The sequence below is a fragment of the Mobula hypostoma genome, chromosome 1 (genome assembly GCF_963921235.1).
Source record: "Mobula hypostoma chromosome 1, sMobHyp1.1, whole genome shotgun sequence".
Taxonomy (NCBI): Eukaryota; Metazoa; Chordata; class Chondrichthyes; order Myliobatiformes; family Myliobatidae; genus Mobula; species Mobula hypostoma.
The window spans coordinates 144,267,156-144,411,334 of NC_086097.1; the positions used below are offsets into that span (position 1 = coordinate 144,267,156).

At 39.8% G+C, this 144,179-nt stretch overlaps 1 protein-coding gene across 1 annotated transcript; it reads right to left on the reverse strand.

Moving 5' to 3' along the window:
* Nucleotides 1-7,864: 7,864 nt before the first annotated feature.
* Nucleotides 7,865-89,175, reverse strand: wnt3a (wingless-type MMTV integration site family, member 3A). Its single transcript, XM_063040396.1, has 4 exons — nucleotides 89,096-89,175; nucleotides 21,927-22,168; nucleotides 12,337-12,602; nucleotides 7,865-9,137 (listed from the first exon to the last, which is right to left on the reverse strand). The coding sequence occupies exons 2-4, from the start codon at nucleotides 22,060-22,062 to the stop codon at nucleotides 8,658-8,660; spliced, it is 882 nt and encodes a 293-aa protein (XP_062896466.1). The 5' UTR covers nucleotides 22,063-22,168; nucleotides 89,096-89,175; the 3' UTR covers nucleotides 7,865-8,657.
* Nucleotides 89,176-144,179: the final 55,004 nt, after the last annotated feature.

Genomic DNA, 144,179 nt, shown 5'->3' on the forward strand with positions numbered 1-144,179 from the left:
CCTTCTCAGAAGGAACATTAAATGTTCAATGAGCTAGGGTTTTCCTCTGGAGTGAAGAAGGACGAGAGGTGATTTCATAGATGTATACATCTTGATAAGAGACATAGATGGTATAGATAGCCAGAGTTTTTTTCCCAGGAAAGAAATAGCTAAGACATTGGGGCATAATTTTAAGTTCAAAGTTGAAAGCACATCTATTATCAAAGTAGCTATTCAATAAGCAACCTTGAGATATGTCTTCCTGCAGGAAGTAACAAAGCAAAGAAACACAATAGAAAGCATTAAAAAAAAATGACACACAACAAAGACCATCAAACACCCAATGTGTAAAAAAAGAGCAAACTGTACAAACAATAATAAAGTAAACAAATAACACAGAAAATGAACAGCAGAGTCATTGAAAAAGAGTCTACAGACATGGAGCCAGTTCAGTGCTGAGGTGTGTGAAGTTGGTCCAGGAGCCCAATGGCAGCAGGCCACAGCAAATATCGAGGGGATGTCAGAGGTAAGTTTTTTCACTCAGAGCATGTGAACGCATGGAACCACCTGTCAGGGGTGTGGTGGTGGCAGATACAATAGGAAAATTTATGGGACTCTTAGATAGGCACATGGATGACAGAAAAATTGGGGGCTATGTATAAGGGAAGGTTTAGATTGATTTTAGAGTAGATTACGAGGTCAGCACAGCATCATGGGCTGAAGGACCTGTACTATGCTATAATGCTCCATATTCTATGTCACAGATTTACAAGATGTTGTAATCTGCCAGTTTTGGTTACTCCTTTATAGGAAAGATGTCATAACGCTGGAAGGAGTGCAGAGTGTTGCCAGGACTGAAGGGTTTAAGTTACAGGGAGAGCTTGAATAGGCTGCAGCTTTATTCCTTGGGGTGTAGGAGACTGAGCAGTGGACTTATTGGGGGTATTTAACATCATAAGGGGTATATATGAGGGGGTGAATGCACACAGTCTTTTTCCAAGAAAATAGGAGTAAATAAATAGAGGGCATAGGTTTAAGGTTAGAGAGGAAAGATTTAAAAGTGACCTGAGGTGCAATTTCTTCATGCAGAGGGTGGTACATATATGGAACAAGGTACCAGAAGTGGTTGAGGCAGGCACAATAACAAAATTTAGAGAGGTGCATTATTAGGAAAAGTTTAGATGGATGTAGGTCAAATGTGGGCAATTGAGATTAGCTTAGATGGGCATCTTGGTTGGCATGGGTGAATTGGACAGAAGGCACTGATCTAATGCTGTATTACTCTCTGACTCTTATGACATTGACACACCAGGTTGTACCTTTTTTTTGCAGAGCAGCTTTGGCCTTACCCTCTTTGTTCTCTCCATACCTCCTCTATCCTTTCTGCAACTTCAAACTAACTTGCTTCTCTCTTTCTCAGACTTGAGAAATAGTCCTTGACCCGATTTGCTGATTTGGATTGTATCCCCACATTTCAAAACGCCCTGTTGATTGATAAACATTTTGACTGTCTAAACACAGATACGAAAGGCACAATATAAGTTTATTTATTTTTTATTGCCTGGCTGAGGTTGGTAACTCAGAAAAGGTACAGGCTCAATTTTGAAGCTTCCTTTTCTCTAGCACCCAGTGCTTTAATTGTGACAAATAAACCGAGGCAGCTCAAAACAGACATCAGATACCTTATCATATTACCTAGTGCTGGTGTTCAGGTGAGATGTTGAATGGAGGCCTTTTCTTGGTGATGTAATGTATCTCAGGACTCTTCAGACACTTCACAGAAACCAAAGACTAGCTGGTCACTTTATTTCTTGTGGATTGATCTGTCAATTGATTTACAAAATTATTTTCTGGTAACACTTTTGCCTCAAATTTTTGTGCATTCTTGCTCCATTCCTGACCTGTGTTCATGAGATTAAGATAAAGCTCTCAGCCCTCTCTGAGAGATTACCAAGAAGTAAAAAATCTTTGTGTGTCACCTCGGAGCAAGCTAAATACGATCTCAAGTGGTCTCGCTTGTTGGGGAGGAAGGAACACAAAGGCTTCAGTGTGAGGTAGAGGATAATTTCATGGTGGTGCAACTAAATACCATCCTTGAAGCTGAAAAATTATCGGGTAAGTAAATAGATTTATATTCAGCTTCAAATGATGATAAAAAAAGTCAACTTTTGTGTTGTTCCTTTCTTAATGTTAGGACATATCTTGGGACTTCACAGTCTACAAAGTATTTTGAAATATGGTCACAGTTTTACCAAAGGATACAGTATATACAAAACTAGTTTGGACACAGTAGAGTCCCCTAACTACAACCAAGGACCAGGTTATCCATTGGGGGTCAGCTTGGGAAACTACCCCTGAACAGTTGGAGTAGTCCTCTACTCTGCCATGAGAAACATAATTATGCCATTTGATTTTACTTTGCAGAACAAATGAGGTCATTCTCTAACAAGTCTTGCAAAATGCTGTGCATCTCAACAACAACCAGATGAAGTCCCAATTTTTCTGCAGTAGGTCTCGAACCCACTACCTGCCGACTCAGGGGTGAAAATTGTTTCAAAAAATAATTTATGGACAATTTTAGGCACTCACATTCATATCGAATCCATAGCAAAGCATATGAATACACAATCTTTTGAAAATTTAACAAAGAAATTCAGTTGACAAGTAAATGCTATTTATTTATTTATTGATGTGTTAAAATTGAGCACTGTAGCACAGATGACATTACCAAAATCATCAGTGGAAAATATTAAGAGTTGTCTACAGTCACAAAGCAAAAAAAAACCCATCAAAATATATATACTTAATTACTAATATATACAATTCTGAAATAAATTATTAAAAATGATTTCATTTTCGGAATACAAAATTCAAAAGCATATTGTACAAAAATGGGAATTAAAGCTCTCATTTTCTTCAAAGCCAACGATGTCTTTTATTGGGTTGTGACTACATAGTTGTTGGATATACGTACTTATACCTCACCACAATTACCATTTAACAACTTGCACTTATACAGCACATAAATGTAGAAAACATCCTCCAGTTGCTTCACTGCAGACAAACATAGACCCTCGGTCTAAAAATTAGGGATTGGAACAAGTAAAGAAGAGCGTGCTCAGAGAGTTAAGCCTAAAGAGGGGTCCTATAGCAAAAGGGGATGGAAAGGCACTGAGGTTTTGAGAGGAAATTTCAGAATTTGACCTATAGATAGCTAAAGACACTAACATTGGTTTGGCGACAAAGGAAGTGGAGTTTGGAAGAGAAATCATATTTGAAGAAACATGGAGGAGATTATAGAGAACGAGTGGGGTGTTATTGATTACATTGAATAAGCATCATTTAACATGTAAATCCCAAGTGAAGAGACACATTGACAAACAAAAGGACAATTGAATCAAAATTATAAGAGGATTTTTAGTGTAGCAAACTGTGAGTAAAGATGATAAGCTGAGGCATAGGAATGGGAGTACTCCATTTAGCTCTTGAGCTTGTTTAACAATTCAGTGGCTGCTCTGTAACCTGAATCTATATTCCTTTGGTGTTCTAATATCTTTGGTTTAAAAATGGTTTAGTCAATCACTACTGATTGTTATAATCTTCTTCTTTGACCATGCAAAATTTTCTAACTCTCAAAAGGCCAAAGTCTAATTTTTAGACCATCCTAGTCCGAGGCTTCGCAACAACTGAAACAGAAAGAACTTTCTTTACCTAATAATCATGCTTTGATCAAGTCACTTTTAAATTAGTCTAAGTACCATAGAATTAATCATACTTTCTGAATTACTTTCTCAAAACTTTGTTCGATAACCTTTTAGATCAGTCTCAGTCCTTCCAAGGCCAAAATGTCCTTTCTGAACTGTGCTGTCCAGAACAGTTGAAAGTACTCTAAGTGAGGTCTAACTAAGGCTTTGTCTAGTTGTGTTACATCACACTCTCCATGCTTTCTTTGTATCTGGACATAAGGAGGCCTTTGTCTTTTTGTTTATGGTCTGTACGAAACATAACATTTCAATGATCCTTTGACATGGACCATTCATTCTTTTAGGTCTCCACTACTTCTAGCGTTTCAGCATTTAGGTAGTATTTTTTACCATTGCGTATACACCCCAAATAAATGATTTCATCCTCAGATTTATTGAAGAATATATTGACTATATTGTACCCATTTACTTCACACTCTAACATCCACTTGTAATTTATTACTGCCACCGACACTGCTTCCAATACTACCCATCTTTATGACATCAACGAAACGGATATGTGACATTCTGTTATTTGTGAATATACAGAATGGGTGTGTAGATACTTGCTGAATATTATGAGACACTGTCTGCCAAATCAAATGCCTGTCTGTAGACAAAATTTTTGACTTCTATTGTATATGATATATATGTTTCATTTTCATGAGGTTTAACCTTAGCTGGCAATGTCTTTTGTAAGAAATGACGTTCTGTCTGCAGAAGTAATATGTGTATGCAATCCCCGAATGATCATCTCAGTGTATCAAGCATCGCATACTCTTTACAAATCTATGCCTAAAAAATCCACACTGTTCAGTGATGCTGCCTTTAATTGCAGACTTATCTAATTTCCAAACAAAATGAATGGGTATGAGTCCTTGAAGTTGTTTCATCACCGAGAAATCTGGCTTCAACTCCATAAAATGTTATTCTCTCTCCCTCCCCTCCCACCACATTAGAAACCATAGAACCATAGAAACTACAGCACAGAAACAGGCCCTTTGGCCCTTCTTGGCTGTGCCGAACCATTTTCTGCCTAGTCCCACTGACCTGCACACGGACCATATCCCTCCATACACCTCCCATCCATGTATCTGTCCAATTTATTCTTAAATGTTAAAAAAGAACCCGCATTTACCACTTCGTCTGGCAGCTCATTCCATACTCCCACCACTCTCTGTGTGAAGAAGCCCCCCCTAATGTTCCCTTTAAACTTTTCCCCCCTCACCCTTAACCCATGTCCTCTTTTTTTTCTCCCCTTACCTCAGTGGAAAAAGCCTGCTTGCATTCACTCTATCTATACCCATCATAATTTTATATACCTCTATCAAATCTCCCCTTATTCTTCTACGCTCCAGGGAATAAAGTCCTAACCTATTCAACCTTTCTCTGTAACTGGGTTTCTCAAGTCCCGGCAACATCCTTGTAAACCTTCTCTGCAACAATCATCAATAATAAGTAAATAATATGAATATGAATATCTGTTTCACATCTTCTCAAAAGGGAAAAGCAGTGATGTATATATAAATATATGAATTTTATGTCTAATGTTTGTCACATACACAGTTTGGTTGGACAGACTGTTATAAAGAGATGCAGATGTTAGAGCAGATTTACATGTCTCTTCGTGATTCGTTATATTCCTGACATTACCTGCAGTTTTAATAAGAAGACAAGCATATTTAAATTACTTGTCTATCTTTCACTTCTTTTTTAAGATGCTCCTTAAAATATCCTCATTTGACCAAATTTTCTGTCATCCGCAATTACTGTATGTTATTATGCCATTTGGTATATATTTTCATTTGATAATGACCTTGTGAAGTGTCCTGCAGTATTATTAAATACATTGTACAAATGGAAGCTGTCAATAAAATGTAGATAATAGATTTTAGATGAATAAAACAAAATTGTGTTATCAGTAACAGTGCGACATCAGTACATATTTTAAATCTGCAAGTAAGTATACATTCAAGGACAAGAGTGTGCAGCTACATGATCAACCATTCCCTCATTGGAATAGACTAGTCCTGAGAGCTGGGTATGGCTTTCTCTTGATCCTACTTATTTATGTTTTCAGCAGAAGATGGGGTTGATGGTGAGATTGAGAAGATGACTAATCTATAGGAAAGCTTTTTAGGCTTCAGTGTCTTTCTTCATCTGATAAACTCTATCACTTTATAAATAGATTGGAAAGTGTTAGCAGATTTTCCCTTTCGTTTATCAGTCATGGGACTACAAAGAGGTGGATCACAGGAGGGAATTAGGTAGGCAAATCACTCCTGTAACACAATTGGTAAATAAATATGCGGCCAGATGATCGTTGCTTTACGTCTCTGCTCTATTGTCTGATTCTCATCTTTTGCTGGCTGTTTCACAATGTCCTACCCATTGTCTTTCAAGAGGGAAGAATGACCTAATATTCACTCTCTATTGCAGTGGTGTGAAGAGGAGAAAACATTGTGCTTGAATGGCAGGTGTCTGACATTAACATCTTATTGCAACATAAGCTTGGACTAACAATTACTGGAATATTGAGTCAAATGCATCATGATATAAGAATTTGGATACTTTTGTCCAAAAATCTGGAGGTGTAAACTTGCTGTTGGTGTAAGTGACCATGAAGATGTCAGATTATAAATGGAGAAACTAGACATTCTAAGATAAATTGTTCAGCTCCAGAAATTCCAATATCTTTTTCATTACCTTTAAGGCACAAGTCAAAATCTGGTTGGATAAAGGTGAAAAAATATTCAAGGAACTTGGTATCATCCAGAATAAAGCAGTCTGCATGATTACGTGTAGATAACTAAGATGGTCAGCCCAATCATCTTTCTCATCTCCTCACTCAAATACAGATGCACAATTGTGTAGTATTCACTAGAAACAACACAGCAAATGTCAAGACTTTATTGACCTCAGTCGTTAAACAAGCATCCCATTTGCCACTTTACTTGATTCTCTGGGGGTAATGATCAGAGGGGAAAAAAATGTCCATTGACATCTGTGGGCTTACTGCGAGCAGAGGTTTACTTAGAATATTCCAAGGTCTGAAACTAACTTCGTGGAATCCAAGTGAAAAATAGTACAACAACTGCATTTGGTTTTCTACACTTCACTATTGCTTGTAGATATGATACATGGATCATTCCAATCCATATGTTTCTCACTGTTAAAGGCTTCTTCCCACTTTGACCAATTTCTAAATGGAATCAAATACCTATTTCCTGACCTTGGTCATCTTGTTGGATTCTTGAGTAAAAATGAGAGCATTGTATTATTTTCCAAGACCTAAACAATGTTGCTAAAATATCAAAAATAGGTGAGGATTACTTTTTCCTAGATATAAAAGGAAAGCTCATGTATCACTTGATCGCTGGGCATCACACTGATGGTAAAACACCCGCGTAGTGTTTGATTGGAAGCTGTCAAAATAAGCTCAAGAAATGCAGATTAACTACACCTTATTGAATGAACAAATACTCAATATAATGGATAATCCCAGTAGGTCGTTCCATTCATCCATGATTAATAATATACTCTCGAAAAATATGGCTATCCCAAAATGAGCAGTCACATGAACAAGTATGAGTAAATAGATTAATAGCTCTTAAAATAGCCTAAATGATGTTTATGTAATGTTAAACACAATAGATTCTGCAGATGCTGGAAGTCCAGAGTAACACATACAAAATGCCGGAGGAACTCAGCAGGTCAGGTGGCATGTACTGTATGGAGAGGAATAAACAGATGCTGTTTCAAGCAAGACCCAAGTCTTGATGAAGAGTCTCAACCTGAAATGTCAACTGTTTATTCCTCTCCATAGATGCTGCTCGATGTGCTGAGTTTCTCTTGCATTTTGTGTGTGTTACTTAGATAATCTGCTGTGTTGAAATTTACTCACAAGGACCTTAACAGCTTCACAGTAGTTACATTACTGCAGTTAACCTAATACAGAAAATGTTGGAAACAATCAGTAGGACAATACTCGGTACGGTTGCATACGGGCATCATGGTAGCATAGTGGTTAGCGTAACGCTTTACAGTGCCAGCAACTAGGGTTCAATTCCTGCTGCTGTCTGTAATGAGTTTGTACATTCTCCCCTTGACAGTGTGGATACCCTCCAGGTTCTCCGATTTCCTCCCACATTCCAGAGACGTATGGGTTTGTTGGTAAATTGGTCACATATCAGTAATTGAGCAGTGTGGGCTCATGTGCCAGAAGGGCCTGTTACCATGCTGTATCTCTAAATTAAAAAAAATAAAAGGTCAGGCAGTATTTATGGAAAGAGAAAAGTACGTAATGTTTTAGGAAGAAGACATTTCATCAGAATGAACATTAGACCAAGTGTCTTTGACTTGAAATGATAACTTTGTTTCTCTTTCCATGGATGTTGCCTGGTCTGTTGAGTGTTTCCAACATTTTCTATTTTTTATTTCTGGTTTCCAGCATCTGCTTTTTCACAGGTTATTGCATTTGCTCATTTGGGTCTTGCCATTGTGTTTTAGTTCTTCACCAGCTGTATGTTTAGAATAAAGGACTGTCTCCTTCTAGGATTCCCTTTTAGATTATGAGCAAATACTAATTCCATTCCTTTGATTTAAATGCTGAATGGAGGAGCTTGCAATCCATTTTGTTTATAAGGCACCTTTATTTGCGTTTTGACAGTCATCCCTTGAGGAGGTTTCAATGCCTTGTAAATTATAATCTGGCTCTGTCTTTTTGCAGTCAGGTTCCAAGCTTGAACTGTGTGAAGATTCGGCCAACATTAGTTTTTTTGACTCATTTATTAGTATTTAAAAGGCATTGTCTCCAAAATAAGATCAAAGCTTAGACTTGAAGCTGAGCTGTGGCTTAAGATCTCGATCTTCCAATGCAGCAAGATACTTCAGTTCAGGACTGTCAGCAATCCCTTGGACAGCCTCTTCCTCCTCCTATTTACAGGTATGAACATCATAGATGCGTGTGCACTCTTGGCAGCTCACGTGACAGCACCAGTGGAAGATGCAGTGACACTTCTCTTTGCGTTTCTCAGTCCTCGTATCAAATCCGCGGCCACAGCACAGCAACTCACACCCATCAATTCCGTGCGATGTGATGTTGCACTTTCGGTGCCGCGTACCAAACGAGCCAGTCTCGGGATTGGGGTTGCAGAAGTTGGGTGACAAGTCGTAGTAGATCAAATCTCTCTCTGTTGGAGCTTTGAATAAGGCATACTTGGGGCTAAGGGTCTCGACCCAACCTCTGGATTCCTGGTGTTTCTCCACGATCATCTCGGAGGCACTGTCATATTTGTCTTTTAAGTAATCTCCTATCACCCGGAAGTCAGGCTGCGACCACCAGCAAGTTTTCACCTCACAGCTACCCGATAGTCCGTGACACTTACACTTCAGATGCATGTGGTCCAGAATAGCCTGAGAAAGAAAATGCAACAACACCTCAATGGCTAACATTCAGACAACTGCACACAAACAATCTCAACCCTTCACCTGATTCTAAGCTTGCTTAGTAGATGATGCACTTCACACCTCGATGGAATTGCTAGTCAACACTTCCTAAAAGAGGAAAGACAGTTCCCAGGAAGTTGGAGGTAGGCGAGCTTTCTTCTTCTCCACTATAATCCATGTGCTGTTGAGAGCCTCACATTTCCTGTCATCCCCAAGGTACCGCAACCAAAAATATACATGTTTTGCAAGAAGGGTCATGAGATTAAATCCCACTATGGCAAGCTGGGAAGAGTAGTGATGTGGGGGGGATGGTGAGAGGAACTATTATCCCATAATACTACTACATTTACCTTTCCCTCCAATGGATCTGTCTACACTTACAGCTGCCTTGAAAAAGCAGCCAGCATAATGAATGGACTCCTCTCACCTTGGTGATTCTCTTGTTTCTCCTTTCCCATCCATCAATATAAACAAATATCTGAGAGAACGAGCTACCAGAGTCGGGGACAGCTTTTGTCAGACTCTTAAACTGAGTTCTCATATGCTGCCAGCTGAACTCTGGGTCTCCCCCATCTACCTTGTCATGGCCCTTTCACTTTATCTGTCTGCCTGCACTGCGCCTTCTCTCTAAAGGCTGATTTATGCTTCTGCGTGGTAGCCTATGCCGTAGCCTATGCAAGTGGCCTACACTGTTGTAAGCATTTATACTTGTGCGTTGGTGTGTCTGCGTCACTCTGCAATTCACCACCAAAACGCTAGTTGGTTGTGGGGTTTCTATGCCACTGTATTGAGTTTCTTCATGTTGAAACTCAAACTTCAAACAATGGCAACTGAACCTGAAGGAGGTTGTCCTGAAGTGGCTTGTCCGGCCACTGAGAGACATGGACGAGGAGATACATTTCAAATATTTTTGGATGTTGGCAGGTAGATTTGATGATTTGGTTCATCGTCTCCAACCGCTTATTTCGCATCAGTGTACGCACGGTGTACTCAGAGACTAGCAATCACCATTTGAGTTTTAGCTTCAGGTGGAAGTCAACAGGCTGTAGCAGCTAGCTACAAACTGGCATCAAGCACAGGGTCCTCCATAATTTCGGAGGTCTGTAAAGCTTTATGGAAAACATTGCAGCCAGAGTTCCTTCCCTGCCCTTCAGTCGCCCAATGGGAAGCTATTGCAGCGCAGGAGGAAATGCGATGCTACCAAGTGGACCAATCACAGTTGTTGCAGTCTGCGTCACCACGATACATAGTTACATTTTTGGGGAGGTGCACGTCAGGCTATGGCATAGAAACATAGAAAATAGGTGCAGGAGTAGGCCATTTGGCCCTTCGAGCCTGCACCGCCATTCAGTATGATCATGGCTGATCATCCAACTCAGAACCCTGTACCTGCCTTCTCTCCATAGCCCCTGATCCCTTTAGCCACAAGGGCCATATCTAACTCCCTCTTAAGTATAGCCAATGAACTGGCCTCAACTGTTTCCTGTGGCAGAGAATTCCACAGATTCACCACTCTCTGTGTGAAGAAGTTTTTCCTCATCTCGGTCCTAAAAGTCTTCCCCTTTGTCCTCAAACTGTGACCCCTCATTCTGGACTTCCCCAACATCAGGAACAATCTTCCTATATCTAGCCTGTGCAATCCCTTTAGAATTTTATACATTTCAATAAGATCCCCCCTCAATCTTCTTAATTCCAGAGAGTATAAGCCTAGTCGATCCAGCCTTTCATCATATGAAAGTCCTGCCATCCCAGGAGTCAATCTGGTGAACCTTCTTTGTACTCCCTCTATGGCAAGAATGTCTTTCCTCAGATTAGGGGACCAAAACTGCACACAGTACTCCAGGTGTGGCCTCACCAAGGCCTTGTACAACTGCAGTAGTACCTCCCTGCTTCTGTACTTGAATTCTCTTACTATGAATGCCAGCAGACCATTCGCCTTTTTCACCGCCTGCTATACCTGCATGCCCACTTTCAATGACTGGTGTACAATGACACCCAGGTCTCGGTGCACCTCCCCTTTTCCTAATCGGCCACCATTCAGATAATAATCTGTTTTCCTGTTCTTGACACCAAAGTGGATAACCTCACATTTATCCACATTAAATTGCACCTGGCATGAATTTGCCCACTCACCTAACCTATCCAAGTCACCCTGCATCCTCTTAGCATCCTCCTCACGGCTAACACTGCCACCCAGCTTTGTGTCATCCGCAGACTTGGAGATGCTGCATTTAATTCCCTCGTCTAAGTCATTAATATATATTGTAAACAACTGGGGTCCCAGCACTGAGCCTTGCGGTACCCCACTAGTCACTGCCTGCCATTCTGAAAAGGTCCCGTTTATTCCCCCTCTTTGCTTCCTGTCTGCCAACCGATTCTCTATCCACTTCAATACCATACCCCCAATAGTGTGTGCTTTAAGTTTGCACACTAATCTCCTGTGTGGGACCTTGTCAAAAGCCTTTTGAAAATCCAAATATACCACATCCACTGTTTCTCCCCTATTCACCCTACTAGTTACATCCTCAACAAATTCTATGAGATTTGTCAGACATGATTTTCCTTTCACAGATCCATGCTGACTTTGTCCGATCATTTCACCGCATAGGGTACGGTGTAGGGTACACGGCTATGCCTTACCTACAGCATAGATTTCACTCAGAAGTATAAATTGGCCTTAACTCCAACACTACATTCTGCACTCTGTTTTCTTTTTACTACTTCAGTGTAATTATGTATGATATGATGTTGGGATGGCATGCAAAACAAAAGCTTTTCACTGTCTCTCAGAACATTGAAGAGTAATCAACCAAATGTAATAGGCTCATCTGAGGGATCTGAACTTTCCAATTGTCTAGAACTTTTTTGCAAGACGTCATGCACCTGACTTACAAAGGCTCTGGGGGGAGAATAAGATCATCCATTGTGGTCCACAAAGGCCCATTAACTGCAGCCCACTAACCAGCTATGTTCTTCATCCTTCTGCCCCAAATAGCCCAGTGCTGAAACACAGGGACCATTTGCAGTAGTCCTTTATGTAAAGATAAGTACGTTTGATTTTCCTGATTCATTTATCTTTATGTTTCTAATTCTACCACAGGTCATTTGGATTTATCCTGGGATTTCCATGTCCCCACCCTATATTCTCACCGTAGGGAACACTGACCATGCGTCCGGCTTCATTATTGTGCCGATTCATAGCAGATCGCGCGTCCGGTCTGTTTTCCCGAGCATCCGCGAACTCCCGGGACACCATGCTCCCGAACTCGACATCCTCACTGCAGCCTCCCCACTTCCAGCCTTCCCCCGGCTTGCCCTTGTGGCGGCTATCACAGCCGCAAATGTTTGCGGTGCCCTCGGCGCAAGAGCGAGTGATGGCGAAGGCGACCCCTGCGGAAGCGATGGCGTGAACAAAAGCCGATTCTCTCGTCGCTGAAACAAAGGAACCCAAGATCTTTAATACCAGGTCACAACAGTGTTGGAGAAAATCAAACAATTTAAAAATGGCGTGGATAGTGATTCAAAGGGAAGAGAAATAATGCTGTAAGTGGAAGACAGCAAGTTTTTCAAGGTCTGGAATACTAGGGCTGGACACTGGACAAGTAGAGGTTTGGCACTATTTAGTATCAGAATCAAAATCAGGTTTATTATCATGTTTTATGTGACATGAATTTGATGCTTTGTGGCAATAGTATGGTGCAAAAATATAAAATTATTATAATCAGAATTAGGTTTATTATCATTGATATTGCCATGAAATTTGTAGTTTTGTGGGAGAGGTACAGTAAAATACCTGACAATTATTACAAATTACAATAAGAATTTGTAAAGCAAGTAAATAAATAATGTAAAATGGAGCATAGTGAGGAGGTGTTCATGGGTTCGTGGACTATTGAGAAATCCAATGGAAGAAGTTGTTCCTAAAAGACTGAATATACAGCTTCAGGCTCCTGCACCTGGTCCCTGATGGTAGTAATGGGAAGAGTGTGTAACCTAGAAAGTGAGTGTCCTTCATAGTGGATGCTGCCTTGCTAAGGCATTACCTGTTGAATATGTCCTTGATGGTAAGGAAGCTAGTGCCCATGATGGAGCTGACTGTATTATAGACAATAGATGCAGGAGTAGGCCATTCGGCCCTTCGAGCCAGCACCACTATTCACTGTGATCATGGCTGATCATCCACAATCAGTATCCATTTCCTGCCTTATCCCCATAACCTTCGATTCCACTATCTTTAAGAGCTCTATCCATCTCTTTTTTGAAAGCATCCAGAGACTTGGCCTCCACAGCCTTCTGGGGCAGAGCATTCCATATATCCACCACTCTCTGGGTGGAAAACGTTTTTCCTCAACTCCGTTCTAAATGGCCTACCCCTTATTCTTAAACTGTGGCCTCTGGTTCTGGACTCACCCATCAGCAGGAACATGCTTCCTGCCTGCAGTGTGTCCAATCCCTTAATAATCTTATATGTTTCAATAAGATCCCCTCTCAGCCTTCTAAGTTCCAGAGTATACAAGCCCAGTCGCTCCAATATTTCGACATATGACAGTCCCGCCATCCCGGGAATTAACCTTGTGAACCTACGCTGCACTCCCTCAATAGCAATAGCACTCCCTCAATAGTATTCATGAGTTTTCATGGATGGGGAAATGACAATTACACTTGATTTGAATTGAATTGGTCAGTTAGGTAGAAAAGCGGCAAATGGAATTTACTGTAAAAAAGTGTGAGCCAAGGTATCTAAGCAGGTACTTTAAGGCAAGAATTATACAATAAATTGAAGGATAGTGAAAGGTGTGGAGCAACAGAGGAATCTTTTAGTACCCATGCGTGGATTCTTGAAGTTAGAAGGGGAGGCCAATAAGATGGCTAAAGGCCGACTTTTAAATTAGTTTTTGTTCATAGAACAACTAACAGGGAGATTATTTTAGATGTGCATACAACACTATTAAGATCACAGTCTGAGTATTGCATGCAATTCTGGTGATCACATCCAGAAGATACAATCGTGATATTGGCAGATGAAATGTTTTAGCTTTATGAAATGATTGGATTTGTTGGGATTGTTTTCTTTGAACAGAAGTTTTTGAGGGACGACAACTGAAGCATATAAAAATGAGGGAGCTACTACTAGGAATGATCTATTTCCTTTAATGTGGAAATTGAACTTTAGGGCAACATAGTGGTGCAGCTGGTAGAACTGCTGTCTCCCAGCTCCAGCTACATGGGCTCATTGACACTTGTGTTTCATCCATGTGGAGTTTGCCTATTCTCCTCATGGGACCTCATGGGTTTCATTCAGGTGCTCCAGTTTCCTCCTGAAGCCTGGGGGTTGGTAGATTAATTGGACATTCTAATACCGTCCCAGTGTGGTAGAACGTAGGGAGAATAAAATAGGATTTGTATGGAATTAGTGCAAATGGGTGGTTGATATGTGTCACAGACTCATTGGGCTGGAGGACCTGTTTCTATTCTCTCTCACTCTACAACTGTAACAGAGAGGTCCAGAGTCTTAAACTTTAAGTCATTTACAGGAGGGTTAGAGATGAAATGAGGATCTTTTTTTACATCTGGATGTTAGCAGATATCTGGATCTCACTGCCTGAAAGGATGTTAGGAGTTGAAACCCTGGACACATTTAAATCATACTTGGCTGCATACAAACACTGCAACCTGATAGCCCAGCGGACCATGCGCTGGAAGATAGGAGTAGGCTGGGCAGCTCCCTTTGGATCTTCATTGGACTTGAGAAACTCAGTTACAGAGAAAGGTTGAATAGATTAGGACTTTATTCCCTGGAGCATAGAAGAATGAGGGGAGATTTGATAGAGGTATATAAAATTATGATGGGTATAGATAGAGTGAATGCAAGCAGGCTTTTTCCACTGAGGCAAGGGGAGAAAAAAAACAGAGGACATGGGTTAAGGGTGAGGGGGGAAAGTTTAGAGGGAACATTGGGGGGGGCTTCTTCACACAAAGAGTGGTGGGAGTACGGAATGAGCTGCCAGACGAAGTGGTAAATGTGGGTTCTTTTTTATCATTTAAGAATAAATTGGACAGATACATGGATGGGAGGTGTATGGAGGGATATGATCCGTGTGCAGGTCGGTGGGACTAGGCAGAAAATAGTTCAGCACAGCCAAGAAGGGCCAAAAGGCCTGTTTCTGTGCTGTAGTTTTTCTATGGTTTCTATGGTTCCTATAATGAGCTGAATGATCTGCTATGTTCCATGCCTTCATCTGTGATTTTGTTCAGATGATACAAAATTTGGACATGTGGTTGTGAGTGAGGAAGAAAGCTGTTAAAATAGTTGATTAGCCATGAGAGTAGAAAAGTGTAACATTTAATTTATTTCAGAGAAATATAAGGGAATAGATTTAGGGAAAATGAGCACAGTCAGGGAATTTGTGATACTGTATATGATTGAATATTAAAAAAGCTAGAGGAATAGTAGCTCTTGAAGTACATGTTCACAGCTTCCAAAGACTGCAAATGTTATATAGATTACTTCCTCTAATAACTGAAGTATAGAACAAATTAGATAACACAGTATAACATTTAGATCATCACAGTAAAGATAGGATATTTTAGCATTGAAAAGAATTCAGAGAAATTTAAGAAGAGATAAATAAATGTGAAAAATATAGCAATTTGGAAAAGTTGGTAGGTTGAGTTATATGTTGTATAGTGAAGGTTTAATCCAAATATATATCATGTTCATATAATCCAAAGAGCTTTAAGTGGAGCAGAGAGATCACTGGCCCAAAGGAGTAGATTTACGGTAATTGTTAGAACACCCAGTTAAGAAATTGATTTTTTTTTAAATCTGGAAATTTATTGGACTCACTGCTGAAGGAAATATGGAGGTTGAGCATCTCATTCTGATTAAAAATTATTTTGTTATTGCCTTTGTTGTTGTAATATATACAGCTACAGAAAATGTAATGAACAATGGGATCTGATTCGATGGGTATTTTCCCCAATCAGCTGAGATAGACAGGGCAGGTTTCTTCAAGGTTGTAAATAGCTATGATTGTACATTTCCTATGTGGTGCAACAACAGTTACTACTTTATAATTCAATTTTGCCAACCTGTGAGTTTCTTCTTAAGTCAAATCCAGTGCTATCAGCAAAATTATGTTCAAGAATACCCAGAATGAACCCATAAAAAGTGAATGTGACTTTGGGAACTTACAACATAAGGACAATTAATTTATCAAAGTGAATTGTCTCATTACTGAAGAAGCTCAATCACTAATCAGTCAAATTCTCTTCTGCTGTGGCATGTTCATGGAATTATACAGTAGGTACAGTATACCTGTTAATGAGGCCTCTCAGAACAACTTGGCACCTCAGAATTCAGTGAATTGATCAAAATGACTTCAGTTCTGATCTCTATTTCACCATGCCAGATAAAATTCAAAGCAACCTGCTTAGTCATTCGGACATTGTTTCATGGGATAGCTAATGATCAAATGAAATCTTCTGTGGCACTGAGCAGTGTCAAAAAGATTGGTTAAATTTACCATCCTTCTACAAAAACAACCTGCCCGAATTTCCATTTACAGCATTTGATTCATAACTGGCTCTGTAGGCCAGTGTTTGAGGGTAACCTTCCAACTCATTCCAAGCTTCGTGTCATTAAATTCTTGCTACTTCTGTATTAAACTTGTTCTTCCTGATCCTGAACCCAAACTCAAGGGATTATCTGAAAACACCATTCCACAATTATTTTCTTTATTCCCTTCAAGTTCCCCCTGTTATACCCCACTTGAGACCATAAATCCCTAACTTGTTAAATAGATTGCCTTTATTGTTCTCCTCTGTGCTCCTCTTTAGCACATAATAAGCTCTTTCTGCTATGCAGTGTCCTAATTTGACCTCATCAGCATTGAGCCCAACTGATCTGGTATTATTACCTTAGTTCTTTACTGCCAGACAGGATGCTAGAAACTCTTATACCTCTTTCAACATCTTTGAGATATGTTAGTAGAATGCTTATGCCTTTTATTTCTACATTATTCTACTCCACGTGCCTTCATTCAAGGTTTGAACATTATTGTAATCCCACCAAACAGAATTGAATGGCAGTTCTCTCTTTGCTTTCTTCGAGAGGCAGGTTTAAACAATTTATGTAATCCTTGTAATTTAAGGCCCAATTATTCTAGACACCTGAACTGCATCCACACCAACGACAATATATCTTTCCTTTGGTGCTCAAAATTGAGCGCAGCTGCTCAGACAGGATCTGTCCAAGACTCTGTACCTCTGAATCTTCCTCCTTTGTGTATTCCTTGGTATAAGTACCAACATTCATTAACCCTTTTTTAAAGTTGCCTGCAAATTTTAAATGATTTATTTGCTTGGACTCCCAAATCTCATCTAATTTCTTGCTATTTAGAAAGTATTTTTTTTCTTTTAGATGAAAAATAAATGGCATCATTTTTACTCTCACTGAACATTACTTGATGAATATTTTCTCCAGCTCACTTAATCTGCATTTTTCATTTACTCCATTTGTAGTGTTCTGCTCTCATTTATAGTCTTATTATTGCCGCAAATTCTGTCCTATTTGGATATTAAACTCTTTCATCCCTTTGTTTAAATTATTAATAAAAAGAGTTGAAGACCAAAATAGATTAATGGGTTTCATTTGGCTTCACACCACACTGTTAAGCATACCCAAATCCTATTTAGACAATAGACAATAGGTGCAGAAGTAGACCATTAGGCCCTTTGAGCCTGCACCGCCATTCTGAGATCATGGCTGATCATCTACTATCAATACCTGGTTCCTGCCTTGTCCCCATAACCCTTGATTCCCCTATCCATAAGATACCTATCTAGCTTCTTCTTGAAAGCATCCAGAGAATTGGCCTCCACTGCCTTCTGAGGCAGCGCGTTCCACACCTCCACAACTCTCTGGGAGAAGAAGTTCCTCCTCAACTTTGTCCTAAATGACCTACCCCTTATTCTTAAACCATGCCCTCTGGTACTGGACTCTCCCAGCATCTGGAACATATTTCCTGCCTCTATCTTGTCTGATCCCTTAATAATCTTATATGTCTCAATCAGATTCCCCCTCAATCTCCTTAATTCCAGCATGTACAAGCCCAGTCTCTCTAACCTCTCTGCGTAAGACAGTCCGGACATCCCAGGAATTAACCTAGTGAACCTACGCTGCACCTCCTCCACAGCCAGGATGTCCTTCCTTAACCCTGGAGACCAAAACTGCACACAATACTCCAGGTGTGGTCTCACCAGGGCCCTGTACAAATGCAAAAGGATTTCCTTGCTCTTGTACTCAATTCCCTTGGTAATAAAGGCCAACATTCCATTAGCCTTCTTCACTGCCTGCTGCACTTGCTCACTCACCTTCAGAGACTGATGAACAAGATCTCTTAGACTCCTAGATCCTTTGTATTTCTCCCTTACCCAACTCCACACCATTCAGATAATAATCTGCCTTCCCGTTCTTGCTCCCAAAGTGAATAACCTCACACTTATTCACATTAAACGCCATCTGCCAAGTTTCTGCCCACTCACCCAGCCTATCCAAGTCACCTTGAATTCTCCTAACATCCTCATCACATGTCACACTGCCACCCTGCTTAGTATCATCAGCAAACTTGCTGATGTTATTCACAATGCCTTCCTCTAAATCATTGACGTAAATTGTAAACAGCTGAGGTCCCAATACCGAGCCCAGTGGCACCCCACTAGTCACCATCTGCCATTCCGAGAAACCCCCATTCACTGCTACCCTTTGCTTTCCATCTGCCAACCAGTTTTCTATCCATGTCAATATCCTCCCCCCAATGCCATGTGCTCTGATTTTACCCACCAATCTCCTATGTGGTACCTTATCAAATGCCTTCTGAAAGTCAAGGTACACCACATCCACTGGATCTCCCGTGTCTATCTTCCTGGTTACATTCTCAAAAAACTCCAATAGATTAGTCAAGCATGATTTGCCCTTGGTAAATCCATGCTGGCTTGGCCCAATCCTATCACTGCTATCAAGATATGCCGCTATTTCATCTTTAATAATGGACTCTAGCATCTTCCCCACTACTGATGTTAGGCTAACAGGGCGATAGTTCTCTGTTTTCTCCCTCCTTCCTTTCTTAAAAAGTGGGATAACATTAGCCATTCGCCAATCCTCAGGAACTGATCCTGAATCTAAGGAACATTGGAAAATGATCACCAATGCATCTGCAATTTCCAGAGCCACCTCCTTTAGTACTCTAGGATGCAGACCATCTGGACCTGGGGATTTGTTAGCCTTCAGTTCCATCAGACTACTCATCACCGTTTCCTTCCTAATGTCAATCTGTTTCAGTTCCTCTGTTACCCTACGTCCTTGGTCCATCCATACATCTGGGAGATTGCTTGTGTCTTCCCTAGTGAAGACAGATTCAACGTACTTATTAAATTCGTCTGCCATTTCTCTGTTTCCCACAACAATTTCTCCCAATTCATTCTTCAAGGGCCCAAAATTGTTCTTAACTATCTTCCTTCTCTTCACATACCTAAAAAAACTTTTGCTATCCTCCTTTATATTCCTAGCTAGCTTGCATTCATACCTCATTTTTTCTCCCCGTATAGCCTTTTTAGTTAAGTTCTGTTGCTCCTTAAAAATTTCCCAATCATCCATCTTCCCACTCACCTTAGCTCTGTTATACTTTTTTTAATGCTATGCTATCTCTGACTTCCTTTGTCAACCACTGTGGCCACTTTCCCCCCTTTGAATCCTTCCTTCTCCAGGGTATGAACTGATTTTGCACCTTGTGCACTATTCCCAAGAATACCTGCCATTGCTGTTCCACTGTCTTTTCTGCTAGGATATCCGACCAGTCAACTTTGGCCAGCTCCTCCCTCATGGCTCCATAGTCTCCTTTGTCCAACTGCAATACTGACACTTCTGATCTGCCCTTATCCCTCTCAACTTGCAGATAAAAACTTACCATATTATGGTCACTACCTCCTAATGGCTCTTTTACTTCAAGATCACTTATCAAATCCTGTTCATTGCACAACACTAAATCCAGAATAGCCTTATACCTTGTCGGCTCCCGTACAAGCTGCTCCAAAAATGCATCCCGTAGGCACTCTACAAACTCCCTATCCTGGGGTCCAGTACCAACCTGATTTTCCCAGTTCACCTGCATGTTGAAATCCCCCATAGCTACTGCAACATTTCCTTTGCCACATGCCATTGTTAACTCCCTATTCAACTTGCACCCAATATCCATGCTACTGTTTGGGGGCCTGTAGATAACACCTATTAGGGTCTTTTTGCCCTTCCTGTTCCTCAGTTCTATCCACACTGACTCTACTTCTCCTGATTCTATGTCCCCACCTTGCAAGGGACTGAATCTCATTCCTCACCAACAAGGCCATCCCACCCCCTCTGCCCACCTTTCTGTCCCTTCGATAGCACGTATACCCTTGTACATTCAATTTCCAGGTCCGATCCCCCTGCAGCCATGTCTCCGTTATCCCAGCAACATCATAGTTACCCATTCGCACCTGAGCTTCAAGCTCATCCGCCTTATTTCTGACACTTTGTGCATTCAGATATAGAATTTTTAACCCATTTCTCCTCTCTCTGTTTAAATCGCTACCTATTGTGCATAACCCGGCTCCCCGAACTCTCACCGGGCTATACGCCCCTTGAAGTTTGTTGTCCTTCTTAAATTTACTTACTCTTTCTGCACATTTAACTCCACGCTCCATCAGACCATCCCTCTGCACATGTATCCTCCTTATCACTCGTTCCGCCTCACCTTTCTCTACTTCACACTTAATATTCCAGAACCGTGTAGTCCCCACCTGTCCTTTATACTTCATCTCGCTATCCTCTCTCATAGTCTGGATCCCTGCCCCCTGCAAATTTAGTTTAATCCCCCCCAAGCAGCACTAGCAAACTTTCCTGCAAGAATGTTAGTACCCCTCCAGTTCAGGTGTAAACCATCCCGTCGGAACAGATCCCACCTTCTCTGGAACAAAGCCCAATTATCTAAAAACCTGAAGCCCTCCCTCCTGCACCATCCTCTCAGCCACGTATTGATCTGTATAATCCTTCTGTTCCACGCCTCACTCGCACATGGCACAGGTAGCAATCCTGAGATTGTTACCCTGGAGGTCCTGCCCTTCAGCTTCGCACCTAACTCCCTGAACTCACTACGCAGGACCCCCTCACTCTTCCTACCCACGTCGTTGGTCTCTACATAGACCACAATATCTGGATTCTTGCCCTCCCTCTCGAGAATAACCTGCACCCAATCTGAGATGTTCCGGACCCCGGCACCAGGGAGGCAACATACCATCCGAGACTCCTGATCTCCCGCACAAAATCTCCTATCTGCCCCCCTGACTATAGAATCCCCTATCACTACCACTGTCCTCTCTTCCCTCCTCCCCTTCTGAGTCGATTTCTTGTAAATGTATTATGAGAAAGTGTTTCTGAAGAGTTTCAGAGATGTGCTTGTAATTTCAGAGTACAGTAACTTTCCAATTCAGCAATCCCAAGGAGGCATCTCAGATTTTGGGATGCGGATTTTGGAAAATCTTTTGCAGAGTGTGCATAAATATCAGTCTGTTTTCCCGATTGGTGAGGCTTCTGAAGTCAGGTGCACATGTAGGTAATGGGTTAATTTAATTCTTGATAAAAGATTACCCAGTAGTGTGGTGTTATAGTGGTCCCATGTAAAGGATTGGAGATAACCTTCCCTGGTGAGGTAAGCGAATTACCTTTATCCAACACAGGTCCAAAGATTGCCAGATTATCCTCAACAGTCGTGCAGTTCCATCTCCTTCCTCGAAACTGATGCTGGCATTCCTGAATCCCGATTTTCACTCCTTGTGCCACACTGGGCATAATTTCCATGTAGTTCCGGCAAAACCTGAGCTGCTTTGGTACAAGGCCAGGGATACTTCCACACAGTATGGGCTGAGTTGCCAGAGTCGAGTACTGATGACCAACTGCCAAAGACCTGCCCAGGACATGAAAAAAGGATCTTTTTAAACCAGAGGTCAAATGATTGAGCAGAGAACCTTCTCAGAATTTCCTTTATTTATGGTTGACAGACTTGTATCTTGTAATAGGTTATGTTTATCAGTATGAGCATAGGTGACATTCACTAATTATAAAGTCAGTTTTAATGCTAGGGTTTGAAAACAGAAACACAGTCCAAATGGTCCACAGTAGAAAATGCTGCATTTTATATAACACTCTTCATGACCTCAGGATGTCTTCATGTCTGTAGGAAATCCTGAAAGCTTGCTTCTACAAACAGAAATGCAAAAAGTAAATAATATTTAAAAAATATAATGATGATTGAGGGATCATGATTAGCAAGAACACACTGCTTAATGTGATAACATTGCACTGATATGTCAGTCTAGATCTTGTGCATAAATCTATTGAGATTAGTTTGAACACATGATCTTCTGGGTCAGAGTTGAGCCACTTCCGAGTCTTTGATCTGCTGACACACAGAGCAGAAACAATGAGATACCACCTCTCCACTTTCACACAACTTTACAATTTTACTTATTCCTGTGTTATTTCCAATTACCCATGTTGTTTTTTTATTCAAATAGAACATGAAACAGCAGAGGCAAATTGTTCAGCCCATTATGTTGTACCCAACTAATGAAATCAATGAAACCTTCCCCACACAGCCTCAGCTGCTCTAGAGAAAACAGCTTGTCCAAACTCTCCTCATAGCACCTGTCCTCAAAAGCAGGTAGCGTTCTGGTAAATCTCATCTGTACTCCTTACAGAGCCTCACTTCCTTCCTGAAATGAGGCAATACTGTAAATGATAATGAGAGAAATCTTAAGTATATTTTCTCTAATTTACCTTTTATTAAACAAAAACATCTTTTATCACTTCTCCCAGGAAATTGCAGATGGAATAAGAAATGAGACAGAGGTTATGGTAAAGTTTATGAAACTGGCAGATGTTCCACCTTGGTCTTGGACATTCTCTCTTCACAGGATGTGTGGAAACAAGATTTCTTGATTTATTTTTACATAACCGCTTAGGAATTGTGTACTGTGTCCTCCCTGTGAACTTAATTTCTGCTCTACCCATTATTCACAAAATGTATTCTTCACATTTGTCTGTCAATTTCTACCATTAGGAACCAATATGTCAAAATTTTTCATTTAATTTTAATATTTTAGTTGTCATAGTTGGTCATATGAACAGGCTATTTGGTTGTTTGGTGAAGCAAATCTGCTCTCAACCACTTCAGTCTTGTATATAAAGCAAAATGTAATTACCAATAAATCACAGGAATTCACTAACCCTGTCATTTACTTTTCAAGTGGGCTACCTGCTCCATCTCCCTCCAAGTCATGATATCTGCATTCATATGTTTTAAGTAGAAATGGAATTTAATGAGTAAGGGAAGGGCTTGAGAGGAGATAAGAGAGAATTTATTTTTCATTACAAAATTATAAGTTCTTGAGCTCATTACTAGAAAGTGAGGTTGAAATGGATGTCTTTATCTTTTTCCAAAAATATATGGAGACATCTGAAGTGTCTCCAAGCTTGGGAATAAAAAATAGAGATTAGGATATGGTTTGGATGATACAACCTGATGACCTGATGAGCTAAGCAGCCTCCTTCTATGGCATTCTTACGATCCCATTCTGCTCTTGGTACGTGAAGCTTATCAGTGTAGAAAACAGAACAATTTCTCACTCTTTATGGAAATCTCCCATATTACTTCTCTCAATCTCTCCAAATCATTTTGCATTTGACATATTGCCTTACACACCCATACTCTTTGATGCTTAAGTAGGATTCTTTAGCATTACTGTACTTACCTCTATTCTTTACCTGTGACACTGACAGCTGTATCATCTTTGCCTAGCCACCTAAACTGAATACTGCCTATTGTTACCATGTGAGTATCTCATTCTCTGCTCCAATCCTTTGTTCAGAACTAATTCAATGTATTTTGGATCAATTCCAAGAACTTAAAAACTCAACAAAAACAATCTGCCATGAACAGACATTTAACTCTTTTTCACTTCAACCTCAATCTTATAAACTCGTCTATGTGCAGTTTGACTGTTGTCTGTGTTCTCTCAAATGGATGAAAGTCCTGGATTCTGCCACAGGTCTCTTTTACAAAATGGTGTAAAAATTGGCAGTAAGTAATAATTACCATCCAGTGTGTCCCTGCTGGGAAGTGTATCTTTCTATGCAATGGCACAAAAGGTTAAAATTAGTTACTATGATGACTTTCCTTGATTGAATGGCCTACTGGGTTTTATTTAATTTTTGGAATGAGGATGGTACTGAAAGGCAACATTTACAATCCATCTCTGATGGCTGGGGTTTCCTAAATTGGGACATAAAATATAAAACTGGAATATTTATGATAAACCATCAGCTTCTGTGCAGCTGATGCACAGGTAATCTGAACTATTGACCCTGAATTTGCAACACTTGACCCAAACATCAATGATTATCACTTAGATGGAGATTCTGTCCTTGGATTTTGAAGAGTCAGCAATGAATCCAAGATCTAGACACAAGCCTTACGTTGTTGACCCATAGATCATTGCTAGAAGAGACAATAAATCTAAGACACTAATGAATGAGTGAGGTCAGGTCAATGATGTTTCATCAAACATCCAGAGGTGATAAAAAACTAGTTTTGGATTGGAAGTATTAACTTGGTTTCTCCCTCCACACTTGTCTGATCTGTTTTATGCCTGGACTCTGCACCCAGTAATGACACACAATGGCTGTCCATCTTCCAGGACTCTGCATTGCTTATTAAAAAAACTATTGCTTTAGACAGGTAAGGTTCCAGTCACACTATCCAGGCCATGTTCTCCTCTTGCTGCTGCAATCAGAATAAGATACAGGAGCCTTAGGTTTCACACTACCAGGCTCAGGAACAATTATTATCCTTCAATCATCAGGCTCCTGAACCATTGTGGATAACTTCACTCAGCTCTACACTGTATTTATTGCACAACCAATGGACTCGCTTTCACGGACTCTACAGCTCATGTACCCAGTATTATATATTTACACTGAATGCCAACCTTTGTAGTTTTCACTGACTCTATTGTACTTCTTTGTTGTACTATGAACATCTGCAATAAAATGAATTTCAGGCCAATATATGATGACATATACATACGTTGATAATAAATTTACTTAGAAGTTTGAACACAGATCACCACCTGGAAGAGATTACTGTGCTTGTTTTAAGGCCATTATTAATAGGTAAACTATGTGAAAGCTCATCAATTTGTTTTGAAAGTTTTCAGAGATAATCCAGAGGCAATTATTTTCTACAGTCCCTCCCATTGTCAATGATCCTATCAACCCCACATTTCAAAGGCTCATTTTATTGTCAAAGTGTGCATGTACAATACAACTCTGATATTTGCCAACTCCAAATAGCCACTAAATGAAGAAAGACCACCATGTTGATGAAAGGAAAAAACATCAATTCCCCCCTCATATGAAAAATAAAAGAAACAAAACTCCCCCTCCCCGCAGCAAAAAAAAGCAGCCACAGCAGCAATCACCAACACCCTACACCCTTCAAGCACCACATTCTTCCTGCTTTGTTCCCCTTTTTCTAGCCATCTTCCCTCTCCCTTTTCTCTTCCCACAACTACCATTAACAGTGGCAATTGTTTAGCCTTGACCACCAGATTCACAGAAGATCTAGATGTATGTCTCACTGACCTTTTGGAAGCTTGCCATATTGCATATAGCTGCCACAATGCCTGCAAAACACTCATATTAATTCAATATAATTTTTCATAGTTGAGGTCCTTTCAACTACTTCAGAGAAATGTGCATGAAATCAGATGCAGTTCCCATTCTTTTTCTAAACAATGACTCATCTCTTTTGCACAAAATTAAGAAATTAATCTTTATGTGCATATTATTCAAAGTACACTATAGATGCCAGCTGACCAACCCTGTAACATATTTTTTCTGTAAATAATGCACGGGAAACTCTGTTATTCTTGACTTAACATTCCAGTTACCTGTTATTCAATATCATTACCTGCCAATCTAGAAAACTGGCAAAAGGTCGCTGGCAGCTTCAAAAAACTTGGCAACATGAGAATAAGCAAGATAGATGTACACAACATTTCTGGCTTTGGGTTGAAGAAAAACCAATACAGACATGCCTTTAAATTCAGTTGCATTAATGTTATTTTTTAAGTGTTATACAAACAAAATATATTTTAAGTGGAATATGGTAACAATAATTTTATGTTAATCAGAAAATTTGATTGGAGACTTCCTGGTGTGAGTCACTCTTGAAATCCTGATGTGAGTTTTGTATCAGGCTCACACACAATGATATCATTCCTTATGCAGTTCCGTTTTTGAGATGTCGCTTGAGAACTTGGTCACATTGTCTTAAAGGGCCTTCTGTTGGGCATTCCTAGGCTAATTGTTTAACTTGCACAAAACTGAACTGGAAAGCCCACATGCTAAGTAATTACTTCATCTGTGTTCCTCCATCGGCTGCCCCCTCCAAACATCCACCATGAACTGATTGATGCTACCACGTCCACTGGTTTCCAGCCTGATCTCCTGATCTGTGAATCTGTGGCCTGTGAGTTGTGTTCTGAGTCTTTAACCTATTAATACATCAGCAAGAGGACAACCTACCATGAAATATGAAACGTCATGTAGTTTAGGAAGAATTTTACCAATCAATGTCCCATTGTTCATATTGACCACTTTTTTGATATATGTTCCTCAGGCATTCTTTGACAATTCTCACTACAGCATTTGATGTTGGTTAAAATTATGAATCGAGTTGATCCAAGACTAGTTTTGACAGTATTCTGCAGCATGAGAGAAACAGATCTCAATTCTCCAATAATATATTCTGCTGTGCTACAAAACTCAATACTTCTCATCAATCCATTTTGCGTGACTATCTGTGAGTCTAAAGGTTTAATCAGTCGCCTCATACAGTAATCAACTGCTTTCATGCTTGTAATTTATTTCAGACTGTTCAGTAAGACTTTCTTCAACAAATTTGTGCTTTCAATCTACTTGGTACAAACATTCTGTCTTCACAACCTTGTTCAACCACCATCTCATTGTATACTATGTGGTATGACCTTCTTACTTTGAACATTTGACAGTCATTTTTTAAGCTTATTCATGGATTTCTAGTAGAAGTATATTATTTTGTGTTTTTTTTTGCTTTCTTTATTACTATAGTTAGAAAATTATCCACAATGTGAAGGTCACACATTCAATGAATTCTGTGGCTTTTTTTTCTACTGTGAGATTTTCTCTTTATGAAGAATTTATGCTACCAGAATTGTTTTGATTGTGGGCTATTGTTTTGGCAGTTAAGGCATCCTGCTGTTTTGACTTAATGTACATACTATGGTTTCCATTACACTTATAACAGCAATTTGCTCAAGTCTCACCCACATACATTATATTTTACTTTGAAATTCTAGCCTTTGCTGTCGTTCTATGACTGTAAACTGTCAACACGTTGAATGGATTGGAGGAAGTTCTTTACTACTCATTAATGTCATCTCTATAAATGTTATTTTGCAAGATCAATGTGAGAATATGTGTTTTATGACTTATACTGAATTTATTGATTAAATCACAAAGTCTAAGAAAGAACATAAAGTAAGCCATTATATTTTGTGCATCTTCTCCACTTCTCAATAGGGTCATGACTCGCCTTCTATCTCAATATCACCATCATGGACTGACCTCATCTCCCTTGATCCCTTAGCATCCAAAAACCTATTGATCTCTGCCTTGAATATATTCAATGACTGAACAGTGTGAATTCAAAGACTCATCTCCTTTACCATGAGGAAGTTTCTTGCCACCTCAGTCCTGTTTGGCTAACCATATATGTTGAGGCTATTATCTTTGGTGCCAAACCCCACAGCAAGGGAACTATCAGCGCTGGCGACTACCCTAACAAGTCTCATAAAGATTTTGTATGTTTCAGTGAGATCACCTCATTCGCTTAGTTACTCATCATATGACAAACCTTCCATTGCAGAAATCAGTCTGGTGAAACATTGCTGCATTCTTCCTATTGCAAATAAGAAGACCAATCCTATACACAATATTCTAGTTGCCTTCTCATTCTGAGTCTACTTGGTTGGAGCAAGATATCTATACTCTTGTCCTGGACCCGGCACGTAAGTTCAATTGCGCAGAAAGCACTATTTCATAAGAACACAAGAAGAGAGGAAATAGGAGCAGGAGTTGGCCATCTGGCCCATTGACCCTGCTCTGTCATTCAATAAGATTGTGGCTGATCTGGCCATGGACTCATCTCCACCTGCTTGCCTTTTCCCCAAAACCCTTGATTCCCCTACTATGCAAAAATCTATCCAAACTTGCCTTAAGTATATTTACTGAGGTAGGCGTCCACTGCTTCATTGGGCAGAGGATTTCAAAGATTCACCACTCTTTGGGAAAAGCAGTTCTTCCTCATCTCTGTCATAAATCTACTCCCCCAAATCTTGAGGCTATGTCCCCATAGGGGTCTTCAGGAGTCTGCAGAGCTTCAGCATGAATCTTCCACTTTGATAAACGTCTATAAATGTGTAGAAGCTTGATAAACTTCTATAGATGTGTAGTGGAGAGAATATTGACAGGTTGCATTATGGCCTGGTATGGGAACATCAATACCTTTGAATGGAAAATCCTACAAAAGGTAATGGATTGGGCCCAGTACATCACAGATAAAATTCTCCCAACCATTGAACACATCAACGTGAAATGTTGTCATAGGAAAGCAGCATCCATCATCAGGGATCCCCAACACCCAGGAAATGCTCTCTTCTCACTGCTGCCATTAGGTAGAAGGTACAAGAGCTTCAGGACTCGCATCACTAGGTTCAAGAACAAGTACTACCCCTCAACTATCAGGCTCTTGAACAAAAGAGGAAAACTACACACCCGTGCCCCATAATGGAAATGTTCCCACAAACAATGATCTCATTGAATTCTGCACTCTGCTTGATCTTTCATTGATCCTGTTATAGTTACTATTCTACAGATTTGCCCACAGAAAAATGAACTTCAGGGTCGTATATGGAGTATATGTACTTCGATAATAAATTTACTTTGAACTTTGAATTCACTATAAATTAAGATCAATGTACATTTTGCCATCTTAATTGCCTGCTGCAGCTGCATATTTACTTCCAGTGATTTGAATATAAGAGCACTTGTCTCCCTCTGATATGCCCTATCATTTAAGATTACTCTGCCTTTCTGGTTTTCTTACGGTGGCATCACTAAGTATGAAAGATGCATTGTTGAGCAATGAGACAATACACTGTCCCACTTGACTTCCAACTCTTTCTTCCAAATTCATATCTCTTCTAAATTTCAGATTAATAGTCCGATAACTTTTGTAGCATTTTGCTAAGGAAGATGTCATTTGATTTATGCAGTGCACTTCAGAACACATTAAGCTTGAGATCCAGTAGTATGGCACCAATATGTGCAAGCAAGCTATTTAATCTGCCTCCTCTAGAGTATGACTGGTATTCTCTTCCTTGCTTAGTTTAACAGTTAGTCATAACTATGCTTATTAACTTTGATCATGCCTCAAACTGCTGCTTTGGCCATCATTGCCATTGGCTCGGAGATAAGGCTCTTCATCTGACACAAAGTCTACAGTTTCTTTACATCACATGACGTCTACTCTTTGCATCCTCAATGCTAGTTTGTAATGCAGGTGAAAGTAGTAATACCTGTGCACATGTTCCACCTGGGTGTAGTTTGGTTAACATTGGGAATCACAGGAATGACACCCAGAACTGTTGGAACATGCACATTGTCTAGATTGTCAGAAGCTTCTTCTAGTGCAACTTTGCTCTAAAATATAAGGCCAGACCATTATGAAGGCTAATTTTCTACAAGAAAATATCATAACTATTTTTTTGCAAGTGATATTTAGGTAAATAATTTTAAATCTGAGATTGAAACATCATTAAGTTATGTAATAGAGGCACATACAGTACCTTGAACTGTAGGTACTGAAGGGTAGCAGACACCAACAGAATCAACAGACTCATTCGTAAGGCCAGTGATGTTGTGGGGATGGAACTGGACTCTCTCACGGTGGTGTCTGAAAAGAGGATGCTGTCCAAGTTGCATGCCATCTTGGACAATGTCTCCCATCCACTACATAATGGACTGGGTGGGCACAGGAGTACATTCAGCCAGAGACTCGTTCCACTGAGATGCAACACAGAGCGTCATAAGAAGTCATTCCTGCCTGTGGCCATTAAACTTTACAACTCCTCCCTTGGAGGATCAGACACCCTGAGCCAATAGGCTGGTCATGGACTTATTTCCTGGCATAATTTACATATTACTATTTAACTATTTATGGTTTTATTACTATTTAATTATTTATGGTGCAACTGTAACGAAAACCAATTTCCCCTGGGATCAATAAAGTATGACTATGACTATGACTATGAAAAAGTATTCAGCCCCCTCAACTATTTCACATTTTACTGCCTCATTTTCTAAATTTACAACATATTGAAGCAGGATTTTTTGAGCTCACCTAGAACATTGGAGTCATGTCAAATCGAAAGACAAATTCCATAATCTGTCAACAATTTACTAAAAATTAAAAACAAATCGTAATGCTGAAAAACTATCCATCCCCTTTGTAATTACTATGCTAACTTTCCTCAGCTGCAATACTGTGTATTACTCTACCAATTCATTCAATTTGTTGAAGCAGAAAATTGGAGGATCACCTGAATAAATACTTCCTCTCTATAACGTCCAACAGTATAGCAGATTTTCAACAGACCAAACCAAATTAAGACAAAGGAGCATTCAAGGCAAGTCATGGAAATGTTAATAGAGAAGCTGGGGAAGGTACAAGATAATCTCAAAGGCATTGAATGTACCTTAGAGCTCGGTGCAGTTCATGGTGAAAAATGGGAAAAATATGCAACCACAGCCATACTGCCGACGTCAGGCCACCCCTCTAAACTTAGTTGCTGGAGAAGTATGGCTCTTGTAAGAGAGGCTACTGTGATGCCAGCAATCACTCTGAGTGAGCTGCAAAGTCAATAGCTGCAACTGGAGATGAAATTTATGGCTCCGTAATCCCTAAGACCTTGCACAAAAAGGGGATTTATGGAAGAATTGCAAGGAAGAAACTTTGGCTAAGAGAATAAAAGCATATCCTTGCCCGTAAAGACTTTGCAAAGTGTCACTTACAAGATACTGTAAAGATGTGGCAGAAAGTCTTGCGGTCGGATGAGACTAAGGTGGAAATTTTTGGCCTCAACAGAGGTACGTGTGGCATAAATTTAATACTGCGCATCAACCACGTAACACCATCCCTTCTTTAAAGATAGTGAAGGTAGCGTCATGCTATGGAGATGCTTTTCAGCAGCAGAGACTGAAAATCTGGTCAGGATTGAAGGGAAGATGAATGCTGCCAGATATAGAGAGATCCTGGATTAAAACCTGCTAGAATCTGTCAGACTAGGGAGGCAATTTGTCTTTCAACAGGACAACAACCCAAAGCACACTGCTAGAGCAACCGTGGAGTGGCTTGAAATGAAGAAAATTGATGTCCTTGAGTGACCCAGTCAGAGTCCTAACCTTAACCTGATTAAACTTCTCTGGCAAGACCTCAAAATTACTATCCATTGCCACTCCTCAACTACCCTGGCACAGCTTGAGGAATTTTACAAGGAGGAATGGGCAAATCTTGTTCCATCATGTTGTGCAAAGCTAACAGAGGCTTCTTCAAAAAGACTATTGGCTGTAATAGCTGTGAGAGGTGGTTCAACTAGGTACTGAGCAAAGAGGGATAAATACTTTTGAACTGCTATCACTTCAGCTTTAGAATTTTTAATTTTTAGGGCTTTACAATCTTCTCTGTTTTGGACTCTCCTGTGAAGAAATAAACATGTGATTCACAAATAAAAATTCTCAATTAAATTGATCAAAATCCCCAGTTCTAATACTCATTTATGTGAACAAAGGGTTGTGTCTGAATACTTTTATAAGGCACTCTAAATGGAGCAAGATTCAGTTAAACAAACGAGGTGTTGCCGGTTTGACCTATCTTCAGAAGATTGGCATTTTTCTCTTCCCCTTCAATTCAGCCAAGCTCTCTTCCCACCTTGCCCTATCCTTCACTTCAATTTCCCCTCAACCCACTTCTCCACTTTGCCAGATCATACTATAAAATATAAGGGGTTAGAAAGACTGGTGCACAACCATGTGTCACCATTCCACTTCATTTCAATTTGAAGTTAAAATTGATGTATAATAAAGGGAGCCTCACCTTGTAACTAACACATGTTACAATTGTTTTTGGTGTGTCCCAAGAAAAAATATACAGGCAGCTTCACTTCTCATTCAATTTTGTGCTGTCCATGATTTAACCAGCCAATGTGTGTATGTGGCCTTCTGCTGCTGTAACCCATCCACTTCACGGCTAGATATGCTGTGCATTCAGAGATGCTCTTCTGCACACTACTGTTGTAACGTTACAGTTGCCTTCCTGTCAGCTTGAACCAGTCTGGCCATTCTTCTTTGACCTTTCCCATTAAAAAGGCATTTTCATCCACAGAACTGTTCTTTACTGGATTCTTTCTCACACTACTCTCTGAAAAGCTCTAGAGACCGTTGTGTGTGAAAATCCCATGAGATGTAGTGTATATGGATTTCAGCAAGGCATTTGATAAGGTTCCCCATGCAAGGCATATTGAGAAATTTAGGAGGCATGGGATCCAGGGGACCTTGCTTTATGGATTCAGAACTGGCTTGCCCACAGAAAGCAAAGAATGGCTGTAGACGGGTAATATCCTGCATGGAGGTTGGTGACCAATGGCGTGCCTCAGGGATCTGTTCTGGGACCTCTACTCTTCATGATTTTTACAAATGACCTGGACGAAGAAGTGGAGGGATGGGTTAGTAAATTTTCTGATGACACAAAGGTTGGAGGTGTTGTGGATAGTGTGGAGGGCTGTCAACGGTTACAGCGGGACATTGATGGGATGCAAAACTGGGCTGAGAAGTGGCAGATGGAGATCAACCCAGATAAGTGTGAGGTGGTTCATTTTGGTAGGGCAAATATGATGACAGAATATAGTATTAATGGTAAGACTCTTGGCAGTGTGGAGGATCAGAGGGATCTTGGGGTCCGAGTCCATAGGATACTCAAAGCTGTTGCGCAGGTTGACTGTGGTTAGGAAGGCATACGGTGCATTGGCCTTCATCAATTGTGGGGTTGAGTTTAGGAACTGAGAGGTAATGTTACAGCTATATAGGACCCTGGTCAGACCCCACTTGGAGTACTGTGCTCAGTTCTGGTCACCTCACTACAGGAAGGATGTGGAAACCATAGAAAGGGTGCAGAGGAGATTTACAAGGATGTTGCCTGGGTTGGGGAGCATGCCTTATGAGAATAGGTTGAGTGAACTTGGCCTTTTCTCCTTGGAGCGACGGAGGATGAGAGGTGACCTCATAGAGGTGTATAAGATGATGAAAGGCATTGATCATATGTGGATAGTCAGAGGCGTTTTCCCAGGGTTGAAATGACTAACACAAGAGGGCATAGTTTTAAGGTGCTGGAAGCAGGTACGGAGGGGATGTCAGGGGTAAGGTTTTTACGCAGAGAGTGGTGAGTGCGTGGAATGGGCTTCCGGCGACGGTGGTGGAGGCGGATACAATAGGGTTTTTTAAGGGACTCCTGGGTCGGTACATGGAGCTTAGAAAAGTAGAGGGCTATGGGTAACTTTAGGTAATTTCTAAAGTAATTACATGTTCGGCACAGCATTGTGGGCTGAAGGGCCTGTAATTTGCTGTAGGTTTTCTATGTTTCTAAAGAAATTCTAGAATTCGGGATTAGTTAGAGCTGATCAATTGATGACGGTTGATTGAAGTCATAGGATTAATTATCAGGGATTGAATCAATGGTTTCAGAATATGAATGGCAGTATGGAATGGGGGAAACTCAATGGTCACATGGGATGGGTTTGGTGTAGGAAGGGAATTAAATAACGATCTCTAATTATAATGTTAAAGTTAAAGTCTGTCCCAAGCCTTGTGGCCCATCAGGCCAGTGCTTAGGCCAGTTTCTGTGGTGTGAAGCGACTGAGAGTATGATATTCACCCCCCCCCCAGATAGGACGCCAGTCTATCACAAGGTTAACCCCCAGCATTTGCCGGTACCCATTTTCAGCTGGGTGGACTGGAGCAGTGTGTGGTTAAGTGCCTTGCTCAAAGACACAACATGCTGTCTTGGCCGAGACTCGAACCCACAACCTTCAGATCAAGAGCCCAATGCCTTAACCACTTGGCCACGTGCCGCACCTAATTATAATGGGAAGCCTGAAAACAATCTGGGTAAATGCTTACATTGAGGGTTCCTTGTGCAGGCTGGAGTCCAATCAGTCAGGATACTCATGACTGCAATGGGCTTCACAGTGGCTGTGAAAGTCTGTTCCTGCATGAGTGGCCCATGGATTTTGCAAATAACATCATTGTGTTACATATAACAACACACATCAAAGTTGCTGGTGAACGCAGCAGGCCAGGCAGCATCTCTAGGAAGAGGTACAGTCGACGTTTCAGGCCGAGACCCTTCGTCAGGACTAACTGAAGGGAGAGTTAGTAAGAGATCCTGTTGTATGTTGATTGTGTTACATATGGCTGATATCATTGGACAACAAAGATTTTGCTTCCTGAATACTTTTCTATGTATCTTCTTGATTTTGGGCTACTCGTTCTGAAAATCGCCATGAGATTTCCCTATCACACTAATTTTTTCAAATCGCCTATGTTTGTTATTTAAATTCATAATTCAAGTCAATTAAAATGTTGCCCACAATGTAAGCTGCAAAGGTTTCTCTCTTGTCCAGGCTTGCCAGTTGATCCATAAATAAAACAGGTCATCAATGATGGCATTCAAGGATGTTGTTGAAAATTTTCTTGGCAATGACAGAGTACCAAACTACGTGCAGCTGTTTGACAACATGCTTCAGGATCACAAAACCATGAAGTAAAACCTATCACTTCAAGTTTATTTTCTGCATTCCCATTTAGACTTTTTCCCTGCAAATCTTGGTGCTGTCAGTGATGAGCATGGTGAAAAATTTCACCAGGATATTGCGGGCTTAGAGAAACGGTATCAGGGCAGCTGGAATCTATCAATGCTCGCTGATTATTGTTGGACACTTTAGTGAGAAGTCTCAGAGTATAAATGAAAATCATCAAGAAAACATTTTTAGCTTTGTTGAACTATTGCAAAGCATCAACGCTGTTACGCAATCAAATACATTGCATTCAATGAAAGTTAATTTCTTGTTTCTCCAAATTCCTACGTGATACACGTAGTCTGAAATTATACTTGTGTTCAACTTCAAACAGTCTATCCTAACAAAAAAAATCTAAGGAAGCAACACTTTTGAAAAATTTGTTATCCAGTGTATTCAAGTACATTTATAAAAGCAATGGTGCTTCAAAGCACCATGAATAAAGCTACGTTAATAAACATTAGCAATATACTAAATTATGCTAGACACAAACAATGAAAATATATATTGTTGCTATAAATTCCAAGTCGACATTATATCTGCATTGTACTATAAAACAAACCATTTTATAGGGTTAATGGTAAGGCACTGTGGAGTGCAGTGGAACAGAGGGATCTGGGATTACAGATACAAAATTCCCTAAAAGTGGCGTCACAGGTAGATAGGGTCGTAAAGAGAGCTTTTGGTACATTGGCCTTTATTAATCGAAGTATTGAGTATAAGAGCTGGAATATTATGATGAGGTTGTATAAGGCATTGGTGAGGCCGAATTTGGAGTAATGTGTTCAGTTTTGGTCACCAAATTACAGGAAGGATATAAATAAGGTTGAAAGAGTGCAGAGAAGGTTTACAAGGTTGTTGCCGGGACTTGAGAAACTCAGTTACAGAGAAAGGTTGAATAGGTTAGGACTTTATTCCCTGGAGCTTAGAAGAATGAGGGGAGATTTGATAGAGGTATATAAAATTATGATGGGTATAGATAGAGTGAATGCAAGCAGGATTTTTCCACTGAGGCAAGGGGAGAAAAAAACCAGAGGACATGGGTTAAGGGTGAGGGGGGAAAAGTTTAAAGGGAACATTAGGGGGGGCTTCTTCACACAGAGAGTGGTGGGAGTATGGAATGAGCTGCCAGACAAGGTGGTAAATGCAGGTTCTTTTTTAACATTTAAGAATAAATTGGACAGACACATGGATGGGAGGTGTATGGAGGGATATGGTCTGTGTGCAGGTCAGTGAGACTAGGCAGAAAATGGTTCGGCACAGCCAAGAAGGGCCAAAAGGCCTGTTTCTGTGCTGTAGTTTCTATGGTTCTATTTGTGGAATTTTGGTTTATTGTGGAATTGGCAGTACTTTGAGAGCAATATGATCACTATACTTATCACTCCATTGTGTATTTATGTGGTTTAATTTGCTTTTGCATTTATTGATAAAATCTTGCACAAAAACTGAGTGTACTTTGGGTGTCACAAGCAGCTGACAAGGTGCTAAACAATGGAAACTTTTAAATAAATACGTACAATTATTTTAAGAGTGCATGCAAAGCAGGCTGGATTTCCTTAAAGGAGTGCACAATATTGTAAGATCTGTGACAAACTTCGGCTATGTTTGTACAACAATGCTCTGGCTATCCTGAGATTCAGCATCACAGTATTCTCTTATTCATTCATTCTTTGACCCTGATAATCAAGATGTCATATTTACCTCCACACATTAGTGGTATGCTAGGAGATTAGGCTATCATCATTTAAGTTGTGAACCATTGTTGTAATACTGAGTAGTGTCAAAGGCCATAGGTCTTCAGTGTGACCCAGAAAACTGGAACTCACCCTGCAGAGAGAATCTGAATCAAATAGCAAACATCATTCATCAGAATCTTGCTTTAAAATACAAACTCAAACAAAATCACACCTTACTAGAAATACAAGCCTGATCCAGTGCTAGAGTCAGAATACCACAAATTATATTATGACAATCTGTAACAACCGTCCGGATTTAATAATAAAGGATAAACAAGCAAGAAAAACTTAATTATTAGATATAGTCATTCCAAACACATATTGACTCCTGTAAGCTATAAGTGAAAAACACCAAAAATATGCTGAATTAAAAGAGAAAATTGGACGACTTTGGAACATGAACAAGGTATACATTGCCCCGAAAGTAATATCTACAACTGGTGTCATCCCAAAGACACTACACAATAGAGATACACATTAATATCTATGTAATTCTTCAGAAAGCCACAATACTAAATACCACAAGAAAACAGGTCGAAAGCTCCTAGAAATTGACAAATGAGTGTGCTTGGCTATGCTCATACCTCAGGTTTTACCAGGTTGAGCTGAGAACAAATAAATAATAATAATAATAATAATAAATAAATAAGCAACAAATGTCAAAAGATGAAGAGTCCTTCAAAGTCCTTCATAGATTGTGGAAACAGTTGAATGATGGGGCATGTGAAGTTGAGTGAAGTTACCCCTCTCGTTCAACAGCCTGATGGTTGAGGGGGTAATAGCTATTCCCGAACCTGGTGGTGTGAGTTCTAAGGCTCCTGTGCCTTCTTTCTGATAGCAGCAGCGAGAAGAGAGCATAATCTGGGTAGTAGGGTGAAGTGATTCACCTTGGAAGGTTGAAATTGAAGGCAGAATACATGATTAATAGCAGGATTCTTAACAGTGTGGAGGAACAGAGGGATATTGAGAACCATGTCCATAGATCCTTGAAGGTTGCAGTGCAAGTTTATCAAGTGCTTAAGATGGTGTATGGTTTGTTCACCTTCATTAGTCAGGGATTGATTTCAAGAGCCGTGAGATAATGTTTTAGCTCTATTGTGTAAAGTTCTAGTCATCTCATTACATGAAGGATGTAGAAGCTTTAGAGAGGGCGCAGAGGAGATTTACTAGAATGCTGCCTGAATTAAAGAGCTTATCTTATGAGGATAGGTTAAGCAAGTTAGGGTTTTTCTCATTAGACTGAAGGGGAATGAAAGGTGACTTTGTAGCAGTGTACAGTATGATAAGAGGCAATGAAACAGTGGATTAATCATACTAGTGCCCAAGAAGAGTGGGGAGAGTTTCCTCAATGACTATTGCCCAGTGGCGTTCACATCTACAGTGATGAAGAACTTTGAGAGGTTGGTCATGGCTAGAAGCAACTCCTGACTAAGCAAGGATCTGGCTCCGCTGCAATTTGCCTGTTGACATAATTAGTCCACGGCAGATGCAGTCTGCTGTTTGTTGAATACAGCTCAGTGTTCAACACCATCATACCCTCAGTTCTAATCAAAAAACTCCAAAACCTGAGCTTCTGCACCTCCATCTGCAACTGAATCCTTCACTTCCTCACTGGGAGACTGAGTGTCTGTAAGGATCAGAAATAATATCTCCTCCTCACTGACAATCAACACTGGCTACCTCAAGGATGTGTGTTTAGTCCACTACTCTACTTTCTCTACAGCCACAATTATGTGGCTAGGCACCAGCTCAAATGCCATCTATAAATTTACAGACAACACACCTACTGTTGACAGAATTTCAGATATTGACAAGGAGGTGTACAGGAGTGAGATAGGTCAGCTGCTTGATCTATCAAACAACCTTGCACCTAACATCAGTAATCTATCAAGGAATTGATTGTGAACTTCAGTAAGGGGAAGTCAAGGGAAAACATACCAGTCCTCATTGAGGGATCAGCAGTGGAAAGTGTGAGCAGTTTCAAGTTCCTGGGTGTCAAGATCTCTGAAGATCTATCCTGGGCCTGACATATTGACACTATTAAAAAGAAGGCACGACAGTGGCTATACCTCATTAGGAGTTTGATTGAAGAGAATTGGTATGGCACCAAAGACACTTGCAAACTTCTACAGATGTACTGTGGAGAGCAATCTAACTGGTTGCATCACCATCTGGTATGGAGGGGCCATTGCGCAGGATCGGAAAAAGCTGCAGAAAGTTATATGCTCGGCCAGTTGCATCATAGGCACTGGCCTCCCCAGCATCCAGCACACTTTCAAAAGGTGATGCCTCAAAAAGGTGGCTTTCATCATTAAGGGCCCCCATCAACTAGGATTGGTACCATCAAAGAGGAGGAAGAGAAGCCTGAAGACCCACATGCAACATTTCAGAAACAGCTATTTCTCCTCCACCATCAGATTTCTGAATGGACAATGAACCCATGCACCCTATTCAGTGTTACTTTTTCCTCTCTTCTGCACTACTTACCTAACTTTCTATCTTTTAACTCTATCTGGCTGGCTGAAACTCTAGTCACCAGAAGGTACTAGCTAATCACAAGGCTCCTGATCACAGTGTGCAGCCAAGATTTGAACAAGGAGGCTGCTGACAGTGAAGGGAACATTGAAAAGTGAGGCTGGCAAATGTTGTGTGTTATACATCAAAAAGACAGAGCTGATTCTATTGTCAGCGCCTCCTGATCAGTCACCGTACGATGTGCTCCTCACTCTTCTGTGCGTGAAGAGCAAATGCTGATGGTTGCACACAATGCTGTGGCAGTGCAGGAAACATACATTGCACAACCTGAGAGGCCATGAGGCTTATAGTAGGTGTTGGCCAAGTATCGGCCTTGCCAAAGTAAATCAGGCACAAAACAGTATACTAAAGACATACACAAGTGTAAGACAAGTTCTATTTTTTTTTACCTAGTTTGGTTGGGTTCCACTTGGTTTATTAGTTTAGTTCTATTTACATACTATTGTCACATATACCAAGGCTCAGTGCCATCCATATGGATCACTTCATCACATCAGTACCCACACGGAATGTAGAATAAAATGTTATGGGTACAGAGAAAGTGTAGTGCATGCAGACAACAAGATGCAAGGCCATAGCAAAGTAGATTGTGAGGTCAAAAGTCCATGCTGTCGTACTAAGGGAACATTCAACTAAGTGAGATACAAGTTGTCTTTGAACCTGGTAGTACATGCTCTCTGGCTTTTGAATCTTCTGCCTGATAGAGTGGGGGCAAAGAAAGTGTGCGGTTTCACTCGAGGAGGGGGGCAAGCGGGGTGAGAGAGGAGCTGAACCCCTAAGGCAAGCGTCTTTACTGAACTATCTTTTGGTCAGGAGGTGTAGGAGAATTTTCTCCAGTGCCAGGAAGTTACCTCAACTCCCAAAGCAACTGCCTACTCTCCTCTATTCCCTTACCAGTGTCCTACAATTGGACTTCTCCTAAATTGGCCTTGACACCTTCTGATCCCGTTAGTCTCGGAGCCCTTGCATCCAATAGTGTAGGACTCCTCACCAAATATGAATCTGTCACACAAATAAAGTGGTGGATAGGTTATCTATGAAAAAGAAATTGGAATGATGTCTTATATTAAAAACTATAGGACTTTTTGGAAACTTGTACTTTAGGAATCCTCTACTTCTAAACATTACTTCCACTCTCTCAGGCTCTGAGCTGGTCTTAGATTCATTAAGCCAGAGAGCAGACACAGGCCCTTCTGCCCATTATGTGCTCAATTAGCCACCTACACTAATCACTTGCTCTGCGGCTTCCTAAACCTTGGTGATTCAAATGCTCTCTGCAAATATCTAGCTTTGAATCCATTGGGTTTCATTGTCTCAAGATGGAGTAGTATACAGGAAGCCCACTCACAATCTGTATTCTCCCCACCTTCAATAACTGCTAAAGGAACAATATTCCAGAGCTAATAAATTTAATTTCAAAAATTGTGTCAACCAGTCAAATAACATGAATAAACCAGCCACGCCTGTAAACTAAGAAACCAACACTAAAAATAAATTAAACAGTATAAATAGCTTAGCAGTAAAATATATTTGCAATCTGTCAATATATAGCACACTAATACTAAATTCTATTATATATTTAAAATATTAAAATAAACAAATGGGAATTTCTTGATATTGAAGTTCCTATTAAAACTTCATTAACATGTATGAATAGCAGCTGATGATTACAATGTGTGTGACTCTGTGAGTTCATTCAGGATTACCACTGTGGATTATTCCAAAGTGGACTCTTTTCTGCATGATGTGCCTTCAAATAATGGTAGGACTGGGCCACACTAGAGATACAACAGTTTATCAACTACAATGATTACATGCTGTCATCTAGATTGTCTTACTACTGAAGTACTGATGGAAAATTTCTTACCATATTGTTTTAGGCTTAGAATCAATAATATATTTACATATAAAATCAATTAATATATGTTAACACATTATTCTCTTATTTATTCATTCATTCATTCATTCATTCATTCATTCATTCATTTATTTATTTATTTATTTATTTATTTATTCATTCATTCGTTCGTTCGTTCGTTCGTTCGTTCGTTCGTTCGTTCGTTCATTCTCATATTACACTCAAACAGGTGACCAAGAAGAACATGGTAATCTGCCTCAATGACTATCTTCCAGAAGTGCTTTGAGAGTTTGGTGATGAAACATATGAACTTATGCTGAGGAGTGACTTGGATCTGCTCCGGTTTGCCTACCGTCACAACAAGTCAACAGCAGATGCAATTTCACTGGCTCTTCTCTCAACCTGGAACATTTGAACAGTGAAAATGTGCATATCAGGATGCTTTTCATTGCCTCTGCCTTCAGCGTCACTATCCCCTCAAAGCTAATCACTAAGTTCCAAGTTCTAGACCTCAATAAGTCCTTGTGCAAATAGATCCTCGATTTTGTCACTTACAGAACCCAGTAAGTTCAGATTGGCAACAATATCTCCTTCACAATCACCATCAGCACAGGTGCACCATGAGGCTGTGTGCTTAGCCCTCTGTTCTACTCACTTTATACCTAGGCCTGTGAGGCTAAATAGATCTTCAATGCTATATTTATGTTTGCTGATGACACCACTGTTGTTGACTGAATCAAAGGTGGTGATGAGTCAGCATATAGGAGGAAAATTGAAAGTCTGGTTGAATGGTGCCACACCAATAACCTGTCACTCAACATCAGTAAAACCAAAGAGCCGCGTAATGACTACACTTGGAGGAAACCGAAAGTCCATGAGCTAGTCCTCATCAGGGAACTGCAGTGGTAAGGGCCAGTAACTTTAAATTTCCATGCGTTATCATTTCAAAGGATATGCCTTGGGTCCAGCATGTAAGTGCTATTATAAAGAAGACACGGCAGTGCCTCTACTTTCTTAGAAGTTTGCGAAGATTCGGCTGCACCTCTTCTAAAACTTTGACAAACTTCGACAGAGGCACAAGGGAGAGTATCCTGACTGGTTGCATCGGGGCTTGGTATCGGAGCTCCAATGCCTTGAAAGGAAAAGCCTACAAAAAGTAATGGATACAGCCCAGTCCATCACAGGTGAAGCCCTCTGTACTATTGGGCACACCTACACGGAACACTGCCACAAGAAAGCAGTATCCATCAATAAAGGCCACCCCCACCCCCAGCATCCAGCCATGCTCTCTTCTCGCTGCTGCCATCAGGAAGGAGGTACAGGAGCTTCAGGACCCACACCACCAGGTTCAGGAACAATTATTACCCCTCAAACATTCGGCCCCTGAACCAGAGTGGATAACTTCAGTCACCAAACACTGAAATGATTCCACAAACTATGGTCTCACTTTCAAAGACTCTACAACTCATATTCTCCATATTTAATACTTACTTATTTATTATTATTGTTTTGTTTTCCTTTTAGTACTTGCATATCGGTTGTTTCTCAATATGTGTGCAGTTTTTTAGGCTCTTGAGCCAAAGGAAATAACTTCATTCAACTCCATTTGCCCCATCAATGAAATGTTCCTACTGTGAACTCACATTCCAGGACTTGTCAATTCATGTTCTTGATATTTGTTATTTATTTATTAATTATTATTATTACTTACATTTTGTATTTGTACAGTTTGTTATCTTTTGCATACTGATTGAACACTCAAGTCGGTGCGGTGTTTCATTGATCCTGTTATGGTTATTATTCTATAGATTTATTAAATATGCCTGCAGGAAAAAGAATCTCAAGGTTGCATATGGTGATGTATATGTACTTTGATAATACATTCACTTTAAACTTTGAGATGATGCCAAGCTGTTTTATTAACTTATTTTAATATTTATTTATTTGTTTAGTGACACGGCGCGCAGTAAGCTCCTCTGGCTCGTCAATCCACGTTGCCCCAGCAACCCCCAACAAACCCGATTAACCCTCATCTAGTTATGGGTCGATTTACAATCTACCCGGTACGTCTTTGGACAGCGGGGTAAAACTGCAGCATCTGAGGAAGAACCAGGTCTTCCACAGGGAAGACATACAGACTCCTTACAGCGTGACACTGGGATTGAATGCCGAACCCAAGGACAGCCCAAACTGTAATTGCGTCATGCTAGCTAATTTTTTTTGGGGGGGGGGCTTGTGGTGATGTTTTCTGGGGGCAGAGAGGGGAATTAGGGGTCAGGATAGGGTTTAGAGAGAGTTATGTGAGTGAATTAAAGGAATTAAAGAACAGGCCCTGTGTTAGTTGTTAACACAAATTGCATATTTCAATGTACACAATAAATAAACCTGAATCTTGAATCTTCCTTTATATTCATTCTTTCATATGAAACAAACGGAAAGTATTGTGATTCTCAACATCAGTCTTTAAATGAAAATACGTTCACAGTTAACCCACCACGTACATTCCTGGATAGTCATCACTAATCAGCTGGATATCATTTTCATTGCTCTGACTGACATTGCTTGTGGCTTTCTGATGCAAAGCTGTAGGAACTTGTCTCTAACCAGAAATTGTCAGTCTGAGTAGACTTCAGTCAAACAAGGACTTGGCCCTCTTCTTCAGAGACTTCTAAACAGTTGCCAGTCAAATCCATCACTCCGGACAAGGTTCTGAGCTGTGACCGGAATCTTTTCAGACCTTTCACTTCAAACTGGGGAAACTGAACACAACAGCTTTGCTGTACAAATGGCTCTGACAACAATGTTGGTCATACGAATTGAATGGAATCTTTGTGATTAAAGATACGACAAATAAACCAGCACAAAGTTAAATTTTCAGAACAAATAACTTATAACAGGGGTTAGAGTCATAGAGTTATCGAAAAGTACAGCAAAGAAGCAGGCTCTTCAGCCCATCTAGTCTGTGCTGAACCATTTAAACTGCCTGCTCCCTGTTACGTTTGTTCTTACTCAAGAAATATTTAGCATGGGTAAAACGAACACATTTTATTATATACAGTAATGGCTCTAGTTCCACACGATTGTGTGTGACCAGCTCATGGCTTCGGCTTGACCGGAGTGTGAGCAACCGGCTCACCAATGTCACTTCCAGTTCCGAGTGAACCACCCACGTTGCACACTGAGAACTGAAGTTTTTTTAATCATACTGGAACCATAGCCCTCCATGTCCCTCCCATCCATGTTCCTATCCAAATTTCTCTTAATCGTTGAAATCGAGGTCTCATGCACCACTTGCACTGGCAGCTCGTTCCACTCTCTCACCACCCTCTGTGAAGTAGTTCCCTTCATATTCCCCTTCAATTTTTCACCTTTCACCCTTAATGCATGACCTCTAGTTGTAGTCTCACCCAACCTCAGTGGAAAAAAGCCTGCTTGCATTTACCCTATCTATACCTCTCATAATTTTCTATACCTCTGCTAAATCTCCCCTCAGTCTTCAACGTTCCAAGGAACAAAGTCCTAACCTATTCAATCTTCCCTTATAACTCAGGTCCTTCAGACCCGGCAACATCCTTGTAAATTTTCTCTGCACTCTTTCAACCTTGTTTACACCTTTCCCGTAGGTAGGTGACCAGAGCTGTACACAATACTTAAAATTAGGCCTTTTAAAGGCTAATAAAAGGACTAACAAAGGTTTCCCAATCTTTTTGATGCCATGGACCACTACCATGAATCAACAGGTCCATGGACTCCAGACTGGGAGCCCTTTTCTTATAATATACCGAAGTGCACATCCAAATATGATAAGAAAAAGAAACTCATATCAAACGTGTCAAAATATCAATATATAAGCAAAATAAGTGTAATATATAGAGAGTAAAAGATTGCAATATACAAGAAATTTAAATAAAAAAATTTACAGTAAGCTAGTAAAATTTCAACTTGAAGTAAGTTTTTGAAATTATCAGCGACAAAGAAAGATGTAGTCTTTTTCCCACGGTGGAGGAGTTTAAAAGTAGAGTGCATAGGTTTAGGGTGAAAGAAGACTAACATAAAGAGGATCTGATGGACAAGAGGACAGTGGATATATGGAACAAGCTGCCAGAAGAGCTGATAGAAGCAGGTACAATTTCAACTTTTAAAAAATATCATGGAAACCAGCGTGGACTCTGTCTCTACTTGCTGTCACTTTTCTCCCCTCTCCCATTGGCCAAATGATACAAAGGCCTGAAAGCACATACCACCAGGCTCAAGAACAACTTCTACCCCACTGTTATAAGAACATTGAATGGTATAAGATAGACTCTTGGCCTTACGTTCTACACCATTATAATCTTGTACCTTATTGTCTACCCGCTCTGCACTTTCTCTGTAGCAGTTTCACTTAATTTTGCACTGTTATTCTGTTCCTTGTACAACCTGAATGCAATGTGTAGTGAATTGACCTGTATGAACACTATGGAAGACGAGCTTTTTACTGTGCCTTGATACACGTGACAATAATAAACAAATACCAATATTAATACAGTTGGCCAGATGCACGAATAGGGAAGGTTAAAAGAAATATGGGCCAAAATATAGAAAAATAGGACTAGCTCAGATACAGTAGGTGTCTTGGACAGCATGAACAAGTTGGGCCCAAGAACATGTATGACTCAATGAATTGAAAAGTACTTCTACATACCTATACCTAGAATATGGTTACTACTTAGGAGCTTCCTTGCTATTTTGAAAGGGAAGAACATAGTGAAGGTTCTCTGTGTCTTCCCTGAAGAGCCTCTGTACAAATCTCTACAATGTGGAACCTCATTTCCCACAAATTTCCCACAGGATTGGAGCTAATAATCAGAACAACTGCAAACTGTTCAGCCCATGGTGATCAGACTCTAGAACCAAGGTTATTCAAAGCTCAGTAGCTGAGCTGACATGTGTGAGTAATGGTTGCACTTTCACACACTTAGCTGCCAGTTTCCAAGCCATTGCTGACACGCTTGTTAAAGCATGTGAGAGGATACGCCTTACATCTGCAAGACGAAGATGCTCCATCAACCTGATGGCAGTATGCATCACAGCCCTCCGGCACTTGAAGTTGCATTAGCAGACATTAGTTTATTGAGAAATAAAGTGACTGAAGATCAAAAGATAAAGTTTAGCTTTAATTGACATGTGCACTTTGAAGTATTAAAACATAAAGTGAAATGCATTGTTTTTTGTCTATGATCACCACAGTTAGATGACGGACTGTGCTGGGGCAGCCAGCAAGTGTCACCAAAATCCAGCACCAACATGGCATAACCACAACTCATTAACCCTAACCATACATCTTTGAAATGTGGGAGGAAACTGGAGCCCCAGGAAGATGTCCATGTGGTCACGGGGGAATACGTACAAGCTCCTTACAGACACTGATGGGAATTGAATTCCAATCAGTGATTATTGGTCTGTAAAGTGATTGTGTTAACCACTACACTACCATACCTGACACAAAACTAATGGTCTACCACAAAGCAGTGTCTCATGTCCTCCTGTGACCTGGATTACCTATGGTTACCATCTCAAGGCAGTGGGAAGATTCCACCATCTCTGTAAAATCCTCTAAATTGACTAGAAGAATAAGCAAACCAACTTCAACGTACTCTCACAGGGCAACTTCCCCAGCTTTAGACTCAGTCAGTTTCTTCGGTTAAACCCTGTTTATTACATGGCTGATAGTTGACTCCCAAAACAGGCACACCATTCCAGGCGCTGTCCCAGGAAGAGGAAATGATTCAACAACATGCTTAAAGGCTCTTTTATAAATTTCTACCGTGGGACTGGTGGGTTTGGCTGAATATCACTCAGTGATATCCAGGGAGGCATTTACATCTCCAAATCCATGCATTGGGAGCAAATAGACGTCATGAATAAATGACTCACAAATTACCCATAAACCTAGCACTTTCAACCTCTTTTATGAAATAATCCAATGATCCACAATCACCTTAAACTTCCCCTCCTCCCCCTAGATGTTAATCCAAATTTAAGCAGAATAATTTCGTAACAATAGAACAACATACACATTTTCCCATCAGATTTAGATGTACATGCAGAACATTCCCAGAACATGCTTTGAATGCAATTTTAAGAGAAGTTATGATAACTTCTAACAGCAATTTCTGCTAACAGAGATCACAAAGCCGTGCTAATGGATGAGAGGGACTTTGGAGAGCTATAGTCTAGGAGTGAGTTGATGGGATTAGGCAAAATAACAGTTCAGCATAGACTAGATGGGCCAAAGGGCCTGATTCTATGTTGTAATGTTTTATGACTCTGTAACTGTCAAGAGGTGCTACACAACTAATGACTTTTAAAATCCAGTTATACAATATTTTCAGTATATATGAGAGTATTTTCATAGTGCTAAATATTTCATGCCTTTTTTGTTTGTTGAGACAAGGTAAACTGTAAAAAACACCCTTGCAAGAGGACTGCTAGGATGCTAAAAAAGAGTCTATTGGGCTCTTTTTGGACAAAGATTGGTCTAGGTTTCTTTCCCGGTGTGTGTGTCCACTATCAAGAGCATTGCTTAAACTGAGTTGGGCATTGAAGAGAACTCGAGCTACAGAAGGGTTTGTGAGCACTGACCCCACCTAAGACAGAAATGGGTCAGCAATAATCATTGGGCACGAGAAAGCCTGGAGCTCATAGACGCCGGTGGGGTGGTGGTAGAGGCAGATACATTAAAGACATTTAAGACACTCTTAGATAGGCATATGGATGAAAGAAAAATGGAATGCTAAGAGGGAGCGAAGTGTTAGATTGATCTTGGAAGAGGTTAAAAGGACGGCACTCCACTGTGGGATGAAGAGCCTGTACTGTGTTGTGGTATTCTATGTTCCAAGACAAATAAACATACTAGCCACAAAATTACAATATGCCAACAAATAAATATACCAGTAACATGCAACAGATGACCTTTTGATAAGTGAGCACGTAATATGCTAGTTAGATATAATGACAAACTGACCGTAACCAGGATTTCTATGTTAACAGAGATCACAAAACTGTGCTAATGAATCATTCCTTCACACACTTTGCTGCTTGCATCTTACTTCAAGATAATCAAGGGAAATCAACTTAGTTGTTGTGAATGGATATATTTACAAACTAATCTTGTTTTAAGACCCCTTGAAAATGTTATACTTTGTTCTATGATTCTGGGGAGGACTTAAAGACAAACAAAGCCCTAATCACTGCTTAGCAAACTTGCCAGCCCTAAAATAAAACTGTAATTATGTATGTGTAATTTAATTTGCTCAGATAAATATTTCCAAATTTTTAAAAGAAAAAGCTTTCATGATTTTTCAGCTATCAGCATAACAACTTTGCGTCTTTCAATATTCATTTATCACTTTCGAAAATATTTAAAACGCCAATTAAAATTCTTCATTTTCCATCCTGGCTTGTTGTTCCTAAGGTTGTCATAGCCAGGGTGGTAGGGGGGATAAGCTTCCACTACCTAAAAAGTGCTCCAAAAGGCGTGAGTCTAACAGTCTCTGACAACCAAGTCCAGCTCTTGGCCTTCAGGTGTGGCTTAGCTACTAGACCCAACGGAACTGTTTCTACTGATAAGAGATGGGGCAAAGGCGGACCACTGGCACCTCAAAACCAGTTGCCTTGGGCAGGTTTGGCTCGTCAGCCTTGGATGGCAGCCCGCCTAGGAGAAGGAAAACTCTGATTTTAAACCTCCGCTGCCTTGCGGCCATACTCTCCCATGGGAAAGGCTTCGGGAGTAAGCTATGAGGAAGAAATCTGGAGCCAGGGTCCCTAAGGCAGATCGATCATGTTTACAACTTCACTCTGGCAACTTCTGTGACGACACTGGTGCCAAGCTGTATTAGCGCTTGCCCTTCCCTTCGACTACATCAGTGACGTGGAGAGGGGGAGCCCGCTGCATAGGCAATAGCCGATTCTTCAAATCTTCCCTCCCAGGCATGTGCCCTGGAAAGGACATAGTCCACCAGAGGCGCAAAGCCATAATGCCCCGGGATCGACAGCTGCCTGCCACTACTGTTGTCTGTGAGATTTCATTTTGCTTGATTAACTTCTCAGTGATATCAGAGCTGCTACTTGTCTGTCTGCTTTTGAACTGACACCTCATTGATAATGGAAATGTGGCCACAATGATGCCATATTTTGTGGAACACACACAAAAAATGCTGGTGGAACGCAGCAGGCCAGGCAGCATCTATAGGAAGAGGTACAGTTGACGTTTTGGGCCGAGACCCTTCGTCAGGACAGATATTTTGTGGGCAGTTTTCTTTGAAGCCAACTATGAATGCATAGATTTGCTGCAGACAAGAATGTCTAAGCCATTAAATGGAAATATTTTTGCTACACTATGGATCTCATGTCTCCAGATGTTCAAACATCATAGGAATTATTACCTATGTAGTGGGATAGCCACTTGCTTTAACAGTATGTTTGGCTTGAAATGTATGCAGAGCATGCTCCCACATGTACCATTTCTTGTCTGTAATTGCTTGTATTGCAGATGTACACGGCATAATTTTCACATCAAAAATTATCATAATCCCATCTTCATAATTTTAAACAACATGCTATTCCACAAGCTTCATTTTTCTAGAGAGCATCAACAGCTAGTTCAGTCTTCTTAATCAGAATATCTCATTTCCGTAGCAACAGGCGAATCAAACATAGATTATGCAACTGTTTAATAAATCTGATAGTTTATTCCTTTAAGTTTATTTGGATCGAAATCACAATCTCTCCAAGATGGAAAGAATCGTCCTGACATTATGGACTCCTAACCAAACTCACATTCAATATTCATGAAGCATTGCTTCCTACCATTGGTTATCCACTTGAGAAAATGGCCAATAATACATGGCCAGTTTGGACTACCCCACCCTACCCTATCTAATTACCAAAATGGCTAAGTTTCAAGCAGAAAACCTAAAACTATATAGGCTTTCAGATAATCTGTATAGGCAATAAACCTAATCTTTCTTGCTTTCTTTATGCATTAAGCACAACACCTTTTTCAGCAAAATGCTTCTGCTCTATCCCCCTCCCCCTCCCACTTTCAAATCTCTTACTAACTCTTCCTTCAGTTAGTCCTGACGAAGGGTCTCGGCCTGAAACGTCGACTGTACCTCTTCCTAGAGATGCTGCCTGGCCTGCTGCATTCACCAGCAACTTTGATGTGTGTTGCTTGAATCTCCAGCATCTACAGAATTCCTGTTGTCCGCTCTATGCCTCACAACTTTCACAGGGTTTCTGACACATTAATCTCTTGGTATCTGACATATGTTCTTGTTTTATCTTAGTCCCCTTGAATCTTGTTATCCAGGGGATTCTAGTAGTATACCTCAGTAACATGCAGAATATCAGAATTAAAATAGGCTAGAAAGATACAAATATTTGAAAATGACAGCTGCAAGAAAACACTAAATTACAATATATCAATTCTAAGCTACGTACGTAATAGTATACCAATTACCTTAGTAGACAAAAAAGGCTAGCAAATACTGATACAGATAGTTGTGCTGTGACTCGTGTTTCCATAATATGATTTGTTTACAACACAGTTAATGGATTAGTGAACACAATTTACATTACATGGGTCGCAATGTTTATAGTACAATTAGGATCAGGAAAATCTGTTTAAATCTGAGCTTTAAAGGCAACTATAGTCTGTTCTGCTATAGTGCAATTTTCTATAATGTATGGATTCTTAGGAATACAACTACAATAGATTCCAGTTAATTGGGACACTGGGACCAGTACATTTTGGCCCAATTAAACGGCTGTCCCAATTAGATAAAAAGATAGATAAAAAGTTATAAAAAAGGCAAAGTACTGTTTAACTGAGTGAAAGATTATCCATTTAAATGGATACAGAACAAATTAAAACACTATCAATACTACTATAATGCAATACAGTAAAACTGTGTATTAGTTCTTAAAAATTATCAGTGGAGTAATTCATCCAGCGTACACTGCTGTGTTTTTTTGATTGACTGTAAGTGAACAAAAACAGTGCAGACACCTAGTACAGATGATGGACTGCCTTCATACAATGCTTTTGACGATTACATCCTCCAGATCTTCATTTTCATTGTAATATTCAAGATGATTTTTGATTCCCTGAAATTCTTCACAGAACCTAACTTGTTGAAGTAGTGAAATCATTTCATTTTCACTCCTGGCCGTCTGTGGCATCTCCAACCATGAATGCTTAAAACCGCAGTGAGCAAAATAGTTCTCAATTGTCTTACTACTTATTTCTTGCTAACTGTTACTGACAAACATGACTGCTTTTTAAACAGAAACATGCAACTGATGCTATTTAAAACTGTTTCTTCTAAGCAGGGTATAGTGTCCAACGGTCACACAAGTGACACGAGTCAGAAACTCTTCGGCAACAGTCTGCTGTCCCAATTAGGCAGCATGGCATCCCAAATAAATTAAAGGAATACTGGCTACTTTTTAAATTAGTTGTCATTCCTTAAGAGTTGTCCCAAATAAGCAGCTGCCCAATTAACCACTGGCCCAATTAACCAAAATCCTGTGTATTACATTATAGCAAAACTACTTGTATTCAAATTTATGAAAACATGTTTAAAATGATTGTTTGCCAGCACTGTTTACAAGGAACATATAAATATTAAAGTGTACTTGTATAAGCAGAAATATTTAAATAGACAAATATATAAATGTGGCTGCAACATTTTTCTATGTTAAATTATAACATCTGCAAGGTTTCCATGATTTTGCCATCCTTTCTTATTATATCATGTAACACTAACAAAAGCATGACCATCACTGTGACAACTTTGCACCATTAGTGATAAACAGAGAGTAAGAGGTGGAAAATTTCTTAAATACATTTATTTCAATGCTAGGAGCATTAGAAAGGTGGATGAGCTTAAAGCATGGATTGATACCTGGAAGCATGATGTGGTAGCTATTAGTGAAACATGGTTACAGGAGGGGTGTGATTGGCAACTAGATATTCCTGGATTTAATTGCTTCAGGTGTGATAGAATCGGAGGGACAAGAGGGGGAGGTGTTGCATTGCTTGTCAGAGAAAATATTACAGCGGTGCTCTGGTAGGATAGATTAGAGGGCTCATCCAGGGAGGCTATTTGGGTGGAATTGAGGAATGGGAAAGGTGTATTAACACTTATGGGGGTGTATTATAGACCACCAAATGGGGAGCGAGAATTGGAGGAGCAAATTTGTAAGGAGATAGCAGATATTCGTAGTAAGCACAAGGTTATGATTGTGGGAGATTTTAATTTTCCACACATAGACTGGGAAGCCCATACTGTAAAAGGGCTGGATGGTTTGGAGTTTGTAAAATGTGTGCAGGATAGTTTTTTGCGGCAATACATGGAGGTACCAACTAGAGAAGGGGCAGTGTTGGATCTCCTGTTAGGGAATGAGATAGGTCAGGTGATGAAGGTTTGTGTTGGGGAGTACCTTGGGTCCAGTGATCACAATGCCATTAGTTTCAATATAATTATGGAGAAGGATAGGTCTGGACCCAGGGTTGAGATTTTTTGATTGGAGAAAGGCTAACTTTGAGGAGATGTGGAAGGATATAGAAGGAGTGGATTGGGACAATTTGTTTTATTGGAAAAATATAATAAGAAATGAAGGTCATTTAAAGGTGAAATTTTGAGGGTACAGAATCTTTATGTTCCTGTTAGGTTGAAAGGAAAGGTTAAAAGTTTGAGAGAGCCATGGTTTTCAAGGGATATTGGAAACTTGGTTTGGAAAAAGAGAGCTATCTACAATAAATATAGGCAGCACGGAGTAAATGAGGTGCTCGAGGAATATGAAGAATGTAAAAAGAATCTTAAGAAAGAAATTAGAAAAGCTAAAAGAAGATATGAGGTTGCTTTGGCAAGTAAGGTGAAAATAAATCCCAAGGGTTTCTACAGTTATATTAATAGCAAAAGGATAGTGAGGGATAAAATTGGACCCTTAGAGAATCAGAGTGGACAGCTATGTGTGGAGCCAAAAGAGATGGGGGAGATTCTGAACCATTTCTTTTCTTCAGTATTCACTAAGGAGAGGAATATTGAATTGTGTAAGATAAGGGAAACAGGTAGGGAAGTTATGGAATCTATGATGATTAAAGAAGAGGAAGTACTGGTGCTTTTAAGGAATATAAAAGTGGATAAGTCTCCGGGTCCTGAGAGAAACACAACAGAATCAATGAAAGCACACACACAAGAAACACAAACAACCAATGCACAAATGCCAACAAAGTGTGAAAATACAAAAAAGTGAAAAAAGTGATAATAGTAAATAAATAAACAATATCAAGAACACGAGCTGTAGAGTCCTTAAAAGTGAATCCACGGGGTGTCCACAGGTTTTGGAATCAGGTCAGTGTTGGTGTGAGTATAATTATCCCCTTTCATTCAAGAGCCTAATAGTTAAGGGGTAATAATGGTTTCTGAACCTGATGATGTGGGACATAAGGTTCCTATATTTCCTTCCTGATGAGAGAAGAGACAAGAGAATATGGCGTAAGTGGTGGGGGCCCTTGGTAATGGAGGCTATTTTCCTTATAAGTGTGCTGAATGGTGGGGAGGTACTTTACCCGAGATGGACTGGGCTGCAATCTTTACTTTTTATAGACTTTTCCATTCAAATCTATTGGTGTTTCCATACCAGGCCTTGATGCAACCAATCAGTATACTCTCCACTGTGCATCTATAAAAGTTTGTCAAATTTTTAGGTGGCATGTCAATTCTGCACAATCTTCTAAGACAGTAGAGGCGTTGCTGTGTCTTCTTTTTAATGGCACTTAGATTACATTTCTCCCACATGCTGATGTTTGGTCTGAACAACAACTGATGATGTTTGCATTATCTTATGCATTGAGCTGTTGCCACATGATTGGCTGATTAGAGAAGGAGCAGGTGTATTGGTGTAGCTAATAAAGTGGCCTCTGAGTGTACATTATGAGGAATTGTTCACCGAACCATATAGCAGCATTATTTACATTCTTCCAGTTGGTAAAATCACAGAATGATCAGCATTGAAATTGGTGAGTGATCCGTTGTACCTGTGCCAATTTGTTGAAAGTGCTATCCGATTAGTCCCATTTTCTCATCCCCTTACATTGCTTTACACAAATCTTACTCTCAAATAGTGATCCAATTTTCCTTTTAAACATATTAATCAATGTTCAAAGTTCAAAATAAATTTATTATTGAAGTACATGTACTGCACATCACCATATACAACTCATTTTCTTGTGAGCATACTCAATAAATCCAATATAGAATAATAACCAGAATAACCAATGACTTTTGCTAATAATACCATCATTGTGTCCTTTCTAAGAAACACTTCAGTGAAATGAAAACTGGAAAGCAGTCACATGAAAAAGTTTACAGCAGAAAAGCTACCAAAATTGCATCTGTTTGTGAGAAATGTTATAGCTATACTTAGAATAACTATTTGCTGTGGTTTACTTGTCGAAAATAAAATCAGTTTCACTTTTTGCAGATCAAAGCTTATTATCATTGTAGAAAAAAAGATTGATATCATTTGGTTATTCATTCCATTACATCACTTCCTTTGTGTAAATTTGTTCATAGTTCAAAGTAAATTTATTATCAAAGTACATATATATCACCATATACAACCCGGAGATTCTTTATCTGGCAGGCATGCACAGTAAATCTAGGAAGCACAAAAGAGTCAATGAAAGACCCCACCCAACAGGACAAACAAAAAAAAACAAAGTACAAAAGGCAACAAATTGTGCAAATACAAAAGGAAAAAAATAGATATATACATAAGAAATAATGGAAGTTGATTCACTACCCTTTCAGCAATTCATTCCAGATAACAACTTACTGTGTAAAAGAATGAAAACCTGTCATCCTTCCTGCAGCTCAAATGCCTGCAGCATCTTGCTCTATTTTTTCATTCAACTTTTCACTCTTTTAATAGTGTTTATCTTAACTCTTATTGAAAATCTATATAAAACAAACATTGAATGACCTTAAGTAAATAATTTGTCATTTGATTACTTTGTTGGTTGACATAATTTGGCTTTCTGAATCCATTGACTGTTGAAGTAGACTCATACATTCCTAAGTTAATTGTAGTGCATTCTGTGGATTCTTGATATTCACTGTAAACTGACATCAAGTTGACTAAGGGTTACATTGTCCACTTAATGAAACATTGGAGACCCCAACCATCTTTACTGATAACTGGAAAGACCACAATTGGTCCTTTTTTAATGGATAAAACTTAATCTGGAAAACTTGTATGTTATCAGTAGTTTTCAATATCATAGGGCTTGAGAAGAACTTAATAAATTCTTTGTTGATTTCTGTCGTGAAGATCTTCAGCACTGTAGTTTGAATTTTGTCATGATTCCTGTTCTTCACATCATGTAATGTTAGCCAATTTTAATAATTACTATCACGTGGAATCGAAAGGACCTTGGGAGAAGTAGGATAGTCATCTTGGTGCATTTCACTAAAATTGTTTTTATACGCATTATTTTTACCTTTTACACCTGTGTTGGATATTATGAGGAAGATTCTGATTGGGCAAATAAGAAAAGACCATCTTATGAGTCTGTATTAAAGATAAACAAATTTTAATTGTAACTAAGAGGTTAAGAAGAAGAACTTAGGAACAATACCTGGATGAAGAAAGTCATTGGTCAACATAATGCTCTGCAAGGAATAGCTGTGCAGAAACTATTAAATCTTTTATGGGAAAACTGGACACATAGAAGCCATGGAGCAATGCAAAATAGAGTATTATGATTAGGATTCATTAGTCTAATTGGCCATTCTTTGCCATAATTTTCTCTTCAGTTAATGTTGAAAGATTAAAATCGTTTATTCAAATAATAGACCAATATCAAAGAGCAAGGAAAAACACACAATTTTATTTGAATACGCAAATGGGAGGAAATCTGCAGATGCTGGAAATTCAAGCAACACACACAAAAGATGCTGGTGAACGCAGCAGGCCAGGCAGAATCTATAGGAAGAGGTACAGTCGACGTTTTGGGCCGAGATGCTTCGACAGAATTATTTATTTGAATGTTGAACTGAAGCAACAAGCCAAAGCCAAATTATTCTAACAGTACATCAACAATAAAATTTACCGAAAATACACTAGTTTGCAAGAAGAGAATCAGTACACAACTTTTGAAAAAACCACAACAAAAATGAAAGGTACCAGAGACAGATTTAAATTAAATTGCCCCAGTTACATGTCAATATTATAATAGGAAACAATTAGCTGACATTGAAATATAATGGAGAAAGATATCCACTCCCTTGTAGAAATCAAGATTCTGATAACTATATGCAAAACACTTCTATTTAGTTTGTAAATATGACCTTGAACTCAAGTTACTTGTTACATCAACTCTATCTTACTCCTACACTTTGTCTTTAGCCTCCTCTGTTATACCATGTGTTGGCACATGGCCAAATGGTTAAGGCGTCGGTCTAGTGACCTGAAGGTCGCCAGTTCGAGCCTCAGCTGAGGCAGCGTGTTGCGTCCTTGAGCAAGGCACTTAACCACACATTGCTCTGTGACAACACCGGTGCCAAGCTGTATCAGCTCTAGTGCCCTTCCCTTGGACAACATCGGTGGTGTGGAGAGGGGAGATTTGCAGCATGGGCAGCTGCTGGTCTTCCATACAACCTTGCCCGGGCCTGAGCCTGGAAACATACCAAGGAGCAAATCCATGGTCTCACGAGACTAACGGATGCCTATATACCATTAAAGTCCAATAAAAGCTTAAGGAATAACATTCTATCTTCTTTCCAAGCATGGTACAGACCTCGAGCTTAGCACAGAATTCAACAATTCCAAATAACCTTTTTATTTCCTCCAGTGTTGCTGTCTGATATGCCATTTGTGGCCGTTACTGTTTTATCTCAGAGTTCCAGCACCTGCAGAGTTTTATATCTCACAATTCCTCTATTTTGTTTCCTCTGTTAACATCACTTCCCTATAGATCATCAGCAGTTAATAAGCCTTCAGCACCAGCACTCAACTGGAACCATTGCCATAATATTATTGTCCTTTATCCTATCACAAACATTTCCTTTCTTCTTCCTTTGGTCTCCTTCCCCCACACTACAGCTTGAAAGATGTTTGATTTACAACTTCTCTATTTCTGATGCAGTGTTATTGGTCAGAAATGTTAACTCCATTTCTTCTTTCACAAATGTTGCTCGATAGGCTGTGTAATTCTTGGATTCTCTGCTTTTATTTGAAATTTCTGCCATCTGGATTTGTTTAGCTTTTCAATATTCATGCAGTGCTTTTATGGTGAGTTCTGTGGACGACATTAATCAATCAATCATGTCCTCATCACATGATGGACCAATTATGTGCAAATGAGACACCTAATTGAGTCGTGCCGCAGAAACCTCTTGCTCAATGTCAGGACAACTAAAGAGCTGATAGTTGACTTCAGGATCGGGACAAACATGCACCAATCTACACTGGATGATCAGCAGTGGAGAGAGAGTCAGCAGCTTTCATTTTTTGAGCGCTAATATATCAGATGATCTGTCCTGGGCCCAGAGGATTGATGATGTCATAAAGAAAGTGTACCAGTATTATCTTTACTTTATTAGGAGATAGAGGTTTGGTGTGTCACTGAACACCTCAACAAATTTTTCTGCTGTAGAAGGTATCCTCTCTGGTTGGATTATAGTCTGGTATGACAATTTTTAGGAATGATAAAACTGCTGAGATTAGTGGATTCCACCCAGTATGAGGTGCTGCCTGATGAAGGCAACATCTATCATCAAAGATCACCACCATCTGACCCGTGATACCAATGCAAAGGTACAGAGAACTGAGATTCCAGACCACTAGATTCAAGAACAGCTACCTCCTTTTAACCTTTCAGTTCTTGACCCATCTGGCAAAACCCTAATCACTAGGGTTCAGCAACACTGTGAACACTTTGGCCTCTTTACACTGAACTGGACTTGGTTTTGTTCCAATTGCGTTTTCTTGAAAAAGAATGTGCGTAATTTATCATTAATTTATACTTATTTCTTGTGAGTGCTGCCGATCTGAATCCATACATCTGTGTTGTTGTTGCAAGGGAATCTTTCAATGCACCTGGGCAAATTAAAATAAACTCGACTTTGAGGATCTGGTCATCACTGTTGTTATGGGAAATCTTTAGTGTCCTCAATATTTCTGAGGGAGAAAGAAATTTTCCAGGGTAGCTGAAAGAATGAGCAAGATAATAAAGCCATTTAGTTTGAGCAAATTGTACAATCAATGGACAGAAGAGACTGCAGATACTTCAAGTTGAAGCAACACACAAGATGAAGTCAGGAGGAAGTCAACAAGTCAGCATCTGTGGAAGGAAATAGACAGTCAACGTTTTGACTCTTCCTTTCATTTCATAGATGCTGCTCAAAATCATTTTACCTATCAGTTTGCCAAATCTAAAAAGAACTTGTTCTAAACTTTACTATGGGGTGCCAGGGTAATGTAGCAGTTAGAACAATTCTATTACAGCTCGCGGCGTTCTGCGGTTCAGAGTTCAGTTCCGCCACCGTTCTGTAAGTGGTTTTTGTACGTCGTCCTCATGCAATGTGAGTGTATCCTTGGATGCTCCACTTTCCTCCCAAAGTCCAAAGATGTACAGGATAGGTTAATTGATCATTTTAAATTATCCTTTGATTCGTTTAGGGTTAATTAGGTTTGTCAGGGGTTGCTGTGGTGGTGTGGTTCAAAGGGCAGGAAGGGCCTAAACCGCACTGTATCGCAAAAAAAATATAAATCAAAAATATACATGCTCAAATTAACATGGATGAGACTGAAAGGTTTCTGAGAGGATTAGCAAAAGACTTATGAAGTAATCTCAGAAATATGTCACAATATTACAAGGGAAAATGTTGCTTGTTGTTAACCATAAACATGTTTTGTCTGCTAGTTATACTTCATGCACATCCAGGTCTGAAGCTGCACTGTTACCTAGAAATGGACTTTGAAACTTTCATGTGGGTGCATGTTCATCCACAATGTACACTCACAATGTGCTGGAGGAACTCAGCAGGTCAGTCAGCATCAGTTGAAAAGATTAGTCGACGTTTCGGGCCGAAACCCTTCGTCAGGACTGAAGGAAGAACTTTGGGGAGATTTTGAAGAATGCTGGTAGTGGAAGAATTTCACATTAGGAATAACAGAAGACAATGTTAATGTATGCTCTGCATTCAGCATGGCAGTGGGCAAACAAAAATATGGCTTGTTTGTAAGCAGTTAAGTGCTGCATTAAGGTAATGCACAATCAAACAGTCTTCTTGGCCAACTGCCTCTCCCATTTATTTGCAACAACAGATAGAAGAATTCTCATTCCTAAGGCAGATGGTCCTGTGTAATCACTTTCCTCCTAACACGGTCTCCTCCTCCAGCCTTTGAGTGCTGATGAAGTAGAGGGACTTTGTAATATCTATAATAATGAGTTCACCTGCAGAACACACATTCAGCTTTTGAGGAACAGATTCTTCCTGACCACCATCAGATTTCTGAGCGGTCCGTGAACCCATAAACACCATCTCACTCTTTTGCTCTCGTGTTGCATTACTTATGTATTTTTAATATTTCTTATTGTAACTTAGTGTTTTTTTATGCATTGCACTGTACTGCTGCCACAAAACAACACAATTCATGACATATGTCAATAATAATAAATCTGATTCTGTTTTTAAAATATTTGTGTTTTCAGAGAACATTGATGACAGCAGTATGACTCTTTGGATTTTGTTTTATGGTTATCTAATTTATCATGATCAAATTGCTGCGAGTACTTCAAATTCCACATTAGAAGTACCAAATGTTCTGATCATCAGCTTATTCTTCTATCAGATGCTGCATTAACAGTCATCACTGTTAGTGTCACACAGTTAAATAACTGTTGAGCTCTATGGTCAAAACTTGCTTAATCCACCCAATGCAGCCTGATCGGCAATTGTACTTTTATGAAAATTGCAGACACAGACTCAAATATTAAGGCCGGCGCCTCTAAGGCTCTTTAATTAAATAATTTGATTGGAATTTAAATGTTACCAAATGATTGCAATGAAATAATGCCCCATGTATATCTTTTGTTGCCGGGCATCAATTGGTGAAGGCTGATGTGGTCTTGTTATATTTACAAACTAGCCCTTTGAAGCATTGAACACCTTTGAAGACCAGAAAACTCTGCATGTATCTGTACTTCCCAGGCTCTCTTTCCGTTATTAATAGTAATGCTACAACCATGAGTAGATGCTCCCTGCTGATCATTTCTAGCCACATGTATTCCTCATCCCTACTCTGTTGTTTTTTTTTTGACATCTTCTGCATGTGGAACCGACAGATGTTGAAGGGAAAAGTGGCCATGCAGCTTTCATCCTATGCCAGTGTTCCTTTACAAATGATAAAAAGTGTCTATATGAGAAGTGACTTTGTTCTACTCTATTCCATGTGCATTACATGGTGGATGGGGTGAGTTAGACAGGAGAACCTGCGCACAATTAGATTTTCTGTGAAAATACATCTTGAGAAGAATCCGCTATGACCTCCATCCAGTGTCTTCTGCAGTGCTGGAGGTGGATCTTCCTGCCCTTCATCCTCCATCTTCTGTTGCCTGAGGAGCTCAAACAAGGTCTGGGTCTCGTCCTGGTTGGGTCATATAGTATTATGAAACAGACAATGACGTAGAAGGAATCCTCTCAAGTGAGTACTGAGGGGCATCTCAAAAGTAACAATGTGTAAATGGTTATTTCTCATTTCACTTTGGTAAACTCATTTGGATAATGCTGAAAACACAACACTATGTGATTATGTTTCTAGAGCACTGTTTCATTTCTATCACGCAACATAGACAGGAACCATTTAGTCTATTTTACTTGCACAGGTTCTTTGAAGGAACTATGCAATTATTCCTAAACCATTTGACTTTTAGTGTCAGCCCTGCCATTTTGTTCATGTTGCATGATATCACCTGTTTTCTTTCTTTTATTCTGTTCCTTCTGCAATTATTTTTATTTATAGAAAATAACTCTGGAAGTGAATAAGACTTCTACTTAACTACACCTTGCTAAACGTGGTGGAGAAAGTACAAAGAATTGAGATGTATGCAGAAACATAACTCAAAATATTTTGAAAAAATTTAGAAGGGAAAATCAAAATCTCTCTTTCCTTTGTAATATTGATAAGCCTGAAGATTAAACTATTATTTACCAGTCTCAAAATACACTCACTAATCTCCATTATGATAAGCAATCAATAATATGGGTGCAAGTTAACAGACCATTATTAATATACATTAGCTGCATATTAATAATAAAACACCACCAAAACTGAAATCTATTCAATATTCACATAAACAATCCAACTATATTAATGTATATTGGCAGTTAATTGTGAAGCCAATCACTCATCGCTGTTTCCATCAATACATATTAAAGTTAAAACATATTTGTAACATGCTTACAGTAGGCATGCCATAAGCATGTTCATATTGAAACATACAACAATTTATTGGTACTAAGTTTAAATAGTATATCAACAATAACATATACCAGAAATAAACTAATAAAAATAAGCATCCATTAGTCTCATGAGACCATGGATTTGTGCTTTGGAAGGTTTCCAGGGCGCAGGCCTGGGCAAGGTTGTATGGAAGACTAGCAGTTGCCCATGCTGCAGGTCTCCTTTCTCTACACCACTGATGTTGTCCAAGGGAAGGGCATTAGGACCTATACAGCTTGGCACCGGTGTCATTGCAAAGCAATGTGTGGTTAAATGCCTTGCTCAAGGACACACATGCTGCCTCAGCCAAGGCTCGAACTAGCGACCTTCAAATCACTAGACGAACGCCTTAACCACTTGGCCACGCACCAACCAGAAATATACTACAATGCAGCCAAAACAACATCCATCAGGATTGTGTCTCTTGCAATTCCATATATCACCAGCCAATATCAAAGCAATTCCAATACAATATCAACATTATTATACAGTAGCACTGCACAGATATTAACATATGTCCAGACTACCCCAAAATACCAGCTATTTTTAATTTCTCTTCCCAAAATATACCAGAATCATAAAAAACCCAAAACAAAACCAACAACATTCCAATACAAATACTTTGCAAGGGATATATGTCATTATTGAAATATACAAGGCATAATATGGTAATTGTAGCACAGAAACAGAATATTTGGTATAAAAGATATTTTCATCCCTCCAGCCTTTTCCATCCAACCCCATTACTAAATCATTTTTTAATGTGTGTTAATCTATCTTCTGCAAACAGAATTATGCTCTTGGCCTGAGCCTTTTTATTTGATGAGGTTTCAAATTCTAATCAATGTGTGAAATTTCTCCAGAATTTCTTCTTGGATCCATTAGTAACTGACACTGGATTCTGGTCTCATGCACTTTCATAATCTTAGATTTCTACAGTATATGTTCTTTCTCCACTCTTCTCTCATAAATATTCTTGGTCTCTTATCTTTCCTGCTCAGTACAAACTATCCACCTGGGTATTATTCTAGTATGTCTACATTCCAATTTTTTCACTGCACCTACCTTTTACACATAATATGAATACCAGAATTGTGTGTAGCTCTTGAAGTATGATATAATCAAAGTAATATTGCTTAGGAGAGACTGACAGGGCTAAGGTAGAGTCAAATCCCATAAGTATGATAGGAATGCTCTGGTGTTCTAGATTATTAATCCTCTCTACTGTTAATGACACTCAACAATTCAACATCATCTTTCAATTTACTTTTATCACTTTCAACACATTCCAGTCATATATCGATATTGGCAGTCACCGGTAACATATCAATGGTAATCCACACCAACAATACAACAACACCATGCCTGCTAAATATTGATTCTAAAACATACTAGTATTATATCATTATTGGAATATACAATCAGGATAGCAGAACTCATTTTCCCCTATCATTTCATTCTAGCTAGTGTTATACGAGTTGTTCTCTAATCTCAATTACAAAATATACAAGATTAGGCAAAACTGAAAGATTGTGGCCAAAGTTTATGACAGTTTCAAGGGTTTATGCCACCACTGGGTACCTAATTCCATAAGATTATAAGACCATAAGACAGAAAAAGCAGAATTAGGCCATTCGACCCATTGAGTCTGCTCTGCCATTTCATCCTGGCTGATTTATTATTCCTCTCAACCCCAATTCAATTGCCTTCTCCCCATAACTTTTCACACCCTTACTAATCGAGAAGCTATCTAACTCTGTTTTAAATATACCCAATGAATTGCCCCCCACATCTATCTGTGGCAATAGATTCCACAAATTTACCACCTTCTGGCTAAAGAAATACCTCCTCATATCTAATCTAAAGGGACGTTCTCCTACTCTGAGGCTGCGCCCTCTGGACCTGTGTTCTCCCATAATAGGAAACATTTTCTCTTCATCCACTCTATATTCAATAGATTTCATTGATATCCCCCTCATTTCTTAACTCCAACAAGTACAAGCCCTGAGCTCCTCATACCAAATACCCCTCATTCAGCCAACTATTGGTGCTAATGGCATGTCTGCAGTTTTGTCCAGCTGTGTTCTTCTACTATAGCAACAATAACATTCCTACTATAATTTACCATATAAACAGCAAAATATTTACATACCATATACCAATCCTACACATTTGGAGTCCCTCCTACGTCTCTGAAATGAACTGTTTCCTTTCAACTTTTCATAATTAGATATATTAATTTTATACTATCAGCTAGCATTCTTCCATATTCCCTCAAAGCCCATCCAATCTTGCTTTTGACTAACCTATTATGTATTTCATAGTCTTCATAATGAGTTTTAGTATTGTTGAGCATTTAACAAATAACTTTCTAATTATTTTTAGTCTAATTAAAATTTTTCCATTTATCTTTAGACTTCTTTGAACAATTCCATATTTCAAGAGTTGATCTTATCATCTCTATTAACCTTTCAGCCTATTAATTTGGACCAGAGACAGTTTGTTACCATCCTTAAATTTAACTAAACTTGCATGCTGTTATAGTTTTCCATCTCTGCTCATGGAACAGAGAATATTACAGCACAGTACAGGCTCTTCATCCCACGATACAGTGCCGATCTTCTCTAAAATCAATTTATCCCTTCCATCTTACACAGCCCTCCATTTTCTTACATCCTTCAACCTTTCTAAGAGTTTCTTAAATGCTCCTAATGATTTTGCCTCTATCATTATCCCTGGTAGGGAGTTCTATGCACTCACCACTCTCAGTGTAAAAGCCTTACCTCAGTTCTGCTCCTTGTAATCTGTTCCTCTTAAATTCCAAGAACTGAATGAAATGGATTTCTCAAGGAACATCCCACAAAGTAGTGCTGAGTTCATTTTAAGAACATTGCTCAGACTGACCCCATGTTTTACCTTTATTCCAGTGCATCTTGGGATAGTTAAAGTTACCCAATATTATTGCCCTTTCTTTTGTCCTTGCGTATCTCTCTGAATTGTCTCCTTATATCTCATCTCCACTGTTTGGTGGCCTGTAATGTACAACAAGGATTTACATTTGCATTTCTTAACTTTAATGACATGGATTCCATCCCAACATGACTCCCTAGGACGTAAATACACTTTAGCTATCCATCAAAGCCCTTTATCACCACTGCCAAACTTTACTTATTTTCTCAAAATATTGTAATTGAGAATAACCTTTTTTTGTCCCTGCTATGTGTTTGACTCAGCTGTTTTCCTAGGTCGTACATTCCCAACCCAAAGCTATTGCTAAGACGTATCTACATCACTCTGTAGAAGACCTGGTGTCCAGCACTGCTGTGGACCTTTGCCAGTGGAAGACCTTCTGCCCTTTATCTTGAGCTGCTGTCTGTACTTGAGTGGCCTGGCAGACCCGCCTCTGGCCCATATCCCTCTAAGCCTTTCCGTTTCACACACCTGCCCTAAAACCCTTTAGGTGTTGTTAACTTACATGCCTCAATTACTTCCCCAGGCAGCTCATTCCATATATTGACCACCCTCCGGGTGAAAAGGATGCTCTTCAGGTTCATATTAAATCTCACTATTCTCACCTCGAACAAATGCTGTCTTTTCTTGATTACCCAACCTTGGGCTAAAGATTGTGCATATTCACCATATCTCTACCCCTCATGATTTTGTACACCTCGATTATATGATCCTCAATCTTCCATACTCCAGTGACTGAAGTATAACATTTCTCTGGAACCCAATTCCTGGAGCCACAGTAAGAGCCGCATAAATCTTATCTGCAGTCTTCCACCTTAATGGCAGTTTTGCTATGGCAGAGTGATCAAAACTGAACACAATATTCCAAGTGCTGCCTCGTTGATGTTCCTTTCTAACGCAACATAACATCCTGATGTCTACACTCATTTTCCTGACTGATGAAGGCCAGTATGCCAAAAGATTTCTTCACCATGCTGTCTACCTGGGACTTCATTTTCACAGTCAAAGTAAATTTAATATCAAAGTATGTATATATCACCAAATACTACCCTGAGATTCATTTTCTTGCAGGCATTAACAGTAGAACAAAGAGGTACTATAGAATCATTGAAAAATTACACACAAAGACTGACAAGCTGTGCAAATACAAAAAGAAACAAGTAACAATAATAATAATAATAATAATAATAATAATAATAACAACAAATAAACAATTAAATAATACTGAGAACATGAGTTGTAGAGTCTTTGAAAGTGGGACCAGAGGTTATGTTCAATGATTAGTACAGTATTCTGGTGAGTGAAGATGTTCATGCTGGTTCAGTAGCCTAATGGTTGAATGGCAATTCTTCCTGACTCTAAGGCTGTTGTACCCCCTTTCTGATTTCAGCAGAGAGAAGAGAGCATGGCCTGGAAGGTGGGGGTTATTGATATTGGAGGAGTGCAATGAACTGGGCTGTGTCCACCACCTTTTGTAGGCTGTTTAGTTCTTGGGCATTGATGCTTTCATACCAGGCCATGATGCAACCAGTCAGGATATTGTCCACTGTGCATCTATAGAAGTTTTAGATGACATTTTGCATCTGTGCAAACTTCTAAGAAAGTAGAAATGCTGCTGTGCTTTCTTTCAAAATGTCATTTCATGCTGATCCCAAGGTAGATTCACCGATATGACAACGCCCAGGAATTTAAAGTTGTTGACCCTCTCCACCTCCGATTCCCTAATAAACACTGGCTCATGGACCCCCAATTACTTCCTCCTGTAGTCAATGTGTACATGTATTCTTAGGACTTTCTGTCCTACCACACTCCCCAACGCCCTACAATCCACTATGAAAGTGCTACCCTGATTTGCCTTCCTAAATGTAACATCTTGCACTCACCTGAATTTCCCATTCCTCAACCCTCTTACCCAATTGATTAAGTTCTCTCCGTAATTTCTGATAACCATCTTCACTGTCTATGACACCACCTAGTTTAGTGTCATCTGCAGATTATCTCAGATCTATAAGGTATTAGAATTGTTGATCCATTTTATCTTCACAAACTATTTGGGAGTGCATTCTTTTTAAATGTTGTGACAAAATGTACAATTTCCACACAAACAAAAAGTTTTGAATTGCTGCCAGTTTCTCTCTTGTAATTTCACAACTGTACTCCAATATTGGCTTCTTGGTCAGTCCAGTGAGGCTGTGACAGCTTCCCAGCAATACACTGGGCAATCTTCCTAACAAACTTCAATTCACAACTCAGTTCTTCTTTAACAGAGTGGAAAAATTGTGAAGGAGCAAGCCAGTAACAATAGACAACAATTTTTTGAAGCTCTTGTTTCCTCAGAATTCTTCTGTGATAATGATAGAATGCTTAAAATTGAACACAAATATAATTTTGGACCGCTAGTATCACATAGAAATTCAAAGAAACAAGAATTTAAATTTTATTGAATATAATGTGTTTAATGGCATCACAGTGCTGACACTTTGCAAATAGTTCAACTGAGTTCAAATGTTTTGTTGATAATTTTCATTTGTAACTCAGTGTCTGAAGCTTCTCACTTAAGTGCCCAAAAATAATCAGCCAGCTTTGATGGATTCCAGTTGCTCTGATACCATTTCTCCATGACAGCAATGTCTTGGTGAAACCTTTCAACAGCGCCAGGATTTGCAAATCTAAATAGGAATGCTACAAATGAGGGATTCCCAGGCTTTGTCTTGGTCACCAAATTTACACTGAAGTTACAGCTTGTAGCTTTCTTAATAAGAGGAATCATGCTCCGTCTTTGAGATTTAAGCATACACTCGCCACAAATACAACAGAAAGCTTTGAAACGGCTCCAACATTGGTGAGACACTTTGCTATCACAAATATTCCTGAAAATACAATTATGTTATTATAATGAGTACACACAACATGCTATGTGCATACAGCATGCACATCAATGTGATCGCAAACCAATATACATGTAAATGCAATGCAGAGAATGGTTGTGTGTGATACTTTCATAGCCTTTCTAAAATTTGTCCTGGCATGCAGTGCCCACCCTGCCTAAGCATGCCCAGGCATGCCTGGACAAGATAGAAACCTTTCCAGCTTACATTGTAGGCAACAATATAATTGACTTGAATTATGAATTGAAACAACAAATATATGCAATTACAAAAAATGGTGCATTTTAGGGCAATTTCATGGTGATTTTCATGGTCAGCAGCCCAAAATCCATAAGATACACCTAAAAGTATTCAGGAAACAAAATCTTTGTAGTCTAGTGTAATCAGATTATTTACAATTTTTACAATTAATTCAGTTCAATGTTGCATCTTCAGCTGTTTATAAGCAGTTTAAATGTACTTTAGTGTTTAATATATTGTTTAAAATTATAATTTTTAATTGTTTGATTGTAGATACATACAGAATTTTTTTGAGTTTTCTGACAAGTTTTGCTAGCTTTCTGATGCCAGGAGCAATGGTTAGCCAGACATCAAAGAAGTTGTTTAGAGTTTTTAAGCATGGAACTTGTTTGATTTCTCCTCTTGCCTCCCTCTCAGTGCCAGCAAAACATTACACAAGCCCTAACTACTGTACAATGAGCTGGTTTGGGAGGAGCTGACTGTAGCAGAAGTTGTGATAACATGTAGATCAGAAGTATGCATGCGTTGCTTGCAAAACGCAAATACAAGGAAATCTGTAGATGCTGGAAATTCAAGCAACACACATAAAAAATGCTGGTGAATGCAGCAGGCCAGGCAACATCTATAGGAAGAGGTACAATCGACGTTTCGGGCCGAGACATCAACTGTACCTCTTCCTATAGATGATGTGTGGCTTGTTGCTGGTTTTCGTCCAATTTTTCTTTTGTTCAGCACTTGTTTGTTTGTTCTTTTCCTTACAACTAATTATCTTGTATTCAATCTGGGCTCTATGCCTAGCAAGAGACTTTATGTTGCTCACTTGACTTAACTTCAATGTAAGTCATTCTACTTTACAAACAATGAGTGTTACTGCATTGTTCCTATTATTATAATGCAGGGAGGTGTTTCCTTAAAGTTCGCTTTGCCTGTCTTGTTATCCAAGACAGGCCTTAACAGTAGAACCCAACTTCACATGTTACTGTCAGGAGATCACAATTACACTTTTGCCAGTGCATACCATACCCACTAAGATTTTATTCTCATTGAGAATGCTCACAGGGCACCTACAGTATTAGCACAGTGTAAATAGAAAACAGAATTAGTAAAGTATAAAAGATACCCAGTTTCTATTTTATCTTGGGTATTCTTACAGTAATGCGAAATAAATTCAAGTAATGTCTGGAAAGCCATTTGGCCCTTGGTCATGGGATCATTGGATCATGAAGTCAAACAGCACAGAAACAAGCACTTCTGTCCATTATGTCTATGTCGACCATCTATACTCACCCCATTTACCAGGATTTGGTCTGTAGATTTCTATATCTTTGCAATTCAAGTGTTTATCCAAATAGTTCTTAAATGGTGTACAAATCCCTGCCTCCACCACCTACAGGTTTCAAACACCCTCTGGGTGAAAAAACTATGCTTCATCAGATCCTTTAGAAACCTCTTATCCTTTACTCCATCGGAACTGATGAAGGGTCTCGGCCAAAATGTCGACTGTTTGCTCTTTTGCATAGATGCTGTCTTGCCTGCTGAGTTCTTCCAGCATTTTGTGTGTATTGCTTGGATTTCCAGCATCTACAGATTTTCCTATCTCTGTTCTTCTGGAAGGCATGTCAAGGCAATTTGGTAAGATAAGCTCAGATTCAGAACAATAAAAAATGTTTACTTAACTCGGTTAGAAACATTAACGAACATGTAGATTTATTCTCACTTAAAAAATGTAAATCAATAAAATTGCCATGTTTCCCTTGATTAAAACAATTTCTTATCTTGACAGAAGTGTGTGGACCTTCTCTTCCTTGTAAGACCTCACACTGTTACCTTACAGTGAATGAGTTTGTCTGCATAATAATTTTGTAATAAGTAGAATTCAGTTGAGATCAACTGAGTGCCTACTGTCAAGGATCTAGTAACATAATGGATTTGTCTATCAATTATTTTTTAATCTCCCATTTCCTTCACATCACTATTGTAGACCTGTACTTAATCGACTAAGAATTCTTCTATAAACCCTCCATCTGTCTCTCCTCCTTTGAGGCCAGGATTTTGTTCAATGTCTTAATATACCCTATTTGATTCAGTGTCAGTCATATAAAGCACCATTGGAATGTTTGCTTCAGCACACTTTTGATATAAGTGCATATTGATCTTTGTTCTCGACTATTGGGGTCTATTAAAATTTAGTTCAATAAATCCACCATTTCTGGGGTTTGATTGAAACTTTCCTGATTTGCATGATTCAGCTATTGATGATTGCAATCATCTGAACAATGGAACTTCAAGCAATTTTGAAGTAAATTGACTGATGGACACTTTCATTTTGCAAGGGTGATTAAGCATTTCACAGTCAAAAAGTCCTGATTGTGGTTTGGCTGGAGTCCAATGACTAGCAGCATTAACCTTCAAAGACTGAGTAGATCATTTATAGTGCATTTAAAAAAAATCCCATGAATTATCCGATAATGTATTTAATGGTACCTTTTGGCTTGTGTTTTGTTGTCCCATCCCATGATATTAGCTATTTCACTTTGTAAAAGTTGAACATGATTAGCTGAATTCACCTGGAGTTAAAATGTTTATGTGGTATTGTTAAAGGTTAATTTGGAAACACTCCTGTCACTTTTTGGGAGATTCATATTAAAACCTGCCTCAGTGATTAATAAATATTATCTATCAACATCATACAAAGTTTAATCCCCACTGGAATACACCCTATTTAGCAATCCAAACCAAATTCATTCACCATTGATGGGCATTTCACGTCATGTTCCTTGTTCAGGTCTTATAGATAAGTGTTCACAATTTACAATGTATCTCTATTTTAAAACTTATTGAAGGCCATTATTTCATACTTTCCTAAAAATTCATAGAGATTCTCCCAGGCTTTCCAGAATGGCAACATAGGCAGATAGAATGATGAAGAGGTGTCTGGCACACTTGCCATCATTGGTCAAGAGTAGAGCTGTGTCATCACGTTACAACCATACAAGATGTTGGTGAAACCACACTGTTTATAATTGTGCTATAAACTATTGAGTCTATAGCTCAATATTCAGGTTGATATGGATATTACTAAGAGTGGAGGGCTTGAGCTATAAGGAAAGAGTGGATAGGCTGGAGCATAAAAGGCCAAGGGGGTGATCTTAGTTAAAGACTGGTTATGGTCTTTTGGGGAGTCTGAATATAGAGTGTGCAGATTTAAGGTGAGAATGGTAAGATTTAAAAGGGACTTGAGAGGCAATCTTTTCTCAGAGAGCGCTGGGTATGTGGAACAAGTTGGCAGCGGAAGAGTAAATGTAGGTACAAATATAATGTTTAAAATACATTTGATTGGTTCATTGATAGGAAAGATTTAGAGGGATACACAGTAGGTCTAATGTAGGCAAATGAGACTAGCTAGAGTAGGCAACTTGCTTGGCATGGAGGGTTGGGCTATCAACATCCATGCTGTATAACTCTATGACTCCAATTTGGAAAAATCCTTAGAGGCATCTTGAAGCTTGCAACTTGTTTTATATTTTCACTAGTGTTCTATTGAAGTTTCAACAGGTGATCGGGAGAACCATTAGGGTTAATTGATAGATCTTCAGAACTATGATCTAAGTTGCTGGGCTTTAGTGCCGGTGATCCGAAATCTCTGAGAGTGTGGTAGAACCTCTATGTCACATATAAACAGGTATTTGTTGCATTTCATATAAAGATTGAAACCTAACTGAAGTAAATCCAATGAGGGTTACAGAGTGTCTTTAATAAATTTTAATAGATATATTGATAAATAATGTACATCAGTAGACTTGACAACACAATCTAGACTATTGCTTCTTTGTATTGCTGAGGGAAGCTTGTAATGCTGTCTTCTAAATGATTTGCGTTGAATTTCAGAATCCATTGTATTATTTTTGGAAGAGTCAGAATTCAATTAGCATGATTAACATGACAGAAGAAAACCTATTCTGCCATTTATCACTTATCTGTGTGCAGCATCTTTCATAATGGCTGACATGCCTCCATCTTAGAAGAATACCTCAACAATAAGTATTGAGATTGAAAACACTTTGAAATATCCTAAGTTCAATAGTTTTATGTTTCACAGTCAATCCTTTTTGATGTTGAATACTATGCTTAATCCCAATTAAGCTGTCTTTCACATGTTATGTAATTCATTTTGTTGAGGGTCATGACCTATTTTTTTACTTGTATTTACACCTCTTACCCTTCGAATTGGTAGCTTGGTATAGCCACAAGGGTAGCAGAGAGTGCTAACACTCTGATTTATTTTCCTTCCATGCTGGCTAACCCATTGATGGGATCTTGTACTGTCCTTGGATGCACTCAATTGAATCAATACAAAGAAAACATGAGGAGAATTTTAGATTTATTTGACCTGCATTTGCCATTATCTAGCAAATATAAAATCTTTAGCTTCACCTTCAAATACCTCTATCATCTATAGTAAATAAAGTGATGTCCATAATGCTGAAGACATACTCTTCACCTATAATTAATCTTTTATGTGAGATAGATACAAACTTTTTAAAAAAAATCTGTTTTCATACCGCGGGCAGCACCTGAGGTGTTTTTGCTTCGCTGTAACACTTGCACTCTAAGATTGCTGGAATGTAAACTCAATACAATGATTCCACCGGGCAAATACAGGTTACATCAACACTCTAGAATATTTCATTAATTAACTGCCACTGAAGAATGGTTAACAAGGTGACAGAGCTAAAACCTAATTAAAACTCATAGATGGTTTTATGGTGAATATAAAAGAGGCAGGCAGACAGACTGAAAAATATAAGTCAAGATAGCCCTTTCACATAAGTTAGCCACACACACCCATTGCAAACCTAGTGACTCCCTCAACTATCTTGACCATAGTCCTATAAGAACGCAAATTCCTGTCTCCTTACTCTCATGCAAGAGTTCCCAACCTGGGGCCCATGGACTCTCAGTTAATGGTAAGGCTCCATGGCATAAAAAAGGTTGGGAACCCCTGCTTTAGAGTCTCTATTGTATCTACTCTTTTAACAAGGATTTTTCTCCTGCGTCAAAAATATTTTCCCCCTAACATAGTTGGTAGAGCCATTCATCACCTCTGAAGCATTTCCCACACCTTGACACTAACCTCTCTCCTTCTGGTTAGAGCAAGGCCAGTTCTCCTGGTGTGCATTTTTCTTCCTATTGGCCTGCACATTCAACAGATCATTCTTTGCAATTTCTGCTACCTTCTAAGGATATACAACTACAGCACCATCTTGTTCTCCTTTCTTCCATGACTCTCTAGTTTACCCTTGCATCTCCACCAAATGCTTCCCTTCTTTAACACTTTTCTATGCAACTCTGTGAGATACAACACCTGCTGTTTATCTTTAACTCTTCCCAACATCCAATGACCAAAATCTTCTTCTCGGTGAAGCTGCATCTTATTGGTATTTCCTCCAACCAAGTAGGTTGCATTCAGTGCTCATAATGCGATGTCGACATTGAAGAAACCAAATGTAAATTGGGTGATCCTTTTGTGGAGCACCTTCGTTCAGTCTGATGATCCCAAGCTAACAGTTATCGATCACTTTAATCCTCTATCCTGCCCTCAGTCTGATTTATCGATCTAAGGCCTTCTACATGGTTCCAATGGGGCCTGAAGTAAGTTTGAGCAGCAAAAACAACAACTCATTTTATGTCTGATCATGCTGCAGGCTCGGGGATTTAACATACATTTTAATAATTTCAGGGAAGTCAATTTCCCTATATCAGAAATGTTCAATTAGGTCATTTTTGCTGTAAGCTTATCTATCTGCAATATTACTTGGCTTTTCACTTTCCAGCGATACCATCAGCTGGGCATTACCAATGTTCTCCTCTGTCTCAGTAACATTTCTGACATGCCTTTCACAGCTTTTATGTATTTTTTAGTTTGTTTCCTATCTCTAGAACCTTCTCCCATTAGTCTAGCTTTGTTAACAGAGTGGGCACAAGAGATGAGAGATGCAGGGATCTGGAGCAAAACATGGAGCTGAGTGGCAGCAGTCCAGATGAAGGGTCTTGATGTGAAGCACTGACTGACCATTTCACTCGACAGGTGCTGAGTTACCCCAGCAATGCCTTTATTTTGGTTTTCTTCAATCTGCAAATTGGTTTATTATTGATACATCCACTGAGATACAGTGGTAATCTTTGTTCTGCATGCCATCTATACAGACCATTTCATCACATTGAGGTAATATAAAGGGAAATGCAATAACAGAATGCAAAACATCCTGTTACAGATACAGAGCAAATGCAGTACAGGCAGGCCATAAGGTGCAAGGAAATGACAACTGGTTTTTTCATGCAAGAGTTCTGACAATTGTACAACAGTGAGAAATAAGTTGATTCAGGCTTTTATATTTTGTGCCAAATTGTTGGGGGGGGGGTGGGGGTTTGGGTGGAGAAGAGAGAAAATCCAGGAGGGAGGAGCCTTTATTATGTTATAATAATGTGGGGACAGTCTGTTACCCTAGTAACCATGACCTCAGTTTATCAGAGAAATCTTTTAATTTATTAGCTTTATTTATCACATGTACATCAAAACATGCAGACTGTGTCAATTCTGTCAATGACCAGTACAGTCTGGGGATGTGCTGGGACAAGCCACAAGCATCACCATGCATTGGCACCAACGTAACATACTAACCCTTTGCTAACCTGTACGTCTTTGGAATGTGGGAGGAGACCAGAGCACCTCGAGGAAACTCATGTGGTCATGGGGAGAAAGTTAAAAACTCATTATAGGCACCGGCAGGAATTGAACCCTGATCACTGGTGCTCTAGAGCGTTAGGCTAACCGCTACTCCACTCCATCACTCCTTTTTGCAATTTAAAACAACCTGGTTTTCTCAGTTTTCCGGTTTTAATAACCAGAAACCTTAGCTCATTTTTTCCTTTCTACTGAAACTGTCAGGCCTGCTGAGTGAACCTGGGATTGCATCCAGCTCACGTTAATAGAAGAAACCACATTGTTTGTGATAGTCCTCTGTGAGGTGGGGTTGGGTAACGTTGATCCGTTTCCTAATACCTCATTGAAAATAAGTAGCAAATTGCATTTTACTGTGAGAAATCTCAGGCTGCTTCCAGAGATGAACGTATTTTCAAATGTGCTGGCCTTTAGAAGTGGATCAGCATGCTTATCTTTAACAATATGTAGCAAGTGTGCATGCACATTGATAAGTGTGGGTCTTTTTAAAACTGTTACCCGTGTGGATCCACCTCAGTTATTCCCGAACCTGTCACCTACTCCCCAGTACCCTACTCCAACCCCTACACTGATTACTATGGTAACAGATTGCCTTCTGAGGGTGTCCTAATTAAAGCTGCTTAAAGCAGAGGGATCTCTGTGCCCAATGAGGAAGAGCTTGATAAAGCTTGCCACACTTGTCCTGGGGGCATCGGTGCTGAGCTGCATGCTTGATATTGTAAGTGTTCATTTACACATAGCATTAGCCTTCATAACTGCAGACAAGACGCTTGGAAAAAAAGCAGTGTTTAAAATGAATAATTGCAAGTTGGTCATCTACTTTATGTGACACTGACAGAAAAGAAAGTCAACTTAATGTGAAGTAGGTCACTAATTCTCCCTTTTAAATTTTTGCTTTCAATAAGTATCAATTTTATACCAGAGGTTTTACGAAATATCCTTTGAAAGTCTCTCCTTAGTTATTTTTTTATAATAATGTAGCTTCAGTTGTCTCTATAACCAAAGAGTGTGGGTAGTATTTCCACTCCAGCACTGAGGCAAAATGCATACGAACACTAAGATGTGCCATCTTTTGTAAAGGATGTTAAACCAAAACCAGATCTTATACTTACTATGAGGAAACAAGCTTTCCCTGAATTTCCCTGAATCAATGTTATAAAGAACAGATTATCATTCATTAATCCAATGCACTTTCTATGGGAAAATTAGCTGCTCCATTAGGTAGGATTATAGTGGGGTAATTAAGTTACTAGACAAGTAAACTAGAGCCCTGAGCTAACAATCTAGAGAGCTAAGTTCAAAAGCCCTGCTAGTGACTTATTAATAACAAATGAAAACAAAACTTACATTAAACTACCAGATCATCATGTAAACAGACGTGATTCACTAATTGTCCATTAGGGGATAATTGTTCTCACACCTGTAGCCTGTGAAATGGATGGACCAAACGGGTTCCTTCTGATTCACAGTAAGTCCAAATCCTACTCTTGATATTCAATGGCATTACCAGTAATGAGAGCCTCACAACTCAGATCCTGAAGTTCATCGCTGACAACCACCTTAATTGTGCTCACTGCATGAATACTTTGGTTACAAGAGCGAGAAAGAGATTAGCTATTCTACACTGAGTGTCTCACCTCTCAACATCCCTAAACCTCTCCAACATCTACAGTAATTGATAAAATTGTAGATACTAAGGGAATTGAGAACTAAAGGATAAGTGGTGGTGCTGGGATAAATGATTTGTCATATTCTAACATTTGCTGGATGTTACAGGAGGTACCAGAGGGAAAATAGTCTACTCCAACTTCTACTTTTACTTCTGTGCCTATGTATACAGCACATCAGGTGCATGATGGAATACTCTCCACTGACTGGGCAAGTGTAGCTCATCAGTATTCAAGATGCTCAGCAGCATCCAGGCCAAGCAACTCCTTTGATTTCACACCATCCACTACTCCAAATATTATTTCCTTCCACCCCACACCCCAGCACATCATGGCTGCAGTTTGTACCAATTACAAAAAAAAATGCTGCAGTCATTCTTCACCAAAAGCAGATCCCATACCCACAATCTCTACCATCAAGAAAGATAAGAGTAACAAATTCATAAAAACGCCACCACGTGCAGGTTCCTTCCTCAGGTTTACTCAATCCTGATCCTGAAATATGCAATATATTGCAATGTTGCTGGACCTAAATTCTAGATCTTCCTGTAGCATGGTGGGAATGCAGTCACCATTTTCTCAAGAGTAACCATGGACAGTTAACAAATATCAACAATACCAGCAAAGCATACAGCTGGAAAACACATAAATAATTTCTTACATTATGAATTCCTTACGATTTTCTAATCATTTTATATATCTAGAGTTTATGGGCTATACAGTTCCAAGTTCAAAGTTCCAAGTTCCAAGTACATTTATTATCTAAGTATGTATGCATTATAAATCTTGAGATTCGTCTCCTTGCAGGTAGCCACAAAACAAGAAACTTAAAAGAACCCATAAAAAAGACCAACACCCAATGTGCAGAGACAAAAAAAACAAATTGTGCAAACAATATAAGTAGGCAAATAACATTCAGAACAGCAGGTACATCAATCAATAGAGATGTATACACTGCAAATATCTATTATTAGTTGAAATTACCTTAAGATATTCATTTCAACGTTGTAACCTCAAAAAAGTACTAAATTTAAAAATATTCAACTTAGAAGACCATAAAGTCATCCTTTTTCATAGGATAATACACACTCCGTATTTCTGAAATTTGCATCCAATGACCTCCAAGGAACAAAGTTTCAGTAGCAGATTTCAAAACACAGCTGCTACTGCATCATAAGTTTCTGCATAAAGGGGGATCTTTACCCCCAGTTCATTCCTTCCTAAGATCACCATAAGTAAGGACCATTACTGTGTAAAGGTTGTTTTCTCTGACTGATCCTTTCCCCTATAAATTATGAAATTAGATTCCTAGGAACAAGTTATTTGTACATTCTCCCTGTGACCTTGTGAGTTCCCCCGGGTGCTCCGTTTTCATCCACATTCCAAAGATGTACGGGTTAGTGGGTTAATTGGTCACCAGGGTGTAACTGGCCATATGGGCTCATTACCTGGCTGTAACTCTAAATGAATAAAATAAAAAAGAAATACCCTAGTAACTAAATTCCCATTTATGAACCTTTCCAGCTTTGTATTGTACTATACTCTGAACCTTGGCCATTTACTACATAGTAAAATAAAAGATGATTGATTGTGTGTAGATTATGAACTTTTTTTCTGTAGCCTTTATGTGCATCCTAAATACCTATGAACTGATTACATCTACCTTCTACTTTGACAGCATTTTACAATAAATGTTCCCAATCTGAAGAACAGTATCTGTTCTCCAAGAAGATAAAAGCAGGACAAAAGACTGTATGTTACCAGATATGTATTTTGTGCACTACTGCAATGCACATTGAATCAGGTTCTCTGCAGGCTGGAATTTAGATTTGGATCATTAATGACATCTATTGAGTTAGAAGGATATGGAATCAAACACCATATAAGGCAAACATACAATGTACCCTGAGAAACAAACAACTTAGTTTAGCACCTTTATCATAAGAAGTTGACAGTTGGTGTTTCGCAAGAGGACAATCAGACAAAAACAGAGATAAAGGAAGACATGAGTTCAGGGCTAAAAGCTTTGTCTACACTATACCTTCAGTGGATTATCATAAAGAGTTGTAGAAAGGTGGATTTGTTTTTAAAAACTTAAAGACTAAACAGCTGAAGGTGCAGTTCTCAACACTGTACTGAAACATGCTAGTGGATCACTGTCAATTACCAATTGTCCTAGAGGGTGCAAGTGAAAAGGAGAAACATATGGAATTAGTGTAGTAAATGTTGACCTGCATTTAATGGGTTGATGGGTTGATGAGTTTGTTTCTCTCCTAGATGTTTCTGACTCTTTAAGTAGTACACACAGAGTTTGTGAGAGAAATGAAGAGCAGGAAGAGATTAATAAATTAATGAGAGAAGTTTTATATGGAGATTGAATCCTTACATTTCTGTTGCAAGTATAGATTAATGAAATGGGGTGGGTTGGGTTTTGGATCGGATCAGATAAATGGTGGGTGAGAGCTGTAAAGAGAGCACTTCATTAGCAACAAGCAATCTGCTGGAGGAACTCAGCAGTTGAGCATCATCTGTAGGGTGAAAGGAATTGCTGATGCTTCAGTTCAAAACCCTGTGCTCAAATAGTCAAGGTGATAAATGCAGAAAGAAAGGTTTCAGGTTTAATGATGTAAGTTATTACCATAACTGCTGGTACTTAATAAAACTGTGCAAAGAGAGGAGCTCAGTAGCTTAGTGGAATCGCTTGACCCTTGCATCAGTGAATGGATCTCATTACACGTGGTCTGGCAGCACTGACATGAGTCAGCAACCCTGGCCTGTCAACGTGACAGGAAGTTAGTCAATAACTTGCAGAGCATGAAATGAGTAACTGCAGTTGCAGGGAATGATGGATTAATGATGCATTATGTGCATTGATATAGTCTGAGCTGTGAATGAACAGCAACATAAAGGACTATCACAATCTTCGCATGGTACACGGTGTGGAATATCACTTAATCTCCTTTATATAATTTGCTCAGCCTTTCTGAACTTTGGTCTTCCACCAACCCTCCCAAGCTGCAGCATTTCCAAGCCAGCATCACCCTAGGCTCATCCAACTCTGGTGGGATGGCAGAGAATTCCAGGAGTGATACAGAAAGGAGTGGTCAGAAAGGTCCTACTCTGAGTAGGGCCTTGCCAGTCCACTAGCAACTTCTCACCTATTGGGAGAATCCATTAGAAACAGTGCTTTCCCAGTAACGTGTAACCATCAAATTTGAACGTCTCAACAGTTTTTGCCCCAGTGGTGATATGCGGGCAGTTTTGATGAAGTTGGAATCTTTGGCCAGGGGCAAACAGAATAATAAAGCTTTTAAGAGTCTGAGTCAATCTGAGGTTCATAGGTGTCAAGGAAGGGAAAGGAATTGGAAGCTATGGAATAAGGTATGTATCAGAGTCTGAAGATAGCGGTTATGTTCTACCCAGTGATTAAGTAGAACGTCTTTCTGTATTTTCAGTACTGTATAGTAGGCAAGCAGCCAAGCAATATGGAGAGAGATGATGCAGTTTAGTCCAATGAAAATATTGAAGCTAGATTTGAGCACAAAGTCGAATGCTACACTCTTAAGGTTCTCTTTTTTGCATAACTTGTTCAATTGAGAACCTGGCTACTCTTTCAGTTTCATGCAGCATTTTGGTTTGGTGTTGGTTCATTGAAGAGCAGAGGACTTACTTGTATCCTGGCAATATTTGTCCTGCAATCAGGACGAACAAAGAACATTAAACAATAAATAGAATATTGCTCATTGAATCATCTATCTTTAGGCATAATGTCATTGCAAGTGCTTCATTGACATCAATGTACTTTAGGGTGTCCTGGGAAAATGAAAGATGCTTAATAAGTGTGATCTTCTTTTTCATTTTAGGAGCAGTATACTGTATAAACAAACGTAGACAGAAGATCAATGGGATCAGTCGGTGTCACTCCAGTATGGCAAGGTATGAAGGCAAAAGCTACTTCAAGTGTTATGTTCATTTTCAAAACCCAGAAGAAATCTATAGATGTTGAAAATCTGAAGTATAAACATCATTTAAAAAAGCTAGAGATGATGAAAGGTCATCATCCTGAAACATGGATTGTCTTTCTCTCCACAGATGCCAACTGACCTGCTGAGTGCTCCTAATATTTTCTGTTTTACTTCCATTAACTTTTCCTGGATTAATTGGAATAGAACCGGCTGGGGATTCCCATTTGGTTGGAAAACAGACACGAGTACTGGAGATTCTGCTGACAGGTGTGGTGGATAAGGAGGGATAGAGTATAAAAATAAATCTTCATACTACAGTGTTTGTGACTGGAAGACATTTCTAAATATATTAAAGCCAGTGGAATATCCTTAAGGTGCAGTTACAATGGTCCAATTAAATTTGATTTTGATTCTTAAATTGTGCATCGGGGGTTTAACACTGTTTTATGAGGTTTAAATATGAACTTGGAGGAAAGATTGGCATAAATTTGTGAGACGACAGCTATTTCAAGAAAATAAAAGGATATTTAAGAGGGCTAACTGTTTGAAGTTACAAATAGGTCAGTTGAAACCCCTTTGAATACTACTATGATCACAGCAAAATCTATTTAGCTTAAGGAAAGGAATCTTTTATGATATCAACTGGCATGGTGACCGGTCAGCATGGTCAACAGGAAATTGACCAGTCAGAAATTCAGTGTCAAACGCAGCAGGAGTTGAACTTCATGAAGGAATCACAGGCAAGATGGGAAAGACACTGGAGATACCATGGCATTAAACATAGAAGACTCCTCCCTGATTCATCTTCATACTGGTAAGCTAACAAATGGTGCTTGCTTGAATTTCAATCCCTTTAGTTCTTTATTGCTTCCACTGAACTCAAATAAAACTAAATAATAGGAATGGAATATATCCATGACTATTAATATAGTGCTCAAGTAGCACTAACTACGTCAGGTTTTACCCTAAAGAGGGAGAAATGGGCAGGCTTCCCTTCCTTGAGGATGCCAATGGACCGGGAGTTTGCAGGACTATGAGAGCCACATAACTCAATATGAAACACAGCAGAGGTGAGGGACAGAAAATATTCTCATCCTGAATCATACTCAGACCATGAGCTGGTCTTGTAAATACAGTGGAAGGAAATGTAGCCCATTAGAAACTGAGAAATATTAAGAAACAATTTAATATACCTGTAAATAAATTAACAAAATAAGCTTGGTTCCATCATTTTCTGGCTCATGTTCCATGGATCATTTTATAGTGACTGTTTATCTGTGTTTATTTATTTTATTCATAAACAATATGAACATGTATGCCTGGGACCAGGGTCTAACTCAGCACAAGTTTGGTTGCTGCTCCTGACTGTAGTTGGCAGGCTTGATGTGCAATGGTTTTGATTTAAATCAATGGTTATAGATAAAGGAAGTAAAACACTCAGCATCTGACACTTTTATTACACAAATAGTTGGGATACTAATTGACATGAGATGAAGTTTCAGCCTTGGAAACTAGTGTTTCATATATACAGAATATGTAGAAAACTAGTTTTCATGTATACTGTATAGATAGACAACTAGTTTCCAAGCCTGGAACTCCATCTCATATCGATTAGTATCTGAACTATTTGTGTAATAAACTCACAGAAACATGCATAAATAACCATAGCTGAAGCTGATTTGTGAGGTAAGGTGTCAGTTTTAAATTCTAGTGCAATACAGTTTCTTTCTTTGTCATATAATTGTGATTTTTATGCACTATCAATTATTTTGATAGTTCATTTAAGCCTGTTTCTCCAGCTGCATAAGTCTTATGTAAACGGTGAGATATATAGTTAACTTATATTTGACTGTGTTACAATAACATTATTGCATTTCAAGAAATATTAAGCATTCACCTAGTATTTCTTTCATATTGGTTAGACTTGGAGTGAAGAATGTGTACTGGGAACAACATTAGATGTAATTCAAAATCAAATAATAACCTGGTAAGCTACAAGCATGTGAAACAATAGAAGCAACACGCAGTAAAGAGAGCCAAACTATCTCACAGCCATTGAGTTAGATCTTTGTTCACTCTTTCATGCCACATCCAATAATGAATGGTGGTAGGCAATTAAATTGTCAACAGGAGAAGGTGATTTATCTTTTAAGAGGATGAAAGTAACTAATGAATGCAAATGCAAGGCTGAAACATTTACAACTATTTTCAGGTAGGCAGACAATAATATTAATTGGATTATCCATCTCAGCCTCCTTTTGAAATCTCTACCATAACAGAAACTGTATCAGCCAATATGAATTCTTCTGTGGAATCTAGAAATAGTTTCAAGTACTGGGTACTACAAAGGCTATGGGACTAGTTAGCTTTCCAAGTGTTTTAGTATAGCCACAGCATTGGCTCTACTGATCCCTCAAGTAACAATTCACCTGAAATCTTAACTTTGATTTTTGTTCTTTCCACAGATGCCGCCTGAATGGCTGAGTTTTTCTCACATTTTCTGTTCATACCAGACATGATGATTGAAAATATTCAAAGGTCATGTTGAAGGACGTCGACAAGTACTATTACATAACTGGCCTTAAACATTCCTTCACTCGGTCACAATTTCCTGTCATGGCTAAGATTCCTTGTTAGGTTCTAGAAGTATTTGAAGAGTAAATTTCCAGAAAGAGAAAGCCAAGACCAGAATATCTGCCGCTTCTTAATTTCCTCAGCGCTGCATGGTTATTGATTATGTGTCCTGTTAAGTCCTGAGAAGTGGTATCTGAATAGAAGTGACTGAGAAGATATATTCCTTTCCACCATCACTTACACGGTATAGTTATGCTGGGAGACAGATGATCAATAACACCTGATCATTGCTTCCACAACATACAAAAAAAATGTTGTTTCCATGTGGCATACAGTGCTGTCCCTCGATTTATTAAACCCCCTCCCATAATAAAATGATACATAATGATGATCTCTACTGCCAAATGATGCAGTGAATGATTTTTTACAACCTGAGCACAGTGAAATCTTTTCACAGGATACGTCTCATGCTGGTCTGGCTCCAGCTACGTAATTGCAAGGACATTGGATGGTATATTTTGAAATCCTCACAGACGTGGTATACATGCCATTATTTGTATAGTTAACAGTTACAATAACATTACTATTTAGAAATCATGTTATTATTCAATTGTCTTTTTAAAATATTAATAAATTTTGAACAGGCTTTCTAAGATGCTTAATTTGTTCCAATCAGTCACTGTTATATGCTTATCAATAGTAAAACGATGAATACATGCAAATAAGCAACAGGATTCAACCTTTTTCCAGAGATTATCAATGACAATTTGCATTCAAAATTACCTTAGCAAGCAAGAGAATTTTAGAAGATTATTGCCAATGAGATTATTCACCCCTGTAGAGAGTGCATCCTCTTGCTTACAAGTGAGCAGAATAATTATATGTACTCTGATGTTCATTACAATTTTTATTGATATCTGGAACAGAGACCTGGCCTTTTGGCTTCTCAGGACCACTCCACTATTTTTTTAACCCATGGTTGGTTGTGCCTCATATAGTTATTTGTCTTATTCCTTGAGATTTGTGAACAGTTTTGGGCCCCTCATCTTAGAAAAGATGTGCTGGCATTGGAGAGGGTCACAAGGATGATTCCAGGAATGAAAGGGTTATCATATGAGGATTGTTTGATGGCTCTGGGTCTGTACTCGCTGGAATTCAGAAGGATGACGGGGGAATCTTATTGAAACCTTTCGGATGTTGAAAAGCATAAACAGAGTAGACGTGGAAAGGATGTTTCCCATGATGGGAGAGTCTAGGACAAGAGGGCACAGCCTCAGGATAGAGGGGTGCCCACTCAAAACAGAGATGTGGAGAAGTTTCTTGAGCCAGAGTGTGGTGAATTTGTGGAATTTGTTGCCATATGCAGCTGCGGAGGCCAGGTTGTTGGGTGTATTTAAGGCAGAGATTGATAGGTTCTTGATTGGACATGACATCAAAGGTTACGGGGTGAAGGCCGGTAACTGGGGTTGAGGAGGAGATAGAAAAAAAGGATCAGCCATGATTAAATGGCAGAGCAGACTCGATGGGCCAGATGGCCTAATTCTGCTCCTATGTTTTATAGTCTTATGGTCTTATTCTATATTCCTTACTACCTGATAAACATCAAATCATCACACTCTTAAGAAGTACCATTATCCCAGTATCAATAATTTTTCAGGGTAGCATGTTCTAGATTTTCACATGACAACGTGGATGAACTGTTTGCTGATCAGACATTAATGATATGTTTCTAGTTTAAAAATTATAACTCTTTGATTTGGATTCCCTTATTAGAGGAAATAAGTTCTTTATGTTCACCATAGTGAGACTTCATATTTTTAAACACCTACATTAAATCATCCCTCAACCAAAAGAATAAAATAGAATCTTTTACAATTACAAGGTTTATGTCTGGTAAATCTGCAATGAAAGCTAGGATATCTTCCTCAATTTTTATGTCAGAAGTGATTTCAATAACCTTGTGGTTTGACAGGATTCTATATACCTGTAAAATCATACTTATATCTCTGCAGGTGTGAGCATGTATGTCTACCACTGTTCGAGTTTAGAGATACAGTATATGTGCATGGCTCAGTAGGTTGGTAATGCGAAGATTAAAATAAAGTAATTAAACCAGGTCAATGAAAATGACAAAAAGTGTTAGTTGTTTAAATAAATAATCTTTGTACAATACTCAGAATAAGGGGAGCAAATATAACTAACTCAAAGTGAAAATTCAACTTGTAGAGAAGGATAGACATTATTGAGACGTGACAGTAAGACATTCAGGACTTGAGCCTAATCATATCTTTACAGAAAGGATGACAAAAATGTTAACAGTAAATGAGTACCCTTAGTGATTAAAATAGACTTAACTAATTTGCGGAGACTTTCTAACAGGGGTTCCCAACCTTTTTTATGCCATGGAACCTTACCATTAACTGAGGGTTCTCCGGACCCTCTGTTGAGAACCCCTGCTTTATGGGTAGAATTATGAAACAGAAAATAACTTAAGATTGCAGTAGGTTGTGGAATCTCCTGTGATTTGGTGCAACATATAAATGCTGAGATTAACTTAACCTGTAGTAAAGGCAAAGAAATCTTGATATGGATTTTAATTAATATATACATTGAGAGGAAGAAAGTACTTCCTACTAGAAAGATAATTGTGCTCAGGTTAATTTTCTGTATCAATACATCCTGCAGCCAAAAGGAGCAGAACATAATAGATCTGATGATAATTAATGAGGCAAATTTTGTTGACCACCTACTGATGTGTGATTATTTATCTGACAATAATCATAAAGGAATTTTTCTTGGCATCATAAAATTTGTTATGCCACTCAATCTGGGAGTGTACTTCCTGTTGGTCAAGCAATCCATCAGTCCAGTTTCCCAATTTTACATACTGATTTGAAAATTATTCCCTCTCAGGGACTTACTTATTTCTCTTTTGAAAAAAAACATGATTTATTCTATATTTATCATTCTGCAATCAAGAAATTGCAGTTCTGAGTTTAAAAAGATCTTCCTTCATGAATCTCCTTTACACAATGACCACTTTATTTGGTACATCTGTACAAACATCTAATCAGCCAATCATGTGGCGGCATCTCAATGCATAAAAGCACGCAGACATGGTCAAAAGATTCAGTTGTTTCTCAGCCAAAACATCAGAATGGGGAAGAAATGTGATCTAAGTGACTTTAACTGTGAAATAATTTTTGGTGCCAGATGGGGTGATTTGAGTACGTCAGAAATGGCTGATCTCCTGGGATTTTCAGACACAACAATCTCAAGAGCTTATAGAGAATAGTGTGAGGAAAAAAAATCCAGTGAGCAGCAGTTCTGTGGGTGAAAATGCCTAGCTAATAGGAGAGGTCAGAGGAGATCAGCCAGACTAGTCCAAGCTGACAGGAAGGTGACAGTTACTCAAATAACCAGGTGTTACAACAGTGGTGTGCAGAAGAGCACCTCTGAATGCACAACATGCTGAACCTGGAAGTGGATAGGCTACAGCAGCAGAAGACCAAGAAAATACAATCAGTGGCTAATTTATTAGATCGAGGAAGTGTATATATGTAGCTCCTGACTGTAAATCTGTAGGTCTTAGTCCAATAGTTTTGTCCACCTCTATCAAAACTCCCATGAACCTCCTTTACTCAGAAAAACAACTATAGCTTCTTCAGTCTGAATGATTGCTGAAATCTCTCATCCCTGAAAAAGCATTAGCAAATCATTTCTGTGCCTTATCTCAGACCTTCTCACCCTTCCTGATACTGGATAATCAAAACAGAATATTGTACATCAGTTGGTGAGATCAACAACAAGCTTATTGTTACTCATTGCGTATTGGAAGAAGTTTGACCTCAGCTTCTGGAGTTGCATCACTGCAGTTAAAAGTAGAATTCCACAAGTGTCCATTAGTGATTCACGGCTCATCCACAGAGTATGGACAGCTACTCAAACTGGCAGGACGTGACTTGTAGAAACCCACAGGCATTTGTGCTGAGGCCACAGCTCCTTAGTTGTGTATCTATAAATTACTGAAGTGAAGCACGGCATACTTAAGGAATAAAAAAAATCAGCAATGCATGTAGTGCAGACTTAAGAATTCTGTCACAAAGAACATTACTTACTTAAGCAGATAGTAAAGAGATGCAACTTGATCTCACTATGTTCAGATGCAAGCTCGTCACCATTGTGTACTTGCTAAGTGATGAGCAGTAAGAAAGAACAACGAAACTCCACATGCTGTGCATAGCTCATGAAAGTATTATAGATAGGCACAAGAAATTATTTTGAAAAAGTTAATCGTATTCTAGCCTTTCAATGTTCATGACTGGAATATAAGGTGTCATACAGCTACTTAAAGTGCCTTAAGTTTCAATCATGAAGATACAAAGGCTACAGTAGGATAGCACCCTAGCACTGGGAGAATTTATGGGACCAGAATTATTGGTATTGCAGGGATTATGGAATAAATTTATCAGAATAATAACTGGATTTTTAAGGTAATTTTAAATGAGATCATACATCCCAGAGTCATATTCACTGGAACTTGAAGGTTTCAAGATATTAAATAAAATAGATAAAATTAAACTTAGGTACATTATTAGTTGCAGCGTTTTGAGTTAGTTGGGGTGCAAGTAGACTTGCAAGCTACATCTGTATGTTAATCTATCTATGCCTAAAAAGGTAATTATCTGGGACACAAGAGTCTCTTAATTTCTAAAGACACAAGAGGCTGCAGATATTGGAGCAAAGGGTTTGTTTCTCAATCTTCATTTCTACATCCCTCCCTAAATCTTCTGCGTGTATTTCCCATCCCTCTGGGTCTTATCGCTGGTCAGCGTCTTAGAATTCCAGGCACCTCTCTCCCCGCCTCCCGCTTATCTCTGAAGTTCTTCAGATCTCATCCTCCACCTTTCTCTTTCTTCAGTTTTCTCACTGTCTTTCTTTCCCCATTCTGCATGAATTCTGGCTCACTTCTCTTCCCAAGTGAGGCTCAACGCTTGTTTTACATTCGCTCCGATGGCCGGATGAAAAGACGGTGTTGCGCGCCATGCATATAGGAGCTTTAAGTCACACAGATATTAATGGTTTAAACAAATGGGGAAAACTGCGGCAAATTGATTTCACTGTGTACTGCTGTCAGATCACCCGCTTTCTAAATGGTGGACAGTAAGAAGCAGCAGATATCTAAAAAGCCACAGGGAATCACCCGAAATCAGGATGTGATTTGTAACGCTGGCAATTGTAACAGATTGGGCAGATGGAACATTGCAAAGAGAGCAGTGGAAATAGATCCCGGAAAACATTAAACGAACAAACAAAGCGAGTAATCGGTGGTGAAAGGGAGATTCAAATAAACAGATAAGTAGAAACATTGTGGGAAATAATGGTAAAATAGAAGCTCAGAGACGCAGGGGAAAGGTGGAAAGTTGTAAGGAGCAGAAGACCAATTGAAGGAATATAAAATCGAAAAGAGGTTCTGTTCATAAATCCGGTCATAACCGCAGCCCCCCCCCCCCCCCGCTTTCAATCCAGATCTTGGGAAAGCGGACGAACGCATCTCAGAAACAGCTCCAAGGAGCTGAAGGAAAATGCATTCTGGTGTTAAACATCACCATTTTTATTTGGGGAAAACCGATAGAATCTAACGAGGATACATGCATACAGTGAGAACAATATAAAAACTTTCAATTCAGACACTGCCGCAGAAAATAAACTTAAGTAACTTTATCGAGTCAGACATACATGAAAAGGTTGGCTTTCAACTCGGCTCTTCCACCCGCTCATTCCCGCAACCCTGTCTAAGCAGTTTTCAAGCTCAGTTTAGTAGCAGCCACCGTCGCAATATTTCCACTTTATAACAGGAGAGATGTTCTTAATTGGTTCTGGAATATTCTTCTCGCTTTAATCAAGACCCAATGCATTCACAGCGAGGTACAATCAATTTATTTAAGCATCCATGATATCTGGAGAAAGCCAAACTGGCGTCGTAATATAATTCAAGGTATTGGTGTCATAAGAGTTCCTGTTTTAGCAATTCTCTTTTCCTTTATTTCTTTCTCTCAGCTCACCTGGGCGTCAGATCTCAACTTACCTGCCTATTTTGCTCCAAGCAAATATTTCCAACACCTGATAAACCAGCAGAAGCAGATATATGGATCCATCCCCGCAAACACAGAGTCACATGCAGACATTCACACACAGATCGCAGTGGATAATTATATAACCATTAACAACACATATACCAAAGTATACGCGCAGGCATAACTAACATAGCAGTACACTCAACCTCATGTACTAACCGGCGCATAATTATACACAAACAAACGCAGACACACACACTTATTATTCATGTGCCCTCATCAACAGAATTTAATTTGCATGTGCACAGGTGTACATGTAAACAAATACGTACACACACACGCGTGTAAAAGTTACTGTAAACATCGGAGTGCCACTTTCTGCTAGCTCCCCCTCCCCTCGCCTTCGCGATGAAAGGTGAGGCGGACAACACACACACCTGATACCGTATCCTGTAACCAAAACAACTGGAGGATGCTGAGGGTTAAATACCAAATTCTGTTTTCTTTTACATATTATTTCTTACAGAAAATCAACGTCGAAATATTTCGTGCGAGGTGCGTGTCCAAGTCAAAACAAGTTTGTTTAAAACAAAGCTTTGAGAAACTTTTTCAACTTACCACCAAACTGGGTAACTTGCCATGACTTGCTTCATGTTCAGTAAAACCAGGTAATATCCAAACAGCTGCATTTCCATAACTAGTCAGCGAATTAAACCTTATTCTTTCAATATAGGTTCTTTGCAATAGAGCTAATGTTTTCCTGTATTTCCTTTTCCTCAGCGTTCAGTAAATGCCATTCAAAACGTCAAAAAAAAAAGGCTAGAATCGCAGGGATCAACAAAGTACTGGATACAACAATAGAGACTAAATTATACCAGAGAAAAATATTAACCCAAAAAAGGAGAGTTGACGGGTGTCCAATCAGGAACCATTGCCACAGGGAAAAGGGTGACTGTACAGTCAGGAACTGTCAATCAGGAAAAAGCTCACCACCAGGCGATTAACTGCAAAGAAATATTTTAACACTTATTGCAGCTTCTGTGTAGCTACAGCAGCTTGAAATATGTATTAGAATTAAACTGCAAACGTTGATGGAATGGCAAAAGGTGCTGAGCTTAGATATAGTGTGTGTGTGTGTGGTGTGTGTGTGTGTGTGTGTGTGTGTGTGTGTATGTGTGTATGTGTGTGTGTGTGTGTGTGTGTGTGTGTTTGTGTAAGAGAAGGAGAGACAGAGAGATTATATGTGTTTATGTGAAAGAATCCGAGGGATTGTGTGTGCATTTGCGACTGTGTGTATAGGTGTGTAAGTTGGCTAGGTAGGAGGGTATAGGATCAATGGACAAGACAGTGTGTGTATGCAAGCCTGAGTATGAGTGATTGGGGGAAACTTAGCTCCCTAGGCTTTCTACTCAAGTCATCCTGTAGGAGTAGCTCTTGGGAATTAGTGTAATACTAAACCGTTTGAAGTTTTGTAATATTGATAAAAGTATCTTCCCTAATTTCCAGAAGCTTGAAGTGACGAGCTATTAGCCCACTATTGGATGCAAACAATGAGTATGAACAGAATAATCTTCCAAAGAAATGGATTCAGAGTAAGGAAAATAAGATCAGCGAACTGAGGTCTATTTCCTTAAAGTATTACTTTTTGTTTAAGCCATCTTTTAATCATTTAAATTCATACTTATTTCCATTATTAATTTCTCCATCTTAATTACGGGACTGCCTACCAGTCTCTAATGTTGTAACACATTCATTTGTTTGGAATAAAACTGTAGTGCTTCTGCTGGTGGGAGGTAGCAAATACAACTTAAGTCCACATGGACAGCTCCCAGTATAAAAATGAACAAAGGGGAAAGTAAGGTTGTCATTAAATATTTATATCAAATACAAAAGAGGTTAATCTTCCCAGATTCTACTTCTATTCATCCATAGAAGGGCAGTAGATACCACATAAAGTGAATGACATAATATTGGCAATGGACTCGAAACATTAACCGTAGCTCCCTCCACAGATGCTGCCTCCTAAATGGCTGAGTGTTTCCAGCATTTCATGTTTTTTTTATTTAAGGTATTGATGTTGTTGTTCTGAGGATCCTATAGTTCCTACACGGGAATGAAAGCATTCCCCTTAGTCAACTTCTCTGCAACTGGCAAACTAATACATGGGGGATGTCAGGGAAATACTTAATTGTTCAAGTTGTATGGTCTGCAAAATATTCCTGAAACTGGGATGGATGTGGATTCCATAGTGTGTTTCCTTTGCACATTCAGATGATTAAGTGCAGAATGGCTGATTGGTAGTTCTTCAAGGAGCCGGCAGAGATGCCATGGAAGTGCTCAGTGCAGTAGGATTGGTTGGTTTAAGATTCACAATTTCTCAATTCAAATGATCTGACTAATGAATTACTATGTAGACCACAATAATATCACATTTATCTTGCGTACCTAATAATCCAGAGGTCATATGTGTGAACACATAGGACAAACAGCTCCAAAGGAATAAGAAATGTGATATGTGTTGACGGTCAGAAGTGAGTGCATCTGATTTCTTGTTCTGGCCCTGGATGTGCCATTGACTCCGAGCACATTTGAATACTTACTCAACCCTGGGGTAAAATATGCATCTGTTCCCTCTTTCTGGAGTTTAGAAGAACGAGGGGGGATCTAATTGAAACCTATCAAATATTGAAAGGCCTAGGCAGAATGGACGTGGAGATGGATGTTTCCAACAATGAGGCCGTCTAGTAACAGAGGGCACAGCCTCAGAATATAATAATATTCCTTTAGAACAGAGATGAGCAGGATAGTTTGTTAGCCAGAGGCTGGTGAATATGTGGAAATCCTTGCCAAAGATGGCTGTGGAGGCCAAGTAATTGGGTATCTTTAAAGTGGAGGTTAATAGGTCCTTGGTTAGTTGGGGTATCAAAGGTTATGAGGAGAAGGCAGGAGAATCAGAAGAGTAAGATAAATAAATCAGTCATGATGGAACAGCAGGGCATATTTGATGGGCTAAATGGCCTAGTCTTTTCCTACGTCTTATGGTCTAATCATAGCTGGTGCATCTCCTGTTGCTCTATTCTCTGTGGCTCTTGGACTTCATTTAAAAAGTAAAATCAAATAAGTGTCTGATTTCCTTTTATTTTATGTATATTTTAATTAATTTGCAGCAATTTTGTGTGCTCTGAAATACACTTACTTTCTTTCTAATTGTTCATTTTAATGATTTTCTCAACTGTTTTAAAATACCACTGCTAACCAGAGACATTTAGAAACAATCTCCGGCTGACTGGTGGAATGAGCTGTGAAAAGGCCATCGGAGCAGGCTATGGATATGGCCTAGCTACCCAGCTCCGGCTTGCTGTGCTTCATGAAAGGGCCGCAGCAGAGATGCTCAGATTATGTTTGGAGCCATCTGGCTGCTGGCTGCAAAACATAGAGCAGTCACGGCCTGCTATGAGCATCAATAACCCAGTGTGAATTGGGGTCATCACAATCTTACTTGGGGTCATCATAATCTCACAATTATTATGGTCACTATTGTCTAGATGTTCCCTTTTTTTTGACTGCTAGTCCATTTTCCTCTTTTGAATTGAATAGAAAAATCCCTCCTTGTTGTTTCTTTTTAATATGCAGTCAGTGGCTACTTTATTAGATTTACCTGTGCACCTGCTCTTCAATGCAAATATCTAATCAGCCAATCATGTGGCAGTAGCTCAATGCATAGGCGCATACAGGCATGGTCAAAAGCTCAGTTGTTGTTGAGACCAAACATCAGAATGTGGAAGAAATGGGATCTGAGTGATTTTGACCACACTGGCCTTGTTAATGAGAGAGGATAGAAAAGAATGGCCAGACTAGTTTTAAGCTGACAGGAAGGGAATAGTAATTCAAATAACCATGTGGTACAACAGTGGTGTGCAGAAGAGCATTTCTGAATGCACAACACATTGAACCCTGAAGTGGATGGGCTACAGTAGCAGAAAACCATGAACATACACCCAGTGGCCACTTTATTAGGTACAGGCTATACCTAATAAGGTGGCCACTGAATGTATGTTAGAATGTGGTCCTGTGTACTTTTGTAGGAATTCTGTTGTCTTACTACTCTTCATCTGACTGTTCTGTGCAATTACTATGAGAGCAGTTGAACCTCCTCAACACTACACTCCCCACTACAAATGCAGATGAAAGTTACCATTGAATCTGGCTTCACTTCTCTTTCAGGAAATACATTGTAGAATCATAAAAACTTGCACCAGTAAATAGGTGTTATTCAACACATTTTCACTCATCTGTATTACATTCAGCAAATGAGAAAACAATACTCACTTTTGAGCTTCTAAATTCAGGTCATATTAACTTTTGTGGCCTTTCAAGAGAATATATTCAACAATGTAACAAAACATCTTGAGGAAACCAGCTCACAGCTAGATAATTTTTAAAGCAGACTGAAATCACCCCTAGTATCACTTACTTAATGCTAATGGCCCTTCATCATTTGAAGATCCTTTGATTCCCCACCATTTTAATTAATAAAGGTACATATGTTTACAAACTCACAAAATACCAACTAGGCAGTTATGAATGCAGCAAGATCCCATGGCCCAGAAATAAGATTGATCATACGCAACAATTTTGTTCCTGGTATTAGTTAAGAAAGCTCTGCCATGGGCAGTCCCAAGCCCAGCTGTGAAAGGACGAGGGTTGGGCATGGAGCTAGCAGCCACATCCCATAAAAAAAACAGAGCTACAGAAGCTCCAAAGACTTCATCCCTGAGAGAAGAAAGAAAGTCTGGCCCAGGACACAGGATGTTGGCAAGCTGCTGTTGGCAACTTCTGCCCCAGTAGGGGCAAGGGGCCGAAGTAAGTAAATAAGTAATCAGTTAGGAGCAGATGATTCCCATGATCTCACGGAGAACTTCACTACTCCTCTTCAAATAGAGGCATGCATATTTATATGCCAAGCCAAGGTGGTGGGTGTAAATTATCTCATCCAAAATAAGTGGCTACCTATGGGACAGTGTCCTCTGTGCTGCACTAATGAGTTGACCTGGATATAAATTTGAGTTTCTGCAATGATATTAACTTATTTTGCCTACTTCATCTCTTATTTTATACCTACTCCACACCCTTAGTATGAGATCACATGGCCCCTAAACAAGGTTTCCATCAGAAAAATGAAGATTACAAACAGGATTATCAAATCCCTAATAAAATCCAGCCTGTCCTTTGTCCTGATAATCATGCTCTAAGAAACAAGGCGCAGTAAATGCCTGGGGCTGGGGAATGCAAATCCTGCCTTGGCTACTAGTCAAAGTGAGTTGAACAAAGTTCGCTGCAGAGATGAAAATCTGTTAATATTGTAGGAACAGCTTGTGTTGATGCACTCAAATGCAAATTAGATGGATTATTTATTTCAAAAAAATAACATTTCTCTATAAAATATGGGGAGTTTGGCTTGAAGTGTGAGGTAAGCATTGATTGCTTGGAAGAAAAGGGTGATCTCAGTCCATGGCAGGTCTGAAAGCTCTCCACAGCCTGTTTTCTTTAATATTTGAGTCTGTTGTAGATTCATTGATGGAAATTGGGTTCTATTGATTAATTAGCCACTCAGCTATTAGGATAATATAAGGAAAATGAGAAAGAATTTAATCTTTTTGAACCAAAAGTTTATGAGATCTGCTGGAATAACCCTCAGTTTTTTGTGATTGTTTCTTACTCAATTGATTGACTTCAACCGCTTACAAAAAAAGTTAGTCAAGACAGTCAAGGTGGGTAATGAATTTCATAAGTATACTGGTACGTGTTCTGATTCTGTCACATTTCATAGACCTTGAGTCAAAATATACAGTAGGGTCTTCCTTTTGTAAAACCAATCATAACTTTACTGCTATCATCTTCTTCATTTACTGCAACATCCTAATCAGTTATCAGTCCTGCACTCAGCAATTCATTTCAGCTACTGGTTATGCAACACTTCAATTCCAAAAGCTTGGTCCAAGGCCACATACTCCCCTCCAGTCATGCACCCCTTGGTGATATCTGTGCCCATCTTATTCTGAACTCTCGAGTGTCCTGAATTCATTTTGCTCCAACATTAGTTTTGGTTGATGGCCTTGCATTTTTTTGCAAAGCCTTAAGAATTCAAATTTCTTACTAAAGCCTCAATATCTCCTATTTCTTCCTTTGAGTCATTCTTGCCTTTGAGACATATTGTTATACTGAGGCTACAGCTATGTTTTGAATTAGTGTCTCAGAGATCCTATAACATTAATTCATAGAAAAGCAGAAAAATTATTCCCAATATCCTGGCCAAGATATATCCCCACCCCAACCTCACTGAAGAGGACAGGAAAGGAATGGAGGGTTATGGGCTGAGTGCAGGTCGATGGGACTAGGAGAGTAAGAGCTCGGCACGGACTAGGAGGGCCAAGATGGCCTGTTTCTGTGCTGTAATTTTTATATGGTTATATGGTTATAAGAGAAGGCATTTTATATTTCTTGTCTTGTTGCTGCATATAAGCCTTACTCCGCAAAAAAACAGACGTTTGTGATTTCTTACAGTATCAAAGGGATGCAGTTCAAAACTAATTCATCGATTGTGCGAGAATTAGTGATGTCTTGATGTCGTGAATAGTACCTTTCTGTATGTTCATTTACAGGTGTGGGCATTTTCAGAAAGGTCAGAGTTGGTGCCTACCTGAATTGCCCCTGAAAATGATGTGGTGAACTACCTTAATAAACCACAGTGTGCTCTGATCTACCAGTGTCCTGTTCCAGGTTAACCTCCTGAAGGGATGGCAATATATTCACAAGTCAGGATGGAGTGTGTCTCGGAGGGAAACTTGCAGTGGTGACCTGTTGCCCTGGTCCTCCTGAATGGAAGATTGTAAATTATAAATTAAATTGTGCCTATGATATACAGTAATTTGGTTTGATAAAATACAGTCTTTTCTTCTGAAACCACACTACTTGAACAAACTTTTGATCAATGTTAAATCTTGTTTGATATCACTCTTATGATGCAATATTAATGAATAATGTAAATGAAAATTGTTGCAATTGTGTTGTTTACATCTTGAGATGAATCTAAATGTTGCCAGAAACTTCACTTCTATTGACATAAAGGACCATGTTTTTTTTCATATTTTAACCTCATTCTCCGTAACCTTGTAACTATATATACTCTGATACAGGGGTCCCCAACCTTTTTTGCACCGCGGACCGGTTTAATATTGACGATATTCTTGCGGACTGGCCGACGGGGGGGGGGGGGGGGTGTTCAAGTAGGGTTAAACTCACCTCAACATGTCTTTTGCAGTTAGGGTTGCCAACTTTTTCACTCCCAAATAAGGGACAAAAATAGCAGTCAAATGCCGGGACACTTTACCCCAGAAAGACTACAAAGACAATGAAGCCTTGCGCGGGCACCTGTGTGCGCATGCGCATACATGCCGATCTTTTCTCCACAAATCGGTTTCGCCTTCATCTTCCTGACTATACAGTGCATACATTATTTCTACTTTACATAGGCTGTGTATTTATCACATCGTCCCTGCTTTTACTATAGGTTAGTATTAATTATTTTCGGTTTTATGTGTTATTTGGTATGATTTGTTAGGTTATTTTTTGGGTCTGGGAACGCTCAAAATATTTTCCCATATAAATTAATGGTAATTGCTTCTTCGTTTCACGCCATTTCGGCATGAAAGGTTTCATAGGAACGCTTTATCTTAGCGGGGGAATTACGGGACAAGGGACGTCCCGTATGGGACAAACCAATTTAGCCCAATATATGGGATGTCCCGGCAAATACAGGACAGTTGGCAACCCTTTGTTCAAGTTCAACAGTGCGTGACAGGGAATGAGGAAAGGTGCAGCTGACTTATATCATTTCCTCGTGGCCCGGTAGCACATGCTTTGCCGCCCGGTACCGGTCCGTGGCCCGGTGCTTGGGGACCGCTGCTCTTGTTCAGGTGTTCCTAACCGTTGTTATGCCATGACCAATAAGCGGTCCATGGACCCCAGGTTGAGAACCCCTGGTTATGTAACTCAAAAAGGGGAGCACAGGTAAAGTCCAATCACAAACAAGAGAAAATCTGCAGATGCTGGAAATCCAAACAACACACACAAAATGCTGGAGGAAATCAACATCTATGGAAAAGAGTACAGTCGATGTTATGGGCTGAGACCCTTCAGTAGGACTGGAGAAAAAAGATGAGGAGTCAGAGTTAGAAGGTTGGGGGTTGGGGGGGGGGAAGAGGAAGAGTCATAAGGTGATAGGTGAAACCAGGAGAGGGTGGAGGGGTGAAATTAAGAGCTGGGAAGTTTAATGGTTAAAGAGATACAGGGCTGGAGAAGGGGAATCTGATTGGAGAGGACAGAAGACTATGGAATAAAGAAAAGGGAGAGGAGCACCAGAGAGAAGTGATGGGTAGGTAAGGCGATCTGGTGAGAAAGGGAAATGGGATTAAGGAATGGTGAAGTGGGGTGGGGCAGAACCAGAAGTTAGAGAAATCGATGTTCATGCCATCAGGTTGGAGGCTACCCAATCGGAACATAAGGTGTTGTTCCTCCAGCCAGTATAATTAATTTGCTGATTTCCATGGGAATTATCCTTTAGCTGTTTGGCCTGGACAAGCTTTGGATTTTCATGATGTTGCTTGCTGTTTTTTTTAAATTGAATGAACAATATAAAAATGTTTTGAAGTGGAATGTCAAAGATCATTGACTTTAGTTAAGGGTAGCCAGGACTTCTTAAAGGAAGAGTATTCTCTAATTATATGACAACTGGTGAGTTAACAAGATTTTAGATAGTGGTTGGAGGAGGTCGATAGGTCAACTAGTGCCTATAACGTCACATTGGAAATCTTGGTCTGGTAACTTGATTGGGAGGAGAATACTACTACTCAAGAACCCTCAGGAAATACCTTTGCTGCCGGTAGAAAGAATTTGTAATGAAATCTAATTATTGATGCCAAGAACTTACAAACGTTTGTAGTTCCCAGTACATCACTGCAACTTGGAAAAAAAAAAGATTTTGATCTTGTCTGAGTGGTAACAATACGTACCTTACTCTCTTACTCAAAATATCCTTCTGTTCACAGGGTTAAAGCGATTATGATAAGGATCACAAAACTTCTATTGCATTGAGGAATAACAGGAATGATACAGGTGAAGTGGGGATATTTTGCTCTATTGGAGCTTTGACTGATGGTCAATAAAGTATCAATCTTTTTGTTCCTCTTGTTGCCACCCAGTAAATACATTTCCTTCATGACTGTAGCTGTCATACAAACACAACATTAAATTGAAAGAGTGAAAAACCAATTTAAAAGGCTTTTGATGTCATTTTCCAGTAAGTTGCCTGGAACCTAATGTCTAGTTATACCATAGTTAGCACAAGTAGTTATATAGTTGGTGTAAAATTAATTATTGTAGACTGCTGCCAGGGTGGCAGCCACCATACAGAGAACAGAACCTCCTTCTGTTGACAAAGATACATGGAGATGTGGCTGAAACCCTTGGAGAAGTTTAGGTGAAATCTAGCACTTTCTTAGCATCATTGCTTTTTGAGTATATTAGGATGTCCTGGAAAGGACATAAACAATACTTTTTAAATACATTTATTATTTTATTTAAGAAGTGTGTCACAGGTCAGTTGTTCCATACCAAAAGCAAGCCATGTGGCAAGTTTATTTGTTAAGGGCTATAATTGTAAAGCAGATAAAATTGCTTGCTGCAACACCAGACCAAGTCACACGGAAGTGTTATGTGCATTTCTGGACCCAATGTTACAAGACTCTTGAGAGAGGGAAAAGGGTAAATAAGGCTTCAGAAGCATGGTATTAGATCTACAAGTTTGTATGAAAACATAAACATGGGAATCTTTTACATCTTTAAAAGTGAGGACTGAGGAGTAAACCATTTGAAGATATTGAAATTGATCAATTTTAATAAATAAAACATGTAGCTCTATCTGAGCACAGTTTAATAGTACAAAATCTTCTCAGTATCTGGAATCTTCAGTTAGAAATCAGCCTAGGCACACATTTAACCAGAGTAACACACGCAAAATACTGGAGAAACTCAGCAGGTCAGGCAACATCTATGGAGAAAAATAAAGAGTCATATCCTTACCCATTCTCATCTCCTCATCTGCCTAATACCCTGCTCTGGTGTCACTCCTCTTTCCCTTTCTATCATGATCCACTCTCCTCTCCTGTCAGATTCCTTCTTCAGCCCCTTACCTTTTCCACCTGTCACCTCCTACCTTCTCACTTCAACCCCTCCTCCCCACCCACCTACCTTCCCCCTTACCTGGCTTTATTACCATCTACCAACTTGTACTCCTTTCCCTACCCCCACCTTCTTATTCTGGTTTCCTTCCTCTTCCTTTCCAGTCCTAATGAAGGATCTTGGCCCAAAACATTGACTCCTTATTCCTCTCCATTGATGTTACCTGGCTTGCTGAATTACTTCAGCATTGCACGTGTTACTCTGGATTTCCAACGTCTGCAGAATGTCTTGTGTTTACACAGTTAACCAGCAAGCTCAAAAGAGCAAATTGAAAACTACTGTAGTTCCTCAGCACTGACAAGAATGACTTACAACATATATGGAGTAGTTTGCATTGCACTTCAAATCAGGAAGATGAAAAGCCAGGAACAGAGGGAGGGTAACTGAAATTGGTTTAGAAGTGGGTGACATATGGGGCTTGGATGTTGTCAACGTAGCAGAGATAATGCAGCCGAAAGGTCGAGGCAGACAAGGGATACGGTGCTGGAGAGGATGTCAGGTATAGATGATGTAGGGTACTAAAATATATGATTCAAATTTGCAATGCATGTGCATGCGCGCCACATAATTAGAATTGAACAAGTTGCACATGATCTAGCAGCTCTTCTTGTCTCTTCATGTTTCACTGTATATTCTGCAATGCTCTGGTTTGATGTGAGGAATGCATGTTCACAAATCATACATTAGCAATATTAGCTGATCTACAAAAATATGCAAATTCTTTGAATCTGTTGATGAGAGTGAATAGATATTTCATGGGGGGAGTCTGGAAGCATTTGACATCTTGCATTAAGTTCAGCCATGCAGTTTGGTGTAATTCCATTGCAAACATTGTGTTCAGGGAAACATTAATAATCAGATAAGATGCCCAGGAAAATAGTAACTGAACACATAATGGAGACACAAAAGATTCTGAAGATGCTAAAAATCTTCAGCAAATGAAAGGTCTTGTCCCAAACCATCGGCTGTTTATTTCCCTCCATAAATGCTACTGGACCTGCTGAGTTCCTAAAGCAGTTTGTGTGTGTTATTTAATACTGGATACTACTTTAACAAAAACCACATTGTATGAAGGGATTAAGAAATAAATATAATGGCTGCTTCAACGCAAGGTGTTGGAGGGTTGATACATTAATCTTTCACTTCACATGTGGAATGCATAACAGTGGAGAGATGATGTTGTATGTTTGCATTGGGCTATTGAAGCATCAGAAAGCTAACTGGAATAAAAATACTGTAGAAAATATTGGGAATGCTTGTTGGGTCAGGCAACATCTGTGGAAAGAGAGATACTTAATATTTCAGCTATGGGATCTTTGGTCAAAACTGAGAAAAATAGTTAATTTACACTGGCGGATGAAGCCAGGAAGGATGGTTAGAACAAAGGGACTATCTCTGAAAGGAGGAGCTGAAACAAGTTAATGAGGGCATTCACAAGCATATGGTACTTCACTGTGAGTGTATTTTATTGTCAGCTTTCCCTGCAAGGTAGACCATATGGATAGGTTGGGAAAAACTGATCCTAATAACCCCTACCATTTGGACACACTAAATTAAAAAAAAAGGGATTTATACGCAATGTAGGCAGGAGCCAAAGTTTTTACCAATCCACATCTTTCACATGCTTATTCCAATAGATTGTGGATTATGTGACTGAGAAATATTTGGTATAAGGGTCTTGTTCTAGAAATTATGTTATAGTGTGAAATCATCAAGATCTTCCAAACTATCAGGACAAGGTACAACAAGGAATAGGTGGACAGGGGCATTTCTTGAATATTAAAAGACATGTTCAAGCAACAACATAAACACAACTTAAAGCCCAAAAGAAGCACGTGTTCATCCATACAGAAAGAAATAGCTTATCTTGAGATAGAAGTAGGTGCAAATAGATTACAACCAAACAGTGGAAAAATGGAAGCAATTGTGATGTCAAGGAAATCTGTAAGTACCGCAGAGCTCAATTCATTCTTAAGCAGGGTATTGCACTATGTGAGATGTCCTGGAACTTGAACCTGTTCTGCCTGCACTATATTAGCTGGAATGAAAGACAAAATTAGTACTGGGGCAAAAAATTGCCAGTTAATTAATTTATTTAAGAAGAGCCTGACAGTTGAGTTTTTGTTGGTACACTTTGATAAAGTACATATAGTGGATTCAATTAATTGGGTGATTGGTTAATCAGGGCAGCCAATTATTAGAGACCCCTCTTAAAGAACAAAACTTAATTGAGAAAATTGCCCGGATTCCCTTTGTTTATTTGGCACACTGTGCCAGTTAGTTGGGAATGCAATGAAGGCAGTTCATTATCTGCACTAGGTGTCTGAGCTGATATTGTTCATTTACAGTCAATCAAAAGAACAGCAGCAATGAATTATTCTATCGACAACTATTAGAAGCTAATACTGGAACTGAGCCAGCCAGTGGCGTAGTGGCATCCACACCGGACTTTGAGGTGAGAGGTCCCAGGTTCGAATCCGGCCGGCTCCTTGCACGCTTTCCATCTGTGCTGAGATGAGTGCTGAGCTAGGCAACTCAACCTTGTAAAACAAAAACAGACAAGTGCTAAAGAGATGGCCTGGTTGCCAGCCAATGTGCCACAAAACACATAGTGGAACAACAACAACTCCGCAGTTTTATAACACTGTGATAGTAATGACCGTGCTCTAATTTGTTCTGTGTTTCATTTAAATGCACAATTTGTTACCCAGATAAATGATAGTTTGTCTCTGTTATGCCTTTCAACTATTTCCATAAAACTTTGGCTAATTGGGCTTGCGTCTTAATTGGGCCAAGATGTACTGGTTCTGATGTGTCCCAATTAACCACAGTCCACCGTATATTCATACTTGTGTGAGACACTTCACGTTATGGATCAGGAGCTGTTATCTATCCTACAATGAAGGGTACTCAACATAGAGGATGGAACAATATAACACAGGAACATGTTCATCAGCCACAATGTAGCAATAAACTATTTAAACTAGTCACTAGTAGCTAAATGTCACTTTTGGGGTGCCATCAAAAAAGGTGACTCCTATGACAGATTAGGAAAGAGGTACAAAAGTCAGAAGGCACACAATCAATGACTCAGGAACAACTTCTTCCCCTCTGCCATCTGATTTCTGAATGGACAATGAACCCATGAACACTACCTCAGTACTTTCTTATTTCTGTTTTTGCACTACTTATTTAATTCAACTATTTTTTACACACACACACACACATATATATATATATATATATATATGCTATAATTCAGTTTTGTTTTCTATATTATCATGTATTGCATTGTACCGTTGCTGCAAAGTTAACAAGTTTCACGATGTATGCCGAAGCTATTAAACCTGATTCTAATTCTGATTCACGTTCTGATTCTGAACTGAACTAATCCCTTCTGCCTACACACAGTTCTGTACAAAAGCACATATATGTAGTGAGGGTGCCTAAGACTTTTGCACAGTACTGTACTTGTTAATGTGGAGCGGAGTGCAAATTTGTAAATCCGGCAGGAGCAAAGGATGTTGGGAATGGTGAGGCTGGAGTGCCACGGAGGGGCGTAGGACAGGTGCAGAGAAGGAATGCCAGAGGATGAGGGGTGGTTGGGTGCAGACACACCCAGCCTTGAGACTCAAGCCTAGGTCAGTGGATTCCAAATTATTGATCATTACAGAATGTCTCTCTGGTGCTTCCTCCTCCCTTCCCTCACTCTTTCCTTTTCCCAACCATGATTCCCCACTCCCTGTCCCCTTCTATTCTCTGTCCACAACAGAGCCATAAGACCATACATCATAGGAGCAGAATTAGGCTGTTTGGCCCATCGAGTCTGCTCCGCCATTCAATCATGACTGATCCTTTTTTTCCCTCCTCAGCCCCACTCCCTGGCTTTCTCCCTTTAACCCTTGATGCCGTGTCCAATCAAAAACCTATCAAGCTCTACCTTAAATACACCCGACGACCTGGCCTCCACAACTGCCTGTGGTAACAAATTCCACAAATTGACCATATATCAGATTCAGGTTTATCAGGACTCACATATGTTATGAAGTTTGTGTTTTTTTTTGTGGCAGCAGTACAGTGAAATACATAAAATTACTCCAGTATGGTGCAAAGGTCTTAGGTGCCCTAACTACAGTATATATACAGTACTCCACAACCTCCTGCCCTGGCACTCTTTCTCTGCCACCTGTCCCATGGCACTCCACGTTCACCATTCCCAACATCCTTTGCTCCTGCCAGATTTACAAATTCACTCCATGTTGACAAGTACTGTACTGGGCAGAAGTCACAGGCACTCTAGCTATATATATGTGCACAGGACTGTAATTTCCATATCCCTCCATTTTCTGCACATTTATTTGTCTGTCTAAGAACCTCTTAAGTGATTCTATCATATTTGCCTCCTCTGCTACCACGAAGAACATTCCAGGCACCCAACACTCTCCGTGTAAAAGACTTGCTCCGCACATCTCCTTTGGAAAATATAATTGCATCGTATCATGAGCATTGCTAAAGAGTGAGGGAACGTACGCACAAGTTGTGAAAGTGGCATTAAAAATTGTCTTTGGAAGTAAAAGGTTTCAATAATTCCTATTGGGAAGACTATAAGTCCTTACTGGCAATTCTTTGTCCTAAGTTGGCAAAGCCAACAACAATACATTGTGCTGATGAAGGATCTCAGCCTGAAACATTGACTGTTTACCCTTTTCCATAGCCTGCTGAGTTCCTCCAGCATTTTGTGCGTGCTGCAATAATACATTAAAAGTAGAAGGATGAACACATCTCTTATCTCAAATACGGAATTGAATTTAGAAGTTCAAACCAAAATGCTACTGCAGATTCAAGGTCAAGATTACTATAGTGAAAGCAAGTGTGACATTGCTACATGACATACAGTATTTGTTTATATTTGCTTGTTTGTCTAACTGTGGGCAGCTAGAAAAGATTCTCAAACAGGCACCTTTTTGAGCACTCTTGTCTGTTCCACGTTTCTCATTGCACATTCTGCATGTCACTGCATTCGTCATTAGTAATGTAGTAATGAAGATGCTGAATACACCATGTGCAGATGTAAAACAAGGCCTGCAGAGTTCTGACAAGTGCTAGAGAAATGGAAGGAGGGACAGGATACAGAATAGACTGAGATTATTGTCACTGGAATGTAGAAGATAATATACAGTATATAAGAGTAGCTTGGACCCAGTTCAGGTTGTACTGTGAGCCCTATGTTTATGATCAATCATATGAGCCTTTTCGTTTGTACGAGGAATGGAGGGAGATATATTTCAGGGCAAGCAATATTCTTGAAATTGAAGGTGAAGATGTAATTATACTTGCTTAAAATACAGTGATACAACAGCACAAGAAGCAATTTAATGATTAGAGATTGGTATCAATGAAGATGTCTTCCAAAAGCACAGAGCAGCAAAGGCAGAAGCTGCAAAACCCAGCTCAGGCGATGTGAGATTGATGGGAAAGGTTGCTAACAACGTAATCAGATCATCCACAATAGGTGTACCATTGAATTTAAGGATGTTTATAACAGAAAACAACAAATGAGGGACTTCAGATTCCCGGAAAGCTAAGGACAGGTAAGGAGGACATTTGGCCCATCAGTCCATAACTTACCTTAAAAAAGTCTTATCCAACCTTCCAGCACTTAAACAAGGTAGCGTCAGTGCTTCATGTGGGGTAAGTAGCTTAAAACTGAGGTGCATGGACATTTCTTTTCACAGGGTAGCAAATCCCTGGAATATTTTGCCCCCAGTAGTGGTAGAAGCAAGATCATTGGATATACTATATAAAAGTTGGAGATAGATAAATATTTGAAAGATCAAGGAATTCAGGGTTATAGGGAACTGGCACAGAAGAGGAGCTCCGGCTGGCATAAACTAGCCCCAATGATATGAATGGCTGTATGGGACAGACTGGAGGGGTCAGGTGGCCCAATCTTCCTATTTTCTTCTATTCCTGTGCTCTTGACCCATAGCCTTACATGTCACAGTTCATTCAAGTTCTTTTGAATTGCACTGAGATATTATTACAATACCATTGTTTGAGAAGATAAGTTTCAATCCTCTACCAACATTTTGGTGAAATTTTTCTCCTTCGCTTCCACCTTAATTGCATACCAATAAGACTATAACTCCTGTTTCAGACTCCTCTACTGAGGAAAGTAATTTTTTTTGTATTAACTCTATTTTAATCCCTCACAATATCTTACACCCTAATTAAGTCTCCCTTCAGCATTGTCTATTTTATCCTATTTCAAAGAAAATAATTCTAGGCTATTAGAGCTGTATTTTACCACACCAGGTAGTGTCCTTGTCATTTTCCTTTATATCTTTTCCGTGATAACTACATCTGTACTTTAAAATAGTAATCAGAACTATACACTGAACTTAAATTCTCCATTAGTGATGTTTGCACACAATCTAGCATAACCTCCCTACAATCTGTATCCCTTTCCATCACCTTGCCTTCCTATCCTGCTACTAGAAGGATACAAAGAAACACACTCAGAAATGTATCTGCTCCTTCACACTTCTCAATCTCCTTCTGAACATTTCTTAATTATAATGCATTCCCTCACCTAGCTGCATCTTCCCAAATGATATCCTTTTCCTGTTCAACTAACCACATCATCTAGATCTTCCTAAGGTGGAAGCATTCCTCCACCCCGTCAACCACATCTGTATAATCTGCAAACTTCTTCATCATGGTCTCCACATTCAAAAAGTTAGTGACTGAGTACTGAGCCCAATGGCAACAGCCTTTCAAATATTAAAAAAAAACATCAATCATTGTCTTCTGCCCCATTCCTTTGGATTACATGCACTTTTAATTTTTTGACCAGTTTGCCACATGGGAATTTGTCAACAATTACTGCAAACCCTGCAAACCATATCCGAGCCTTTGTCCTCATCATCTTCTTGAACAATATTGAAAATGATGAGCAGTGTGAAAAGCAAAGTTCTGACAGCTCAGATGCCATGGATGATATAAATAAAAGATACAGCAATTCCAAACTTGATGTGGAAATTAATAAAACAATATGAGCATGAATATAGTTGCTGACTATTCTTTCCTCAGAAGTAGATTTATCAAGACATTCAGTTCAAAAACAATAACAAAAAATGTACCAAATCTGAAGACAAATTCTAGTGAAACACTGAAGACTGTAGATCAGATGCAAGATGAAGTCGCTCAGTCCAGTTGAAAATGAAGCTTCTAATCACAGTAAGGAAGCATTGGCTCAAGGAACTAAAAGTGGATTTTAATGGTTGGGTTGAGTTGTTCTCGGATTTTGGCAATTCATTTGCAAGCATTTTATCACCATACGAGAAGACAGTAGATTTTAAGAATGGATTCATTAGGAGCACCTTGCAACTCCATCTGGATAAACTTCTGGAGCAAGTACAGATACGGTAAGATATCCATGTACAACATTAAGGAGCACAAAGGTCACATTCACTGAGGACGCAAAGATAGGGGTGAAGGAGACAGGGAGGCTGCCAAACATATAGATCGGCTAACTTATAAATAAAGATTGAAGGATATTCTGAGAAAGTGTCTCTTTCGGCAGCAAAGAGCACTGAAAAATAACATAATACTTAAATGACTGAGTTTGCAGAACTCTGAGTAACAGCAAAAATAGCACAGAAGTTTGTAATCAGGAAACTAAATGCTTAGGAAAGCAAATAGAATATTATATTTATTTGTGGGAGAATTAGAAACACAAAAGTATGGAAGTTTTAGTTATGTATGGGCATTGGTCTGATCGTATCTGGAACCAGGGCTGTAAGACAAGGTGTACTTCATTCAAGGAACCTGCAGATGGCAGTGTTCCAAGTCCTCCATGACTTTGTTTTCCCTGACAGTGGAGTCCATGGATTTGGGGAAATTCTGGCTGAATAAATGAGGTAACTAACTGCAGTGCTTTATGTATAATGGCACACCCCACAGCCAGCGTGTCACTGGTGGTGCAGGGGGACGGATTTTTAAGATGGCAGTCAGTTGGGCTGCTTGTCTTGAACAATGTTGAACTGCACTCATGTGTGATGTGCCTAGCTTGTACTTTGTAGATGATGGAAAGCTTTTGGGGTGACAGCAGATGTCACTTGCTTCAGGATACCTAACCTCTGTTCTTTTCTTATTGTCACAGTACTTATATGGCTGTTCTTGCTAAATTTTTAAAAATCCATTCTAACCTCTAATATGTTGATGGTGGGAAAACAGCAATGGTAATGTTACCAAATGTTAAGGGTCACTCCATTGAAGTTTTGTTGTTAGAGATTGTCATTGCCTGGCAAGTTTGCAATACAAGTGTCACTTCTACTCACCTGTTCATCAGTGAATGTTACTTGGGTTCATGCGAGCACGTACTATTTCATTTGCTGGGGAGTGGCAAATAGAATTCCCTATTGTAGAACCATCAGTGAACATCCCCATTTCTAACCTTAGTAATGAAGGAAGATCATTGAAACAACCGGCGATGGTTAGGCTTAGGACACTGTCTTGCAGTGACATCCTAGGGCTGAAGGCTTGTTTTCTAAAAATCACAATCGGCTTCTTTTGTGAAAACTATGACTCCACTTCAATCAGCCAACTACTAATAAAATCCAAAACTGGGCATATGTGAGTGGATCATTGTTGAGAGAATCTTTCAATTGCATTGTCAAAGACACCTTCCATCACAATGTGGTAACTGAGAGTATTGCGATTGCAGTCAGAATGAACTTGTCCTGTTTTTCCCGAGTATGACATGCCTGGGCAATTTTCCTTGTCATTAGCTAGATGCAACTGTACTGGGTAAGAATAAGTCCGGGATTTCACATATTTTTTATTCAACAGGCAAGCCCCATGTTATGGCCATTCATATAACGGAAATTTATTCTTACTGAATTCACATAAAATACAGAATAAAACTCGCTCTCACGGAATTTATGTGAAGTAGATAAATAAACACAAAATCTACTTTTTATCCAACTCTTATTTTTGAGCACATGCAGATGATGTGCTATTGTTTTATGGAAAATTGCCATACTTTCCAGTGCCAAAATAACATGCCCACAACTCACGAGCCCTCTCTGTATGCTTTTGGAATGCGGGTGGAAAACGAAGCACCTAGTGGAACTCCACACCGTCATGTTCAGCAAAAGGTGTTCGCTGGCACTATAAAGTGATCGTGTTATTCACTACGCTACCGTGCCACTTGGTGGTAAATATCACTTGTGGGAGATGCTTGAGTTGGCTTTGGTTAATAAATGTAATGCATTTTGTAGATGGTACACACTGCCACCACCACACGCTGGTGATGTAGGGAATGAACACTTTGCCTGGTGAACCAGTAACAATTAAACTTTACCTTGGATGGTGCCGCACTTCTTCAGAGTGGTTGGAACTGCATTCATTGAAGCATGCAGAAATTATTTGAGTGCATGCTTGACTTGTGCTTTGTAGTGGTGAAAAGTTCCTTGGTGTAAGTTGGTGAGTCACTTATGCAGGATTCCTGGGGCTTTTGACCCAATTTTGTAGCCTGTGTTTCTTTGGCTAGTTCTGTTGAGAGGTTGGTGAGGTGTCCCCCAAGATCTGGATAATGCAGGGCTCAGGGATGATAATACATTTGAACATTAAGAGCAGGTGCTTAGATTTTATGTTTTTCGCATGGCACTCAACATATTTGGGCCTAGGACAATGCCCTAAGGAACTCCTGCAGTGATGTCCTTGAGCTGGGTTATAGACCTCCAAAAATACAGCCACCATCCATTTGCTCAAGGTTGGACTTCAGCCACTGAGGTGCTTTACTCATAAAGCCATTGACTTCCGTTTTGCCTGGATGCTTTGTTGTCACATCCAGTCAAAGGTTACCTTGACGTCAGTGGCAGTCAGTCTCAGCACACCTCTTGAACTTCATATTTGCCAAATGCTGGGATGAAGTTTGAAGCTGAGTGGTCCTTGTGAAACCCAAACTGGGCACCGTTGAATGAGTTATTGATGAGTGAATGCCACTGCCAGAGATATAGATGACAGCTTCCACCACATAGCTGGTGATTGAAAGCAGAATGATATGGCTGGATTTACTCCTTGTGAAAACAGGCTAAACCTAGACAATTTCTGGCATTGTTAGGTAGATACCATTTTAACCTGCTCTGTAAAAGGTTCACGCAAGGTACAGCTTGTTATGGAGTGCAGATTTTCAAGACTGCATCTGGGTTGATGTCTGGTCCAGAGCACTCAGTTATTTCATGATACCATGTTGACTGAAGTAAATTGCTGAAGACTAGCTTCTATGAATGTGAGAATCATAGGCGAACCAGTCCTGAAGAAGGGCCTCGGTCCAAAAAGTCAACAGTTTGTTCATTTACAAAGATGTTGCCTGATCTGCTGAGTTGCTGCAGCATTTTGTGTGTGTTATCATAGGAGGCTGCGACAGAGAAGGTGGAGAGGGAAGCAGCTAGTCCATGTTTGTGGTGCAGATGAGAGATAACACTGAAATTGGCGCTGAGGGGTGAGGAAAACAAAAAAGAAAGCAAGGGAGAGTGAATTTTGTAAAGTGGCTGCAATTTGTTTATAGGCATGTATTAAACCCTGAGAAAAGAATTTTCTTACAAATAATGACAAAGGAAAATATCTCCAGTTTCGATCAACGCTCTCTGGGTTCCTGGAGATTACTGAATCTGAAATAGTTATCATTAGTTTAATGCTGATGTTGCAAATCTGTAAACTGAATCTCAAAGAGCACAAAATTAAATGGAATTGACTAAAATAATTAATTATTTACTAATAGTATTACTTGTAACCTCTTGTATTATTGTGTGGTGAACTGTTTTATTGACATTTATTTTACAATCACCTTATTAAAAGCATAAAAAAGCAGCCATTGATTTGTGGAAATACGTCTTTATTCTCCTCAGAATAAGTATGGAGTGAATGACCCACCTCACTCAATAGACACCCAACAGCCCCTGCTGCCCATTCTGCTCCACTCTAGACCAATCTCCAAAGGAACTGCAGCTCCCTCTCATGGTCAAGGTAAGAAGTTCTGCTGTGAGCTAACTTTGTTTTCTTTGGCCTCCATGTTTACTCTTTATAATTATTTAAAGGTGAGGAAAGCAATATGACCCATCTTAAATCATCCATCCAGAGAGACTGCATTCAATAATTTGCTAAAATGATTTCATTGCTTTTGCATTCCCTACTCTAAGTGGAAGGTTATTCTACATGTTAATCCGTCTGTGTGTTTGAAGAAGAATTTCCTGATACTTGTGCTAAAATTACTGCTGATTACTTTGAGCCTGAGACCCTGCAGCTTAATTTAATTTTCTGGGATAATTTTCTCTCCATTTGCATAAAGCTCCATAAGTCCACTGCTCAGGCACCAGCTTCCTAAGTTTAAAAATATATAAGTCTTTTATGTGTTTGGTCTTCAGTTTTGCTTCTGGTACATTATTTTTTATTTTCCAAAGCTGCACATGATTTTCAAGGTTCAGTCAGGACAAACACTAGTTTGATTTGCTCCTCTAACTTGTATTGTACAATTGCACTGAATTATTCAATATCCTGTTGGCTTTGTTGGTTGCTGCTCTGCATTTGTTGAATTTGTTTGTAGTCAGGCTTATTAAGAATCCATGGTCTCCTTAGATTTCACTCCTAGCTATGTCAACATTGTTCAAAGGGAATGGAAAAAAGATCAGCTTTCAGGACTCAACATTAAATTCAACAATTTCAGATAATCAACATTTCCAGCATTTTGAATTCGGTTTTCCATAACTCACTGCTTTTTCTTCTGGTAATTTCAGATACCGATTCATTTCCCCCCATTTATTCCTCCTCCAGACAGACCTCTGGATCTAATGAAAATTAATCAACTTAGAACATTAAGAGATTTTCTCTCTCCAAAGATATTTACCTGACCTGGTTAGCATTTCCAGAATCTTCTATTTTTATTTCAGATTTCCAGCAACCACAATATTTTGTTTTTGGAAAAGTTGCAATGGATTCCAAACAATTTCCTTTTGCCTTCTTTGCATTGCCACTCACCACATCCTCAACAACCACTGGAAGACAAGAGCTGTTCCTCATTTTCTTCCTTTCTACCTACTTACATTAAATTGCACTCTCCACTGTTTGTCTCTTTATGAAGCCTGTCCACCCCTTTCTCAGTTTAAAGGAGTCTACCAAACCCACCACCTCCTTTTTTTAATACTATCTGCAAGCCTGGTCACCTACTGTATCTTTGAGATCTATCACCCAGGATGGAGCAGCTGTCTGTTCAATACAAGTGGTTGATAGCAGTAGGCCAGGAAATGAAGTGACTTATCTTAGTGGCTTCCAGTGTTTCCTTGTGAAAAATTTACCAGGAAACTCCTATCAACCCCATAACATCAAGCCACCACCTCCACCCTGTTGTCAAACAGAGAGATTTTGACCTCATGATGTTCCAAAAAATTAGAAATATGTAGTATGTCTACATATTTCAACTATTTCCATTTATAGAAAGTCATTAATATAAAAGTGTGTCTTCTTCAGCATTGCTTAATGTAAAAAATGAATGCATTGGCACCTTTACATTTTATAACAGTGTAAGTTACATTGAGTTCTTTTTTAATATGTCAAAGTGCTTTGAATGTGATTTTTTTTCTCAGTTCCTCCAACTCCAGTGCATCTGTTCTCAAGATGAGACTGCATTACCAAACATGAGATGTCTTCTTTTTTCAAAGATTGGGATTTGCATTCCTCTTCGTCATTGATGCCCTCTTCCACATCTTCTCCAATTCCCTGACATTCACCCTCACCCCATCCTCTCTCTGCCATAATAGGAATAGGGTTTCCTTGTCCTTACCTACCACTCCACAAGCCTTTGCACCCAGCACTCCATTCTCTGTAACTTCTGCTATCTACAGTGGGATCCTACCTTCTCATCACTCCCTGCTTTCTGCACGGATCACTCTCTATGTGACTCCCTTGTCCTGTCATTTCTCCACACAGATCTCCCTCCTGGCAGTTACCCTCAAGTGGGACAAGTGCTACCCTTGCCCCTACACCACCATCCTCACCATCGTTCAGGACCCAAACAATCCTTCCAGGTGAGACAATACTTCATTTGCTAATCAGTCAATGTCATCTAGTGTATCTGGTGCCCCTGGTGCGGCTTCCTCTATATCAGGAGGACCTGACGTAGATCGGGGGTCGAGCTCATCCAGTACCTTTACTCAACCTGTCAAAAAAGGGAGGATTTGCTGATGGCCACCCGCTTCAATTTCACTCTCATTCCTATTTGGACGTTGATCCATGGCCTCCTCTACGGTCATGATGAAGCCACGTTGCGGCTGGAGGAGCAACACCTCATATTCCAAATGGGTAATTTCCAACATGATGGCATGAACGTTAATTTCGCTAACTTCCAGTAATTTCTTGTCTCCTCCCCTTCTCTCTTTTTCCATTCCCCATTTTGACTCACCCCTTTTCTTCTCCTCATTGCTGATCACCTCCCATTAGTACCTTTCCTCTTTCCTTTTCTCCCATAGTCCACTGTCCTCTCCTTCTTCAGCCTTTTATCTCTTCCACCCATAACTTCCCAGTTTCTTACTTCATCACTCCTCCCCCATCCACCTTCTCCCTCACCTGGTTCTATCTATCACCTGCCAGCTTGTACTCCTTCCCTCCCCGAACCACCAACCTTCTTATTTTGGCCTCTTCACCTTTCCTTCCAGCTCTGATGAAGTGTCTTGGCCTGAAATGTTGACTGTTTATTCCTCTCCATAGATTCTGCCTCACCTGCTGAGTTCCACTCACAATTTGTGTGTGTTGTTCTGAATTTCCAGCATTTGCAGAATCTCCTGTGTTTAATATACTTACTGTATAATCTGGATGATACCAAAAGATGATGGAAGTATATTTAATTGTCACTCTTAAAAAGGACTTAAAAGGAAATAGCTACAAAGTCCTGTGGAAAGGGAGGGAATTGTGGGATAATTGGATGGTTGACTTCGAGATAGCAGAAGTATGATATGGCGAAGAAATGGTTCCTGTATTGTAAAATTCTAGTATTTGATGCAGAGGAATTCTTGGTGTACAGGTAGCACTTAGAAAAGAATTACAATGATTATTTAGTATAGACAATTAACATTAGAGATAGGAAAACAAATATCTACTTAACACCATTGCAAAGAGTTTATTACAGCAGTGTGGCAACTGCAACAGATTGGCCATCTGATAAGGAGAGGGTGACACTTGGAAAGAAAAGCAGAAATGACACATAAAATCGCAAGCAACGGAATGGAGTTTCATTTCCCAAACTACCTCACAATACCGGTGCCAAATTTATTGGAGACCCCTAAGTTCAGAGACATCTGGATCTGAAGTTAATTATAGTTCTTCGTTTCTTTCTGCTCTCCTCTTTCATTCATTCAATGAATCCAGAGCATAGAGGATGTTTAATGCATCAGGATGTTCAAACCACTCCTGTGATTGTGTAGTTCATCTCAGATTTACATTTTATCTTGTTTTTTAGCTTCATTATTTGGTGAAAGGTTCACCCTCATTTTGCCTAAGAATCCATTTTCAATGTCTGAGGAAATTCTGAGGAAAATGGAAATGGAAAATGTTAATAGATTTTTGTTTGCTCAGAGCACCACAAAATATGGTTCAAAGGTGAGCAAGCACTGTTCGGCTATAGATAGGTTATCAATTAATATAATGGTTGGACAAGCCTGGGAGATGAATGTCTCAGGGCTCTGGAATCACTGAATGAATGAAAGAAGGGAGCAGCAAGAAACAAAGAAATGTAATTAATTTCAAAACTGAAGCAAAGGCAGACAGTAAGCGGAAAAACAATCCAGGAGGAAGAGTACGGCCCCCAGGACTGGTCGCGGCCCCCAGGCCCATCCTCCACTCCTCGAGTTTCCATTGCATGCTGATCGCAACGTGTCCTGTGACATGAAGCAGCTCAAACAAGCTCTGCACAATAAGGCTCCGTACACCGCCAGAAGGCCAACTATTGTTCCCCGCTCTGCACATGATCTTTCCACGAACCAGCCCCATTACCATGGCCCCAAGGAAGGGCGACTGAACTCCCAGGAGGAGCTCAAGTGTTATGTGGAAGCACCACGTGTAGCTAGATCCTTGGCAGCATTCCTTGCTCTTGGGTTAGAAGGCAGTCTCTGGTGAGATCTGAATAAAGGAAGTTCATTTTTTGAGACTTCAAAAGTGTGCTGTCAAACAGAATGAGTGGTCTGATATGTTAGCTTCTGTTGCTTTTGGCTAGGAATCTGAGGAAACTTGGCATAGGTCACAAACCAAGCTTTAGACAATAACCTCCTTACCTGTTAAAATACTTTACAAAAGTAAAATCGTACAACTTAATTTTAAACAGTTGACAACTAGCCAAAATGCTGGATAAAACTAGGGGAAGGGGAAGCTCAGAAAAATAAAGGGGACTGGATAATGCAAATCATTTAATACAAGTGTATAAAATAGTATTAGACAGAATTGGAAAACATGAAATAAAATCAGCTAAGTGCTGGAGATAACAAACATGTCAGGCAGCAACCGTGGAGAGAAGGCATAAATCTGATGATTCTCCTGCAACCATTCAACCTCGTGCAGGATACATACAAAATTCACACTCACCTGATTATGAAAGAGCACTAGCCGCAGCGCTTATTGTCTTAGCATGCAATGGTACTTGTGAGTGGCTTGCACCAGTTGAAGTTCAGAAGTGCTAGGTGAAACTCTGCCTTACATGGGAGATTGATGGTAAATGGCAGTGAGCCACTTCACAGCTGAGGGGGCTTGCAGGAAGCCAATACAGAGCATGTCCTTCAATACAAAGCACAAAGGGGGAATGTGCAGTATGTTGAGTGTGTCCTGCATTGGACCCAATGGTAAATCATGGATTGATTTTCCAGCCCATGTTTTCAAGTGCTTTACAAGTTAATCTGCTGTGGATACTTTAGCAGAGCAGGTGGAGGGAATTGTCTAACATGTTGCTGCCCAGAAAAGTGAACTAGAAACTAACCCAAAGCTTGATTGAAATCTCTGTCCCTAGTTGTCTTGAGGTCCCAATGTCAGAGCTGAACCTTTCAAACAGACTGCGATCTGGAAAGGAAATTCTGAAGTGTTTTTTTTTTGCTGATTTAAAGGACAAATTGGACTCATTCCATCATGTATATAACAAGATGGTCAGTCTAACTCTGTTCTCAACGGGCATTGGCAGGTGTGAATATTAGTGGAAACATCCAAAAGCTTATACACTCAGAATAAAACTGCCCTCCAGAAAAAACAACTTAGTGCTGCCAATGGTTGGACCGTGATAAAGGGAGATTTGGCCAAGGTGCTGTAGTTGAATTTCAGATGGAAAAAGTCATTTTTTGTTATATTAAGATGGTCATTGCTTGGCACTGGGGCATATCTGCTACTTGCCACTTACTAGCCCATCCCTGAATGTTGCCCATTGGCATGCAGGTATAGACTAGAGATCCATCTCAGGCTTAGCACAATGGATTATGCAGAGTCGGACAGCTGACATCACTTCTTTCCCTTGCTCTGCAGGTTCTGATAAGCACTGAGATTGTATGATTAACAGGTTGCAGTCAAAAAAAAATTTCAGGTGGCCTTTTTCAGCTGGGTTGACTGTGCCGTGAAGACTCATTGCCTTGTATTCTTCTGCACAAAGTCAGTGGTGGTATCAGGTGCTCCGTGACTAGTGGTTAAGCACTTGTGACCAAACAGCCACCCATTTGGCTGGCAAAAGATGGAATGGATGCAAAATGGTACAAGATGAGAAGTCCCTGCTGTCAGTGATTGATCATCAAATTGCCCTGCATCTGATTGCAGACAGGCTGCATGTTGAGGGAGTGAAAATACTCACCACTGAGGATTAAGTTCCTCAGGAATTTGGCAAATCCCTTTGACCCTTGCCAAATTTATGAGATACACAATTGGAAGCATCCTATCTGGATGCCCCACAACCGTTCTACCCAAGACCACAAGAGACTGTAGAGCGTTTGTGGACACAGATCAGCACAACATGGACACCAGCATCCACGCCATGGACTCTTGCTATACCTCTCACTGCCTTGGTAAGGCAGCCAAGATAATTAAACACCATTCCACTAGGACGTTCTCTCTTCTCTCTCCCTCATTGGACAAGCACAAGGATAGCTTCCATCCCACTGTTGTAAGACTATTGAATGGTCCTCTTGTATGACAAGATGGGCAAACTACCGCATTATGGCCTTTTATCTTTTCACCTGTCTGGTTTGCAATCCCCCTGTAATTATAAAACTTTATTCTGCATTCTGTTATTGCTTTCCCTCGCACTACCTCTATGCACCCAGGCGATGAAATGATCTTGGTACATGTGACAGCAATAAAACTACACAGCAAAGTTACTCATCTATATTCCCACAAAGTGCTCTCAGGGGTATGTGGCATAGTCTGTATTCCAAGTAACTTCCAATTCAGCATTATCCACCTATCACCTCCAGTTTCTCACTTCATTCATCCACCCCCACACACCACCTTTTCCCTCACCCCTCACCCCCAACCACCACCGTTCCCTCACCCCTCACCCACCACCTTTTCCCTCACCCCCACGCACCACCTCTCCCCTCACCCCTCACCCACCACCTTTCCCCCACCCCCACACATCACCTTTCCCCTCAACTGCCAACTTGTACCCCTTCCCCTCCCCCCACCTTCTCACTCTGGTTTCCCCTCCCGTCCTCTCCGGTCAGGTGAAGGTTCTTGGCCTGAAACGTTGACTGTTTATTCCTTTCCATATGTGCTGCCTGGCCTCCGCGTCATTTGTGATTTTCTGGATTTCCAGCATCTGCAGAATCTATTGTATTTCCAATTCACACTTCCTGCATAAAGGGGAAGAGATGAATTTGCCTGTCTTTCACTTCCCTAAAGTAACAGTACACAGTGAGACACTCTGTTCCCAATGTCAGGCTTGAACAATGCCGAGGTGGAAAACAAATCAGGTGATTTTCTTTTACCTTTACAGTCACACAAAGTAATCCATGCGTCACTCTCAGGGGATGGTTGTTTTCTGCGGCATGTGGCTGATCTCAGTTACTGCCTCCTTAGTGGAACAAGTTCTCAGTAAGCATTTCTCCTCTTTGAGGTGCACCTAGGTACAAGTTTTTTGAGGGTCCATTTTTAGTGGCGCCTCCTCTTTCTTCCTCCTGTTCCCACTCTCTGCTACCATCCTGCCATGTTCTGTGCTTTTTTCCCTTTAGCATGACAGGTGCCCAGCGGGATGGATACCATGCAAGCTTATTTGGCAGAAAATGAGTTTAGCTAAAGGTAATAATTGAGTTTGCAATCTAAACCTAATTACAGACAGAAGTTTTTTTGTAGCTTTATCTTGTCTGACAATTGCAAGCATGGCATTTTGCTGAACCAAGCTCCTTGTACTCTGTCGCCAACAGCCCTACAAGCCAGTGAGGACCTTCTTCAACATGTTCAGGTAGTGGGGCTTTTCTTGCTGCCACTACTGGGATCCGGCTAATACCTAATACTACGTGTTAGCTGCCTTACCATGACTCGATGTTAGACCGTGTGTGTCAAACCAGTGCGGCACAAGGATGGATCTCATCTTTTGCCAAACTGTATCACTCTAATCTGGACGTACCATATACTTTCCAATGTATGGAGTACTGCCCGTCGTGCTGTACATGGACATTTTATGACTCACAATCAAAATCTGAAATGAGTATCAAGTAGATGTACCAATAAAAGGAAATTATTTGGAACAGTTTCATTGCTTTTGGATCTACACTGATGTGTTGTTCAAGATGGTGGACCCCATGCTACCACATTGGAGCAGCTAGGCAAGTTGTCCTGTGGTGCTTGGATCCAGGAGTATCACAGGAAGAAGTGACTACTTCTTGGGCAACTTCCTCAGCCTAAAACGTCCCATGACAACTATGGGCTGACTGTCCAAATCTTCACTTTCGTAAAGATCCAACTAAGCATATCATGAGATTACACTGGTCTTTGATTTGTTTTAGAACCCATAGACGTCCAAAACCCTGTCCATTTAGCATAGATAAGATAAAAGTACACAGTATTTTTCCACGGAAAGGGAATCAATATTTAAATGTATAGGGGGATGATTTTAAAGGGATTGAGGGACAATATCTTCACACAGAGACTGGTGAAAGTAATTGAGGCAGGCACAAATAATGATAATTAAAAGACATTTGGATAAATATACAGAAGTTTTAGCAATGGTTCCCAACCTTTTTTATGCCATGGACCCTTACCATTAACCGAGGGGTCCATGAACCCCTGTTTTAGTGGGACATGGGCTAATTATCAGCAAATGGGTTTAATTCACTCAGCTGGATGAGTCAGGGCTAAGGGCCTTTATCTGTACTGTTTTACTGTATGAATTTTTGAGTTCTTCTCTATCTTTGCTCCCAAACAATCAAGCAGCAGTTTTGATGGATGGAAAAGAGTCAATCGTATACCATCATGAGATGGGCTTTCAGTATAACAGTGAACCGGTGGAGATGAACAGCACAGAAGTGTTGAAAGGAAAGGTGAGTGCCAGCTGCCTGCCTTTGATTGCTCTGGTACCCGAGAGGGGAGAGCCTGCCACTGTGCCTAGAGAATGTTACCCAGGTCTTCTGTGTTTTGACATGGACTTGGACTATTGACTATTTTTCAGTCTTACAGTTTTTTTTTATATTCTGTGTATTTCATCTGATTTTTCTCATTTTCTTTTGTGCAAGGAGGGGATTTGAGACTTCATATGCCTGTTCCATTTTGCATGTTTTTTTGTGCGGGAGGGAGGATTTGGGGGTTGATATGCATGTTCCATTTTTGTTTGTTTTTTTGTGTGTGGGGGGGTGGAATTTGGGGGTTGACAATTGTGCTACTTTTCTTCTCTTTCTTGGTTTCATGGCTACCCGGAGAAGAAGAATTTCAGATTTGTATACTTTGTTAACAAAAGAACCTTTGATTTGATTGATATAAGGGAGACAAGTGGAAAAGGAGGAGTTGAGTAGAAGTGTAGTATGAGGATGCTAATCTAGAACAGAAACTGAAGCATTGATGAATGGCTTGATTCAATGCTACAAATTCTCTCCATTTCTACTTAACAGCCCGGCATTCAGAATGAGCCTTGGTTTTATCATCATCAATACATGTAATAGACTAGCAATTGATATCAGGGATACATTTAACCCCTCATTTAGGACAAGATGGGCTGTGATGCTGGGTACCTGGAGAACTATCCTCTCCATTGTTACTCCTAGTTGCTATGAGATGATGATATCGTATACATGGCAAGAAATATTTCTTCAGGTAAAAGACATCCACAAAAAAGTGGAAGTTAATACTTTTGAACAAATCTTTCAACTTTAGGGCAAAACTACTTTCTAGCCAATTGGAGGCACTGCTAAAATGTAGAGAATTTAGCAGAGATATCTTGCACAATGTTTAATTGGATCAGATAATCTCATTTTGGCGGACGTTAATGATTGATAAATACTGACAAGGAAATGATATTCCTTTGCTCCTTGAAATACTGCCATGAAATCTTTCAAATCCATTTGAGAGCGCCTTAGTTTTTGGGAAATCAAAAGCTGAGGCAGCTGATTCTACGTGGGCTAAGAGTTCTTTGTTGATCCTGGTGTCACTGCTTACAGTGCTGGCTATGTAGCAGCTTGGCTTGACCTCATTTCATCAGCTACACTTCATTTTTATTTCTGGTGCTGATGGAACTGGTGGATTTCTGCCAGGAGGGCAGTGTATATATAACTGATTTCCTCCACATTAATGCAAAGGTCAACAAGGAGTGGAGCACTGTGCTGGGAATTGAGTAAAGGTTACAAATCATTGTCATGAAAGGTGGTAAACATTGAGCTGTTAACACATAGTGGATCTTTTGCAGACATACGTTTTGGGGTTGGTTTAGTGGAGGTTGTGAAATCATATGTTACCTGCAGTGGTAGTACACGTGGTGACTTTTAGCAGTAGGCAAGAACAGGGGGGTTTGCACACATAACTAAGTTTTTGATAGCTACCTTGAACTAACAGCAAGGTTCTGACAGCAGTTGTTCTGGCTTCAATATGTGATACATTATGCTGAGCTCTCATTCTGAACCACTGATGGTTCTCACTGACTTGCATGCCAATAACTTGTCCAAAGACGAGCTGCTGGGGAATGAACCCGGCAGATGCTCCCACACTTACCGAGCCGGCCGCACACCTCTTTCCCATCCTCTTGTCATGGCGCTCTGCAAGGGAAAAGGCAGCCAACTTGTCAATGAGCCTGCAAGGGGTTGTGGACACAGCTCAGCACTTCACAGAAACCGGCCTTCCACCACCCCCCCCCCCGCATCCCCCATGGACTCTGTCTGCACTTCTTGCTGCCTCAGCAGTGCAGCCAGCATAATCAAAAACCCCACCTACCCTGCTGGGCATTCTCTCTTCTCCCTCTCCCTTTGGGAAAAAGATAGAAAAAGCTGAAAGCTCAGACTAGCAGACTCAATGACAGCTTCAGTCTCACTGTTATATTGATTCCCTGGTTGATAAATGGACTCTTGACCTAAAAATCAATCTCATTGTGATATTGCATCTTACTGCCTATCTGCACTGCACTTTCTCTGTAGCTGTTGTACTTTATTTTGCATTCTGCTATTGTACTACCTCAATGCACTGTGTAATTATTTGATCAGTATGAGCAGTTTGCAAGACAAGCTTTTCACTGTACCTTGGTATGCAAGATATTTTTTCACTGTGCTTTGGTTCACGTAAAAATAAGAAACCAATTCAGATGTCTTGGAGCACTGTGGTTCCACCGAGGCCTGGGAGTGAAGAGGCACCTCTCTTCTTTTGGCCTTTGACTTCAGATTAGTCTTCAAAAAACTGGTATGAGTAATGTAAAAGCTACCAAGTAACACCTCCCTCCATCTAATATTCTCAAAATGAATCAAAATCAAACTTGAAATGAGATAATAAACCCTTTTAGTAGTTTGGGAGGGGGCATCCTTACACTTGCAGGATGATGACGATGGGGTGGGACTGTCGTGTAGTGGGGGCAGCACGATAGTGTAATGGTTAGCACACAAACACGAGGAATACTGCAGATGCTGGAAATTCAAGCAACACACATCAAGGTTGCTGGTGAACGCAGCAGGCCAGGCAGCATCTCTAGGAAGAGGTGCAGTCGACGTTTCAGGCCGAGACCCTTCGTCAGGACTAACTGAAGAAAGAGTTAGTAAGAGATTTCTTCCTAGCTCTTTCTTCAGTCAGTCCTAATGAAGGGTCTCGGCCTGAAACGTCGACTCTACCTCTTCCTAGAGATGCTGCCTGGCCTGCTGCATTCACTAGCAACTTTAATGGTTAGCACAACGCTTTACAGTACCAGCGGCCCAGGTTCACTTCCCACTGCTGCCTGTAATGAGTTTGTACATTCTCCCCATGACTGCATGGGTTTCCTCCAGGTGCTCCAGCTTCCTCCCACAGTCCAAAGACGTACCGGTTATTAGGTTAATTGGACGTTGTAAATTGTCCCGTGATTAGGCCAGGACTAAATTGGGGGATTTCTGGGCAATGTGGCTGGAAGGTCCAAAAGGACGTAGTCCGCACTGTATCTCAATAAATAAATAAATAGTTTAAGCTGTAAGAATGACACAGTGGCATATATATATATAAAAAAGAAATTACAGGTGCTGGAAATCTGAAATAAGTACAGAAAATGTTGGAATCACTCAGCAAGTGAAGCAGCTTCTATGGAATGAGAAAAACGGCTAATGTTTCAATTCTGAGACATTTCATCAGAAGGGTGGATATTGGGTCCAGCTGCAAATAAACAATGATCCCTTTAACTAGTGAAGGTTGGTGAGGGAATGGCCTTCAAGCTGCTAAATGTTGGCTCCATTGTACGGCTCCGCAGGAATGCACTGACAGCCATCTGGCAGGTCTGTAGACAGCTGTCAGATAGATGCAGAGTGCATCGTAACCTGCTCCTATTTTCCACACCTCCTCATTGCAGCAAGAAGTTGGACGTGCAGTGGAGGTCAAACACATGATCACTAGCTCTGCCCTGAACCTAATATTGAGCTGTAGAGATATACAGCATAGAAACAGACTTCTGCTTACCATGCGTATGCAGAATATTGAATACCTACTGTAGCTATGCTAATTCCACTTACCAGCATTTGGTTATTAGCTTTCTCTACCATGGCCATTCAGATGCCTGTCTAAATAATTTTCCAATGTTGAGAGGGTTGCTGCCTTCACCCCCTTCTCAGTCAGTGCATTCCAGATCCAGGTTCCCTCTGTGTAGGAGAATGTTCCATCAGGTAACCTGAAATCTCCTGTGAAATCATTCTATCAAGAGTGAACAGTCTGATCAATGTTTCATTCTCACGTATGAATGCAATAATTACACTTTCTGCACATCATTCCAAAGACATTTATTCAGTAAATGATTAAGCTGCAGGGCAAGGCTTGTGGCAGATCTGACCATTCAGCTTAATGTCATCCACAGCTGGCACATCTGATCCAGTCATTCAATCACTCCAATGGGGCTCCTGACTCTTATGAAAAGAACTTTTATTGCTTATCTTTATTTAAGTGTATACGTAAGATCTTTTTATTCGCTATAATTTAGTTCCTTCCTTCCTGTTTCTAAATGTCCTTGACCATCAGAGACACAGGAAACAGTGTGAAGGCCTTCTAGGAGAAGGATTCTTGAAGCTCTGAGGACAGACTGGGGGCGTCCTGCAGCCGAGTTGCCACTCAGGGCTACTCACCTTGCAGACGGAACACAGCAACACTGTTACCAGCTCCTTCGGGGCGCAGAACGCTTAGGCTTAGCTTGACTGCAGGGCTACCTCGCGGCATACTCTGCTCTGGGACCAGCAGGGTTTGACCCAGGATATGGGAATAATGTTAAATGCAACGACAGCTGAGTCATATCTCAAGCTGCCTCCTCCACATACTCACGGTGTTCACACATTGGCACCATTCCAGCGCAGGAACTGATGCAGACACAGGCACAACTGATGCTACTTTAAATTTAACTTGGCACCTTTAGCAGGCAAACAGCAGGCTTCAATGAGCCGAGCTTTGCTGCTACACACACATTGTATAACTGAACACTCTCATGCATTTCCACAGAAGTATTTAGAAAAGAGCATGTACATAAACATGCAGTCAGTCACATACAGTATACTGTACTCATGCTGTATGTGTTTTTGTGTATCTACACATATGCTTACATATGATATCAGTATTGGTGTTATTACACAAGTGAATACACATTTCAGCCCAGCCCTGTCCACCCACACTCCTAGCCTTTCAGACCACTTCTCTGCATGTGCAGCACTAAATCTGGGTGCACACAGTGATTCCTAGTGCAGAGCAGGGTATTTTACCTCACAGTCACTCAGAGCAAAGATCCTATAGACCCAATAATTTTCAAAAATTACAGCAGTTTTTGCCATTTTTAAACACCAAGTCTACCCCAATTAGAATTATAAACCCCAAAACGGCCTCAATTAGAATTATAGACTTCAAGTTGCCACAATCAGAATTATAAACATGTCTGCCCCAATCAGAATTATAAACCCCATGTCTACCCTAATTAGAAATATAAACCCCGTGTCTACCCTAATTAGAATTATAAACCCCAAAGCTGCCCCAATTAGAATTATAAACCCCATGTCTGCCCCAATTAGAATTATAAACCCCAACTCTACCCTAATTAGAATTAAAACCCCCAAACCTGCCCCAATTAGAACTATAAACACCACATCTGTCCCAATGAGAATTCTAAACCCCCTGCCTGCTCCAGTTAGCATTATAAAGCAGCAGCTGATTGGCAGGAAGCAAAGAGTAGGGGTAAAGGGAGCCTCTTCTGGTGGGCTGCCGGTGACTAATGGCATTCCACAGGGGTCTGTGTAGGGGCCAATTCTTTTTATATTATATGTCAATGATTTGGATGATGGAATTGATGGCTTTGTTGCAAAGTCTGCAGACAATATGAAGATAGGTGGAGGGGTAGGTAGTATTGAGGAAGTAGAGCGGCTGCAGAAGGACTTAGACATATTAGGAGAATGGACAAAGAAATGGCAGATGGAATACCGTGTCGGGAAATGTATGATCATGCTCTTTGGTAGAAGAAATGAAAGGGTTGACCATTTTCTACATAGAGAATAAATATACAAAAAACATACAGAAGTGCAAAGGGACCCAGGAGCCCTTGTGCTGATTCCCTAAAGGTTAGTTTGCAGGTTGAGTTTGTGGTGAGAAAGGCAAATGCAATGTCTGCGTTTATTTCAAGAGGGCTAGAATATAAAAGTAAGGGTGTAACGTTGAGACTTTATAAAGTGCTGGTGAGGTGCCACTTGGAGTATTGTGAGCAGTTTTTGGCCCCTTATCTTAGAAAGGATGTGTCGAAACTGGGGAGGGTTCAAAGGAGATTCATGAAAATGATTCCAGGATTGAACGGCTTGTCATATGAAGAATATTTGATGGCTCTGGGCCTGTATTCACTGGAATTCAGAAGAATGAGGGGTGACCTCATTGAAACCTACCTCATTGAGACCTTGATAGAGTCGATATTTCCTATAGTGGGAGAGTCTAAGGAGTCTAAGACCAGAGGATGCAGTCTCAGAATAGAGGGGTGACCTCTTAGAGTGGAGTTGAGGAGGAATTTCTTTAGCCAGAGAGTGGTGAATCAGTGGAATTCTTTGCCACAGGCAGCTGTGGAGGCCACGTCTGTGGAGGCAGAGGTTGATAGATTGTTGATGGTCAAGGCATGAAGGGATTCGGGGAGAAGGCAGGAGATTGGGGCTGAGAGGAAAATTGGATCAGACGTGATGAAATGGCGGAGCAGACCCAATGGGCTAAATGACTAAATGCTGTTCCTATATCTTATGGTCTTATAAACCACAAGTCTGCCCCAATTAGAATTGTATCAATTTCCTTGCCACTAGTCTGAAATGACTAGTAACTCCAGTTACAAGCTAACCAGTGTTTTATAAGACCTCTTTGCTCTTATATTCTGTGATCTGGCTAATGAAGGGTATGTCCTCTTCACTGCTGTCTACCTGTGCTACAGTATCTCCTGGGATCCTCGGATTTCTGTCTCTATTCCTCAGTACTTCCAAGGGCCCAACCTTTGTTAATCTTCCCAAAGTACATGAACTCACAGTTATCCGGATTAAAATTCCATTGCCCTTCCCATTTTACCAACAGATCAATATCTTTCTGTTACCTGATGCTTTACTATCAACAATACTATTAACGCAAGTGTCATCTGCAAACTTTACTGATCATATTGGAAGATCTCATTGACTGTTTCTGGCATTCTTTGTTTCTTCTGTAAAATAATCTTAGCGACGTGAGGGCGCACTGGAATTCCAAGGGAATAAAAAAAAATTGACAGGAAGGAAAGAGACTGAAAGCAAAGAAATACCAGGGAAAAGAGTTGTTAGTTGTATTCAAAGTCAGCATCCTTGATTGACTGTTGACCTAGCCGGGTTAAACAGAATGCCCACTGATGCAGCCGGTTCAAGAAAAGCCAGGTCCTGCCACTTGATGGCAGCAGAGTCACACAGAAGGCAGCCACACTCCTTGTTTCGTGAGAACAGGTGCAGTGAACTGGGCACATGGCAGAATGGGCCCATTCTGTTACTGTTTGCTTGCCTAGAGCAAAACTATTGACAGAATATGTTAACAAGTGTCCCAAAGGGCATATGGCTTAAAGCACATATTTGTAATGGTCCTTCTATCAGGGGATCACTTGGATGCATGAAAAATACATTACAGAATCTACTGAGACAACAAGAACATTTTCGGTACCTAAGCAATGTAATAAAAATGACAAGAGAGTGATAGATCTGTGTTTGTTGGGATTTGACATAGTGAATACAGGAAAGTTCAGAAAAAAAGCTGATTGTTATTATCCTCCGCTCTTGGCTGAACACACTGCTTTTTGTTATGATGGGGTTCCACAGCTAAAGGTGACTCTATCTACAGTATGGAGCTCTCTTTTATTTGAGAGCTGATGCATTGAGCCATCGAAGCAACATCTCTTGTGCTCACACCCAACATGGTGAGATTTCAAGCCGGGAAAATGACCCTGAGTAGCATCTTGGCTTCTTTCCAGTCGCCATGACACTGTGGTTTCTTGTTGTATTCCTCCTTAGGTCGTTGCTGAGGTCAGCTATCTTAGTACAGACCTAAGATCGAACTTGGGAATTCCTTCATTAGTTCTGTTCCAGAATCTTTAAAAAATGTCCTGGTTTCTTTTTCAAAAGGAGTTGCAATGCTGAAACCCGTTGAGTGGGAGTCTTTAAATGACTTCCCTTATTAACACTGTGTCATGATTCGGAATTTGTTCTGACCCTTTTGTAGTGGATCCCAATGAAACAGATAACCTTCCATTCACAGAGCATTAATAAACATACCTTTAGCACTGCATTTACTAATATAGATTCTATTAATATTTTACACGCTAAAGTAAACCTCATTGACATAATATGTTATAATTATGTGGTTTTTCTCAGTTTTTCAGTCTTGGTCTGTCCTGTGTTTCTGTGATATCATACCGGAGGAATATTGTATCATTTCTTAATGCATGCATTACTAAATGACAATAAAAGAGGACTGTGTGTCCTCATAATCTAATCTCCTAATATATCACTATTAAAGCATCTATTTATAATCATTAATATAGCAGTAAGTAATAAAGCTACCAGTAAAAGCACTTATTAATATAAATTACATAACAATAACATCCACAATATAGCTTTGATATAGCATCTTTTAATTTCAGAATCAGAATCGGGTTTAATATCATCCGCATGTGTCGTGAAATTTGTTAACTTACCAGCAGCAGTTCAATGCAATACATAATACAGAATCTATCAATCAATCAATCAATCGATTATAGTATATGTACTTCGAATAGATTAAAAATTGTGCAAAACCAGAAACAATATATATTTAAAAAGTGAGGGTTCAAAGTCTATTTAGGAATCGGATGTCAGAGGGGAAGAAGCTGTTCCTGAATCGCTGAGTGTGTGCCTTCAGGCTCTGTACCTCCTACATGATGGTAACAGAGAGAAAATGGCATGCCCTGGGTGCTGGTGGCCCTTAATAATGGACGCTGACTTTCTGACACACCACTCCTTGAAGATGTCCTGGGTATTTGTTAGCTAGTAGCCAAGATGGAGTCGACTAAATTTACGACCCTCTGCATCTTCTTTCAGTCCTGTGCAGTAGCACCCCCTGCCTCCATACCAGACAGTGATGCAGCCTGTCAGAATGCTTTCCATGATACATCTATATAAGTCTTTGAGTGTTTTTGCTGTCAAATTTAGCTGCCATTTTTTCCCAGCTTCAGGATGTTGAAATCCTTCTGCAAGCAATGCTGTACTTTTGAAGTGACGTAACTGCTGTATTGCAGGAAATGCATCAGGCCACTTGTGCAATGATGCTGTTTGAGGTATAAATATTGGCCAAGACACCTGCGTTGATCTTCAAAGTAGTGTAATGAACGCTTGGAGGTTTTTGTTTTCCATTTAAAATGAAACCCTAACTTTTCAGCTCAGAGGAAGGAATGGCAGTGACAGAAGAGTGAGAGGCAGGGTGGAAGCATGGGACCTCACTGCTTTGAACCATAGTGCCGGATAAGTTGAGAGACAGAACACCTGCAATTTGCTCAGAGAATGGCTTCGTGTCCGTTTAACCCCATGCAGAACCTGACCCAGCATAACATTCCCATCAGGCACATCACTTCCCATTCACACTCAATATGTCGACTGTAGCATCCAGAAAAAACATCCCTTGATGTATAATCCTGCTCCAAGGATAACATTCTCCCCAGTTAGCCTGTTCCATAGTTCCAGTACACTCAATGGAGTCAATCCATGGCTTGAAGTCAGTTAAAGTCAGCAGCAGGCTGTCAGCTGACAGGCTTTCAGCACATTAACACCTTCCAGATAAGTGTCAGCTTGGCTCTCTTCAAACACTTCCAACTCAGAGTCAGAAGGTCTTAAAAGGTGGATTTAGGACATCTTGGTGAGGAAAAGTAGAACAAAGGAGCAGGATCTTAAAATCAGAGCTGGGTCCATCGAGGACACTTTCTTTTACAGAAGCGATGGAGAACCTGGAAGGCCTCGGATGCTCAGCTCATTGGTATCTCATGGTAGTTAAGTCATAGAGTAATGACATAGTTAGATAGGTGGAGCTACAGTACATAGAGACATCAGAGGCTCGAGGTCTGCGGGTCCGTGAGTCCAATGGAGACTGGAAGCCTGGGGCGGCCTGTCCTGGGGTTGGAGGTGTCACGGCCCCGTCCGTGAAGTCCGCATTCCGGTTCATGGTCCAGTCCATGGATTCCACACTCCGATTATTCTGTTTTTCCCTTGATCTGTTAGGTGCCTTAATTGAGGCACCTGATTCTCATTTCGGGCTGGCAACATAAATAGCTCTGGGGTCCAGTGATTCCTTGCTGGACCATCCTCGTCAGTAACCTCGTCAGAATCCCCGTCAAGTTAACCCGCCGGAGTGAGACTAGAGCCGCTCTCTCCAGTTCCTGGGCAGCATCGAGGGCTTGCCGCTACTTGGAGCCTTTTCGTGTCAGGATAAAGAACAGTCTATCATTCTGTGGTTTTGTCTCTCCATGTTCTCTCCTCCGCTGGGAAGGTCCAGCCATTTGCCGCTACCCTGAGTGGGGAACTTTCTCAGTGTTCTGTGTCCTGTGTCTAAGAAGAGTCTTGTCTCTATATCCTGTGTCCAAGGAGGAGCCTCGGCTCAGTGTTTCATGTCCTGTGTCTAAGAAGAGTCCCAGCTCTATGTCCTGTGTCCAAGGAGGAGCCCCGGCTCAGTGTTCTGTGTCCTGTGTCTAAGTCAAGTCTGTTCCAAGTCCAAGTCAAGAGTCGGTCCAAGTCCAAGTCCAAGTCAAGAGTCAAGTTCCAAGTCCAAGTCAAGTGTCGTCCAAGCCAAGTCCGAGTCTAGTCCAAGCCATGTCTGAGTTCTAGTCAAGAGCCAAGTCTAGACCCAGGTACCGAGTCCCTGCCAAGACCCGAGTTTCAAGTCATGACCTGAGTTCCCTGTCAAGTTTAAGTCCCAAGTCCAAGTCCAGGTTTTCCAGTTTGTCACTCTACGTCTAACTCCGTGTTATCATTTTCTCCTCACTCCTTGGCTTACCTAGCATTCTTAATAAACATTGTCCAATTCCTAGTACTTCAGTGTCTGTGTCTTGCAATTGGGTCAGCTACCATCGCAACCTTGCAACAGGAGGACTGTCTGTGTGTGTGAGTGAGTGGCTGGCTGGATGGGACGGAAGAAAAGGGGCTTGTATTACTGTCGATGTTTTGTTGTTTTGTTGCGCTTCTTCTACTGAACGTTGTGGGTGTGCTCTGCTGGCGAGGTGACACTTGCGGTCCCCAGCACAATACAAACAACCTGTTTTACTGTAAGTTTCGATGCACGTGTGATGAATAAGTGAATCTGAATTTTCATCATGATCAAATTCAACGGAAGAACAGGCTCAGGGAGCTGGAATGTATCATCACATTCCAGTACTACCTGCTTAAACCTTTCATAGGTATATATGTCATTGACACTACCAGACAGAGCTTTATTATGAAGTCAAATAGACTAGGTGCATACTCCAAAACAAGGAAGACCATATACGAGTTTTATAGAGTATTAAAGCTTACAGTCAGTTTATGGATTAGGCAGTGGCCATGTACAAAAGTTGGACACAATATATTGTATCTCGTAAATATCTGAACAAGACGGAAGTAGTGTGAGTTTGGTGTGGAGGGTCCAGATATTATTGCATATTATAGGAAATAACAAGCCGTGTTATGGAGAACAGTAGACTCTGTTTGTATTCAAGGAAATGGTAGAATCTGAATATTGATGTTAGCTGATCTTAGTGTTTATTCTAGGATCGGATCACAGTAGACCCATGATTTTCTACATGCTTCAGCAGTCCTTATGTATATGGAGAGATAGTGTAATCAAAGTCTGAGTTTTAAACCAATTTTCCAGGAATGTTTAGATGTTTCTTGTCTAAGCATTAAACTGAGTTGTTACAAATATGAAAAAGTGGTAATATATGTTATAACTCACAAATTTTAAGATTTTTGGGACAACATTTTATGACTCAGTGTTAAATAAGCAAGCATTAGCAGGTCATCTTCCCTGAGACAGTGTGAAAAATAGAAAAAGCTTTCCTCTCAATATGTGTGGTCACTTTGATAAGGTTTCATGTCCTGCATGGTTGACAAGGGATTTCAGCACTTGTGATTTGTTGAGAAAGGAGGTTCTGTTTCGATATTCAGGGTTTGCTGTGAAATAATTGCTTATTTCTCCAGGGGAGAAGTTGTACTTAGTGATGCCATCTAATCCTAGCTTCATTTTAAAGATTTTTAGAATTGTTATGATATAGTTTAACATGTATATGATATTTGAATTTTTTAATGAAAAGTAGGTTTGAATCGGTAAAGAGTTACGTTGAGTGGATACAAAGCTGACATTGATAAAGCATTTGTTCATGAAGCATTAATGTAGACAATTTTTTAGTGTTATCAGTAAATAATGAAAATGCAGAACAATCAGGAGAACAGCAGGTTCAACATATATAAAGTAAAATAGAATAACTTATGCTTCATATAGTACAGAGAATAATTGATCCTGAATTGAATGCATATAATATAAAATGCACAATCTATTATCCTATGTAACAGAAACCCCTCTGTACATTAAGGAAAATATCAAGCCATTTATGTTAGACAGAATTGCAATTCTCATATTGTACAGAATAGAAGACCTAGTAAACAATATATAATAGTCAAATTTAACAAGATAGTAGGATATGGCAGATATTGTTTGTATTTTAGTGAACAGCAGAAGCAGCCTATTCTGTTGGAAGTAGCAGACCCAGTATATTTTACAGGGAACAGAGATCTTGTATCTTGTATGGAAATAGTTTCTCCTACTTCATATAATTGCAGGAATCACAATATGGAGAATAACATCCCCTATATTTGTTGTAGGAAACAGGAAACCTTATTAATGTAATATATAATTAGCAAATCTTGTGTATATTACAGAAGAGCAGGGCTCGTGTATACAGGAAATAGAATCTACATTAATTATGGCAAAAAATCTGAGTGTGTATACAGTATTTAACTGAAACATCATAAAGACGTAGTGTCGTAGAGCACGAATATAGTCTCCTGACCCACCATATCCATGCAGTCCATTGAGTATCGTCAGACCTTTAGTCACATCTGTCAATACCCATTTTCCAACTGGCGTCACTTCTTACCACTCAGGTGGAAGAAAGTTGCCAGGTATTTCCATTCGCTGACTCATTAAAATGCAAAATCCATCCTAGATCTCCTGGAATAGGTGGTTCGGTACATTGTAATACAGTGGATTCTGGTTAATTGGGACACATCATGACCAGTACAATTCGCCCCAATTATGCATTAAACTATCATTTAACTGAGTAACAAGTAATGTATTTAAATGAAATACAGAACAAATTAGGACAATCAATACTACTCCAGTACTATAAAAACCTGTATTAGTTCCTAACAGTTATCGATGGAGGAATTCATCCAGTGTATGCTGCCATGCTCTTTGTAAATGAACAAAATCAGTGCTGACGTCCAACGGAGATAACAGACGGCCTTCATACAATACTATTGACAATTGTATCCTACAGATCTTCATTTTCATTGTAACATTCAAGATGACTGTCTGTACCTACAAATTCTTTGTAGGGCCTAACTTGTTGAAGTAGTGAAATCATTTAATTTTCACTCCCAGCCATTTCTGGCATCTCCAAACCTGAACGTTTGAAATGACAGCAAGCAAAGCAGTTCTGAATTGTCTTACTGCTTATTTCTCACCAACAATCAGTGACAAAGATACTCTTTTTAAACACAAGTCTATATAACTAATGCTATTTAAAAAGTGTTCTCTCTAAGCACAGTGTAGTGTCTAATGGCCACACAAGTGCACGTGACTAAAGCTTGTTAGAAACTGTTCGGCAACAGCCTACTTTCCCAATCAAAGCAGCATAGTTTCCCAAATAAACGAAGGGAATACAAGCTATTTTCTTGATTTGTTTGTGTTCTTTAAGATTTGTCCCAGATAAGTGGCAGCTCTGATTAATCGATTGCCCAATTAACCTGAATCCATGTCGTAGCACAAAATGTGTATACCTTCAAAAGCAGTTCCTTTTCTTCAGGACCCTTCTGAGCTGGCACCCTGAAGTTAAGATAGATCACTAACTCATGCCTCTTTCTGTCTCCATAATCTTCTTCGTAACTTCAGTGCAGAAGAGAACCAATTCAATTCACTGACCTCCTGAGCATCTCATACTTTCTGCTCATTACACTGCCACAAACCACTTCCTTTTCTCTTCAATTAAGCTGGCTCTTAAAACCTAATTTGATTTTAATAAAGCTTTAGTCACAAATCTTGATGTCTTCTTCTTTGTCAATCTAATGTTGAGGCACTTCACTTCACTGAAAGGTTTGGCTTCATTTCTTTATTGTTAGCACAGATGGTTGCTCCACTTGCTTAATTATAATATACTTGCATGAAAGGTCTTGATATGCAGTCTAAATGAAACATTTTTTCTGATATATTGGTTGACCTAAACTTTAAACCAGTTGTCTCAAATGCTTTATCTTCACTAGCATGATTAAATAGTGAATTATGACATGGACTAACAAATTCATCTCATTTAATGTTTGATTTGTAAAGTGTATACATTTTAAAAAAGAACCTTTCCAGGGAATTTCTATGTTTATGTTTTTACTTTTTTCTTAAGGTTGGGGTATTACTGATGGCCTGGCATCTATTGTCTATGCCAAGTGAGAATGAGGTTGTATATCTTCTTATTTCTGCTCATTGCTGAAGAACATAATCAATGGAAATATGGAAGTTCTGAGAATTAAATTTTGAAGGAACTGTAAACCTGGTGACAGTTCCAGAAGTAAAAAGCCATCCTCACCCTGTCCTAAACCTGTACATGCTGAAGAAGATCTGCACTATAACACAGCTCCCCATTGCCTCAAAGTGTTCTCATAACCTAGTGCTGCACCAAAAGGACTGGAACAGTAGATCTCAGTGGTGTTGGCTGGCTTTCAGGAGTAGCACGTTTGCTCTTGTGTAAGCTCACTGGAGCTTAACTGTTCTTCCTAATTCAAATACCACTACAGAGAAATACCAATGAATGTGAATGCTGTCTTAATATCATTCAGGAAAGAAACTAACAGCCCTAATCTTTCTTGGTTGATAATCTTTCCACAAACCTGATATTCTGTCTTTCTATGTGAGGAGGTTAAGGCCTGTTACTGAAGAAACCATGGAAACTTGCTGCAATACATTCTGTGGTTAGTACTCTGTAACTTTCTAGGAAAGCATTACTTCAACATTGTAAGTTAATGGTTCCTTTCAAGGTACAGCAGGAGATCTCTGCCAACCATCTCAACCTGTGCACTGTGAAGTATGTGACACAAATGCTTAATTTCTCTAAATTTCACCATGGAACATACATTTACTTTATCTCCCTGGCCTCTCCGGGCTTACTTCTTAGAATAGAAAGGGGGTCTGTCCCACAGATGTGCACTAGGACCATGGCCAAATATACCCAAAGGAGCTCACAATGTCAGTGTTTTACACCAGTACTTTTTACATCATTAAACATGTGCAACATCATTTGAATTATCTGTGTAGATATTAGCTTACCCTACTGAGAAAGCTGAAGGTTGGCATAGTGAAGAAACATCAGATGGTAGAAACGTGGTAGAGCATGTCAATGGTATTCTCAGGTAAAGTTCACACCTGAATTGATGGGGCAAGGTTGATGCACTGGCAGAAATGTATCAATAAGGTCCAGCCAAGAGGTCCAAAACTGTTATTAATCAGCCTGTATCCAACATTAGGCATTTCCGCAGACTCAGAAGACCTCCACATTGACCTCTGCTGTTTTTGTTGGAAAATGGGGAATAGTCCCCAGTACAGACATAGAATCATTTAGTTTTGTAACATCTTTTAGTATACTGAAAGTCACTTGACCTATCATGATTAGCACCTTGATAGATCAATTTCAAAGATCCACTCACACCAGTACTGCAAGTGTTTTCTTTTCAGCTACATATTTAATTCCTTTCCGAAGAACTACTGTGTGCTTATTTTCACACCCTTTTAATCAGTACACTGTTGAACATAATTTAAAAAATACTCCTTGTGTTCTCACTGCTTTATTTTAACTAGTTGGCCCATAAGACCATAGGACATAGGAACTGAATTAAACCATTCTACCCATCGAGTCTGCTCCTCCATTCGTTCATAGCTGATTTATTATCGCTCTCAAACCTATTCTCCTACCCATAACATTCAATCCTTACTAATCAAGAACCTATCGACCTCTGCTTTCAATATATCCAATTACCCAAATGACTTGGCCTCCACAGCCATCTGTGGTAATGAATTCCACAGATTTACCACCAGTTACCAATGTGGCCAATGGTGACATCCTGAAGGCAGTTCATGAAACGTTCTGGTTCCCAGATTTCCTACCAGTGAAAATAGTTTCTCTCTACTGCATTAAAACAGATTATTATTCTAAACACCTGTAATAAATCTCCATTATTCATTTATGCAGTCCTACTGCATGGAAATAGGCCCTGTTGCTGACCAAATCCACGTTGACCATGAAGTACTATTTACACTAAACCCATTTATTCTCCCCATATTCCCCATCAACTTCCCCCAGATTCTGCTACTAGGGTTAATTTATAAGCAACTGATCTGCACAGGACTGTAGGAAACTGCAGGGAGATGTTGACACAGTTCAACACATCATGGGGACCAGCTTCCCCTCTGAGGAGTCTGTCTACACTTTTCGTTACTTCAGTAAAGCAGTCAGTATAATCAAGGACCCCACTCACCCCCGACATTCTCTCTTCTTCCCCCTCTCTCATCAGCAAGAAGATACAAAAGCCTGAAGGCACGTACCACCAGGCTCAAAGGCAGTTTCTATCCGGCTGTTGTCAGACTCTTGTTTGATAAGGTGGACTCTTGGCCTCACACGCTACATTGTTGTGATCTTGCCCTTTATTGTTTACCTGCACTGCACTTTCCCTGTAGCTTTTACACTTTATCTGGCACTGTTGTTGTTTTACCTTATTTTACCTCAATGTACTGCGTCATGATTTGATCTGTATAGGCAGTATGCAAGAAAAACTTTTCACTGTTTCTTGGTATATGTGACAACAATAAACCACTACCAATATGAATACTAATTCTCACATCCTTGTGATATGGGACAAAGCTAGAGCACTGTATGGTCACAGCAAGAATGTGAAAACTCTATGTTGATAGCAGTGGGCTTCTAAGTCGTAGAGCTGTAAGGCAACGGCTCTATCAGTTACTCTATTGTACACCCACATTTGCACCACTCCATGGACCTGGTATCCTCCCTCTTGTTTATACAAGATCATTTCATGATAGAAAGGACACTGTCCATTTAATTTTCCAAGGAAATGTTTGTCAATTTTGTGGAAAATCAAACAAAGCATTAACACCCCACTTCCCCACAATTTATTTTACAGGTTTATAACTTATTTTGACAAGTTACAACCGAAGTCCTCACTATGTCTGACCATGATAATCTGCCATTATCCTCTCAGGTTTCAGCACCACTTTAACTTCTTTCAGTACAGTGCAAATCTTAGACATATGTATATATGTGTATATAGCTAGGGCACCTCTAGCATAGTACTGTAATAATTTTATATATTTTCATAACCAATTAACCTACAAACTTGTGTGCCTTTGGAAACAGGAGGACCCAGGGGAAATCCACGTGGTCACAGGGAGAACGTACAAACTCTGTACAGGCAGCTGCAGGAATTGAACCTGGGTCGCTGGAACTGTAAAGTGTTGAGCTAACCACTACGTTACTATGCCACCGGATCAATAAATCATTTGTTTGGAATCAAAAGACGTTGCTGGGGGTGCCTGCACCCACGCCAACCCCCGCCACTGGCACTCATTCTCCTGCAAGCGCTCCACCTCTGCCTTTCCCAATGTCTTTTGCTCCCACCAGGGTTACAAACTTGCTCTCTGCTGCACATTGAGAAATACAGTGCTGTGCAAATGTCTTAGGCACCTTTGCTATATTTATGTGCCTAAGACTTTTGCACAGTACTGTATCAAACCAAAACTGAAACATAATTTTTTCGAACAGAGGTATCTCTAGAAAGAAAAATAGAATTAATGTTTTAGTTGTAAGGACCTTTCCAAAACTGGAAGATATTTGAATAGGAAAATAACTTAAAGTGAATAATTTCAGCAATTAATCCATGAATGTATTAATGTAAAATTTTCTCTTTCTACCACTTGAAGCAGTTATATTTTAAATTCTTTGTTAAACAAGTAAAGGAAAGAGAATGTGGTAATCACACTGTAACACACTCATCTGCAATACCAGTTCCACCCCAAGGTCACTCGAGTAAATAAATCCACTGATGGCGTGGGAGGTCAAGCAATGGAGATACTGTTTACTTCATAAGTGACGTTCAACAAATGGGGGCAAAATGAGTCACTCGCAAAGCAAATGAATTAATCAACTTCTTTCCTCCATGTACTGCAGCTCCAAAATCCATGAGATGATCTAATCATTATTGAAACCTTACTGCAGAGGGTTTAGTACATTATGTCAGTTTTTTGTGTGTGATTTAAGCAGCTATTTTTAAAACGTGCCCTGATGTGATTCCACTTATTTTCCCAAATATTTTCTAGACTTGGTAGATTTTGTTTCTGCTTAAGTTGTTCACCCTTTCCTAATTTTGAATTTCTCAATCACCTCTACAGTTCCAACAATTCCTTAAATTAAGAACATTTATTTGACTTGATCTGTGTTGAATCCACTAAGATCTCATGGAACGTCAGCTTTATTGATGACATCACAATTTAAGTACAGGGGAGCTGCTGTGCTCACAGGGGAGCTGCTGTCTCACAACTCTAGTAACATTGTGTTTGATCCTAATCTCCGATCGGCCTCCGTGGAACTTTCACATTCTCCCTTCGACCATACGAGTCTCCCTCAGGTGCTCCAATTTCATCCCACTTCCCCAAAACACGCTAATTAGTGGGTTAACTTACCACTGTAAATTGCACCAAATCTGAAGTAAATGTTGGGAGAATGAGTGGGAATTGTATCGATGTAAAGTAAATGGGTGCTTAATGGTCAGCAGTGATACACTTGGTATAAGAGCTCAATTTCATGCTTTCTGAATCTATGATTCTTATTCTTGCTGTCCACAATAATTCACACATGCCCATGTAAAATTTGGTCTTCAAAAAGTGCAGTGTCTTTTTTTTAAGATGGAAATCTGACCATAAATTAGCTAATGCCTTCACTAAAGTAGAAATTTTTAAGAGCCTTTCCTAATGAGATGAAATGGATCGGGTGCAGTACAAACCAGAAGTGATCTGTAGAACACATGGATTTGATAAAGTCTTATGGTCTTTAAATAAACCTAAGTACAGTGTGCTGAGTCAGCAAATATGCATTAGCACAGAGAACATGTGGAGAATTAGAGCCTCCACTGGGACATTATTGCCTGCTAGCACACCTTTGATGTTCAAGAATTTACAACATAAGTGGACAAGATTCATCTCATCTTCTGGAAATAACTTGACTCCTGAATTTAGAGTGGCAATCCAAGATATTAACAAGAAACAAAGCAGGATAAGTAATGCTCACAGGAGAATGAACCTATAAACAAGTCTTCATGCCAGGAGGTCTTCAGCTAACTCATTAATGGGTTTTCCATAATCTGTTGATTTACAATTCCAATAACAAAACCATTATGATACAGTTAGGTTCCATCCTGTCCTTGTGGGCTGTCTCTGTGCAGTTTCCCATGTTCTACCCATGACCCTGTGAGTTCCTTTGGGAACTCTGATATCATTTTATATTGAAAGATGTCCTTGTAGGTTAATCGGCTATTATAAACCATATTATGATCGTAAGTGGCACAAGAGCCAAAATGGAAAGTTTGTGAGCATAAGGCGGAGAAGGGCTATAGGAGAATAAGATGAAGAGGAGTTAGGAATCACAGGAGGTGATATGGACTGGTTATGTCAAAAGGCTTCCTTTTATGTCATAATAGTATGGTTATTGTAGTATTAATGACTAATGGCAAACATTCAAGCTGAATAGGTTAGGATTTTATTCCCTAGAGTGTGGAAGAATGAGGGGAGTTTTGATAGAAATATACAAAATTGTGAGCAATATAAATAAGGTAAAGGTAAGCAGGCTTGTTTTTTTCACTGAGGTTGGGTGAGACTAGAACCAGAGGTCATGGGTTAAGGGTGGAAGATGGAATGTTTAAGGGGAACATGAGGGGGGGCTTCTACACTCAGAGGGTGGTGAGAGTGTGGAACAAACTGCCTGTGTAAGTGCCGTATGCAGGTTCAATTTCAACATTTAAGAGAAGTTTGGATAGATCCAGAGATGGGAGGTTTATGGAGGGCTATGGTTCAGTTGCCGGTTGATGAAACTAGGCAGATCAGTAGTTCAGCACTGACTGGATGGGCCCAAGGACTTGTTTTTGTGCTGTGGTTCTCCGTGACTCTGCAACTTTATTCCTGCAGTCTTCAAAGTTCCAAGCTGTGACCTGAAGAATTTCCAGCACTTGTCATTCAATGTGAACTTCTAGGTAATGCACCATTGATCAGGGGAGGAAAGAATGTGATTATAAATTAACCCCACTCTAGCAGGAGCACTTCAAAAGAAAATGTTAGTGCAACCATTTTATAATGTAGGAAAAAAAGCATTTGTGGATGATTCGCGACCTAGCTTCCAGTGTAGAATATAACCACTGAACCATTGCTAACATCTTCATTGGACAAATCTTTTCTACTTTATCCAACAGTCAAAAATATGACATTTCAATGACCCAGAGAAGCTAACCTTGTAGAGCTTGGAAAGCTCTGTCAACGGGCATTTTCCAGGGATAGTCATGTTTTATTTTATTATAAGCAAATACTGACATTTTCAGTCATGTTTAAAGAGAGAGTGACAAATCTATACCCACGAGAATGGTACACTCATCTAGAGCTGCATATAGACTTAGATCTGGTCTTAGTCCCAGATGATTAATCTAAGCCTGAGTTGGTTGCTGATTATCTTACCTGTAGATTTCTGGTCTCAGAGCCAGTTTAATCTCCTAACACCCACCATCCAGTGTGATCTGGAGACCAGGAGTATGCCCAACTTTAGGATAGGGACAGACACCAGGACCATTCTTGGTTTACCCACAGGATGAGGAGATGGCAAGGGGAGTCAAATGCTATTTGGCTTTTCAGCTGTAATGCCCATAGTGCTCCTCCTGGTCTTTGCACCTTTACCTAATGATGTCATGACCCAGTACTTTTAAGGCTTTGAGCTACCTTTTAGATTCCTGGGACCAGTTAGCAAGTCTGCAGTCAGGACAGTGCATAATGAGGGGGCAGATGAGACAGAAATGGGGCTCCAAGGATATTGAGTGGAAGCCCACCAAAGGTCACGAAGAATTGAGTTGAAGTCTGGTGCAGTTCATTCCATATTTTACAAATATTAATGAGAGAGGGATTTTTATTCCACTCCAGTCCAGCAGTGAATGGATTGTATTCTGATTCATGACATCATCTAGGTCTGCCTCATGTTTTTCCATCTGACCCTCAAGCTTGCTTCAGAATACCACTGGGTACATTTTTAGATGAATGCTCTGTTATTGCATAAGAATATGAATAATGTTATATGTTGACAGGTGCACTCACATAGTCACTGAATAAACCCCACCATCAGGCTAGGGACTGGCACACAGAGCTGTTTACATGAAACTTGTTGTCCAGGGCATTTGTTGCTTGGCAACGCCTCAAATCTGTAGATGCATAGAATGCACATTTATTGGAAAGAAATGCTTACATTATTTGGCACTTATCATGACCTCAGGGCAGTCCAAAATGTGTTATAGCCAGTTACGTATGTGTGTGGCTTAGTCTCTTGTGTAATGCTGAAATCTCAGCAGTTAAATTGTACACGCCAGAGCCAAACGCAAAGCGATAAAAGATTAGATAATTGTGTAAGGTGTTAGCTGAGGGATAAGGGTTTGCCAAGAGAACTCATCTGCCAATAGTTCTGTGCAGCCTTTTAGAGAGCAGCTAGGTCTCGGTTAATTATCTCACCCATCAAAAAACACATCTAACCATGCTGAAATCTCTGTGCTACACTTAAGAGTCAACCGAGAGTCTGTGTTTACTTCTCTGAAGCAGACTGGAACTTATAACCTGCTGACTGAGATGCCAGAACACTACCATCTGCTGCAGAAGCTCAGTGGGTTGAGCAGCATCTGTGGGGGAAGGGAGTTGTCGATATTTTGGGTCAAAACCCTGTATCAGAACATCTTGTGTTTCCAATTTGCTGCCATTGAGCTGAGGTTATGTCAAAATTGAATTCATTGATCCCACATCTGTAGGTAATCTCAAGGGTATGAAGTGCTTGGAGATGTGGCTTCAATCCATGACACCTATTGACTGACATTTGAACATGGGATTTTGCTGATCTCTGTTTGGTGCTTGTACAGATATGTCTCTCTCCTGCCTGACTGAGCGATTCAGCTGTCAGTATTGTTAGCAAAGAGACAGAAGTTTGTGGGTTCAAGCCCCGTATGTGATTTTGGAATATAGAAATAAAAGAACTGCTGCTATTTTTAAAAAGGCTGATATTTATAGTCCATAGTTTTCCTTGAGGATGTGCAAGTTGTCCACCTTACTGGGCTGGGAATGAACACACATGCAAGAGCAGGTTTTGTTACTTCACAGGTGAGATTTACATAGTTTCAACAGTTCTTGTCATCACTTAGATACAAGCTTTTTATTTCTAAATACTTTAAATCAAATGCAATTTTTCCGACTATATTGGGAAAATGAAATGATATGGATCACACACAAGCCTGTGTTGCACAATCATTCTGTCATTTTCCCTGTACAGTTTACAGACTCTGGATTCTTGCAAAGGGTTAACTTGTGTGATGCATTCACAGTCAAACTATAGGTGAGATCGACAGCCAGTTTGCAAGTTCCTTCAGATGGCAATAACTGACCCATTAATATTGTTCAGGGCATTGGCAGTTATACAAATGTGTAATCATGTGTAACATAATTGTCTGCCCATTTCATTTGGGTGAGCACAATGTCTCAGCAGGCAGTACTGCTGCCTACCATCTCGAATGACCAGGTACAAAACTGATCATTAGATCTGTGTGTGTGATTTTTGCGTGTTCTCCCCATGACATGTGGGTTTCCTCAGTTTTCTCATGCATCTCAAAATGGTTAACTTACTAGGTTAATTGGCTATTTAATTTGCCCGTGCTGTCCATATCAGTGGCCACTGTATCAGGTACACCTGTACACCTGCTCACTATTTTGAAGATCTATTCAGCCAGTCACGTTTCATCACCTCAATGCATAAAAAAATGCAGACATGGTCAAGAGGTTCAGTGTTCTTCAGACCAAACATCAGAATGAGGAAGAGATGTGATCTAAGTGACTTTGACGTTGGTGTCAGATGGGTTGGTTTGAGTAACTCAGAAACTGCTGATTTCCTGAGATTCTCAGACACAACAGTCTCTAGAGTTTACAGACAATGGTTCAAAAAACCCCCAAAAAATAGTCCAGTGAGTGGCAGCTGCGTGGGTGAAAATTCCTTGTTAATGAGAGAGGTCAGAGGAGAATGGCCAGACTGGTTAACACTGACAGGAAGGTGACAGCAACTCAAATAACCACGCGTTCCAACAGAGGTGTGCAGAGGAACATCTGTGAATGCAGAACATGTCGAATCTTGAAACGAATGAGCTACAGTGGGAAAAGACTACAAACATTCTCTCAGAAGCCTTTTTATCGGGTACAGGAGGTAGCTAATAAATTGGACACTGAGTGCAGGTGGGAGGTATGAGAATCAAAGTAGAGGTGATGACCATGTGAGAGAGTAAATGGGGATGATCTGGAAGCTGTTATAGAATTGATGGGATGAATAACCTCTATCTTTGTTGTAAGAGAATATAAGAAATTAAAAACCAGCTCTATTGCATATGTAATTGATGAAGAACGAACAAAAAAAATCATGAAACCACTTTCTTCACTTACCTGCACTTTTGGATCATCTTGGACATCTCAGCCCTTTCTAAACTATATTTTCTTTTTTTCCCTTAGGCAGCTTGTTCAGTAATCCCATGCAGAGTGGGGCTTGCTCAGCAGTCATTGCTCGCCTCAGCTGGAGTATTATGTCCAAATCTGGAAATCTGATCTCAAGGCGATACTAAGACCTTAGAGAGGTAGCAGATGACATTTATTAAAAAAATCACTTAAGGGTTCAGGATGATTTGTGGGAAAGAGCAGCGAATCCTTTCCATGGAGCAGAGAAAGTCAAGTAGAAATTTTACAGTTTTCAATTTATGATGGATTTTGGTGTAGTGTCCATTGGGAGGAATTAGTCATTTTCAAAAGGATTATGTATAAATATATGAAAGGGAAAAAATTGCAGGAATTTGTGGAAAGTGAAGCAAAGAGCAACTAATTAGTTAACTCCTTCAAAGACTAGCTAAGGGATAGTGAACTGAATTGCCTCCACTTTCTCATATGATTCTAGATGTACAGCCAAATTAATTTCACACCTTCTTCTCTCGGATGGGAATCTGGATTCATTCAGTAAATTTCCTTTACTAATGTAGAAAAGGAGGACTTTTATTCCTGCTTACAGACCCAATCTACAAACAATGTGGTACAATTTTTCTCATAAACAAAAAGAGGATCTGTATGAAATGGCTTTTCCAGTGGCCACTGTACAGTACAGAAACAGGCCCTTTGCTCAATGATGCCTGTGCCAACCTTGATGAACATCTACACTTAACATATCTGTGTGCACATGAACTAGGTTCCTCCATCCCCAGCTTGTATGTGTGCTTCTCTAAATACCTCTAAAACACTGCTATCATATTAGCCTCCACTTCATTATACCACACATTCTAGGCAGCTATTACTCGCTGTCTGAAGTAGACTTACCTCACATATATCTTTTTCAAATTTCCTCCTCTCACCTTAAAACTATACACTCTTAGCATTTGCTATATCCACTATGGGAAGAAGCCCATGAATATATACTCCATCTATGCCTTTCATAATTTTAACTACTTCTTTCAGGTTGTTACTCAGTCCATAATGGTCCTGAGAAAACAAAGTAAGCTTGTCCAACCTATCTTTATATCTATTACTGTCTATCTGAGGCAACATCAAAGTGAACATCTTTTGCACCTTCTCCAAAGCCTCCACATCCTCTGAATCATCCTCTGAAGTTTAGAAAAATGGGGAGGGATCTTATTGAAATGTACCAACTATTGAAAAGCCCAAAGAGAGTAGACGTGCAGAAGATGTTTCTAATAGTGGAAGAGACTAGGACTAGATGGCACAGCCACAGAATAGAACAGAGATGAGGAAGAATTTCTTTAACTAGAGGGTGGTGATTCTGAAGAATTCATGGCCACCGACAGCTGTGGAGGGCAAGTCATTGGGTATACTTAAAGAGTAAGTTGATAGGTACTTAATTAGTAAGTGCATCAAAGATTATGGAGAGAAGGCGGGAGAATTGGGTTGACAGAGTAAATAAATCAGCCATGATCAAATGGCAGAGCAGACTTGATGGGCTGAATGGCCTAATTCTGTTGCTATAAC

Excerpts from the sequence above, each read along its gene's own strand:
- wnt3a (XM_063040396.1), bottom strand. The coding sequence starts at position 22,062 with ATGGAAATTATGCCCAGTGTGGCACAAGGAGTGAAAATCGGGATTCAG. Across the intron at positions 12,603-21,926 it reads TGGACCTGTGTTGGATAAAG|CGACGAGAGAATCGGCTTTT; the intron begins GTAATTCGCTTA and ends CCTTTGTTTCAG. Across the intron at positions 9,138-12,336 it reads ATAATGAAGCCGGACGCATG|GCTATTCTGGACCACATGCA; the intron begins GTCAGTGTTCCC and ends TTTCTTTCTCAG.